Genomic DNA, 144,179 nt, shown 5'->3' with positions numbered 1-144,179 from the left:
AGATATAACAATTATAATTGTTCACGCACCCAACATAGGAGCACCTTAATACATAAGGCAAATGCTAACAACCATGAAAGAAGAAATTGACAGTAACACAATAAAAGTAGGGGACTTTAACACCCCACTTACACCAAAGGACAGATCATCCAAACAGATGATAAATAAGGAAACACAAGCTTTAAACAACACAATAAATCAGATACATTTAATTGATATTTATAGAACATTCCACCCAGAAGTGGCAGAATACACTTTCTTCTCAAGTGTACATGGAACATTCTCCAGAAGAGATCACATCTCGGGTCACAAATCAAGCCTCGGAAAATTTAAGAAAATTGAAATCGTATCAAGCATCTTTTCTGACCACAACGCTATGAGACTGGAAAGCAATTACAGGAAAAAAACTGTAAAAAACACAAATACATGAAGGCTAAACAGTGCACTACTAAATAACCAAGAGATCACTGAAGAAATCAAAAAATACATAGAAACAAATGACAACAAAAACAGGATGACCCAAAACCTATGGGATGCAGCAAAAACACTTCTAAGAGGGAAGTTTATAGCAAGTCAATCTCACCTCAAGAAACAAGAAAAATCTCAAATAAATAATCTAACCCTACACTTAAAACACCTAGAGAAAGAAGAACAAAGAATACCCAAAGTCAGTAGAAGGAAAGAAATCATAAAGATCAGAGCAGAAATAAATGAAATAGAAATGAAGAAAACAATAGCAAAGATCAATAAAACTAAACGCTGGTTCTTTGAGAAGATAAACAAAATTGATAAATGCTTAGCTAGGCTCATTAAAAAAAAAAAGGGAGAGGACACAAATCAATAAAATTAGAAATGAAAAAGGAGAAACCACAACTGACACCACAGAAATACAAAAGATTATAAGAGACTACTACAAACAACTATATGCCAATAAAATGGACAACCACGTAAAAATGGACAAATTCTTAGCCACGGCAATCAGAGAAGAAAAAGAAATAAAAGGAATACAAATTGGAAAAGAAGAAGTAAAGCTGTCACTGTTTGCAGATGACATGATACTATACATAGAAAGTCCTAAAGATGCCATCCGAAAACCACTAGAAGTAATCAATGAATTTGGTGAGGTTGCAGGATACAAAATTAATGCATAGAAATCTCTGACAATACTATACACCAACAGCAAAAAATCAGAAAGAGAAATTAAGGAAACAATCCCATTTACCATCGCAACAAAAAGAATAAAATACCTAGGAATAAACCTGCCTAAGGAAGCAAAAGACTTGTACTCAGAAAACTATAAAACACTGATGAAAGAAATCAAAGATGACATAAACAGATGGAGAAATATACCATGTTCTTGGATTGGAAGAATCAATATTGTGAAAATGACTATACTACCCAAAGCAATCTACAGATTCAATGCAATCCCTTTCAAACTATGGCATTCTTCACAGAACTAGAACAAAAATTTTACAGTTTGTATGGAAACACAAAAGACCCTGAAGAGCCAAAGCAATCTTGAGAAAGAAAAATGGAGTTGGAGGAATCAGGCTCCCCAACTTTAAACTGTCCCACAAACCTACAGTAATCAAGGCAGTATGGTAGTGGCACAAAAACAGAAATATAGATCAATGGTATGGGATAGAATGCCCAATGGTATGGGATAGAATGCCCAGAGATAAACCCAAGCACCTATGGTCCCCTAATTTACAACAAAGGAGGCAAGAACATACAATGGAGAAAAGACAGCCTCTTCAATAAGTGGTGCTGGGAAAACTGGACAGCTACATGTAAAAGAATAAAATTAGAACACTCCCTAACACCATACACAAAAATAAACTCAAAATGGATTAAAGACCTAAATGTAAGATCAGACACTATAAAACTCTTAGAGGAAAAGTTAGGCATAACACTCTTGGACATAAATCGCACAAAGATCTTTGTTGATCCATTTCTTAGGATAATGAAAATAAAAACAAAAATAAACAAATGGGACCTAATTAAACTTAAAACCTTTAGCACAGCAAAGGAAAACATAAACAAGACAAAAAGACAACCCTCAGAATGGGATAAAATATTTGCAAATGAAACAACAGACAAATGATTAACCTCCAAAATATACAAACAGCTAATGGAACTGAATATCAAAAAAACAAACAATCCAGTTAAAAAATGGATGGAAGACCTAAATAGACATTTCACCAAGGAAGATATACGGATAGCCAAGAGGCACATGAAAAGATGCTCAATATCACTAATTATTAGAGAAATGCAAATCAAAACTACAATGAGGTATCACCTCACACAGGTCAGAATGGCCACAACCCTCAGAATGGGAGAAAATATTTGCAAATGAAGCAACTGACAAAGGACTAATCTCCAAAATTTACAAGCAGCTCATGCAGCTCAATAACAAAAAAAAAAACAACCCAATCCAAAAATGGGCAGAAGACCTAAACAGACATTTCTCCAAAGAAGATACACAGACTGCCAACAAACACATGAAAGAATTCTCAACTTCATTAATCATTAGAGAAATGCAAATCAAAACTACAATGAGATATCATCTCACACCAGTCAGAATGGCCATCATCAAAAAATCTAGAAACAGTAAATGCTGGAAAGGGTGTGGTGAAAAGGGAACCCTCCTGCACTGTTCGTGGGAATGTAAACTGATACAACCACTATGGAAAACAGTATGGAGGCTCCTTAAAAAACTAAAAATAGAAATACCATATGACCCAGCAATTCCAGTACTGGGCATATACCCTGAGAAAACCATAATTCAAAAAGAGACATGCACCACAATGTTCATTGCAGCACTATTTACAATTGCCAGGACATGGAACCAACCTAAATGTCCATCAACAGATGAATGGATAAAGAAGGTGTGGCATACATATACAATGGAATATTAGTCAGCCATAAAAGGAAACAAAATTGACTTATTTGTATTGAGGTGGATGGACCTAGAGTCTGTCATACAGAGAGAAGTAAGTCAGAAAGAGAAAAACAAATACCATGTGCTAACACATATATATGGAATAAAAAAAAAATTGTACTGATGAACCTAGTTGCAGGGTAGTAATAAAGATGTAGACACAGAGAATGGACCTGAGGACACGGGGTGGGAGTGAGAAGCTGGGCCACTGTAAGAGTAGCACCAACATATATACTCCACCAGATGTAAAATATTTAGCTAGTGGGAAGCAGCAGCATAGCACAGGGAGATCAGCTTGGCGCTTTGCGACGACCTAGAGGGGTGGGAGAGGGAGGATGGGAGGGAGGCTCAAGAGGGAGGGGATATGGGGGCATATGTATGCACACGGCTGATTCACTTTGGTGTACAACAGAAACTAATGTGGTACTGTGAAGCAATCATACTCCAATAAAGATTAAAAAAAAACCCGGAGGGCTCTATTTCTTAAATCCCTAAGGCATGAAATATTATGTATACCTATTAGGAACTTATTAGACATTTGAAAAGCCTCCAATGAGCTGCCTGCCTAATTTTATGAATTTAAAAATTATTTTCTTATTTGGCTACAGCAATCATAGGTATTATCTTCATTATCATAACACAATATTCATCACAATGCTACCACTCTGAAATGTATTTGACTGGCCCCTTTACCTTTAAGTTGTAACTTAATTCTTCCTCCTAACTTGCGATAACCTATTTATGATCTTCTACTCAAAAAAATTAGGGGGAAAAACACCACAGCACCATTTACTCTAGAATTCAAGTGATTTTGTTTAACCAAATACCAAAAATTCTTATTTTTAGGTAGTGTTACTTACAAAAATAATAACAACACACTGACTAATTCCTGAAATGATCTTTGGTGCGACTATTTCCCATCCATATTATTGTATCATTATAATGTTATTGATATTAATATTTTCGGGAGTACGGCAGTAATATTTACAAGGCAAACATGTCCCCGTCTCATAAAATTTCTGGCAAGTGATCTATATAACACTAAAATGAACACTAAGGAATGGAGATGTGGATATATATTCACCTCAACCTCTACTCCAAGAGGGACTTGTGTATAAAATGTTAATTAACAGCAAACTATAATAAATTCACAAATTAAAAATATCTGTATCTCATAAATAGATACTTCACAAACCAAACATGCAAAACTCTATTGTGAGAAACTGTTTTTTTGTAGATTCATTTACTTATTTCCACGAATATTTTTCTACTCACCAAGACGTTCAAGGCCCCAGGGGATACAAGGGCAATTAAGGTAACAATTCTTCCTTCTCAAGGCCTAGAGTCGGGTAGAAGTATCCTATAAAACATGTATATAAATAACTAAAATACAAGAAAGGAGCTGCTTATGTTCACCAAACATATTTTGTTCAGTCCAGCAATAATGCAAGGTAATTATCTGGGCCTACAAAAGTGTGAAATAAATAAATTTTTAAATATGTACATGTATGTATATATTTGTGTATATAAATTTGGGGATATATATACCCCCATGTGTTTACATTTTTCTTTCATCTCTTAAATTCTTAGCAATTAATAAAGATTCCATGAAAAAAATGAGCATTGAGCTACATTTAGAAAATGAATAGAACTTGGAAATTACTGAAAAGCCATTTTGGAAAATCACCTGTTGAGGAGAAGAAAGTCCCACAAAAGATAGGGCAATAGAAAGAAGACCTATCTGAAATAAAGAATAATTAATGAAATAAGTCCCTAAAGTATCCTGCAGTGTATAGAAGTAAACATATTACCAGAGGATCTTGATTTTGGCTGCTGTCAGCTAATCCTCTAAATTATTAATGAAGGTCTATTGTTAATGATATTTATAAAAATCATTATAGCTAAAATTTATTGTTTATTTTGTACCATATGCAAACCTTACCTCATTTAATTCTCATAACCTATAGGTTGGATACTATCATTAACCCACTTTATAGAGAGGTAACTAATCTTAATCAGTTTCCTGATCCAAGTTTTTTTAATGATTCAAAGAAATATGATGCTTTTTTAAAAAGAGCCCAACCTAAAAGCCTATGTATAGGTAGCTGGAAGTAGAAAAATGATGAAGATATTGAAAGGTTTAGAAGGAATTTGAAAAAGCACAGTATTCTTGTATAGGAGAAGAGAGGTGAATAGAGATTTTAATGTAAATGAAGAAAATTAACAATAATTTACATTTTAGTGATTTCCCCATATAAAATCATGTAAATTGTATGCTACTTGAAGCTAGGTGATATAGAAAAGTTTAAATATTGTCTGCAAGAAATCAGGGATTATACATGTCAAATATGATGAGATTTTTTTAGAATGCCCAGGAAGTCAGAAAATCAGCTCATCAATTATTGAAATTAGAGAGAAGTGTTATACTTTCTTTTGGGAGTAGAAGGTCAAATTAATTCATAAAATGAAGTGGCTAAAGCAGGGAAGTACTATTTCAATGAAGAATTATTGGCAGAATAATTTCAAATACTGTTTGCTCTGTTGATCAAACAGAGGAACAGGTGATAATTACAAAGTGTTCCTTATAAATTACCCTTCCAACCAAGAAAAATGATAATGTAAGTACATTGAGAAAAGTGTGGGATTTTAGAAGAAACATATAATGATGACAAGAAGGTTTAGATGCAAACAGAAGCAACTGTCAGGAAGAAAATACATTCTTCATGGAAATTCAGAATATGTCAAAAACTAACAATAAATTTAGGGGAAAATCCATGTACAAAAGTAGAAAAGAGAGGACAGTACAAAGGCAAAGCAACTCAGATGAAGAAAAAAATGATTCCAAGAAATAGAAATAAGATGAATAATGTCATCATATGTTCAGATTAACTCTACTTTTTCAAGGTACCACAGAGCTGCCTTGAACTAAAAGTAGGTGAGCCTCAGAAGATATTAGGTAACAAACAGAAACACAGGAAGCACAATATAACATGTAACAATTCCTTTAACTAGATAGTCCTGGCTGTAAATTACATCTATAATATTAAAGCAAGGGTGGGAAAGAGAGAAAGAAAAGACACTGACATTGAGCACCAACTATGTGCTGAATACTGAATACTGTGAATACATTCACATGCATTATTAGTAGGATCTAGAAAAGTATAGGAGTAGCTATAAGTATTTCTATTTTACAGACAAGAAAACTGAGTCTCATAAAACCCACATAACTTGGCTGTGACCACAGAGCTAATAGCTGGTGAAGTAAAAAGTCAAATATAAGTTTTCTACACAACACTGTTTAAAGACACAGGTTGAACTAGAACATAAATTCAATAGACAAGACCTTATCTCTTATATCACTGTATCTCAAACTCATAGAAAGTGTCTAGCATATGACAGGCACTCAATAAACATGTTGGGCTTCCCTGGTGGCTCAGTGGTTAAGAATCTGCCTGCCAACACAGGGGACACGGGTTTGAGCCCTGGTCTGGGGAGATCCCACATGCTGCCGAGCAACTAAGCCCGTGCACCACAACTACTGAGCCCATGTTCTAGAGCCCGTGAGCCACAGCTACTGAGCCCACGTGCCACAACTACTGAACCCCGTGCTGCAACAAAAGCCACAGCAATAAGCCCGCGCACCACAACGAATAGTAGCCTCCACTCTAGAGAAAAGCCACAGCTAGAGAAAAGCCTGCGTGCAGCAACGAAGACCCAATGCAGCCAATAATAAATAAAAATAAATAAATAAATAAATTTTAAAATAAATAAATAAATACATGTTGAAAAATTGGTGAATGAATGCCTGAAAGAACATGTTTCTACAGAAAAAGAACTACACAATGAATGGGAAAAATACAAAACAAATTCCTGAAATACGAAAGGAAAATAAAAAATCAATTCAAGTATCTCAGAATTTAGTAAACATATTCTATACAAATACAAAGTTCTTGAAGAATTTGCAACAATAGAAGTGAGTGACTATTATATAAGACAATGGCTGTTACAGTCTTTTGCAAAGTCAAAATAGATAACAATATACTGTAATGTGAAATTGATAAAATAAACAAAATAAAATGGATAGGTGTAGGAATTCAGAGAGGGAAGAGTTAGAATTGGGTTATAGAGGGTTGAAAATGTTCTTGAATGATATGAGACAAAAACAGGACTTTATATTGGGAAAGCTTTGGGTAACCAAAGAACAAGTCGTCATGAAGTATACTCTCCTCTTGGGTGCACACATAAAATCTACAGAAAGTGGATATGTAACACATTTAAGAAAATTCTTAAATTACACAGGATCAGATAAAAACAAGTTTTCGTTCAATTATGCTCTAAAAATCTACATACTCCTACCAGCTATCAGAAAAAGGAAAACTGTCTAATTCTAATGTTTCATTTTATTGATTAACTGAAATTAAACATAAGACTCTTAACATATTACTGACATGTTTAATGAAATTGGAATAAAAGCATCTTTTATAGGTCCCTGAATTTTTTTTTTTTGATCTTCCCATCTATTTTGGGAAATAACTGTGCTCAACACTGTAGGCTGCCTAACTCTTTTCAAAGGGGGGGTTCTAATTCAACTTGATTCAGCTGTTCAGTTACATCAGAATTAGCATTCAAAAGATTAATTTGAGGACTTGGAATACAATAGCAAGTAATGGCTTCTTTCCTTTCTGTTAAGGACTACAGTATACAAAAAGCTCCAAGAAATATTATGGCTTTAAAAAAAAAAAATGAGCAAGGGCTTTGGAGACTCATAGGCCTAGAATCAACCCCTGGTTATGCCATTAACAAGCTGTATTAAGGCTTAGAAAGATATTCATCTTCAACTTCTATGAGTTTGTTTCTCCACTTACAAAGGAGAAAAACTGTAGGTTGTTTCAAGGTTTCGAGGAAGTAACCAATGTATAATGCCTAACTATAAAGGGCATTCAAAAGCTGTTCATTTCCTTTTCTCGTATTATCAGTAGCTTGAAATCATTAGGGATAAAATCATTTTGAGATGAGAGAGTTTCTTTTTTTTCTAGAATATTTATAGTTTTAAGAATTCACTATTTTCCAACTAGTAAATACTTATGACTATGTAATGTATTCTAAGTACTTACTCTCATTTAAAATAATTTCACATTTTTCATCAAATCCATGACATGTCTTCTTGACTTTTTTAATCATTATCAACTTAGTAACTAAAATGCAGCTTGTGCTTAATAATGTTTAATAGTGTAGTAAGCAATAAATTTATCAATTATTTTGATCTTTTCTTAGGGAGAGATGCAAGATAATAAAGTCACGGAGCTTGGAATAAAAGTGCCTAGATTGGAATTCCAGCTCAGCCACTACCTATTCCACTTGGGGCAAGTTACATTACTTTTTCAAGTTTGAAACTGGAAAAGCAATACCTCATTGCATATTGTTGTGAAAGTATGTCATATATAGTCGGTACTTAATATGTGTTAGTTGAATCTGAATCATGATGTTGATGGCTCCATCATGATTATAAACTTAAATCATTCTGCTGTGCATTTGGCAAATGTTCAGTATTAGAGCAAGCATTCATATTTTCTGAGCTTCTACTGAATATATTGTCTGTAGATAAAAATAGCAATATAGACAGAAAGTTCTTGCCCATACAGACTACTTCTGAACTGCACTGCCTTCAGCATAACATATAGATGCCTTAAGAAACCATAAGGGCGTCTCTAACCCTGAATAATTATTTGCTACCTTATCCAGAATATATAGCCTTTTTTTTTTTTTTTTTTTTTGCGGTACGTGGGCCTGTCACTGTTGTGCTCTCTCCCGTTGCGGAGCACAGGCTCCGGACGCGCAGGCTCAACGGCTATGGCTCACGGGCCCAGCCGCTCCACGGCATGTGGGATCTTCCGGGACCGGGGCACGAACCCATGTCCCCTGCATCAGCAGGCGGACTCTCAACCACTGCGCCACCAGGGAAGCCTTATATAGCCATTTTTTAAAATTTTAACCCTCTTATCGACAAGTCCAATGTTGTCACCAGTTATCACCTCTGCCATTCTAAACTCTGTCACAAATGTTAATCTAACTCCTCCACTGCCATCTCATTGTACTCTCTAATCCCTCTAATTTCTTCTCTTCTGTCTCTTTTCATTTTTTTCTTCTGTCTTTGATATTTCATGTGAACATCCAATTACAATGATCTCTTACTTCTGGTAAGTGAATCAAATTACCATCAGTTTGTTGAGAATAAAATTTGAGGTTTCACTGCTACTGAGTTCTCTGGGTCTGCACCCTATTAGATAAAACCTCTTTTTGGTGTGTTTCTACTTCCAGATTTGGAGTCCTCTCACTTGCTTGTTGGGCTCAACAACAACAACAAATACAAGTATGCCCATTAAATAGAATCTTTAAAATATAAAATGTCAAAATTTAGCTAAACTACTCTATGCTATTCCTGCCTGGGCATCCACTTTGTGTGACCAAGTGGGCACCAAGTGGGCCAAAGGGACCTTGAACTGACACTAGCCCCTCCGGCCAGTGCATGTCCTAGATAAGGTGAGAAGACTAACAAGCAAATGTAAGCTCCCAACATCACTTCCCCAGCAGCCCCTGTGAGCAACATTCTCCTCTGTCTACCACATGTGCCTTCCCCTTGTGCATCCCTTAGATCCCTACTCTTTTTGGTTTGAATGGACCAGTCTGGCCTTAGCCAGGGAACCCAAAAGCACCCCATCCAGGAACCCTAATAAAGTCATGTGCCCCAGGTCCTGCCACTCTCTCTGCAGGCAACCTGCCTTGACCTCTCCGTGCAACCCCTGGAGGTATGCCGTGTACTTCCTCCAAGCCCTGTGAGAAACAAACTTCTCTATTTCAATTTTCCCTGCAGTCTTCTGTTGAACCAAGGTTCAGCTCACCATTTGATATTACAAGGTTTTACTTAAGTGTTATTTTAACAACATCACAACAAAAATATATGTTCAATGAATATTATACAGTGGGTTCACAAATGATTGGTAAAATGATTTACATGGGGAGAAATATACCCATATCAGTAAGTAATGAAGTTCAGACTGAGACTAGCAGAAGAAAAGCAGATAAAATTATTAGCTAATATAAATGTAGTGCTTACTAAATGGCAGATAATACGTTAGCATTTTATATGCATTATCTCACATAATCCATGTCATTCTGCCAGGGAGGTAGGAAGTGAAGAAGGTAAGGCATTCATTCAAGGTCACATAGCCAGTAAGTAGAGCAGTAGGTATTCACACTCTCTTCACTCCCATCCTAGACACCTCAAAGCATGACAGGTTTCAGTGCCACTAAACAATTACAACAGAAGATAAACTCTGTGCATAAGCAAAAGTAACTCTTTATACCTATTATTTCATATAAGTGATGTGTGAGCAAGAAAAATGATCAGTGACATATGCTCAAGAAGACAGGGGAGCAGATACACAAAGACTTATATATAATTTCTTTTTGTGAACATATTCCCCCAAATTCGCCCCCGATCCAACTACAGGCCAAGGTAAAATGCTACTATCTATCTTTTAAAATAAACACAAATGGACTAGTAACATGGAAGGAAGACATATACTTGAGTGTAAAATACTTTTTCAGAACTTCAGTGTATACGATGTATATCACTTCCTCATGGGAAGGATGTAGGCTTAAGATTATTCCAATTATTTAATGAATTACATGAAATAAGATTTATTCCTTTTTATTATAATTATTCCATGTAGTACAATATGGGCTGAATTTTATGTATCCCAGTGATCCAAAGTTTTAGATTTTGATTAGAAGTCACTCATATATCGCAACATACTTTCTTCCCACCCTTTCTTCCTCTCTCCTTTCCTCCCTCTTTCCTTCAATTCCTTCATTCAACATTCAGATTTTTTTAACAGCTTTATTGTAATATAATTGCTTTACAATGGTGTGTTAGTTTCTGCTTTATAACAAAATGAATCAGCTATACATATACATATATCCCCTAGGGGCAGGACAGGAATAAAAACAGATTTTGAGCACTAACAATGTGCCAGCAATATGTTAAGTAGTAGAGATACCATTTTCTATTTAGCTGATCAAGTACCAAGACATTAATTTGAAAATAGGTTATTTACAAATCAGATATATCTAAGTATGATCTTCTATAAGAAATATTATATCTATAACATTAGGGAAACTTTATGATCCCTTCGATTTATTCATGTAATATTCTGATACAAGAGTATGTGATGTTATTGGAGAGAATATACAAACAATACTCTCTGCCTTCTGATTATAGCTCTTATGTTCATAATATCTCTTAAATCCTTTTAATATCTCTAAATTTACTTTAGTTGCATGAGAGTAAAGCGGTTTCCGAAGACAACAGAACACATTTTTTCCCATTGCCCTTTAAATCGTCCAAAATCTTTCAATACTTTATGGCAGTAGTTATAGTTTTAAATCAGCCCTATCTTATAGCTTCAGCATGGGCACAGGACCTGTGTCCAAACAACTTAGTGAAATTCAGTGAAGAGCAATTTACTTCTGTACCAAAAAGGGTTATAAACATCTTCCTTAAATTGAACAAATACCAGCTATCTGGAAAGTATAATGTATTGGCTTCTGTTCAAAAGAGCAACACTTAATGCTGGCAACACTGCCAAATTCCTCCTTTCCTATATTCCCCTTTTCCTAAAGAAAGTGATTAAAGTGATTAAAGTGATTAAAAGTGATTAAAAGACCAAGTTCCATGCCAGCTGGGTGCTTAAGAGCATCAAAGGTCCTCTGTCAGGATTCAGAACTTGATATGGCTTAGAAACTACAATGCTAATAGATAACCTCCTCAACATTATAAATCAAAGCCACATGACCACATTAAAATTCTATCAGCTGGTATCAATACTCTGTGGTTTATAAAGTAATGTTGACCTACCTCTGAGAGACAGAATGATACAAAAGTTATGCTCTGGCTTGGGGAGTGTAACTACTTTTCACAACTGAGAGTTATTCATTCAAAGCAAATAGCCAATCTCTCTACCTCTGTATCTTTATTGATTTTATTTAATTGAAGCCTTAGAAGAAAGGAAGAGGAGGCTCCATGAGTTGAGGTAGAAACAGAAAAAATGTCAGAAGGTTACAACAGATATTTTGCAATTTCGAACTGTTCCTGTTATCTGATGATTATAATTGCAAAGAGCAAAAACCTACCTATATAATTTAAAATCTTAGATCTTCTTAAAACTATAAGTACATCTCAATAATCTTACAACTGTATCATTGCATTCCAAACATTTTCTGCTGAAACCCACAGTAAAATATATATATATATATATAAAATCTTGACACAGTACACACACACAAACACACAAAATAAAAGTTTAATTAAATGATACTTATCTTTATTATGTAAAATGCTTTCTACCCTATTTTAGTATTTTTTTTAAAATAGTTTTAGTATCCAGTACATTTTCTTCAAGACCCACTAGTAGATTGTGTCCTGGATTTAAAGACACTGAATGATTCCAATGTGTGTGTCTCAACCCACTAGGACTTCTGCAGGAATTACTTAAGGTAGAGACCACTGATAAATGGATTCGATAAAAAATACTTAATCACTATAAACACACAGATCTATCATAGTATTAAAGATATTACAATATTATTAAATTTGAAACAATTAATAAACCAAGGAACAAATACATTTAATCCTTCGCTTATCCTTCCAAAAAATTCATTAATTTAAAATATAGTGGATGTTGGCCTGATATATGCAAGGTTCAACGTTAAAGCCCTAGAAATAGATGAATAACAGTCACAGAGCTTACAAACCCTTGCGTTTTGACAACCAAAATGAATACAGTAAAAAACAGAAAGTACTTTAACAAAATGTCAAAAAACTTCTTACCACTATTAAATTTCTCCAACATCTTGTAAATCGTCGTATTTTTAGATACAGTGGACTAATTAAAATCCAATTTGATAATGATTATGCCCGTGTAGAAAAATCCTAGATTTTACTCTCTAGTAGTTTGGGAAGTTTGTTTCCATCGGTGAACTTGAAACACATAAAATACCTGACAAAATAGCCTGTGGTCCAATTTAAAGTTTCCTCTACAAAAGCCAAAAGGCAGGTAATATGATGTTCCAAGGAAAAACGGAGCAATACATTTTATTTTTTCGTATACAGAGAAAATGTCCATGACAATCTATAATGGATCAGCAAAACTTTGAGAAGAATGAGTTAAGCATGACTTCCTTCCCAACTCAGGAATCCTCTCTTGAGCATTCTTTAGAGGTGGTCATTGCATTAATTATGGTTTTAAATTACCATCTTTCCTGCAAAAATGTGGGGAAAGTCACCAAAAGTAGGACTTTATGGTGACTGCTTGTTTATATTGGAGCCAGACACCTACAAAATATCTTTTAGAAAGAATTTTGAAGCATGTAAGGGGAAGGTCACCACATCATCTAATACTCAGTTAAGCGGGAGAGTAAAAACAAATACCGACTAATAAAGCTTCCCTTAGCTCTTCCATGTTAGTGATGTGATGTCTATAATGTCTTAGTGTATGACATTTTGAATAGGATATGGTAGAAAAGTGATCTGATTTCTAACAAAAAGTTTCAAATGGCTTGAGAGACTAATTTCTACAGTGGTTATGTGTACTGTTATGATCATATACTTCATAAGAAACTGGAAACTTTGATTTGCTCTTCAGGTATTAAGCTACATAAAAGAAAGGCCTTTAATTCCTATTGATTTCAATAGTCAACACTGTAGGAATTAGTTCAGCATTTTGACCACATATCCACAAACAGAGTTTAGCCCTGGTTCTCTTTTGCTCAGTGGGGGGAAAAAACAAACAAACAAAAAAACGGCATTATTGATTCTTGCCAATTTATATTCTTCAACTACTTTATTTTCCCATGCATAGCATCTTTATATTTTTTCTTCTGAAATTAATTATTCAATCATATATTTAACTAAATATTTATACAATTGGTTTATTGTGCTCACCATAATCTGGGTGTGGACAATACCCCAAATATCCATTTTTCTTCTTCGTAATACGCCTCAGTGTTGTTATAGTTCTATGCCTACCTCCTTAAACAACTATTATATCCAGTTCTAGGAAGCAACATTTATGTTACCATGAGCAAAACAGTAATTCAACCCAATATATTTAAAATCACTGAAACTATTACTTTTCACCATGTATCAATCAGGGTTCTACCAGCAAAATGTAAACCATTCTGAATATTTAAAACAGAGGGAATTTAATGCAGGGAATTGATTGCAAAGAGGATGGAAAAGTTGAGAAGAAGAACACATGATGATAAGACAGCTCAACAGTTAGAACAGCAGGAAGCCATTGCTACTTTTAGGATGGAAGAACAAACGGGTGAGGCAGTATACAGAAGCCCAAGAGCCGTTTATCCAGTGGGAGATGGAGACACTGCTGAACACTGCCCAAAGCAATGAAGGATGGGAGAAACACCTTGGCCTCTCACTCATCATATCCTCCCTTCTCCTAAAACTACCTTCCATTGGACAACCACAGCCTGAAGACAGATGACATGGACAACTGGGAAATGCAGCCTGGGGATTAGCTTCATCATCTATCTCCAATAGCACAGCATAGGAGAAGGATGAAGGTTGGATCTGGTTAATCAGGCCTAGAACTGTCATATACAGGATGTGAACATTTCTCCAAACATTCCAAAAGTCAGGTATTTCAGAATTAACTTATCTCATGGAGCTATTTAATTGTAAATCCAATCTATTTAAAATAAGTAGTTCATTAACATATGCTTGTGCTCAAAGGCATACAACCACATGGGCTTATCAGACCTTCTAAACTAAAAAAAATTGGACAAAAATAAATTTATCTAGAAAATTTAAAAATACTATGTTGTTCTTTAATATAATGAATGATTGTGTATTAATGTATCAAGTAATGTGTCATGCTAATAGAACAGCTCTGCAAATCACTACAGGTAACACTGTAGCATTTTATTCCATATTTTGGAGTGCATTTTTCCAAAATGACTCAGCATGACTATCTATTACCACTTCTCCTTTAAAGAAGGAAAAAAACCTCAGAATTTTAAAAATATTTGTTCAATGACACTATTTAATAAGGATGTAGGTTTTTAAATAGTGCCTTAATGTTCTAAACTGAAAATGCCTATATAGTTGAACAGTACATTTGGAATATGTGATGTATCAATGTGTAGGGATGACTTAACAGATGAGTTTGAAGAGTCTCACTGAAGAGACTCTTCAATGATATTCCAAAAGTACAGTATAATCAACTCTACTGTTATTGGTAATTCTGCATTCTCATACATAAATCATTTACTTTCTTGTATCCAATAGCATACATTTTAAACCAAAACTAATTAACGTAATCAAAAGGCAAATGTATTGGGCAAATAGGCTGAGAAGTAATAAATGCTTGTCATATCCATTTATAAATCTACTTGTAAAAGTTTTGTGACTTCCAATGGAAATATCTTCTGCATAAATGTGCTCTATACTGTATGCTTGAAGCAAAAGTCTTCTGCCTTATTACAATATCATTATTAGGATCTCATATAACTTCCATTCAAATCTATTGCATTAAAATGACAAAGTTGTGTTCAACTTTGCTAAAGAAGATATCACGTTTAAGAAAAGAACCTTCCTTCCTTCCTTCGATTAAAGCATGACAAACAGAGAATAGGATATTTTGAATTCATATCAGGATGGCAGCTTAAAATGTACAAAATTCATAGATGAGTTGAAGTAGAAACAGATGAAAGAACTAGCTTAAAAATGACATGTCTTTTTAAAAACTGGGATGATATAAATGAGGCTATTCCTTGCATTATCTCCAAAGAATATTAAACGTTTTTGGACATGTTAACATAACTGTATTTGTTAATAAGGTAAGAATAAAGTGACTGATTCACATTAAAGTAGCTTCAAAACTACAAAAAAAAAAAAAAGTCATCTGAAATTAATGTATTGAGCCAGAGCAGAATTATGTTCCCCTTGATTTTCTAGGTCTAGAAACACTGGGTCCTGAAGCATGACCAATGTGGTTCTAGCATCTCCTGTTCTTTGCTATGTCACCTCATGAAGCATTAACTCAGATCTTCCATGTACTTTAAAATGCAATTTGAAGACTAGAGAAGAAGTTAATTTCTCCATACACAAATTAACAAGCTCTGTTAAGCATAAAATAGCAATAAGTATTAAATGTGGTAGCAATCTAATATCTAGTATCTCATAAGTTAATGAAAATATTAATTTGTATTGGTAGCAAATTACAATGTATTCTAGACATCCATGCATTAATTTAAAGTTTAGGTAAGGGAAGTACCAAAGTTATTGTATTGAATAGATGCATCATTAAATACTTTATCGAGAATGTCCAAATACCTCATGTGAATCCTTCAGAGATTTATCAGTGAATATCATTATTAGAAATAATGGACATTTTGACATTTAATATATTGCTTCACTAACCTTAAGAGGCAAAGTTAAAATGATAAGAATGTTGAAATAACTAAATGGAACTTCATTATAAGTCCTCTATTTAAGCCAAATAGAGAAGGTGATTTACAAAATGATAGATACAGTTTGTGGATCACAGAATGAATTCCCTTTTGTACGATAACACCACTTAAGGGAAGTTTTGCTTTTCTTGATTCTTTTCTCTAAAACAGACATTCTGGCATTTAGGAGATAAAAACGTATGATTTGACCTTTAAACTTCTGTTTCATTAACGTAACCACAAGCAACAGAGTCACTGACTGACACGTTTGCACTTTCAGGCCTTTAGCACTTAGTTATTTGATAACTTTTATGCCACTATTTGCTTTTTATTAGAGATACTTTGAGGAATGTGTTACATTAAAAATAGAGTACACTGTGTAAAGCTTAATAAATGAATTCATGTAATTCAGTAAAGTGTTCTCTTGAGTACTAGATTTCTGTACTTTGACGTGAGGGTGTGTATGTATTAGGGAAGATTTTGTTTTGTTTGTTTTGTTTTCTAATGAATTAGATAATTAGACCAAACACAATTCCAAGTATCCAAAGTGAAAACATAAACTATAACTCTGTGTCATTACTTTTGATGAAAAGTATGTCACCTGACTTACACTCAATTAGTCCTTAAGCTCTTCTGTACTGGTCTATGAAGAGAGCAAGTACCAGTTGCAGATGAGTCAAGAAAAATAACTGACACGATTTAACATTTTTTTAAGAGAAAGGATTTCGTATAAATATACACGTTAAAAGTGTTTAAAACCTGTGGGCAATGTAAAAAAGATAAAAAATAGGATACTCCCTAGAGAATTCTAGAAGTACTGTAAGCAAATTACTCTGAGTAAAAAGTAATGCAGATTGGATTTGTTTCATATGACAAAAAAAAAAGATTCTGTTTATTTTAAAAAACATTGTAATTGGTTAGAAACATTATTCAGAAGAGACAGAGGTTGTATTCTCTTTTAAAAGTTTAAAAGTCAAAAGTTCCCTAAACTAAGATATGACAAAACTCAGGATTATGGCATATAAATGGATGAGGTACAGTGCACACAAGTAAATGAGGACTGCACCAAAACAACAAACCAGGAAGGATATTGGTGTCACTAGTTAGAGAAGCTTCACTATTGTAAGCAATGACTGAACTAAACATAGGTCTCCTAGAGGCAGAACATGGGTTCAGTTATTTTAATAGAAACAAAACACCTAAGATATACCATTAAAAGACAAGCAGTCTATCAAATCCTTTAGATTGAAAGTGTTAATGCTCATTACAAATAGGTAATATGCTGCTACAAACATATAGATCGCAGCTCCAATGATAAGTGTTTGCAACCTCTAAAGATAGCACTTCATCCTTACTGTTGTTTAAACTTCCAAAACAAACTTAATATAAAGAACATAAACAAGGATTTAATTTATATCCTGTGTGTGACCAAAAGTTCATCTCTTTTACCAACAATGAAAGGTATTTTACTAAGTTATAACAAATCATTTGTTACTTTTGTATACATCCAGTGGCATTTTGCATTTACAGTAGAGATAGCATATATTATAAAAGCACGTTATTAATGTATATTAGAAACTACAATAGTATTCCAGATGAATTTGGACTCATAAGCATGTTTTAGAAGGTGTAAATCATTTACCACACCCAGATCCCAGATCATTAAATTTAAAATATATTGCATGACTCAAATAAAACATAGCCCACTCTGTTTCACCTTAGACATGCCACATATATTGACTTTGTGCAATCTGCACTTACAAGCCAACTACCACCCAGTGGAGAGAAAGAAGATCTTTCAGGGAGATTTGAGATATATGTCAGGTGGAAGTGTCATGGGGTGAAGGGAGGGCAATGGGAAATGAAGGAATAAGGGCATTTAGCCTTGTTTAGATCTAAGCACCGCTGATTATCAATTTATATTTTCACAGGAGAAAAAATGTTTCTAGAAGCTAATCTGCAGTGTTGTTTAAAGATAAAATTAGTCTATGGATGTTCATTAATGACAAAACATTTTGATGCTCAAGCTTGGGTAAAAGAAGGGAAGAAGGGAGAGTGAGCAAAAGCAAAACTTAAAATGGGAAAAGGGAGGAAAAGGGAAAGATGAGGGGATAGAGAGAGGAAAGAGAGAGACTGTGTGTACACATGTGTGAGTGACAATGTGTGGAACAGTGAAGTAGCGTGTGCCTTTTAGACAGTAGAAGAGAATCTGAATGTGAAAGTGGTTGTTAGGGAGAGTATGGAAGTGCCAGCATGTGTGAGAATGTAAAACAGGGTATGTGAGGGAGTGTGGTTAAGAAAGAGAGATTTGTGAGGGTGAGAAAATGGTACTGGAAGGGGTTAGAGGGAACATACGTGTGTCTGACAGGGATGGGAACCGATATGAGGAAAGAGATGGGAAATGTGAGTCAAAAAGAGAAAGAGAGGGAGACAGAGGGAGACAGACAGAGAGAGAGAGAGAGAGAGAGAGAGAGAGAGAGAGAGATCACAGAACAGGGATATTAATGAAGAAGAAAAATGGGGAATGGAGAAAGGTAAAGAGTGGAGAAAAGTGGGTTAAATAAGAGGTGAGAAATTAGAGTGGTGGAGATAAAAAAAGAAAATATGAGGAGAAAAAAGGGAGGAAAAATAGAAAAGGAATGAAAAGAGGAAAAGGAAGAAGGGGGGAGATGGAAAAAAGAAAAGAAAACGAAGGGAGAAAAAGAAAAGGGAGAAAGCAGTAAGAGGAAAGAAAGAAAACTGAAAAGGGAGAAATTGAGCCTAAGTGTCCAAGTGAGAGGGAAAATACATAGGAGCAGGGAGCCAGCCATCAGTTTGAAAAAGTCGCTTAGGCTGCAGTAAAATAGAAACAACCTGATAAACTTGTCAGACTCTCCAAGAGTACCCCATGACAATAAAACAGAGACCTTGTGAATTTAGTTTCCAAGTGGCACCTGCCCCTCTTAAACCTCACACTTCACTCATCCCCGGGCTACCTGTCGTTCCGGCAAAGTGCTTTAGCATCACCAGTCCGGCTTGCTACCTGCCCCGGGGTTAAGGGACCATGGCTCCACGCAGAATCAGCAACTGAATTTCCTGAAATGTAGTCTTTTGATAGTGATCACCACCAGCATCATTACTTGGTTTAAAAAGAAGGCAAAAAAGGTGGAAAGAGAGACAGAAAGACAGACTGAGACAAGTACGAAAAAGCACGACGTTCTTCCTACCTAAGCACCGCCGTGTCCCCTTTTCTGACCATCATGTTGTCCACAGCAGCCCAGGGGAAGTCCACACTCTGTCCAGCCGGGAGGCAGGAGGGTAGCAGGCAGCACAGGCTGAGGAGCACCGCCGCCAGCCACTGGTTCGAGCAACAAGCACCCTGCACCAACAGCATCATGTCCATCCCTGCTAGGGCTGCTCACTCTCCAGCAGCTTTCAGCTCGCACTCCCCCACCCCCTGGTGCTGGCTAGTCTTCCCGGGAACCAGGCAGCGCGCCACAGGATTTTTTTTTCTATTTTTTTTTTTTTTTAATTTGGTGGATGGGTGGGTTTCTTTTCTTTCTTCCCCCCCACCCCCCTCTAGTTGTTGGGTGTTCTTTCTCTCTTTTTTGCCTCCCCTCCTCCTCGTCTTTGCTTTCCCTCCCTCCCTCCCCTCCCACCCCCTAGCACCACACTACACCTCCTCTCGGTAGCTTTTGGCCGAGTCCGGAGTATGGCTAATTCTCGGGCGGCTCGCGCACTATCTAGCGAGAAGGCGAGCGCGCCGGCGAGTGAGGGAGGAGGAGCGGCGGCGGCGAAGGCTGTAATCGCGGCTGCACCCTCAGCAGAAGCAGCGCGGGGCGCATCGGCGGCCGGCGGCCCCAGGCTCGCGCGCGTTGCCAAGCGGCCGTTTCCTTAGCAACCCCGCCCGGAGACTGGGGATGCAGCAGGGAGGGGGGAAACGAATTGGGGCGGGGGGGGGGGGGGCGGGAAGAAAAGAAAGAAAACGAAAAAAAAAAATCAGGAAGAGGTATATCACAATTATGCAAACTGAGAGGAAAAAAGAGATGCATCGGAGACAGAACGCTTCCCTTCCTGTCATACGCACTAGAGTGATGCTTTGCTAGAAAAGTCTCCTTGTCGGGGCTGAGGTGAACAGAGCAGAGGGGCGCTTTGCTTTCCCTCTTCAGTGCGTTTTACCTCTTGAGGCACCGTAACTTTTAAGTCCTCCAAGTTGTGGTCGGCGCCATCATGACGCCAGGGACTGTGAGGTGTTGTTTCTTTTCTTTCCAATCTCGCCGGGGCGGCCGCGCTACAGTTGACAAGCGGCCAACTAGTTCACTCTTTACCTCTTTTCGGATATAGGTAGGGACGGTGACGGGGGGGAGGGGCTGCTTTTTGAGGGGACAAGATGGGGGTGCTTGCAAGGCCTGGCGGTAGAGCAGCTGGCGCGTCTAATGGGTCAGTCGCTAAGGATTGGACGGCGGTCCCCCTACACCCCGCACCTCGTGCATGTTGACACTAAATTGTGTGTGTGTGTGTGAGAGAGGTATAGTCAAAGTGGAGAGCGCGTGGACGTGTGTGTGAGTGTGTAGTAAGCGCGCGCCCGTGTATGCGCGCGAGTCAAGCTCGCGGGGCCTTACGCGCGCGGCACGCAGACGCGCAGGGAGGGGCAGGGAGGGTCGTGAAGGGATGGAGTCGGGAAGAGACTGCAATCAAGCGTTTTAATTGTGTGCAGCCAGGCAGTCCTGTTATGTAAGAGGCAGTTTAACCCGTTTGAGCCTATCAGGCGGAATTATCAGCGCGTTCGAATCTAGGCAGGGCAAAGTTACCGGGTTTAACGAGTCACAGGTTTATATTTTTTAACAGCCTCCAAACCCGTTTGGATAGGCTTCCTACTCCGCGGCGCAGAGCGGCTACCCTCTCTTACGCCGCCGCATCCACGTAGCAGCTCGCCGCTACGCTGCGAGCCGCTGTCCTGGCCCAAGGCAGAGTGAGGTGCTGGGCATGGGGCCGCCGCCTACCCTTTTTTACTTCTTCCCTTCTTGAACTCCTTTCCAGATTCAGGATCCTTTAGCTATTCCAGTCCATTCGCAGATCAATGCGAGAACCGAGGCTAGAGTCGATAGCAGTTACGCCGATCAATCTTGCTCAGTGAGGAGTTTGGGAAGCAGAGCGGGGAGGTGAAGGAGAGAAACAAGTAATTAAAAAATATGCTCACCCCTCCCCTTCCTCCAACCCTATCCCCCTTAAGCAGTCTTGGAAGATTTTCTTCGGCTGACCCCAGTCCTTCATCCCTTGGAGGAAATAAATACAGCAAAACCTCGCACATCCCTAACTCGTCTTCCATAATGCTAGCAGGGTCCTTTGGCAAAGCGCAGAAGCAATAATCTCTGCAGGGGTCAGCCTCCGGCTGCCTCCCCAGACTGAGCTCTTTACGAGGCAGGCAGGGAGTCGTTTTGCTTGGCGGTAGCGGTGCTCAGAGTGATTTTTATCGCAGTGCATGAGGATATATGGGGAAAGGGAAAGGCTCCCATCACCTGTGACCACCCAGACTGACTGATCGAAGAGCCCCTAACCAGCATCACCTCTCTGCTGAAGTGACAAGTGACACTCCAAGGCCCGAGCCGTTTGCAGCAGGAGTTGCTGCTGTTACTAGTATTCAAACTTAACTCTCAAATCCGGCTCGGAAATTGAGAGTGCAACAGTATTCAACCGCGTTTTGAAACATCAATAAAATGTTAGTCATTTGCGGATGAATGGAAACATTTTCTTTACCGTCTGGTATGCTAGGGAAATAATTGTCAAATGACAGACTCTTGCTAATACTGAAGCCAGATACCTAGGTAACATTGTTGTCTTGTTAACTGCGTTTTTCTCTCTTGCGTGGTACACTAATGGATAAAGCTTAAAATTATCTAGGGCAAAGGGGGGATTAGAAGAATCGACATGTCGTATACATAGGCAAAACTTCGCAGTATTATTTAGTATTTTCACTAGAAATTATCTAGATTCTATTGAAGAGAAGCAGAAGGCACAGCTTCCAGCATTGTGACTCAGTTTAGTGCTATTTTATGCAGGGATAGGGTGGCAGCATTTTCTAGTACAAGCTGTGAAAAGCATCCTTTTGTAACCGCTGTTTCTCAGAGATCTGACATCTTCAGTGAGGAGGGGGGGAAGGAGCGGGGAATCTGTGACCAGGGATGGAGCTGCGCAGCAGTTTTAATATGTACAACAACCCTTCAGGCTTGTGAAAGGAAACTGGGACCACTTCTCTTTAAAGGCAAAGAGTTTATTTTCTTTATTTCTAGTTTTTATCTCAACTTCCATTCACTGATCACAAAACACTTAAATCTCACAAAACCCATCCAGAGGAAGCAATAATTGAACCTAGTTTATAGATGCATGGACAATTGGAAAGCTTATTTACATGTGCATCACTATTATTTAAAGTGAGTGCAAGAATGCTGAGTGGGGTAGCCTTATTACTGCATGCAGTTTCACTGTCCTTCTGACTGGGAAGGGAAATGATTTTCAAAGCTTTTATTACTTTCTTTTCTCCTCAACCTTTCTATGGGCATATATCTGAGAGGATTTTACAGGGTTTCTAGTATTTGCTTTTGAGGTCCTAGATTTCTTTCAAGCAGAGACTTAAATCCTATAAGTCTTGGCTCCTGAGAGAAAACCAGAACAAAAACAAAGAACAATGAAATGAAGGAAAGAACACCTCCCAGCTCAGATAGCACATTGTTCCTTAGTAGAATTTTTGTTTGTTTGTTTGGTTTTTAATAAGTATTGAGAATAGGTAGCAGCATTGTTGGAACATTTTAGATAATGAGGGTTGGAGTGGGTATAGTACGATAATCCCTTGGTCAGAGTTTTTAGGAATTGACATTGGAATGAATTACTACTACTACTACTTCCTCTTGAATCATGTGCTCTTACTTTTTTTCCAAAGCTCAACTTCAAATATTTGAAGAAATGTGGTGACTAATATTGAAGGAGAAAGGTGGAGCCTGACTTTAATAATTGATTATGCCTTTAACTAGACTGGTTTACATCCCCTGTTTTTCATGTCCTCTGACCTCAGGGGGCTTGGAAGGGTAATGTTGTAAGGAAGATTCTTATGCTTCTTTTGTTTAATAAACTTGATTTTTAATTGACAGTGTAAATGAGATTATTTTGGAAAAAAATTGAATATAAATTCAGGTTTATTTTCTGATAGCAAGTAAACCCAGATACATCTTTCATTCTATTACTGTGTAGGCATGAGAAATTTTAGGCAAGATAGGTCCCAGGACCTAATCAGAGCTAATGAGAGTACTTTGTAATCCCTGAAAGAGTCCGTCAGGAAGCCCTTTTAAACAGGACATATGAATAATAGCTCTTAAACTTGGGCCATAAATGAGTCTCCATTTGAATTAAACTAGTTTAAGCTTGGAGAACCTTGCCAACTTAAACTGGCCTATAGTGGTGATTTGCAGGTCGTTATGAGAACTACAAAGCTTGGGACATTTGTTGCGGGGGGAGAATATTTCTTTATAGAAAGGTTTCTCAACCTAGGCACTTTTTATGGAATTATAGTTGATTTACATTATTGTATTAAATATCAGGTATGCAACAAAGTGATTCAGATATATTATATATTATATATATATATATATTATATATATATATATATATATATATATATATATATATATATATATATTCAACCACCTAGAACACATTCCACAGGCAGAGTGTGGGCCATCTCAGAAGTCAGGAGGCCCCAGGGTATGGGGTGGTTGGTTTTTATGGGCTGGGTAATTTCTTTTTTTTTTTTTTACTTCCTAAATTTTATTTATTTATTTATTTATTTATTTATTTATTTATTTATTTATTATACAGCAGGTTCTTATTAGTTGTCTGTTTTATACATATTAGTGTATACATGTCAATCCCAATCTCCCAGTTCATCCCACCACCACCACCCCACACACACACTTTCCTCCCTTGGTGTCCATACATTTGTTCTCTACATCTGTGTCTCTATTTCTGCCTTGCAAACCGGTTCACATGTACCATTTTTCTAGATTCCACATATATGCATTAATATATGATATTTGTTTTTCTCTCTCTGACTTACTTCACTCTGTATGACAGTCCCTAGGTCCATCCACATCTCTACAAATGACCCAATTTCGTTCATTTTTATGGCTGAGTAGTATTCCATTGTATATATGTACCACATCTTCTTTACCCATTCATCTGTTGGTGGGTATTTAGGTTGCTTCTATGACCTGGCTATTGTAAATAGTGCTGCAGTGAACATTGGGGTGCGTGTGTCTTTTTGAATTATGGTTTTCTCAGGGTATATGCCCAGTAGTGGGATTGCTGGGTCATATGGTAGTTCTATTTTTAGTTGTTTTTGTTTGTTTGTTTGCGGTACGCGGGCCTCTCACTTTGTGGCCTCTCCCGTTACGGAGCACCGGCTCCGGACGCGCAGGCTCAGCGGCCATGGTTCACGGGCCCAGCCACTCCACGGCATGTGGGATCTTCCCAGACCAGGGCACGAACCCGTGTCCCCTGCATCGGCAGGCGGACTCTCAACCACTGCGCCACCAGGGAAGCCCCTACTTTTAGTTTTTTAAGGAACGTCCATACTGTTCTCCATAGTGGCTGTATCAATTTACATTCCCACTAACAGTGCAAGAGGGTTCCCTTTTCTCTATACCTTCTCCAGCATTTGTTGTTTGTAGATTTTCTGATGATGCCCATTCTAACCAGGGTGAGGTGATACCTCATTGTAGTTTTGATTTGCATTTTGTCTAATAATTAGTGATGTTGAGCAGCTTTTCATGTGCCTCTTGGTCATCTGTATGTCTTCTTTAACCTAGGCATTTTTAATAATTTGGGCCAGGTAATTCTTTGTTGTGGAGACTGCCCTGTGCATAGGAAAATGTTTAGCAGCATCCCAGGTCTCTAGTTACTAGATGCCAGTAGCACCAGTAGATGCCAGTAGCTGTGATAACCAAAATTTCTTCAGACATTGCTAAATGCTGTGTGGACCAGTGTAGAGGGGTGGCAAAAATTACCCTAGGTTGAAAAACTCTCCATTATAGGTTAATTTTTTTCAAATATATACCATCTTGTGCTTTTCAAACAAAATAATAAAGCAGATTGTGGTCAAAACAAAAGTATTTTATTTGAATTCTATAGCTGCAAAGTAGCTTCTCCTCCTCATCTATTCAGTATCTGCATTTACCTGCTATGTGATTGAGTAGCCCAGGTTAGTGGGGGTGTAATTAATTGAATGGCTGAACATGACTATCTTTTCATGATGTTCCCATTGGAGCTCTTTTATTTAAGTCAGAGCGGAATGGATATTTCTCATTTTTAAAAGAAATTGTCATTTTGTGGTAGTTTAAATAAGAGTATGAGTCAGTGGTGAGCTTCTTTTGGGCAAGAACTAACTTAAATCTTTGTATTCTTTACATAGTGACAGCTACAGGGTATGCACTCGGGAAGTGACTATTGAATAAAGGAGAGGAAGAACAAAGTAATTTCCCTTTTAGATAACTCTATGCAAAAATCATATATTCACTCATTTACCATTTTTATTATCTATTAAAATACCAGCCTTGATGATAAGTAAAGAGGTAAGAACTGTGGGCTGGAGGGATGTTTCAAGGATACTTTCAAAGCTCTTCAAACTATTCCCATAGTCTGGCCCTGAAAATTTCACCTAAGTGCTTAAACCAGAATGAGAAGTCTTAGGATAAGTGTGGATGGAAATTATTTTTGAAGTACTGAATTTTTTTTATTTTTTTCACTTGTAAGGTAGTGAGTGCATATCAACTACATACCCTTATATATTTGCATGGGTTCTGGAGAAACTAATAAATACCTCTATCCTTATTCATTTAAGATTTATTTAAGAGTTTTACTTCCAAAAGGACTTTAGGAACCTCAAGTACATGTACGTAAAAGTAAATGTCAAATTTAATATTTTCTATTTGACTATCAGAAATGTAAAATATTACACTCTGAAACTAGTATTCATTTTTTATTTTTTATGCTATTTTGTGTTATTTCCTAAAAGTTTCTGATTCTGACTGCAGAGATTTTTACCTGTATACATTTGACCCTTCAACAACACGGGTTTGAACTGTGTTGGTCCACTTGTATGCAGATTGTTTTCAATAACTGCTATAGTACCACACTATAGTGTAGTGGCTGAGTTCCTGGATGTGGAACCTCAGAAATGGAGGACTGACTATAAAGCTGTACACGGATTTTCCACAACGCAGGGGTCGGTGCCCTTTACCCACCACATTATTCAAGGGCAAACTGTATATATTTTTAAAGACTTTACTTTTTTTAGAGCAGTTGTAGGATTACAACAAAATTTAGAGGAGGGTATAAAGATTTCCCATATGTACCCTGCCCTCAAACATGTATAGCCTCCCCCAGTAACTACATCACTCACCAGCATGGCACTTTTTTTTTTTCAGCAAGGATAAACCTACATTGGCACATCATAATCACCCCAAGTCCATAGTTTTCCTTATGGCTCACTCTTGGTGTTATACATTTTATGAGTTTAGACAAATATATAATGACATGTAGCTATCATTTTAATATCATATGGTAAAAATCCTCTGTGCTCTGACTATTCAGTTCTCCCCTGGAAACCTCTAATTTTTTTTTTTTTTAATTGTCTCCGTAGTTTTGCCTTTCCCAGAATGTCATATGCTTGGAATAATACAGAATGTAGCCTTTTTTCAGATTGGCTTCTTTTACCTAGTAACATGCATTTAAGATTCCTTCATGTCTTGTCATGACTTGGTTGCTCATTTCTTTTCAGTGCTGAATAATATTCCATTGTCTGGATATACACAGTCTATTTATTCTCCCACTGGGGGACATATTGGTTGTTTCCAAGTTTTGGCATTATAAATAAAGCTGCTATAAACATCCATATGCAGGTTTTTGTGTGGACGTAAGTTTTCAGCTCTTTAGGTGAATACCAAGGAGCATGATTGCTGCACCATGTGGTAAGAGTATGTTTGGTTTTTAAGAAAACCCCCAAATTTCCTCCAAAGTGACTGTACCATTGGGTATACATTCCCACCAGTAAGTGAACAAGAGGTCTTGTTGCCACATAATCTCACAAGCATTTGGTATTATCAGAGTTCCAGATTTTGGCCACTCTTGTAGGTGTGTGGTGGTGTCTCATTGCTGCTTTAATTTGCATTTCCCTGGTGATATATGATGTGCTGTATTTTTTCATATACTTATTTGCCATCTGTATATCTTCTTTGATGAAGTGTCTGTTAAGGTCTTTGGCTCATTTTTAATCAGTTTTTCTTTTTATTGTTGAGTTTTGAGAGTTCTTTGTATGTTTTGGGTAATGGTGCTTTATCAGGTGTGTCTTTTTTTTTTTTTTTTTCATTACGTGGGCCTCTCACTGTTGTGGCCTCTCCCGTGTCGGAGCACAGGCTCCGGACGTGCAGGCTCAGCGGCCATGGCTCACGGGCCCAGCCGCTCCGCGGCATGTGGGATCTTCCCCGACCAGGGCACGAACCCATGACCCCTGCATCAGCAGGCGGACTCTCAACCACTGCGCCACCAGGGAATCCCTATCAGGTGTGTCTTTTGCAAATATTTTCTCCCAGTTTGTGGCTTGTCTTCTCATTGTCTTGACATTGTCTTTCGCAGAGTGGAAGTTTTTAATTTTAATGAAGTACAGCTTATCAATTATTTCTTTCATGGATTGTATCTTTTGTGTTGTGTCTAAAAAGACATCACAATACCCAAGTTCATCTAGGTTTTCTCCTATGTTATCTTTGAGGAGTTTTATAGTGTTACACTTGGGTCTATGACCTTTTTTTGAGTTAATGGTCGTAAATTGTATAGTTATTGATGTATTTTCAAACTCTATTAAGACTTGTGAATTTTACCCTTTTATCATATTTTCCTATACTTGATAATGTGTAAATATTATCTATCATATAATATAAAAATAGCAGGTGAGGTACCTCATTGTATTAATTTATGAAACCATCTTTACTGGAATTCATAATTTTTTATTTTGATGAATTTGTACTACTAATATACTTTTCATAACAAAAAGAATATATATATATATATGAATCACTTTGCTGTACAGCAGAAATTAACACAACATTGTAAATCAACTATACTTAAATTTAAAAAAAAAATCTAGTCCTAAGCAGAAAGAAATTAGCTATTACTGTTTCATTCCATGACCACTCCTAGCAACTACTGGGATTTTTATTGCTCTTGTAGTAAATTATAATATTCATAGTGAAGTAAATCATTGTTTTTTCCTAATATTAGAGAAAACCAGACAGGTTTAAAGTGGAATAACTTTAAAGGACTATACGAAATACCTTTCCAAATTTATAAAAGCCACATGTATTCAGGATATTTTTTGTTTTTGTTCTGACAAACAGCGCACTTTTCACAATAAACCTTCAGAAAGTGCATAAAATATGAAAGTGCAGCTTAGACAAGTATTAAAGTTAACATCTACTTGATTCCACCCAGATTAAGAAACAGAATATTGCCAGTATCCCAGAAACCTCCTGGAAGCCCTTTCTCAATGACAACCCCAATTTTCTCCCCTAAAAGTAACCACTATGAGGTCCTCCTTTCCTCATTTTCTTTATATTTTTACTACTTAGTTTTGCATTCTTCTGAAACAATGACTTGCTTTTCTACATACTCATACAAAGTCATATCAGTCATACAATATGTAATTATACAGTATATCCTTTTCTGCATCTGAACTCTTCTGCTGAATATCATATCTTAAGATTCTTCTGTGCTGTTGTGCAACTGTTTGCCCTTCATTTTTGTATCTGTGTAGCTTTGTATAGTATAAATATACAATTATATATTCATTCATTATATTGTTAACAGACATTATGTTTTACATTACTTGTCTATTATAGAGAATGATGGCATGAACATTTTTGGACATCAGTGCTGAAAACTTCCCCCAGATTGTATAAAACTGGCCTGCAAGATTGTTGGGAACCAGAGAGAGAGAGAGACAGAGACAGAGACATTTTAAGGAATTGACTTATCGTGAAACTGGCAAGTTCAAAATCTGCAGGCTAGGCAGGCAGGCTGGAGACCCAGGGAAGGTTTGATGTTGCAGCTTGCATCTGTAGACAGTCTAAAGACAGAATTCCCTCTGCTTCAAGGAACCTCAGCCTGTTTGGCTTAAGGCCTTCAATTGAATGAGTCCAACCCACATTATGGAGGGTTATCTGCTTTACTCAAAGTCCACTGATTTAAATGTTAATCTCATCGAAAGAATAACTTCACAATAACATCCAGAGTGGTATTTTAACAAATATCTGGGTTCTATAGCCTTTTCAATTTGACCATCACACACATAAAATCAACCATCACACTGGTTTACTTCCAGTTAACTGCTATGTTGGTGGGTTAACTGCTTCCTCATCTCAGTGTAAAGTAAGAGGTTTTATTAAGATACCAACCCTTAGCTGTCCCATACTCTTTTTTCTCACCCCAATCTTTTGAAACTGACAAATTTTCAAGTGAGTCTTAACTATAAATTCTCTTGGTGCTTAGAATCAAATATATGAGATTAAGAAAACTTCCTTTTCCTTAAACTGTATTAAATGAAGGATATCAGAAAAAAACTTATTTTGTTGTTGTTGTTGATAATGTTATCTGTATTTATTTTAATCACAGACCTTTAAAAACTTTGCTGTTTGACACTGTATCAAAATTGTAATAGCAGGCAAACCAACTTAGAAGGGAACAAATCAGAATGCTGAAGCATCACTACTTTGAACTAATAGACCCACTTCTGTTAGGGCCAATCAAATCCTATGAATTGAGTGTAATACTCATGCATTGTTCTGAAAGACTGTATTTCCAAACAGAGCATTCTCTTGCCCAGCAAGTTTACTAAGATCAGCTTTATCTTTCCGTCGGCCTTATTATCTTATCAACACTAGTCTCTCAGTCACCTCTAGAATTTGAACCACCACTAATTTGTCCTCCATTGCTATTATTTTGTCAATTTGAAGATGTTATATAAATGGAATCATATAGGTTGTGTCCTTTTGAAGATGACTTTTATTTATGCAGCTTAAGGCCCTTGAGATGGATCCAAATTATTTCTGTATCAGTAGTTTCCTCCATTTATTGTTGAGTAGTCATGGAATGTATGTATCACAATTTGTTTAACCATTCACCTATTTTAGGACATTTCAGTTATTGCCAACTTGGGACTATTACAAATAAAGCCACTATGAATAATCATGTCCAGGCTTTTGTGGGGACTTATTTTCATTTCTATGGAATAAATAATCAGAAATGTGATTGTGAGGTCATGTGGGAAATGTCTGTTTAGTTTTGTTTGTTTGTTGAAAAAACTTCCAAACTGTATTGCAGAGTGGCTCTACTGTTTTACATTCCAACAGCAGTGTGTGAGAGATCCACTTTCTACACATCCTCACAGCATTTTGTATTGTCACTGTTTTACCTCTTCTAACAGGCTTATAGTGATATTTAATTCACTGTGATTTTCATTTCATATTTCATTTCTTGTGATTTTCATTTCACGTTTCATTCATTGTGGTTTTCATTTGCATTTTCCTAATGACTAATAATGTTGGATATCTTTTCATGTACTTATTTACCATCCTTGTAATCTCTTCAGTGAAATGTATCTTCATGTCTTTTGCCCATTTTCTAATTGAATTGTTTGTTTTTCTTACTGTTAAGTTTGAATTTTTTTAAATACATTCTGGATATGAATTCTTTACCAGATATGTGGTTTGCAAATATTTTCTCCCAGAATCTACTTTCCTTTCTTTTTGTTCCTGTTTTTTAAAAAATTGGTTTATAACATTATATATTTTATGTATATAATATTATGACTTCTGTGTACACTACAGTGTGCCCAACATCAAAGGTTTAGTTTCCATCCATCACCATACAGTTGACCCCAGTGATGCATTTTGCTCTCCTGCCACATCCCTTCCCTTCTGGTAACCACTACTGTGTTCTCTGTATCAATGTGTTTGTTTTTATTTGGTTGGATTTGTTTATTTTATTTTATTTTTTGTTTATATTCTACATATGACTGAAACCATGTGGTGTTTGTCTTTGTCTGACCTATTTCACTTAGCATAGTACCCTCTAGGTCCATCCATGTTGTTGCAAACAGCAACATTTCATCTATGTTATGACTGTATGACTGAGTAGAATTTCATTTTATATGTGTATATATATATATATATATATATATATATATATATATATCTCACATCATTTTTATCCATTCATTTGTAGATGGGCACTTAATGTTTCCATATTTTGGCTATTGTAAATCATACTACAGTGGATATAGAGGTGCATGTATCTTTTTGAGTTAGTTTTTTTGTTGTTGTTTTGTTTCCTTTGGATAAATACCAAGAAGTGAAATAACTGGGTAATAAGTTTTTGAGGAATCTCCATACTGTTTTCCATAGTGACTACACTAATTCACATTCCCACCAATGGCATATGAGGGTTCCCTTTTCTCCACATCTTCTCCAACATCTGTTGTGTGAGGTGATATCTCGTGTTTTTGATTTGCATTTCTCTAATAATTAGTGGTGTTGAACATCTTTGCATGTGCCTCTTTGCCATTTGTATGTCTTCTTTGTAGAAATTTGTATTCAGTTCCTCCTCCCATTTTTTAATCAGGTTGTTTTTTTGTTGTTTAGTTGTGTGAGTTCTTTACATATTTTGGATATTAACCTCTATCAAACATATGATTTGCAAATATCTTCTCCCATTCAGTAGGTTGTCTTTTTGTTTTGTTGATTGTTTCCTTTGTTTTATAGAAGCTTTTTAGTTTGTTGTAGTCCCACTTGTTTATTTTTGCTTTTCTTTCCCTTGATTGAGGAGAAACATCCAGAAAGATACTTTTAAGACTGAGGTAAGAGAGTATACTGCCTATGTTTTCTTCTAGAAGTTTTCTGGTTTCAGGTTTTATAATCAAGTTTTTAACCAATTTTGAGTTGGTATTTATGTATGGTGTGAGATAGTGGTCTAGTTTCAATTTTTTTGCATGTGGTTATCCAGTTTTCCCAGCACCATTTATTGAAGGACTATTCTCTGTCCCTTGTATTTTCTTTGTTCCTTTATCATAAATTAATTGTCCATATATGTGTGGGTTTATTTCTGGGCTCTCAGCCCTGTTTCATTGATTTCTGTGTCTGTTTTTCTGCCAATAAAATGTTGTTTTAATTACTATAGATTTGTCATATATTTTGAAATCAGTGAGTGTGATACCTCCAGCTTTGTGCTTTATTCTCAGGAATGCTTTGGCTATTCAGGGTTTTTTGTGGTTCCATATAAATTATAGGATTTTTTTTGTTCTATTTCTATGAAAATTGTTATTGGGATTTTGATAGCGATTGTATTGAATCTGTATTTTACTTTAGGTAATATGGACATTTTAACAATGTTAATTCTTCCAATCCATAAGCACAGAATATCTTTCCATTTCTTTGTGTCTTCTTCAGTTTCTTTCAACAATGTTTTATAGTTTTCAGTGTATACATCTTTCACCTCCTTGATGAAATTTATTCCCAGATATTTTACTCTTTTTGTTATGATTGTAAATGAGATTGTTTTCTTAATTTCTTTTTCTGCTTGTTCATTGTTAGTGTATAGAAACACAGTGGATTTTTATGTGTTGATTTTGTACCCTGCAACTTTATTTGTTTACTATATTTCTAATAGTTTTTTGGTAGAGAGTGTAGAGTTTTCTATATATAAAGTCATGTCATCCACTAACAGTGAAAGTTTTACTTCCATCTTTCTAATCTGAGTACATTTTATTTCTTTTTCTTGAGTAATTCTTCTGGCTAGGACTTCCAATACAATGTTGAATAAGGTTGGTAAGACTGGGCATCCTTGTCTTAATGCTGATATTAAAGGAATATCTTTCACTTTTTCACCATTGAGTATGGTGTTAACTGTGGTTTTATCATATCTGGCCTTTATTATATTGAGTTATGTTCCTTCTATACCCATTTTATTCAGAGATTTTATTTTAAATGGGTGTTGAATCTTATCAAATGCATTTTCTGCATCTATTGAGATAATTATATGACTTCTATCCTTCATTTTGTTAGTGTGGTGTATCATGTTGATTGACTTGCAGGTGTTGAACCATCCTTGCATCCCTGGAATAAATCCCACCTGTTCATAGTGTATGATCTTTTTAATATATTGTTGTTTTTAGTTTGCTAATATTTTGCTGAGGATTTTTGCATCTGCATTCATCAGAAATATTGGCCTATAATTTTCTTTTTTTTTCAGTTGTCTTTGTCTGGTTTTGGTATCAGGGTAATGTTGGCCTCATAAAATGAGTTAGGAAGTGTTCCTTCCTCTTCAACTTTTGATTTCTCCTTTGACTTTTTCATTGATCCAATAGTTTTCAGTAGCATGCTATTTAGTATACACATATTTGTGATTTTCCAGCTTTCTTCTTGTAGTTGATATCTAGTTTCATACCACTGTGATCTGAAAAGATCTTTGAAATGATTTCAATCTTAAATTTATTGAGACTTGTTTGTGTCCCAGCATATGATCTATCCTTGAGAATGTTCCATGTGCACTTGCGTAGAATGTGTTTCTCCTTTATATCTAAATGATATCTTCACTCTATAAAGTATTTTTGTCTGACAGTTGTTATCTTTCAATATATTGAGTATGTCAATTCACTCTCTTCTGGTCTGTAGAGCTTCTGCTGAGAAATCTGCTGATAGCGTAATGGGGGTTCCTTTGTAGGTTACCATTCTTTGGCTGCCTTTAAAATTCTTTCTTTGTCATTAATGTTTGACATTTTTAACATAATGTATCTTGGAGCAATTATTTTTGCACTGAGATAATTAAGAGTTCTCTTAGCTTCATGAACTTGTGTATCCTGTTCCTTCTCCAGGTTTGGGAAGTTCTCAGCTATTATCTCTCTAAATAAACTCTCTGCTTCTTTCTCCCTCTCTTCTTCTTCTGGAAGCTCAATGCTCTAATGTTGCCCTTCCTAATAGAGTCAGTATTTTCTCATAGAATTTCATCCTTTTTAAATTTTTTAAAAGTTTTCAAAGATTATATTCTAGTTATAGTTATTATAAATTATTGGATATATTCCCTGTGTTGTACAATATAGCTTTGTAACTTATACATAATATTTTGTATGTCTTCCTTTTTTTATTTATTTAATTTTTTTTTTTTTTTGAAGTACACGGGCGTCTCACCGCTGTGGCCCCTCCCTCCGTGGAGCACAGGCTCCAGACACGCAGGCCCAGCGGCCACGGCTCACGGACCCAGCTGCTGCATGGCACGTGGGATCCTCCCGGACTGGGGCATGAACCCGCGTCCCCCGCATCAGCAGGCAGACTCTCAACCACTGCACCACCAGGGAAGCCCGTCATCCTTTTTTTAGATATTAATTCTCTCTCACCTAGCTGTACCATTTCTGGATTTCTGTATTCAAGCTCACTAATTCTCTCTTCCACATGGTCTGCCCTATTTTCAGTGCTTTCTAATTCATTCTTCATTTTGTTTATTGAGTTCTTCAGCTACAGAATTTCTTCTTTGTTCTTTTTAGAGTTTTTATCTCTCTGATGAAGTATTCCTTTTGTTTATTCAGTTTATTCCTAAGTTTATTGATCTTTCTGTTTTCTTGTAGCTCATTGAGTTTCTTCATGATAGCTATTTGAATTCTCTATCAGTAGATCACAGTATTCAGTGACTTGAAATTCAGTTTCTGGCGATTTACAGTTTTCTTTTGTGGTGCTGTGCTACTGTGCTTCTTCATGGTGCTTGATGAGATGTTCCTTTGCTGGTGCATTTGAAATAGTGAGCACCTTTCTTCTTGAAGCAAAGCTTTTCTTTTCTTTCTTTCTTTCTTTTTTCAAAAATTTTTTAAACTTGATTCTAAAGATTTAACAGGTTAGTAATTAGAAGACTTTCTTCTTTTTCCAGTAGGTGCCACTATAGCACAAGCTTTTAGTTTCTTCTACCTGAGCTTTCTCCGGTTATATTTGAAAGGAGGCACTTTCCACCCTCCATGCATCTGTCAGAGGTGTCACATGATGCCCTTGTTGTCACTGCTTGTGCCTTTGGAATTATTGGTACCTTGGTGTTGCTGGCACAACTGACAACATCTTCTGGGAACTTGGTTGGTGGGTGCCTCCACCGTGTTTGGGGTCTCCTGGATGGCAGGCTCCACTGCCACAGGGGAAAGGGCAGGGTGAAGCTGGGGTTGCAAGTATGTCTTCTGTGACCAGGGTTGTCTAATTTTTGTGTGCCACCACTGTGGGTGGTGGGGGAAGAGCCACAGGCACCTCCACAACTGGAGGGACAGGGTCATAGACCCCACTGCCACTGCTATCTGATTCTCCATGGTCAGGAGGCCAGTGACATGTGCACTGTCTCCCCCGATGCTCCTAGGTTCTCTGGGAGTGTGGGCTCAACCTCTGTGGCAGAGGGTCTCACAGACACCACCTCCACTGTTCCCATGTATTCCCCTCCATTATATGTTCCAATCCACCCACCTTTACATGTTCAGCTGTGTGCAATTCTCTAGTGTCCTGTTGTTTGGTGCAGAGGTACTTTTGTTGAGTTATGGATGTTTTACTGGTTGTAGATTGAAGGGGATAGACAAAGGGAGCATCTCAAGCCAACATGATGCTTCCATCGCTCTGTACTTTTCATCTTCTTAATAAAGATTTTCATAAAGCAAAAGTTTTTTTTTATTTTAATGAAGTTTAGTTTATTATTATTTTTGTAATTGTATGGATCCTACTTTTGGTATTATATCTAAGAATTCTTACCAAGCACTAGGTCCTAAAGATTTTCTACTATGTTTCCTTCTAAACGTTTTTTGGTTTTCTGTCTAAATCTATGATTTGAGTCCATTTTTATACAAGGTGTGAGGATTCAGTTGAGTAAAGTTCTTTTTTAAAAAAATCTGCTTATTGATAGTAAATTACTGCAACACCATTTGTTAAAAAGGCTATACTTCCCGCACTGAATTCTTTTTGTACCTTTAAAAAAAATCAGTTCTGTGGGTCTATTTCTGGGTTCTCTATTCTGTTCTATTGATCTATGTATCTACCCCTCCACCATTATTATAGCTGTTTAAGTCTTCAAATGAAGCACAGTGATTTCTCTCACTTTATTCCTTTTTATCAAAATTATTTTAACTGTTCTAGTTCCTTTGCCTTCTTATATACATTTTGGAAAAATCTTGCATATATGTACAAAAAATTTTTAGTATTTTGATAAGAATTTTGTTAAAACTATATATCAATTTGGGGGGAATTGATCTTTTTACTGTATAGAGACTTCCAGTCCATGAACGTGGCATATCTCTCCATTTTCTTAGACCTTCTTTGAGTTCTTGCAACAACATTGGCTAGTTTTCAGAACACAGCTTCTTTGTTTAATTAGATTTATATCCAAGTATTTTACTTTTATTTTAAACAATTTAATGTGACATTGCATATTTAATTTCAGTTTCCACATATCCATTGTTAGTATATGGAAATACAATTGATTTTTTAAAATTTTAACCTTGTATGCTATGACTGAACTCACTTATTCTAAGAAATTTATTTTTTACATTTCTTGGGATTTTCTATATAGACCATTATTTTATCTACAAATAGGGATGATTTTCAGCTTTATTTCTTTCTATCCAATCTGTATATCTTTCGTTTATTTATTTTGCCTTATTTTGATGGTGAGGACTTTCAGTACTATGATAAATTGCAGTAGTGAGTGTGAACATCCTTCCGTTGTTCCCAATCTTTGGGTGAAAGCATTCAGTCTTTCACCATTAAGTATGATATTAGCTGTAGGGTCTTTTTGGTAAATATTCTGTATCAAGTTGAGGAATTCTACTCTATTCTTAGTTTTGTGAAATATCACAAATTGCTGTTCAATTTTGTTGAATGCTTTTTCTGCATCAATTGCTGTATTGAGATTTTTTTTGTAGTCTATTTATATGGAGGATTACATTGACTGATTTTTGAATATTGACCAAGCCATTTTTCTATTGTTCTATAAAATGTTAGATGGATGTTATGGTTTCCAACTATAATTTTAGATCTGTCTATTTATCCTTTTAGTTCTATCAGTTTTTGGTTAATACATTTTAGAACTCTGTTGTTGGAATTGCTGCATTTTTTTAATGGATTGGCACTTTTCTCCTTAAGTAATGTTTCTCTCTGCCTCTCTGTCTTTGGTGATTTTCTTTGCTCTGATGTCTACTTTATTTGATATGAATAGAGCCCCTTCTGCTTTTGTCTGATTCATGTTTGTATGGCATATTTTTCTCTTTCTTTTACATTCAACCAACCTATTTTATTACATTCAAAGTGACTTTCTTACAGAAAATATATAGTTGGTTCATTTTTTTAATCCACACTATTGATCTACATTGTTTATTGATGCATTTAGACCATTTACATTTAATTTACTTATTTACAAGTCAGGATAAATTCTTCTACTTTATTTTTTTGTTTGTTTTCTGTTTGATTCCTCTGTTTTATTGTTTCTGTTTACTTTTGCCTGCCTTCCAGTGGGTTATCTTTCACTTTCTAGAATAGCATTTTGATTTAGTATAATATTTTTTAGTTTATTTCTTTGTATACCATTTTAGTGATTATTCGAATTATTATATTTATATACCAAATTTGTCACAGTCTACTAATTTCAACATCTTACCATTATAAGCTAAGTGTAGAAAACTTACCTCTCTTTAAATCCATTCACCTTCCCCATTTATAGTATAACTGCCTTAAGTATTTTTTCTACATACATTGAGATCAACATCAGATGATATTATGTTTTGCTTCAACCATCAAAATAATTTAGACAACACAAGATGAGAAAGAAAGTTTATTATTTTTACCCATGTATTTGTTCTTTGTGCTGTTCTTTGTTCCTTCCTGATGGCAATAAATTATCTTTTTTTTTTTTTTTTCTAGGAGAATGTCTTGATTTTAGCACTTGAAAAATGTGCCACTTCTTTCTGGACTCCATGGTTTCTGATGAGAGATCCACTTTCAGTCAAATTGTTTTTCTCCTACAGGCAAAGTGTTATTTTTCATGTGCTATTTAAAAAATAATTTATTTTGTTTTAGTTTTCAAAAGTTCTACTGTGGTTTGTCTTCTATGAATTTTGTGGGGCTTGACCCTTTTGGGGTTTGCTAAGTCTCTTGAACCTGTAGATTTATGTCTTATGCCAAATTTGGGACATTATCAGTCATTATTTCTTCAAATATTTTTTTTTAGTACCACTGTCTTTATCCTGTGTTTCTGAGACCCTCCATGATATAAATGTTAGATCTTTTGTTAAAATCCCACAAGTCCTTAAGGATATGTTTTATACTTCTGTTTTATTTTTCCAGTGTATTTTCTCTCTGTTGAACAGACTAGGTAATTTATATTCTATGTTTGAGTTTATTGAGTCTTTACTCCATCCTCTCCATTCTTCTGTTGAGCCCATTCTTTGAGTTTTCAATTTAGGTTATTGCATTTTTTTGTTCTAAAATTTCATTTTAGGGAATTCCCTGGCAGTCCAGTGGTTAGGACTCCTCATGTTCCCTGATGAGGATGTGGGTTCAATCCCAGGTCAAAGAACTAAGATCCCGCAAGCTGCACACATGGCATGGCCAAAAAAGAGAAAATTAAAAATTTTAATTAAAAATAAAATAAAATTTTTGTTCTTCTTTGTATTTTCTATTTCTTTGCTGAGACTCTGTTTCTTTCTTGAGACTTTTTTTTTTTTCATTTATTTCCAGCATGTTCTTCATTGTTCATTGGAGCATTTTTATGATAACTGCTGTAAAATCCTTTTCAGATAATTCTGACATCTGTGTCATCTTGGTGCTGATATCTATTGATTTCTTTTTCTCATTCAAGTTGAAGTTTTTCTGGTTCATGGTATGTATGATGAATGATTTTTTTAATTGAAAATTGATTTTTTCAGTATTATGAGACTCTGGAAATTATTTAAACCATGTTTTAGTGGCCTTCTTCTGTTACCTTTCCACTGGAGAAAGGGATACCACCTCTTTAGTGCCAGATGAGGGTAGAAGTCTTTGTTCCCACACAGAAAGGAGGTCTGGTATGAAATTTCAGGTCTCCACAAGGCCTCACTGATTACACTGGCTGGAAGGGGAGCCGTACCTTGTTACTACTCTCCACATGGCTTCCATGGACACAACAATGCAGGAAGTGGTAGTGAATTTTTTACCATCCATTAGGCCTCCTCTGACACCACCATAGCAGGGAGGGACAGGATATGTCATTACTGCCTGGTGGGGATGAGAATCCTGGCTCCTCAACTCAACTTTTTTTAATATCACCACTTTCCCCTCCCCACCCAGGCAAGGAAGGAGGTTTCAGAAGCTTTGTTGCAGCCTGGTGAGATTAGAAGTTTAGTCTCCTCATGGGCCTGGGTTGGCAAAAGTGGGATGGGGTGGTGATTATTGTATTTTGGTAGTATTTGGCCAGATTAGAACAATTATTGTCTGAAAGCTTTCTTCTTGCCAGGCTGCCCCTTTTCTGGTACTTTGGCTAGAGAGAGCAGACTTTTGTTTGGCCTTTGTATTTGTCATTGCTTATTGGCATTTCTGAGTTGCCAGCTTCTCTTGCACCCAGTCTGGCATGATACATGAAGCAAAAGGAAAACCCAGGGAACAACAGCCACGTGGCTCCTCAGGTCCTCAGCTTCATAACCATTCTGCCTTCTTTTCCCCACCTTGCAGAATTATCTTGTTTGTTTTATATATAATGTCAGTGCTTTTAGTGTGCTTAGTGGGAAGAATAGGGAAAAGTACATCTAATCCATCTTTCCTGATGCATAACCCTATTAACTTTTTTGCATTATAAATTTATTTTTTCTAGTAATCTCTGTTTCTATCAATCTATATTTTTGTGTTTTTGTCACTATTGCTGATTGTCCATGAAACTTTGTGGCAATATAAGTAAAATAGAAAATGGCTACATATAGTGGAAAAACCTCATGGTTAGAAATGAAGAAAAAATCAAATTTGTCCTGGATGTAGTTAATTTTACATCAGTATTTTTAAGTTAAATGATCATTATAACTTGAATGAAAACTGAAAGAGAGGATAGAAGACCTCAATTCTTATCAAGTTTTAGCCACTAAATGGTGAAGGACCAAAGACAGATCTCTTTCCTTGGACTCCATTCCAGCTCTTGCATGGTAGGGGGACTGGAATAATGTGTCACCTTTAAGGTTTCTTTCAGAATAACCTGATGGGGAATTCCCTGGTGGTCCAGTGGTTAGGACTCCGCATTTCCACTGAAGAGGGCACAGGTTTGATCCCAGTCAGGGAACTAAGATCACGCAAGCCACAGGGCACGGCCAAAAAAAATGCAGAATAATCGGATGAACTATGTATGCTTACTGATTGAATAGTATAGGTTAATGCTACTTGATCACAAGTCATCTCAGTTCTTCTTGTGCCCTCGGTGCTTACTCTCCATCTCTCAATCCCTCTGGATATGATGACTGGACATGAGTTGTCCAGGCAATTAGTTTCTGTTTTATTATTATTATTTAAATATTATAGTTAGAAAGAATACATCGTTCAATCTAAGTGACATGTAAGGTCATTTTTTTTTCTTGGAGTATAAGGGAGAAATTTATTTAGACTATGACATGGAGATTTGCACACATGGATAGATTATGAGTAATAGAGAGTCAAAGCTGGATTTACAGGATTTAAAGAATTAGAATTTCTACAGACATGTAATTTTGGTAGGAAAGCAAATGTTTTCCTTTTATCCTGGTACCTATTCTTTCCTGGCATGCACATGCAATAATGCATGGGTACCCACACACCCACATTATTAATAATGCAAGATATTTAAGAGACTGGCGTTGGTTTAAAGAGCAGTTTAATGGAATTCATGCAAATATTTTTATAACTGAGACAAGTTTGCAGTCTAAATGATATTTACCCACCCCCCACAATCTCTACATGAGGCATGTAAATGATCAGGTCTTAGAACAAATAAAATTATGCTCTATTTCCATAATTATAATCCAGGGGCTACTCTTACACTTACATCAGTCAGTTTTAACTGGATGTATCTGTTGTCACTTATGGATAATCAAATTTTCCATTACCCAGAAAGCAAATCCTGATGCTATCAGAAACTCTTAATGATATTTAGTCCTGACTCCTCTAAGAAAGGAAAGAAGGGTTGTGGACAGACAATAGCAAAATTTCTTATAGTATGATTAGCTCATCTTTTTCCAAATGCTTTTTCCGTTGGCCATATTACCATTCAGAATCCAATTTTGGCATTCTCAAATGACTCATTTATCTGGATTATTCATATATAATGAGTGTGTTATTTTTTGGTGCAGGATCATAAGGCTTTTGGAGACTGAAACAAGCTTTATTTCACTATGACTGATGTTCTAATGTTCCACACAATTTTTATTGCAGAATGGAGGTGGCAGCAAGGAGGTGGTGATGAATTAATATCTCTTATAATTATTTCTCAAATAATTGCTATTTTTTTGTCTTGATTCCACCTCACAAATGTATTTATTTCAAAAACATTTGTGTTCTAGATGATTAGTGATTTCTCCAAATTATCTTGTGACCTGGGACACTATTATCACACTCAACTTTAAGAAGAGATTAAAGGGACTACATACAGTGGCCAAGTCAAGAGGATTTAAGGCAAAACAGATACAATGTATGAAAAAACATAATTTAAAACCCACCAGGAACATTCACTGAGGATTTATGTGCCAAATGTGGTAAGTTTTTTTTATTAACTCATTTTATATATTATTATTGGATATATTTGTATATTACGTATATTTTAGTTTGGAAAACAAACTACATGTTAAAAACAGAAGTAACGTACATTTATTTTAAAATATTTGTTAATCATAGATATAATGTAAAGCATTAAGTTATAAAACAATTTAATCAACAAAATTTTCTTTGTTTCAACATCATTCTGAAACCTATTATTCTTTTTATTTTAGTTAAGTATAAAAAAATTGTCATTATTGGATTTTTCATCATTAAGACCTTTATAATATCTCAGAATTAATATTCTAAGTCTAAATATTTTTCAAAATTATTTTAGTCTATATCAAGCCCTAATTTAAAAAAAGAATAAATACTTAGAGTTTTATCTGCTATTTGCCATTTACCAACAAAAATTAATTGAAAAATCTTCATCTCCGTTTCACATAAAATGATGATTCTCTCTTGCCTTAATAATCTAACTGGTCTCTAACATTACTTTTTGCTTACCTACAATCTAATATTTCAGAGTATTTCTTATTGAACACAAAAATTATCATGTTACCTCTTTTCTTAAGCTTTTCTATGGCTTCACCTTTTATTGGGAGAAATACCAAATCCGTATCACAGTCTGCAGGCTACAGTGTATGATTCTTCTCTTCTTCACCAACTTCTCCATCATGGTCTATTAGTTGGTAGGACTGTCATAACAAAATAGCACAGACTGGGTGGCTTAAACAACAGAAGTTTATTTTCTCAGTTATGGAGGCTGGAAATCCAAGATCAAGGTACCAGTAAGGCTGATTTCTCCTGAGGCCTCTGTCTTTGGCATGCTCTCTCTTGGCTTTTAGATGGATGGATGCCTTCTTATGGTGTCCTCTCACGACCCTTTCCTCTGTGTGCATGCATCCCTGCTATCTCTTCTGTTTCTTATAATGACACCAGTCATATTGGATTAGGGCCCCACCCTTATGACCTCATTTTACCTTAATTACCTTAAAAGCCCTGTCTCCATTCCAAATACAATCATATTAGAGGCTAGGGCTTCAGCATATGAATGGAGGAAGGCACAATTCTGTCCTTAACAGTCCATGCTCCATTAGGTCTCTGTCTTACTTTTGTAACCCCAGAGTCTATCATAATATCTTACATGTAGAAGAGGCTCAAGAAATATCTGTTGAAAGAATTAGAGAATGAGTGCACTTAAATATTCAACATGTAATATGCCTAAGCACTCTACGTGTCTCTAGAAATAAGATGAAGACCTATTTTCACAGAGCTCAAACACACACCCCTACATAAAGTAACATGTAAACAAATTTTAGTTGTTAGTTGCTAGGCACAGATATTTCCACCTGTAAAATGGGCATATTTTCACTTCCAGAGGAAGAGCCCCAGACATACAAAGAAGAACTAGACATAAACAATCATTGCCCTTGAGAATGACTCTGGATGGACCAAGTTCCCACTCCAGTTCCTGTTCAGTGTGCCTTTGGTAGCTGTCACAGTTTTGACCTAGGTTGACCTATGGGAGTCCAGTAGTTCTCTTTATGGGAATTTACTGCATTGGCATACCCTTTCTTATGTGGATCAAAGTTCTCTCAGAACACACATATATATACCATTACCATTACCATTCAGAAATCAAAGGAAACTTTGGATGTACTGAGCCATCTTTCTTAGAAGTAAAGGGAAATTATAAATATTTTCATTTATCATTTATCATCATCATCATTATCATCATCTATCTATCCATATCATGTGCTTCTCTCTGAGCTTCTCCCTGAGCAAGCAATCCAAGAGACCAAGATGGGATGCCTTTATGAGCTAGCACCATAATTCTGTCATGCACAAATGGCTATACAGTCTATCTGTGATTCAGTGTGGGAGGGAACTCCTTGAATATCAGGAGGCAAGATCACTCTGAGAGCCATCCTGGAGGCTGGCAACTACATATGTTTATTTGAATTTATAAAATTAAGATCATTTTATAAATATTTTAATATATTAAAATATTTTAATTTATTCAACTTTTAAAGTCATTAATATACTTTTAAATGTTATGTTTAATTCTAGAATAATAGTTCATTGTGTAGCTGTGGGCAATTGTGTAGTTATAATTTTTTTTTCTTTTTTTTTTGTGGTACACGGGCCTCTCACTGTTGTGGCTTCTCCCGTTGCAGAGCACAGGCTCCGGACGCACAGGCTCAGCGGCCATGGCTCATGGGCCTAGCCACTCTGCGGCATGTGGGATCTTCCCAGACTGGGGCACGAACCCGTGTCCCCTGCATCGGCAGGCGGACTCTCAACCACTGCGCCACCAGGGAAGCCCGTTATAATTATTTAACATATCTCCTATTATTGTAACATTTAGGATGTTTAATTGTTTGCCATTTTAAAACAACCAATGAGAAAATAGTGCTAAATCTTTACACAGAAATAAATTAAAATGTATTCTCAAAATGCATTACTAGAATTAGAGTCTCTGGGTCCAGTGGCACAAACCTGAATAAGTTTTGGATAATTGGAAAATTATTCTCAAAAAATTTGTTTTTATTTATTTTCCTATAACCAGAGAATTGTGGGTTATCTGTATTTTTTCTGATTTAATAATCAATGAATAGTCTTAATTTTAAATTATTATTTCTTTGATTACTAATTCTGCTGAAATTTATTCATAAGCTCATTGGTGATTCATATTTTGGGAAATGCATATATACATTCATATGCAAATATGCATAGATATACACATATATAGATCATTCTAAAGTTTTCTGTTTCACTGTTTTTAATGAATTCTTAGAATCATTAAAAGTATAAATCTTGTTTTTTAGTAAACTTCTTGTTAGAACAATGTTAGATTTACAGAAAAATTGAGAAGATATAGTTTTTCTTATATTAACACCTTACATTAGTAGGATACATTTGTTACAATTAATGAGCCACTGTTGATGGATTATCATTAGTTAAAGTCCAGGTTTCCTTGGTTTTTACCTAACATCCTTTTTCTGCTACAGGATCCCATTTAGGATACCACATTACTTTTAGTTGTCACGTCTCCTAAGCTTCCTCTTTGCTGTGACAATTTCTCAGATTTTCGTTGTTTTTGATTACCTGGCCGGCTTTAATGAGTAGTGATTGTGTATCTTGTAGAACGCTCTTCCATTGGAATTTGTCTGATGTCTTTTTTTATGGTTAGACTAACAGTTATAGGTTTTTAATAAAAGGCAAAGTGCCATTTTCATCACACCATGTCAAGGATACATATTATCAAAACGATTTATCACTGTTGATGTTGACCTTGGTTATCTGGCATAAGTGATGTTTGTCAGATTTCTCCACTATAAAGATTCTCTTTTTATTTATTTATTTTTTACTTTGTATAGTTCACATGGAAAGAATGAGAAATTATGCTCCTTTCATTGAGGGTAGAATATCTACATAAAACATTTTTAATTCTTCTGCATGGGAGATTTGATTCATCTCCCTTATTTATTTACTTACTTATTCAATCATCAATATATATATTATTATGGGCACATAGATATGTGTTTTATACTTTAGATTATTACTTTATTTATTGCTCGAATTATTTGAGCTTTGGCCATTGGGAGCTCTTTTCGTGGATCCTTTGATTTACTTCTGTCAATCAAGGTGTTTTGTTTTTGTGTTTTCTGAATTTTTTTTTATATTTTGGCAGTATTAGAGGTTCCAGACCTCTAGGTTCATCTTGTATATTTCCTGCATCAATACAAGAGGCAGGAGTTCTCCATAGAAACTCTTTTTTGGTTTGTTTAGTTGGGTTTTTTTTTGTTTTTTCTTTTATAGTTGAAGAATGGTATGAGAAACCAAGATATGGGTACTAGGTATCCTCATTTCTACCAGGGTTTTGTTTCTAGGGCCAATCAGCTGATGGAGCAAATAAATGTATGTGTCTATGATAGTTTATTTACCATATGTATAAATATTTCTATTTTTAACAGTATATATATGTATATACATATATATATTTTAACTAAACATGAGTTCCTACTGATATCTCCAACTCTAATTCATTAACATATGGATCATTTTAACCTTTTCCTCTTAATTATCTAGTAATTCTCACTCCAAATAGTGAGAAACCTAACTCCTACTGTCTGCCATTCAGTTACTTAATTGTTCAATCTCTGTATATATGTATAAAAATATTAGAATTGTTAGTCCATTCATCCATGGGAACTGCTTTATTAACTAGAATGCAGGGCTTATGTGCACTTCTCTTGACTTTAGTTTTATAATTCCATTCATTTCCAAAGTTACTTAGGGCAACACCTTTTCCTCCTACCCTCTTCAGTGAGGTTGTTTCATACCTTTGAAATAGCAAATTCTTTTGTTTTTTGTCTTTTTCCATCCTGGGATCCCTGGACTTCTTAAATGAGGTTTTTTAAATTTGCATACATTAACTTTCACATTTTGTGCTATAAAGTTCTATAGGTTTTGGCCAATGTGTAATATCATATATCCACCATTGCATTATCATACAAAATAGTTTTACTGTCCTCAAAATTCCTTTGTAATTCAACTATTTAATCCACTTCCAAACCTCTGGCAATCACTGATCTGTTTACTGTCTCTATGTTTTCCAATTTCCAAAATGTTATGTAACTGGAATCATATAGTATGGAGCCTACTCACATTGCTTCTTTCATGTAGCAATGTACTTTGAGGGTTCATATGTGTCTTATTGTGGCTAAATAGCTCATTTCTTTATATGGATGCACCATAGTTTGTTTATCCATTCACCTATTAAAGGACATCTTAGTTGCTTCTAAGTGATTTTGAATAAAACTGTTATAAACATTTGTGTGCAGGTTTTTATTTGGACATAAATTTCAATTCATTGGGATGAATACCTAGGAGCATGATTGCTGGTTTTTAGTGTAAGACTATGTGCAGATTTATGAGAAACTGCTGAACTGTCTTCTGAAGTTGGTGTACCATTTTGCATTTCCACCAGCAACAAATTAGAGTTATTTTGGTTCTGCATCCTTGCCAGCATACAGTATTATTAAGGTTTTGGGGTTTTAGCCATCTAATAGGTATGAAGTGCTATCTCGTTGCTATTTAATTTTCCAATTCCCTAATTACAAATGGTGTTGAGCATATTTTCATGTCTTTATTTGTTATGTGTTTATCCTCTTTGGTGGGCTGTCTGTTCAGACCATTTTGCCCATTTTGATTTGGTTTGTTTGTTTTATTACTGTTGAGTGTTAAGTGATTTTTGTTTTATTTGGATACAACACCTTTATCATGCATGTGTTTCACAAATATCTTCTCCCATTTTGTGGCTTGTATTTTCATTCTCTTTACAGTGTATTTTTCAGAACAGAAAATGGATCATCTTTTGGTTTTGTATCTGAAAACTCATCACCAAACCCATGGCCACCTAGATTTTCTATGTTCTCTATTAGAATTTTTATATTTTTCCATTTTCCATTTAGGCCTATGATCCATTTTGAATTCATTTTTATGACAGATATAAGGTTTCTTTCTTTCTTTCTTTCTTTCTTCCTTCCTTCCTTCCTTCCTTCCTTCCTTCTTTCTATACATATGAGGTCTCATTGTTCAGCAGCATTTATGGAAAAGATTTTCTTTCTTCATTGAATTGTCTTTGCCCAGGTGTCAAAGATTGGTTGACTGTATTTCTATGGGTTTATTTCTGGGATCTCTATTCTGTTTCATTTATCTATGTGTCCTTTTTTCTCACCAGTACCACCTTGTCTTGTTAACTGCAGCTTTATAGTAAGTCATGAAGTCAGGTAGTGCGAGTCCTCCAGCTTTGTTCTATTTCTTCAGTATTGTGTTGACTTTTCTGTGTCTTTATTTCCCATATAAACTTGAAAATAAGTTTGGAAATATGTATAAAATAGCTTGCCGAGATTTGATTGCAATCTCATTGAATATATAGGTTAATTTTGATAGAGCTGTCATCTTAACAATAATGCCTCCTCCAGTCCATGAATACTGAGTATAAAAATAATGCCTTTGTCTGTCTTTGGTTCATGCAGTGATGTATTACTAGTAATTTATGTTATAGTTTATATTTATATGGTTTGATTTTGGAACTGTTAATATGTAAATTTATGAAGGGTTTTTTTGGTATATGAGTTAATGAAGCAATTAATCCTTTTGTTTTTGCTTCACACTCTGATCTGTAAATTCCTATTTATCAAGTGCTAATTTTTATACCCCAGAGGTGTCTGTGTCTTCCTTTTTAACATTGTTTTAATACTATGGTTTTTATAATGGTTTTTATAGTTATGCCTTTGTTAAACTTTCTGATGGTTAGTGGGGCTGATACTCCATTGTTACTCTTTCATATCTAAAACATACTTGCCTAATTTTATGAAGTCCTGTTAGAATGTTAGAATCCTACAGTGTTATTTTTTATGAGAGACCGAAAAATACTCTCTTTCTCCCCAATAGAATCCCTGCCTCCTCCAATCAATCACAAATTCTATAACCATTATAAGATAGTAATCTCTAGGCTCAAGGGGAGGGGCGGGTAGGAGGGAGGATGAGAGAAGACTGAGTAGAAACTTATGAATTACTAGCCATATATTCTTATAGTCTCCCAAGTTAGAGGTTTGATTTTGAAGTGATATTCACAGAAAGAATAATATTATAGAAATGCTTTACAGGAAATGTAATTTTATTGTACGTTGTGAGCTCAGAAAATAAGCATTGAGATGCTTTGGTACATCAAAGTGACATTAGGTGAATGTCAGGTAGAAACTGGAATTGGATTGGTAGTTGTCCTTAAATATCAACACTTGATCTGTAAATCTAAGGAGACTTGATAGCAGCAGTTCTAAACTTGAAAGCTTAATGAAAGAACATGAATTTAAACAAACAAACGAACAACAACAAAACTGCTACTGGATCCAAAAGAAAAAACGTTTAATATTTTATGTTTTCCTCAATAAAATGGGAGAAATTCATACTTATATAAAGTAGAATCCAAATTCTCTACGGAAAGAATCCAATGAGATGAAAATAGACAAAACAAAGCAGAACTAGATGAAAAGGGAGATGAAAGAGAATTACCCTAAAGGATTGCAGGGAAATAAAAAAGAAAGTAGGACTTCCCTGGTGGCGCAGTGGTTGAGAGTCCGCCTGCTGATACAGGGGACACGGGTTCGCGCCCCGGTCCGGGAAGATCCCACATGCGGTGGAGCGGCTAGGCCGTGAGCCATGGCAGCTGAGCCTGCATGTCCGGAGCCTGTGCTCCGCAACGGGAGAGGCCACAACAGTGAGAGGCCCGCATACCGCAAAAAAAAAAAAAAAAAAAAAGTAGTAAAATTTGAATTTAAAACATTATAGATTAAAACTGATAAAGCCTAAATGAATCAGTGACATGGAGAACAAATTGGAAATACTCTTCCAGAACACAGAATAAAATGATGTAGTTATAAGAATATTAACTGAATTGTGTTTTTTGTGAGTACAAACAACTAAGAATCTATTTTCATTAATTTATTTCAATACATATGTCACATATGCACATAAATACATAGATATTCATATAGTTATTGTATTCTCTCCAGCATATCAAAGATAGCAAAGGCTGCAGACAAATATATGATGTTCTGCAATGATAAAAATATTTTTTAAATCTATGTTGCTATAATGGCTGTCCATTAGCCACAAGTGATCACTGTACACTTAAAATGTGGCTAGAGCAACTGGAAAACTAAACTTTTACTTTCATATAATTTTAGCTAAATTTAAATAGCTACACATAGCTAGTAGCTACATTTTAGACAGCACAGAATAGAAATTAATTAGGGGCATTGTAAACTTATTGATTAAATCATTTGATTTTCAAAAGATCCTCTATCCAGGCTTTCTCTAATTACCTGCCTCCTATCAATTCTCTAATTTTTTGAGGAATATTTTACATATAACATATGCACAAATCTAAAGTGTACAGCTAAATAATTTTTTTACATATGTCAAAATCCATATAAACACTACCCAGATCAAGATTTAGAATACTTTCATCATTTCAGAAGGTTTCCTTGTTCCCCTTTTTAGTTAGTATCCCCTTTGAAGAGTAATCACTATCCTGACACTTAGCATTATATTTTGGCTTGTTTTGAAGTAATATAGATAAAGCAATAATTTGTAATTTTTTGTATCTAGCTTCTCTCTCTCACTGTGGTTGAGATGCATGCATTCTGTATATAGCAGTAGTATGGTGTTTTCTATTACTGTGTTGTGTTGAAGTTTATAAATATTCATATATATTTTTTACCATCTAGGGTGGGGACATTTGTTATGCTTACAGTATTAGACTATTATGAATAAAGCTGCGAGTACATTCTTCTACATGTTTTACATGTTCTGATAGATAGATCAATCTCCAAAACAAAAACTTTATTTGAATGTTAAAAGACCTATAAGAGAGTTTCCAAAGGGGTTTGTACAAATGTACATTCCTACTAAAAATGTAAAAAAGAACATATTTTAAATATCGAGTAACTGAGTTATAGAAAATTAAGTAATTTGACCAACATCATAGCCAGTAAATGCCAGAGCTGGGATTTAAACGAGGAAATGTAGAACTAGAGACTGTCCTCTTAACCACCAAATTACTCCACAAACTACTAAACAAACAAAAAATTACCAAACTGACACAAAAAGGAGCAGAAAATCTGACTTATCCTAATAGCAATAAAATAATTGAAGCAATATTTTTTTAAAAAAAACACACAAATGAAATTCTAATATTAGATTTCTTCTTTGGTTGGTGCTACAAATAATTAAGGGAATAGATATTTCTAATTTTATGCAAGTTTTTCTAGATAATTGGAAGAAAAAATACTCTTCAATCTGTATTGTTAACCCAGTATAATTTTGATACATAATCCAAAAGGATATTATTTCAAGGACAACGGAGCCCAATCACACTCATGAATATACAAATATATTATTCAATATATTAGACACTGAAACTCCCAAATAAGGAAAATAATATCTCATGACCACATTTTATTTATATCAGGAATGCAAAATTCTTTAGACATTGGATAATTAAGTAATTCACCATATTAACTATTAAAAATATAAAGCTATATACTCATAATCATCTCTATAGAGGTAGCAAAGGCATTTATAAAATCCAATATCCGTTAGTGATTTTAAAAAGGCTTAAAAAGCAAGCAAACAGAAGGTAGTTTACATAACCTAATAATAATTACAAAAATTCCGCAGTGAACATCTCACTTAATTGTCAAATATTGATATAATTCCTACTGAATTCAAGAATAAAGTAAGAATATTGTCTATTACAATTTCTATTTAACATTTTACTCAAGCTTCTAGCCAAAATAGTAAGACAAGAAAAAAATAAAGTTAAAAATGCTATAGCTGAATTACACTAATTTTTAATGATATATATAATCTAAAAGGATCTAAGGATAAAAATTTAAATTAATAAAAGAGTCACAAACTTGCTGGAAACAAAATAATATATGCATATATTTACGTATATAATATACATCTTATTTCTATCAACTAGATACAAACAAAAAATAAATTAAAAGCACTATTTATAATAGCATCAAAATATGATATACCTATGAATAATTTTTATAATTATGCAAGACTTCCATGCAGAAAATTATAGATGTTCCAACTCAATAGCAGCCCAGTAACTCTAGAAGGATAACAAAAAGCTGTATCAGCCATAACATATATATAGACTTAATAAAATATGATAATTAACATAATGTGATAATGCTTTGATGTAGAAAAATTTTATTGAAAGACATAATAGCGCTAAAAGTAAATGAGCTACTAAGCTATGAAAAGACGTGGAGGATCCTTAAATGCATATTACTAAGCAATAGAAGCCAATCTGAAGAGGCTACATAATATATAGAAGTGTACGATTCCAACTATATGACATTCTGGCAAAGCTATGGAGACAATAAAAAGATCAGTGTTTGCCAGAGATGGAGGAAGGGAAGATAAATAGGCAAAGCACAGAGGATATTTAGGGCAGTAAAAATAATCTGTATGTTATTATAATGACAACTGTATGTCGTTATACATTTGTGCAAACCCATAGAATATACAGCACTAAGAGTGAACCTTAAGATAAACTATGGACTTTGAGTGATTAGGATGTGTCAATGTAGGTTCATTCTTGGTAACAAATGTACCACTCTGGTAATTGATATTGATAATGGGGAAGGCTATGCCCGTGTGTAGGCAGAGAGTGTAAGGGAAATCTCTCTACCTTCCTCTCAATTTTGTTTTGAACCTAAAACTGTTCTAAAAAAATGAAATCTTTAAAAAATTAAATGTAAGAATTTTAAAATAAATGTTATCTTGTAATATACAACAAACAACTCCTTAAAAACAAAATTGTCCTAAAAATTAAAGAGTATTTTTTTAAGACAATAATAATAGTCAAGATAGTGTGGTAATGCTTTGGAGTAGATAAATAAAACAATAAGATAAAAGTGATCCAGAAAGATAAGCAAATATATATGGATGCTTGATATATGGCAAAGACATACATTTGCAAGTAATTAAAGAAAGGACTGACTTTTCAACAAATGTTGCTGACTATTGGATGACAATTCTCTCTAGGTCTCTCATGTTCTTCTGTATGTCTTTTGAGCAGAGGCACCAACTGCCTTTGGTTTAGACTCTTTTCAAGGATTTTTGTATAGCAAACAGACTTGAAAGTTAGCGATACTATCTCCACCACACCCTTACCCCCCAACAAAGAGCAAGTTTCTTTACTGTCCCGTATATTAAATGTAATGTCTTCTGGGGCTAAACCGAAGAATACTTGCTTCCCATTATAACAAAGATACGTTCTTTAAGCTCAGAGTCCTCTCCTGTAATGTACCCCACTGCGTGTGTGGGTGTTATCTGGCCCTCTTCAAATTTCCTTTTGGGAAAGAGGAATTGGAAAACTTGTACACATGCTAATTCTCTGGCTACTGCTAATGCTGTGGTTAGACAACTATACTTTGTCTCTGACACAGAAGCCATTTCTTTTGCTAACATCCATGAAACTGTGGTACGCTAACTTGTTGACTTGCAATTAAGAGAAAATTTCAGTTCATTTTCCATTTTTGTCACTGTCCTTATTGCATATCCATAAGGAAATAAAAATATTGGGAAAAATCAAGGAAGTGGCTAGCACAAAACTCAAGATTATAGTTATCTCTGGGAGAGAAAAGCAAGGAAGACTTGATTAGAGAGAGGTACTCATTGGAGTTTCTGGTATGTGGACAATATTCTGCTTCCTCACCTGGGTAGTAGTTAAATGGATGTTGAATTTATAATCTTTGTTTAAACCATGCATATGTGTTTTATGCACTTTTCTCTATGTTATAATAAAAATTGTTAAAATAATAAATTAGGTACTCAGTGAGGGTAATATATTTAGGCATTTAGAACTTTGCATACAGTAAATACTAGATAAATTTTAAAAAGAAAGCAGCATGTGCATATTTTATGTTTATCACAATACTTAATTGTATAAAATGTAAAATAATAACCCTAGAAGAAAATAAAACCAAATACTAATAATATTTATCTCTGAATGGTATGAATACAGGCTTTCTTTTGCCTCATATCTTTATATTTAATTTTGTAATTTTTACAATAATTAGTATGTAGGCGGGATATAAAAGTTTCTTTAAGTTAACAAAAACAAAACAAAGAATCTAAAAATTTTCTCTATCACATGTATTACTCTATGGATAACCTGTAAAAAATATGCTGATATATGGAAACAATTACCCATTTATGAGAGATTAAGATACTAGGAATCATACAAAATTCTTCACACTAAAAGCATAAGGCAAGATTCAAGAACTGCAAGAGATAATTCAGTCTAAACGTCTAAATCAGAAACTCAGAAAGGACTAGATCAGATAGAGGGGTTTACCAGGACCCTATGTGAAGCAAAGGACCCTATGTGAGCATGGAATGCTCACAGCAGTCATTAAAATGTTCTCTCACTTGCTTTAGTAAAAATAATGATATATTAATAAAATAATAATGATTTTAATATGCAACAAAATATCATTTTATTGAGCATTTACTTCGAGAGAAGCATTATGCCAGCAATTCACATGCATCATCTCGTTTAATTCTCTTGGCAACTCAGTGAAGACAACTCCTAGTCCCATTTTACTTATATGGAATAACTGAGATTAGAGGCTTTTAAAGTAACTAGTCTCAGGTCACACAGCTAGTATGTGAGGAATCATGGCAGAAACTCAGACTGTCTGAGTCTAGAACCAGAACTTATTCTAATACGAAATGAAATATGAAAACATTTTTCATTCATGAAAATATGAAGCCAAGAATACTGACATATTGTTTTAATCAAATGAAAGATAACCAGAATCTTTGGAATAATACACTTTTCTGCCTTACCCGTTCTCAACCTCTGGGGCATGACTTCACTTTTTCCTTTATTTGTTAGTTTAGGAAGACAATAAAAATTAAGACTCTCCTTGGGAAATATTGCATGAAAATATGTTGTAAAAATAATATCTCCCAACGTTTGACTATTGATATATCGTACTTTTTAAAGTCAGACAGGTACATACAGAATCCTGTTGCTGCCTTAAAATCTTTGGTCGTGTTATAATAGCTCACTGATACTCAACTTCCTCATCTGCAAAATTTTCATAATAAAATTCCGAAAGTGGTTATACTAAAATGGGAAAATTTAAATGAAAAAAAAAATGCCTAGTTTTATAAATAACTATTTTTTTCTGTTTGATAGGGAGAAGAGACAGGGTAAGAAAGTGAAGGGAAGAATCCTTCCCTTGTGGAGGCCTCCCTACCTCCACAGATTTTCTACCCACAACATTCTCTAATCAATTCACCTCACATTGAAAAACTATACCAAATTATTGATGGCGAGGCTAGATTGTTTAATGTGAAAATCATAATGTGCAACAGTTATTTGTTAGTTACTGTACTCCAACTTGTGTGTTTTTTTCCATATCACCAAGTAATCCCGATGACAGCTGGGTATCCTACAGTTCAACTCATTTATGACACTGCCTATGTAATACTCTATCATTTGTTCCCACATGTTAAGGGTCCAGTCCTACAAAACTTCCCCCCACACCCTTCAGATATCAATCTCAAGTCCATGTTATCACCTGTGCTTCTGACCACCCTGCTATAGATTGGAGGTTCCTATGACCCCCTCCTTGGGCTGGATTAATTTGCTAGAATGGCTTACAGAACTCAGAGAAACATTTTACTTACTAGAGTACCTGTTTATTATAAAAGGATGTAGCTCAGAGACAGCCAGATGAAAGAGAGGCATAGGGCAAGTTATGTGGGAAGGGTTAAGGAGCTTCCATGCTCTCTGGGTGAAGCACTCTCCCCAGAACTCCATGTGTTCAAAAACTCAGAGGCTGTCTGAACCCAGTTCTTTGGTTGTAGTTTTCTCTTTTTTTTTTTTTTTTTGAGCCTTCATTTCATAGGCATGATTGACTTAAACATTATCTTAGGAGATTCATTAAAGTTCCAGTACCCTCTCCTCATTCGGATGGGACTGAAATTCCAACCCTCTAATCAATTTGTTGGTTCCCTTAGCAGCCAACAGCTGCCATCATAAGGTACAATTCAAAAGTCACCTTATTAACAAATACTTAGGCGTGGTTGAAAGGAGCTTGTTGTGAATAGCAAGACACCCTTTATAGCAGTTACCACTTAGGAAATACCAAGAGTTTTATGAGCTCTGTGCCAGAAAAGCAACACAGACCAAATATATATTTCTTATTATAAATTACATCACATATACATACTCATATATGCATGTAGATTTTGTGTGTGTATGTGTGTGTGTATTTCTTCTTTTTTTTTAAAAGTATAGTTGATTTAAAATGTTGTGTTACTTTCTGCTGTACAGCAAAGTGAATCAGTTATACATATATCCACTCTTTTATTTTAGATTCTTTTCCCATATAGGTTATTACAGAGTACTGAGAAGAGTTCCCTGTGCTATTAGTTACCTATTTTTATATATTCTAGTGTGTATATGTCAATCCCAATCTCCAAGTTTATCCCTACCCCTTACCCCCTGGTAACCATAAGTTTGTTTTCTATATCTGTGACTCTATTTCTGTTTTGTAAATAAGTTCATTTGTACCACTGTTTTAGATTCCACATATAAGCGATATTATGTCATATTTGTCTTTCTCTGCCTGACTTACTTCACTCAGTATGACAATCTCTAGGTCCATCCATGTTGCTTCAGATGACATTATTTTGTTCATTTTTTATGGCTGAGTAGTATTCCATTGTATGTATGTACTGCATCTTCTTTATCTATTGTCTTTGTCTATTGATGAACATTTAGGTTGCTTCCATGTCCTGGCTATTGTAAATAGTGCTGCAGTGAACATTGAGGTGCATGTATCTTTTTGAATTATGTTTCTCTATGGATATATGCCCAGGAGTGGGATTACAGGATCATATGGTAGCTCTAATTTTAGTTTTTTAAGGAACCTCTATACTGTTCTCCAGAATGGTTGTACCAATTAATATTCCCACCAACAGTGTAGGAGGGTTCCCTTTCCTCCACATCCTCTCCAGCATTTATTGTTTGTAGATTTTTTGATGATGGCCATTCTGACTGTTGTGAGGTGATACCTCATTGTAATTTTGATATGCATTTCTCTAATAATTAGTGATGTTGAACATCTTTGTGTGTATTTCTTATCACTTATGTAAACTCTATGAGATTATTATGGAGAAAAATGTTAGCTCAAAATGTTAAGTTTAGGTGGCTGAAGACATGTTCCAAGAAAAAAAAAGTCTGCAATACTGAACAACAACAACAAAATCTGCCAAGGCAGTAGATCCAGAGGGTAAAGAGGAATGGTGGAGAGGTCCCCCAAAATATAATGAATGGACAACAGGATCCTCATCCTGGTTGTAGGTTTGTAAACCTGGGATGGAAAATATATACTCCTGGCATTAACATTATATATGAAAGTAAACCCAAATGAGAATTAAAGATTTTGATCAATGAACTCCCTCGTAGAGCAGCTTTGGGGACAATAGTCATCTCTGAATTTCCCAAAGAATTCACTAACTTGGTTTACTATCTACCTGTGAGGCCTATCAGATTGCTCAGGTTTATAAAACAATATGCAAGGTACTACACATTTTGTCCATGAAACAGAATTAAATATTTTATACTTTCTACTTCCTGAGCCATCTTCCATCATTTTTTTAGTTATTGCCATGAGGATTTTGGTGATGTTTGTGAAGTGTGTGTATGTGTGTGTGCATGTGTGTGCTGTTTCTGTTTGTGTAAGATATAGGGAGTGATGGTGTTAGTGGGGAAATAAAGAAATTTGAGACGTATTTAACTTTTGTTTTCAGATCGACCCTAAGTAATATTGGGACAAAGCTGTCTTTACAAATAAAGTGATTCAGATTCTTAATTTGTCTTTGAAATTCAAATTCAACAAAATACTAAATACAGTTACAATAATTATTATATTTTTATATTGTATTATTAACATAATATTAATAAATAATTCAAAAATTAACTAGTGATTCTAAAGCACTCCTTTTAATAACAGCTCAAAAACCTTAAACATGCTGAGTTATGTTTACTAAAGAGCTTAATAAACTGCTGCTGAAATCATAGGATATGGTAATCTCTATCATGGTTTAATGCACAGGAAACACCATAGGAGATAGGTTTATAAATGCTGATGTGAAGCATAAAATACTGATAAACAAATGACTAAATGAGTTATATTGAAACCATTTTGCAGAATGTTTTGAGATTTTTCATTAGAAATCAAGGACTGAGTAAAAACAAATGTAGAACACAAAAGTTTCATCATAAAACATCTTGGAATAAATATTGCTGACTTTGTTCATGCACCATTGCTCAGATGGTGAATAGAAAACTGCAGTCCTTGTCTATATTTTACTTTTCTGAAAATTTAAAACACCTGAAGGTAAGTATTTTGAATAAAGAATTGTGTGTTATGAGCATGAGAGATTGTAAAGTAGTAAATAAGGCAACAGAGATTATAGTGGAATGAGGAAAATCTGGCAAAGAAAGAAAAATGCCACTCAGAAGACTGCACACTACTGATAAATTGAAAATGCTTCAATTTACAGAATTAAAAAATTGACTGTAAGTATGGTAATTGACATGTAGCTTGTAGGAAATGGTGAAACAACAGAAACTAGCATTAGCAGTTTGTTTCCAGTTTTTTAATACCAGGTTCTCTATAGTAAGTGGTCAGAAGGTTGTAAAGATTCAAAAAATGAAGGGGAAAGGGCTTATGATTAATGGGGGAAAACTGTCCAGGTTACAATTATCTCAGAAACACTTTTCTTGCTCAAAGTTAGAAAGTTATACACAACCTAGGGGGAAAAAAAAACATAACAGTAATAACATTTTTGACTGTTAAGAACTGTGAAGCATCTGACCCTTAATTTTACTGGCTAGCTTACAAGGTATATCACCATTTTTTCATGAATGCTAGAAGACATAAGTCAGAGGCAAGAGAAAGTTTTCTGCTTACTGTATTAGTAGTAGCCAGAGTACCAATATTTTCTTGTGCCTATTCTCCAAGTCCCAATTCCCACAAGAAAACAAGGGTTATGTCTGCACACAGTGTGTTTGCATCACAGCTGAGGAATCCCAAGCTAAGGGGAACCCAAACTTTATAATGAGCTTTCAGCAAACCTGCTAACACTTTGCCCAGAGGGAGACATCTTTATTTTATGGACAGTAAATAAATCTTCCCTTTTATCAGGATGGAGACACTATATCAATATTCCAAGGCTGTTCACTCTCAAACATCCTCGAAAAGATAGTCTGGAAGAAAACAGTCAGTACCTCTGCTCACAGGACATGCAGAAACATGAGAGCTCCCTAGAGAATTATCTCCCAATACTAACATTTCACTATGTGTCTAGCACAGTTACAAACATCTTTTTTTCCATTAACTGATTTTATCCTCAGAACAGCTTTGTGACATGGGAGCTCTCATTATCCTCATTTTCATGAAGAGGAAAATGAAGCACAGAGAGGTAAGTAATTATCAGCTGGTATGTGGTTGTCTGGCTCAGAAGCCATACCTCAAACACTAAGCTATCTTGCAGTACAAATGTTTTTGGAACTTTGGGTAAATCCATTCCCATATGTGTGTATATGTGTGTGTGTGTGTGTGTGTGTGTATATTATATTACATGAAATATTAAGAGAATACACTTCATGGGATAGTCACTTCTTCCACATTTTTGGTGTGGCAGATGTACACAACAAGAAAAAGAAAACGAAAACATCAGGATATCCATGTGCCCTAAAGAAACTGACCAATTATAAAATGCAGTATAGAAAATAACAAGAAAATATTGGGAATTTGGATTGAAACACAGAGTCGTTTAAATGAATAATATTATAACCAGGAAGAAGAAAAGAAAATGGATGGAGACCAATTAAGTTCCCACTGTTTGCCAGTTCATACTAAGGAAATTATAGGAGTTATTATAGAAAGACAATGTAGTATGGCAGTGTTTTTGTTATGGTTTAGTCTACATTTATATTCAAATTAAACGTTTAATTAGTTGCACCTCAATATTTATAGAATGACTTCCATATTCTAAACCATTTATTTTGCTATATTTTAATTTAACAAAAATTCACTTAGTTGCTAGTGCTAGCCAGTGTTCTAGGTGCTGGGGGGAAAGTGGTGAATAAGATAAAGTCTTCGCAATTGTTGAGCTTACATTTTAGTGGGGAAGACAGGCAATAAACAGAAAATCAGATATGGAATATAAATAATTAAAACACTACGAAGAAAAATACAGCAGGGTAATGGAAACAACAATGAGTAACTGGTACTTTAAATAGGGTGTTCACGTAAAGCTCATACAAGAAAGTGTTTCTTGGAAACAATCTAGATAAAATGTCTTTCTAAAGTACATAACTAATGAATTAGTTTAGTAGAAGTATGCAGAAGTACCTATCTAGGTGGCCCATACAACCACTTCTACAACATGGTGTGTCATGTCTTTTAGAAACAATGACAAGAATAAAGAGTAATCAGTGTGAAAATTAGTAGTCAAGATGGGGAATTATGGTTTTAACTAGAAATCATAATTTTTTCCAGTTAGCTTGCCTTTTGTGATTGACTAATCTTCGGTTGCCTAGTTTTGTTTTGTTCCAAGCCACAGATCCCACTCATGCGTCTTATGATTTGCCTTGTCATTACACATAAAATCAACTCTTTATAGCTCTTCCTGTTGTGCATGGTCAGAAATGAATGTCTCTTTATCTATAATGTAGTCTGTGTGCTCTGGGAAATCTTGCTCCCCAACTGCCATACAATTTTCAGGAAAGTTCTTAGCTTTTATTAAATGATCCAAAATAATAAATGCGGTGTATGGTGCCCAGGCGTATATATATATATATATATATATATATATATATACACATACATATATATATATACATACACACACACACACACACACACACACATATATATATATATTTATATATTTATTTATTTATTTATCTCCCAGCAGCTGTCTTTGAGAGGGAATTTGAATTCACTTTCACTTAGGTTCTCAAAATAGTTGAGATGACAGAAAGACATCAGGAGTCCTCAAAGGGCATTGTGGTAATTTTGACAGAGTAGGCCAGATTGATTAAGAGGGCTAAATTTAAGGGAACCAAAACAGGTATGGATTATCCTTGGATACAGCCACTATATAGAAGTGGTATGATTTATTTTTCAAATAACACCAATCATTCCTTAACATGATTATAGACTTGTTTGTTTATGTCTATTTATCCCTTAGGTCAAGAACTTTATTTTGTTTCTTACTGTTGTTCCGGTATCTAGCAAAACATGGTACAAAGTAGACATTCAATAAATATTTGCTGAATAAGTGAGCTAATTCTGTAAACTTTTGATATTCAGATATTTGAATCAATTTTTAAACATAATATTCTAATTAGTTCTCTAACTTTTCAAATGACGAGACAGAAAGGAAAATTGCAAAGCTGTAAAAAAAATGCTAGCCCACTTGTAACTATTTTCTTTGCTCAAATGGGCTAGAATTACAGAAGAAAGAGAGGTGGGGGAGGAAGGGGAGAAGGGGGAGGGGGTGGAAGAAGGAAGATAGAAAACACAACATAAAACAAAAAGATTAGCTCAGCAACAGAGGCATAAGCTTTAAAAACTAAGAAAAATTAAACAAAATCAAAATGAAATGATTGCTGTTACAATTTTGAAACTGGAAAATATATCACAAAATGACATTATGAAGTAATAGTTGAGAAAAAAGAGAAGATAGATAAACCACATTTTTTTTTCCTAATGCTGTTTGGTAGAATTACCTACTTTTCTCTATTACTCTCCTGGGTTCTTGTCAAAATCTGAAAAGTCAGGCACCATTACTTTAATGGACTAGATACAAAGGAGGCTGGTTATAATATTGACTTTAGAACCAAACAAAGTTGGTTTTGAATCCTGACTCTCACACTTTCTGGCTGGTTACCTTGAACAAGAAACTTACCTAAGCCTCAGATTTCATAGTATTAAAATAAGTATAGCAATAGCTAACTCAGAGTGTTGCTATGAATACTACTTGTAATAAATCATATAATGGTTAGCTGATGACTATCTCGTTAGTGATCAATAGCTGGTGTTTATTATTGTTATAGGTAATGTTCTAAACAGATACATAAAGAAAATTGATTTTGGAATGAATAAGATGGTTCTTTTTCATTAGTGTTAATAACACTGAAAGACCTCTGGGGCCTATGGGAACAGTAGGTTAGGGAACATGAACACGTGAGTACGTCTGCCACCACTGTCCAGCCTTACTAACTTGACTGTATATTAGCATCAAATCCTGAGTTAAATCTAAGGGTTATCAAATGTGGGTGCAAGGGAAAGGAATTAACATGCTCGGTGCACTTACTATGTATCAAGTACCACTCAAGCCACATGACAAGTATATCTCATTTAATTTATTTCTCATACTGATACATTTGCTCTGTTTTTCATAGGGAAAAGAATATGACTCGGAGCAATAAATTAACTTGTCCAAGATCATGCGTATAGTTAATGGAGAATTTGGGGTTTGAAACTAGAGCCATCTAGCTCAAAACTGCATTCTCTTCATACTCTGACATGCTGACTTATCTATGCCTTGGATTCACTGGATTTTGCTCTAATTCTGAAACATCTGTCTCAGGGATGAGAAATCAACTGAATCAAACTGATTGTTTGGTACCCAGAAAGCAGCAAAATATGTACGGTGAAATGCAGATTTGGTCCAAATTCCCGAAGTATTTGTCTTTTTACCCAAGTAAATTTGTTTATTTTTAATGTTTTAAGAACATGTATTTATTTTCATAGTAAAGCATTATAATATTTCCTCTATAGAGGAACTACAAAGAGTCATTGTATTCTGCAAGCTAAGGTGGCTGTCTACCAGCATTGTCTAGTGGACCTGGAATACTATGGTACCCCAAAGCCAGATAATCATCCTTGCAGAGTTTTAAAAATGGTTATGGACTCAAAACAATGGCCTTTCACACCCACCCTTTCAAAATAATACACATTTTATTACTGTGCATAACTGCAACAATCTAGGCAGCTTAAGGATATGATGAATTTCTTAATTATATATTGGAGTATCTCACAGAACTCAAGCACAGGAATGAAACCAGCCCTCAACCAGAGGGACTCAATTAGAATATGGAAAGTACTCCAGAATCCACTCTCTTTTATCTCTGCTTCTGTGGTACTGTGGAATAAACAGTTTTCGCTGTTTCTCTGTTCACTTTGTGAGATATGGCCGTAAAACGTACATAAGTGTATATGTTGCATTTTGGAACTTATAAACCTCTAGCCGCTATCTCACTGTCTCTGAATCCTAATTCCAAATTATAGGAAAGGAGAATCTGAATAATCAACTTTAGCCATGGGCCTGAGATATGTACAAACAAAGCATGTAGACTCATTCTTGTGGGATGAGGAATGCTCTCGTGGAAGGGAGGTGACTTCTATAGAAAGCAGCTATCTAACTTCTCTATAACATGTGTTTATATCAAATATTTTACTTATAATTTCAGACACCTCACTACCCATTCATAGATTTGGGTTAAAAGATCATAAAAACCTTCTCCCAGTCATAGCTATTCCCGCCCCCAGTGGATGTGTGCGTATATATGTGTGTGCATATTAGTGGTGCAGAAATTGTTTTGCCTCATTTTACAAAAGTGGAGTATGTTGTTTTAAACAGCAGCTGGATCATTTTCTGTATGTAAACATAGAGTCATTTTACTGACGTAAAGAAAACTTGGGCTAGACAAGGGAAAGGAAAGGCAAAGAGTATGTCCAGGAAGATATATTGTGTGTAATCACTTGAGCTTTCCTGGCAGATGGAGGCTCAGTAAACAAAAATGCTGTAATAATATTTGCACCCTGTGCAATTCCACACTAGTTCCATCTTGCCTTTGCCTTTGCTGCAGTCAGCACATATCTGCCTTTGCAATGTGAAGTCAGAGGTGCCAGCTGTAGTGAAAGGGAGACGGTGTTATAGATGTCTCTCTATTAAGAACCAAGTAATGACATCTACACTTTTATGTATGCTTGCTGACAGGCATTTATGATAATGAATTGCAAGGTTTGCTGACCCTGGTTTGACTTGATCTGTTTATTTCTGATTTATCCATTCCCATTTGAATGCTTGTTTATGGATGCAAGTATTATTGTTAAAGAGAATGCTAAAATATATCTTTTAAAATAATGTCCTAGCAAATGCTAAATATTAAGTCGATAAGCTTTTATTTTCCTGTATATGATTCTGTGAGCCTTAAAATCTAGATACTAACTTAGCAAAAAGCAAACATTTTTCATGTGAATAACCAACACATCATACTTTTTAATAGTATGTCTATCATTATAGAATATTAAGTTTATGGGGGGGAATGCTCTTAATTTATTCAAGTGATAATTTTACTCATCCATAGATTCATATTTAAAGTTTATGTATATGTAGCTACATATATATAGTTTATAGCTTTATAAACAAAAATGAGATTTCTAATTTATTTTTCTTAGTTCTAAAGAAATATATGTATATATATTAAATATATTCAGCAAAAGATTTTAATGAGGATTTATATAATTTATGGTAGGAATTAAGAACAATGTAATGTTAGGGTTTAGACTTTCATTCTTAGCTATATTTCTTCCTATAAGATGCTTAAATTCTTTTGCATCCGTTTCCCAACTAAAATGGCAAATAGAGATTTGTGAAAACCTAAAGTGTTGGCATATAGCTGAACAAAAATTAATATATATTTTGTGTAATTACTAGCATTAATAATGATTATAAGGATAATGTAAAATTAAAGATAGCATTAACTAATAACTAGTGATTTAAACAAAAATATTGGAGTATAGTTGCTTTACAATGTTGTGTTAGTTTCTACCATACGGCAAAGTGAATCAGCTATACATATAAATATATCCCCTCTTTTTTTGGATTTCTTTCCCATTTAGGTCACCACAGAGCATTGAGTAGAATTCCCTGTGATATACAGTAGGTTCTCATTACGTATCTATTTTATACATAGTATCAATAATGTATATGTGTCAATCCCCATCTCCCAATATGTGTGTCTGACCCCTGTTCCCCCTTGGTATCCATACGTTTGTTCTCTACATCTGTGTCTCTATCCCTGCTTTACAGATAAGATCATCTATACCATTTTTCTAGATTCCACATGTATGGGTTAATATTTGATATTTGTTTTTCTCTCTCTGACTTACTTCACTCTGTATGACAATCTCTAGGTCCATCCATGTCTCTACAAATGACCCAATTTCGTTCCTTTTTATGGCTGAGTAATATTCCATTGTATATATGTAGCACATCTTCTTTATCCACTCCTCTGTTGATGGAAATTAGGTTGCTTCCATGTCCTGGCTATTGTAAATAGTGCTGCAATGAACATTGTGGTGCATGTGTCTCTTTGAATTATAGTTTTCTCAGGATATATGCCTAGTAGTGGGATTGCTGGGTCATATGTTAATTCTATTTTTAGTTTTTTAAGGAACCTCCATACTTTTCTCCATAGAGGTTGTATCAATTTATATTCCCACCAACAGTCCAAGAGGGTTCCCTTTTCTCCACACCTTCTCCAGCATTTATTGTTTGTAGATTTTTTTGATGATGGCCATTCTGACTGGTGTGAGGTGATACCTCATTGTAGTTTTGATTTGCATTTCCCTAATAATTAGTGATGTTGAACACCTTTTCATGTGCCTGTTGGCCATCTGTATGTCTCCTTTGGAGAAATGTCTATTTAGATCTTCTGCCCATTTTTTTTGATTGGGTTGTTTGTTTCTTTGATATTGAGCTGCATGGGCTGCTTGTATACTTTGGAGATTAATCCTTTGTCAGTTACTTCATTTGCAAATATTTTTTTCCCATTCAGAGGGTTGTCTTTTCATCTTGTTTATGGTTTCCTTTGCTGTGCAAAAGCTTTTAAGTTTAATTAGGTCCCATTTGTTTGTTTTTATTGTCATTACACTAAGGGATGGGTCAACAAAGATCTTTCTGTGATTTATGTCAAAGTGTGTTATGCCTAATTTTTCCTCTAAGAGTTTTAGAGTGTCTGACCTTACATTTAGGTCTTTAATCCATTTTGAGTTTATTTTTGTGTATGGTGTTAGGGAGTGTTCTAATTTCATTCTTTTACATATAGCTGTCCAGTTTTTGCAGCACCACTTATTGAAGAGGCTGTCTTTTCTCCATTGTATATTCTTGCCTCCTTTGTCATAGATTAAGTGACCATAGGTGCGTGAGTTTGTCTCTGGGCTTTCTATCCTGTTCCATTGATCTATATTTCTGTTTTTGTGCCAGTACCATACTGCTTTGATTATTGTAGCTTTGTAGTACAGTCTGAAGTCAGGGAGCCTGATTCCTCCAGCTCGTTTTTTCTTTCTCAAGATTGCTTTGGCTCTTCAGGGCCCTTTTTGTTTCCATACACATTGTAAAATTTTTGTTCTAGTTCTGTGAAAAATGCCGCTGGTAATTTGATAGGGATTGCGCTGAATTTGTAGATTGCTTTGGATAGTATATTTAATAACTAGTGATAAGTTAATAGTACTACAGTAATAAACTACACAAGAAAGAGATGATGAATTCTATAAAGAAGGTGCTACTATTTCAGTAAATATAGTCATTCTAAATACATCTCATTGCTCACCTCTCATCACCAAATTAAACTGATTATTTTACTGATGCAATGAATATGGCTAGAATATGAAATAAGAACATATATCTTTTGTTAATAGCAATTCTTGTAAGTTGAATAAACAAGCAAACAGAAGAAAAAATCGCCTTGAGAACACAGTATATTTATCCTAAAGACTTAATGAAATTAACTTAGAGGGACAATACCAAGAAATAAATTTTGTCTTATGTAAACTTAGAGATTTCTGAAAAAAATATTTTAATCTATACATAAGAAAATACTATTTTAAAATTTATTTTACACCTGGAAGAGATTTAAAAGTCACCTTAAAAAATCTGTTTTATAAAACATTTGGAAGAATAAAGTAAAGAGAAAAGAGAACATCATATTCTAAAGGAAAGATAAAAATGAACCTTCCCTGATTCTTCTTCTTCTTTTTCTTTTTTAATCAAAGAGATACAGGCAACAACATGAACTGGAAATTAGTAAGACCTTATGAAGATGGAGAAAGCGCACACAACAATGAAGACCCAACACAGCCAAAAATAAATTAATTAATTTTTTAAAAAAAGAAATGGAGATAAGTGATCTACCTGATAAAGAGTTCAAAACAATGGTTATAAAGATGCTCCCTGTGGTCAGGAGAACAATGCTTGAACAAAGTGAGAATTTTAACAAAGAGATAGAAAATATAAGTAACAAATAAATCATAGAGCTGAAGAATCCAGTAACTGAACTGAAAAATTCAATATATGTGTTCAACGAGACTAGATGAAGTGGAAGGAAGGATCAGTGAACTCAAAGACAGGGCGGTGGCATTCATCCATCAGAGGATCAGAAAGAAAAAAAAAAAATGAAAAAGAGTGAAAGTAGCCTAAGGGCAAATATTAACAGAGCTGAAAGGAGAAATAGATAACAATAAATAATAGTAAAGAAGTTCAATAATCCACTTTTTTTTTTTTTTTTTTTTGCAGTACATGGGCCTCTCACCGTTGCGGCCTCTCCCATTGTGGAACACAGGCTCCGGACGCGCAGGCCCAGCGGCCATGGCTCATGGGCCCAGCTGCTCCACAGCATGTGGGATCCTCCCAGACCGGGGCACGAACCCGTGTCCCCTGCATCGGCAGGCAGACTCTCAACCACTGCGCCACCAGGGAAGCCCCAATAATCCACTTTTAACAATGGATATATCATCCAAAAAGAAAATCAATAAGGAAATATTGGACTTAAATTGCATGTTAGATCAGATGGACATAACAGACATTTACAGAACATTTAATCCAACAGCAGCACAGTACACATTCTTATCAATCACACATGGAACATTCTCCACTATAGAACATATGTTATGTCACAAAACAGATCTTAATAAATTTAAGAATATTAGAATTATATTAAGCATCTTTTCTGTTCACAATGATATGGAACTAGAAATCAGTGATAAGACAAAAACTGGAAAATTCACAAATATATGTAGGCAAAAAAACACATACTGAACATAGTACTGAACAAATACTGGGTCAAAGAAGCAATCAAAAGAGAAATTTTTTAAAAAAAATCTCAAGACATGAAAATAGAAACACAACATACCAAAACTTATGAGATACAGAGAAAAGCAGTTCTCAAAAGGGAGTTCATAGGAATAAATGCCTTAATTAAGGAAAAAAAAAAAAGAAAAGGATCTCAAATAAACAACCTAACTTGACACCTAAAGGAATCGGAAAAAGAACAAAGCCCAAATTTAGTAAAAGGAAGGAAATTTCAAAGATCAGAGTGGAAATAATAATAGAGACTAAAAAGACAGTAGAAAAGATCAATGAAACTAAGAGCTGTTATTTTTGAAAAGGTAAACAAAATTGACAAACGTTTTGCTAAACTCATGAGGAAAAAAAAGGAGAAGACTCAGATAAGATCAGAAATGAAAGAGGTGATGTTACAACTGATACCACGGAAATAACAAAGGGTTAAGAGACTACTGTGAACAATTTTGGCCAACATATTGGACATCCTAGAGGAAATGCATAAATTCCTAGAAACATACAACCTATGAAGACTGAATCATGAAGATATAGAAAATCTGCAAAAATTACTAGAAACGAGATTGAATTCATAATAAAAAATCTCCCTATAAACAAAAGCCCAGGACCAGGTGGCTTCACTGGTGAATTCTACCAAACATTTAAAGAAGAAATAATACCAATCCTTCTCAAACTCTCCCAAAAATAGAAGAGAAACATTTTCAAACTCATTTTACGAGGCCAGTATTACCCTGGTAACAAAACCAGACAAAGAAAAGGCCAATATTTCTGATGAACATAGATGCAAAAATCCTCCACCAAATATTAGCAAACCGAATTCAACAATTAAAATACTAAAGGATCATGCACCATGGTCAAGTGGCATTTATTCCAGAGATGTAAGGATGTTTCAATGTCATCAGATCAATCAGTGTGATACACCACATTAACAAAGTGAAGGATAAAAATCATATGATCATCTAAGAGATGCAGAAAAAGCATTTCACAGAATTCAACTACATTTATGATAAAATTCTCAATAAGCTGGTCATAGAGGGAACCTCAACATAATAAAGGCCATATATGGCAGGCCCATAGTAAATATCATACTCAATGGTGAAAGGCTGACAGATTTTCCTCTAAGATCAGGAACAACACAATGTGCCTACTCTTGCCACTTTTATTCAACAGAGTACTGGAAGTCCTAGCAAGAGCAATTAGGCAAGAAAAAGAAATAAAACACATCCAAATCAGAAGGGAGGAAGTAGTAATAAAACGATCTCTATTTGCAGATGACATGGTATTACACATAGAAAACCCTAAAATCTCTACCAAAAGATCATTAGAATTACTAAGCAAGTTCAGTAAATTTGCAGGATATATAATCAATATACAAAAATCAGTTGCATTTCTCTACACTTACAATAAATTATCAAAAAGAGAAATTAAGAAAACAGTCCTATTTACAGTTGCATTAAAAAGAATAAAATACCTAGGGATAAATTTAACTGAACAGAGAAAGGTATTTTCACTGAAATCTATGAGACTTTGAAGAAAGTTGACACAGATAAATAGATATTCTGTGCTTATGGACTGAAAGAATTAATATTTTTAAATTTCCCATACTACCAAAAGTGATCTACAGATTCAAGGCAATCCCTATCAGAATTCCAATGGCATTTTTCACAGAAGTAGAACAAACAATCCTAAAATGTCTATGGAGCCACAAAAGACGTGCAATAGCCAAAGCAGTCTTGAGAAAGAAGAACAAATCTGGAGACATCACATTTTCTGATTTCAAACTATAAAAACTATAGTTATTGGGCTTCCCTGGTGGCACAGTGGTTGGGAGTCCGCCTGCCGATGCAGGGGACACGGGTTCGTGCCCCGGTCTGGGAGGATCCCACATGCTGCAGAGCGGGTGGACCCATGAGCCATGGCCACTGGGCCTGCGCGTCCGGAGCCTGTGCTCCGCAACGGGAGAGGCCACAATGGTGAGAGGCCCGCGTACTGCACAGAAAACCCCAAAAAACAAAAAACTATAGTTATTAAAACAGTATGATATTGACATGAAAACTGGCTCATAGATAAATGGAACAGGATAGAGAGCCCCCAAATAAACTCACATGTGTGGTCAATTAATTTATGACAAATGAGCCAAGAATATACAATAGGGAAAGAATAGTCTCTTTAATAAGTGATGTTGGGAAAACTGTAGAGCCACATGCCAAAGAATGAAACTGGACCCATCTCTTACACCATACACAAATATCAACTCAAAATTGATTGAAGACTTGAACTTAAGACTTGAAACCATAAAACTCTTAGAAGAACACAAAGGGAAATTGCGTGATTTTTTTAAAAAAAATTACACCATAAACAGAGACAACGAAAGCAAAAATACACAAATGAGACTACATCAAACTAAAATAGGTTTTAAGGACTCTCTTCTTCTACACTTGTAAAAACTGTAAACCTGGAACTCTGAAATGTGTGTTCATCCACAGCAGAAGATCTTTTGAAAAGGCTCTTAATGTTGAGAACACAGAGTAAAGTGATACACAGACAAGTCCTGAGAACATTGCTTGAATATTCCTTTAGCCAACTCTACCCTTCTTATGTGTAAGTTAAAGAGACAGTAAATTCTCTTTTTTAGCTTAAAGTGGATTGAATCGGACTTGTGTTACTTGCAACTAAGAATGCTAAGTGATATAACTGTTTGCCAGCTCTCTCCTCCTGAGGTTGAATTACAAAGAAACCCCTCTGTTTTATTTTCCCCAGGTTTTTCCATCTAGTTTTTCCTAGTAGTGTAGGACTCTAATGTTAATTATTACCCTGTGATTTTTTCTTTCCCTTTTGAAGAGGGATATGATAAGGGAAAAAATTGAGACACTACTCAGAGAAACAATCAGGAAGTGTTCGTTGTAAACCTTTATATCATCATGACAACAACTTTATTGACTGAGTGTGTACAGTGCACAGAACATACTTTTAGATATTTTACACTCACTATAACTTCATTTAAGCATCATGAAGCATCACTTTGCAAGGTTTGTATTAATAGAATACTTACTGGCATTTTACAGAGGAAAAATTTGAAACTTACAGAGATTAAATAATATTGACAACTTTGCTTTTCTAGTAGAAGATTAAGATTCAAACCAGGTCAGTCTGATTCCAAAGGCAATATTATTCCCATTAGGCTCTGCTACTGATGGGGAAGTCATAATATCCTAGAAATGGTGGCATTTTATGAAGAATATTTAACACTGTGCAGATATTAAAAGTTTAGTTCTTTAAAACACTGCATGTCTTTGCAGACAATATTGTGAGATTTAGCCAAGATGGAGAAAAGGGAAGTTTTCCTTTGCTGCTTACATTGAGTATAAAATAGCGACATGGCTATGAATATGTTGTAAAGCCTTTCTCATTAAAGTAGTATTTGTCATATCTACATCTACATAGCGATTCTAGGTGAACTATTTACCATATGGGGACTAACCTCACATTGTTGAACAGAATAATTTAATACTTGCTGAATAGAATTTTGCCCGTGCTATCATTTTTCCAGTGAGCATTCCTGAATTCAACAAAACTAAAACATCTCTAGTCTATATTTGTGTTATATTGAGTATGATAAATACAAATAAGAATAGAGATAGATGTTTATATTCTGGGAGTGACTCCTGCAAAGAAAGTATATCACTCACATAAAACTAAGCTGTCACTTCCTAATTTAGAAAGAACTATTCCACACTATACCAGCAAATGTAAATATCAAATAAACAAAATTTTGGAAAACAAAACAATACAAATGCCCTCTATTGCTATTGTAACTGAAATTAGGGTCAGTGTTCCCTTTACATTTACTTTCCAGGTGTAACAAGTAGATATTTTATTAGCTACAAGAGCTAACATGTTTCAAGCAAGCCATTTTACACTGAATCTGGGCTGGAATTGTGTACTTACCTGAAAAATGTTTATGACTTCCCCCTGGTTCAAGTATAAAATTGATCTTTGAAGCAAAATTTATAGTTAATCTTAGTCACGTCCTTGACCTGTCTTCTAGGACACAGGAGTGAACCAGACAAATGAAAGTCACATGTACATATATAAAATTTGATATGGTACTTGTTGGACTACTCAGATTTATGGGATAACTTTCATTGGCCTAACCATATTAAGTTTAGAGCTATGAGATAAAGCATTTACTCCTTAAAAGGTTAGTAAGTTGCTTATACACCACTATTTATGTCATCCCCATCAAAAACAACAACTACAGCAAGCAGCTATATTAAATCCTCCCAAGAATATCTGATATAAAGTTGGAGAATGTTGAAAATTTTTTTTCAAAGATTTATTTTTGTTTAATTATTTTTGGGTGACTTACTGATAAAGGAAGGCAGGCAAGGCAAAATTCATTTTTCTACACAAAGGGAATATTACAATCTTGCCTAGAATGTTGCAATATATAATCTCAAAAGGGACAATATAGGAGATATGAAGACATATAAAATATAAAATATTATAATGACTTCTCTACAAAATGAATATATATTCATGGGCACTCTAAAAATGTGACAGTGTAAAATGTTGAACTTTTGTATTGCATTTGGCTGGTTAGAAAAATAGAAGGATTAAAGGCAGGTAGAAGGCAATTTACAGAGGGCTGAAGGGTGGCCATTTATTGAGAGTAAAATAGTCAAACCCTGAATGATCTTGATGGAGAAGTGAAGTTTACTTAGGACTGAAAGGACTAAATGGAGAACTTTGTGAGAGGCATAAGAAATCATGATATCTTATTCCTTCTCACAACTGCTTTTCCCATTCAAAGAGAAGAAAATCGTCTGGAGATCCTATAATAAGGGTGATATGATGGAGATTAGGTCAAATTGAATTCTATACAGGACTTTTTAATATTGGAGAAACAGAGGATGGGTATGTCTGGGTGCTGCATACAATTTCATTCAGAATCAATGACACCAAGAAGAGATAATAAATTCTTAGCTTATTCTCTCTGTCGTAGAAGAATATACTGACACTGCATGAGAACATGAAAGGAGAAGTGCCATGAATCTAATACTTTCCAATTGGTTTCACCCTGTGAGTTTTAATTTTTTCTCTAAATTGTTAAGCCTTGGCCACCAAGACAAAGACCTCTCCAGTGTTTATGTTTCATTTCAACTAGATAATCACAAATAAGATGGGGAAAAAACTATGATCTTTCTCTTTCAATACATCTAGCATTGATTTATTGATGTGTTAGGGAGAAAAGTATCCCATAGTTACTGTGTGACACTTTCTAGGACAACATTTTTTATAGCAAAACTTCAAGTGGGAGGCATATAAAAAATAATGATGAGGGAAATCTGTGCACGGCATAAAGATGTAAGTGTCTTCATAAATCTGTCAGAAGTATACGTCTGTTTGAACAGTAGTCAAGGAAGCAATGTACTCTCAAAGTGAGCATAGAAATAAGGTCCTGTACTCATACTTCTAAATCTGAGCCTGATAATCTTTAGGATTAAGCTGTCTGAGCCTTGAAATTTTTTACGGTTATGCCTCCATGAATCCAAACACTCATTTTTTTGTTTTATCTAGAAGACAGTTGTTGATCACCAACTATACATAAGGAATTGTGAAAGATTAAAAAGAAATCTCTGGCATTCCGACACACTAATGATGAAAAATCTGAAAGTAAAATCAAGAAAACACTCCCATTTACCATTGCAACAAAAAGAATAAAATATCTAGGAATAAACCTACTTAAGGAGACAAAAGGCCTGTATGCAGAAAATTATAAGACACTGATGAAAGTGATTAAAGACCATACAAATAGATGGAGAGATATACCATGTTCTTGGATAGGAAGAATCAATATTGTGAAAATGACTCTACTACCCAAAGCAATCTACAGATTCAATGCAATCCCTATCAAACTACCACTGGCATTTTTCACAGAACTAGAACAAAAAAATTCACAATTGGTATGGAAACACAAAATACCTATAATAGCCAAAGCAATCTTGAGAACAAAAAACGGAGCTGGAGGAATTAGGCTCCCTGACTTCAGACTATACTACAAAGCTACAGTAATCAAGACAGTATGGTACTGGCACAAAAACAGAAATAAAGATAAATGGAACAGGATAGAAAGCCCAGAGATAAACCCACACACATATGGTCACCTTATCATTGATAAAGGAGGCAGGAATGTACAGTGGAGAAAGGACAGCCTCTTCACTAAGTGGTGCTGGGAAAAGTGGACAGGTACATGTAAAAGTATGAGATTAGATCACTCCCTAACACCATACACAAAAATAAGCTCAAAATGGATTAAAGACCTAAATGTAAAGCCAAAAACTATCAAACTCTTAGGGGAAAACATAGGTAGAACACTCTATGACATAAATCACAGCAAGATCCTTTTTGACCCACCTCTTAGAGAAATGGAAATAAAAACAAAAATAAACAAATGGGACCTAATGAAACTTCAAAGCTTTTGCACAGAAAATGAAACCATAAACATGACCAAAAGACAACCCTCAGAATGGGGGAAAATATTTGCAAATGAAGCAGCTGACAAGGGATTAATGTCCAAAATTTATAAGAAGCTCATGCAGCTCAATAACAAACAACCCAATCCAAAAATGGGCAGAAGACCTAAATAGACATTTCTCCAAAGAAGATATACAGACTGCCAACAAACACATGAAAGAATGCTCAACATCATTTATCATTAGAGAAATGCAAATCAAAACTACAATGAGATATCATCTCACACCAGTCAGAATGGCCATCATCAAAAATCTAGAAACAATAAATGCTGGAGAGGGTGTGGAGAAAAGGGAACACTCTTGCACTGCTGGTGGGAATGTGAATTGGTACAGCCACTATGGAGAACTGTATGGAGGTTCCTTAAAAAACAACAAATGGAACTACCATATAACCCAGCAATCCCACTACTGGGCATATACCCTGAGAAAATCATAATTCAGAAGGAGTCATGTACCAAAATGTTCATTGCAGCTCTATTTACAATAGCCCAGAGATGGAAACAACCAAAGTGTCCATCATTGGATGAATGGATAAAGAAGATGTGGCACATATATACAATGGAATATTACTCAGCCATAAAAAGAAACGAAATTGAGCTATTTGTAATGAGGTGGATATACCTAGAGTCTGTCATACAGAGTGAAGTAAGTCAGAAAGAGAAAGACAAATACCATATGCTAACACATATATATGGAATTTAAGAAAAAAAAATGTCATGAAGAACCTAGGGGTGAGACAGGAGTAAAGACACAGACCTACTAGAGAATGGACTTGAGGATATGGGGCGGGGGAAGGGTAAGCTGTGACAAAGCGAGAGAGAGCCATGGACATATATACGCTACTAAACATAAAATAGACAGCTAGTGGGAAGCAGCCGCATAGCACAGGGAGATCAGCTTGGTGCTTTGTGACCACCTACAGGGGTGGGATAGGGAGGGTCGGAGGGAGGGAGATGCAAGAGGGAAGAGATATGGGAACTTATGTGTATGTATAACTGATTCACTTTGTTATAAAGCAGAAACTAACACACCATTGTAAAGCAATTATACTCCAATAAAGATGTAAAAAAAAAGTTATCTTAAACCTTGCTATCAAATATTTTTAGTAGCACTCAGTGAGAAATAAGATATGTACTCAAAGTCAACAGAGAAAACGGCATTATCTGTGAAGTATCATAGGATGTTCAAGTGCTACATGTTTACTCTGTGATTCTTTTATTTATTTTACATCTTTATTGGACATCCTTGTCTGGTTTTCGTATCAAGGTGATGGTGGCCTCGTAGAATGAGTTTGGGAGTGTTCCTCCCTCTGCTATATTGTGGAAGAGTTTGAGAAGGATAGGTGTTAGCTCTTCTCTAAATGTTTGATAGAATTCACCTGTGAAGCCATCTGGTCCTGGGCTTTGGTTTGTTGGAAGATGTTTAATCACAGTTTCAATTTCAGTGCTTGTGATTGGTCTGTTCATATTTTCATTTTTCTTCCTGATTCAGTCTTGGCACATTGTGCTTTTCTAAGAATTTGTCCATTTCTTCCAGGTTGTCCATTTTATTGGCATAGAGTTGCTTGTAGTAATCTCTCATGATCTTTTGTATTTCTGCAGTGTCAGTTGCTACTTCTTTTTCATTTCTAGTTCTATTGATTTGAGTCTTCTCCCTTGTTTTCTTGATGAGTCTGGCTAATGGTTTATCAATCTTGTTTATCTTCTCAAAGAACCAGCTTTTAGTTTTATTGATCTTTGCTATTGTTTCCTTCATTTCTTTTTCATTTATTTCTGATCTGATTTTTATGATTTCTTTCCTTCTGCTAACTTTTTTTTCTTTGTCTAATTGCTTTAGCTGCAAGGTTAGGTTGTTTATTCGAGATGTTTCCTGTTTCTTAAGGTAGGATTGTATTGCTATAAACTTCCCTCTTATAACTGCTTTTGCTGCATCCCATAGGTTTTGGGTCGTCGTGTCTCCATTGTCATTTGTTTCTAGGTATTTTTTGATTTCCTCTTTGATTTCTTCAGTGATCACTTCACTATTTAGTAGTGTATTGTTTAGCTTCCATGTGTTTGTATTTTTTACAGATCTTTTCCTGTAATTGATTTTCCTGTCTCATAGCATTGTGGTCAGAAAAGATACTTGATACAATTTCAATTTTCTTTAATTTACCAAGGCTTGATTTGTGACCCAAGATATGATCTATCCTGGAGAATGTTCCATGAGCACTTGAGAAAAATATGTATTCTGTTGTTTTTGGATGGAATGCCCTCAAATATCAATTAAGTCCATCTTGTTTAATGTATCATTTAAAGCTTGTATTTCCTTATTTATTTTCATTTTGGATGATCTGTCTATTGGTGAAAGAGTGTTGTTAAAGTTCCCTAGTATGAATGTGTTACTATCGATTTCCCCTTTTATGGCTGTTAGTATTTGCCTTATGTATTGAGGTGCTCCTATGTTGGGTGCATAAATATTTACAATTGTTATATCTTCTTCTTGGATCGATCCCTTGATCATTATGTAGTGACCTCTTTGTCTCTTCTAATAGTCTTTATTTTAAAGTCTATTTTGTCTGATATGAGAATTGCTACTCCACCTTTCTTTTGGTTTCCATTTTTATGGAAAATCTTTTTCCATCCCCTTACTTTCAGTCTGTATGTGTCTCTAGGTCTGAAGTGGGTCTCTTGTAGACAGCATATATATAGGTCTTGTTTTTGTTTCCATTCAGCCCATCTGTGTCTTTTGGTTGGAGCATTTAATCCATTTACATTTAAGGTAATTATCGATATGTATGTTCCTATTCCCATTTTCTTAATTGTTTTTGGTTCGTTATTGCAGGTCTTTTCCTTCTCTTGTGTTTCTTGCCTAGATAAGTTCCTTTAGCTTTTGTTGTAAAGCTGGTTTGGTGGTGCTGAACTCTCTCAGCTTTTGCTTGTCTGTAAAGGTATTAATTTCTCCATCAAATCTGAATGAGATCCTTGCTGGGTAGAGTAATCTTGGTTGTAGGTTTTTCTCCTTCATCACTTTAAATATGTCCTGCCAGTCCCTTCTGGCTTGCAGAGTTTCTGCTGAAAGATCAGCTGTTAACCTTATGGGGATTCCCTTGTGTGTTATTTGTTGTTTTTCCCTTGCTGCTTTTAATATGTTTTCTTTGTATTTAATTTTTGACAGTTTGATTAATATGTGTCTTGGCATGTTTCTCCTTGGATTTCTCCTGTATGGGACCCTCTGTGCTTCCAGGAGTTGATTAATTATTTCCTTCCCCATATTAGGGAAGTTTTCAACTATAATATCTCCAAATATTTCCTCAGTCCCTTTCTTTTTCTCTTCTTCTTCTGGAATCCCTATAATTCGAATGTTGGTGCGTTTAGTGTTGTCCCAGAGGTCTCTGAGACTGTCCTCAGTTCTTTTCATTCTTTTTCATTATTCTGTTCTGCAGTAGTTATTTCCACAACTTCATCTTCCAGGTCACTTATCCGTTCTTCTGCCTCAGTTATTCTGATGTTGATCCCATCTAGAGTATTTTTAATTTCATTTATTGTGTTGTTCATTGTTGTTTTTTTCATCTTTAGTTCTTCTAGGTCCTTGTTAAATGTTTCCTGCATTTTGTCTATTCTATTTCCAAGATTTTGTATCATCTTTATTATCATTATTCTGAATTCTTTTTCAGGTAGACTGCCTATTTCTTCTTCATTTGTTAGGTCTGGTGGGTTTTTATCTTGCTCCTTCATCTGCTGTGTGTTTTTCTGTCTTTGCATTTTGCTTATCTTACTGTGTTTGGGGTCTCCTTTTTGCAGGCTGCAGGTTCGTATTTCCCGTTGTTTTTGGTGTCTGTCCCCAGTGGCTAAGGTTGGTTCAGTGGGTTGTGAAGACTTCCTGGTGGAGGGGACTAGTGCCTGTGTTCTGGTGGATAAGGCTGGATCTTGTCTTTCTGGTGGGAAGGTCCATGTCTGGTGGTGTGTTTTGGGGTGTCTGTGGACTTATTATGTTTTTAGGCAGCCTCTCTGCTAATGGATGGGGTTGTGTTCCTGTCTTGCTAATTGTTTGGCATAGGGTGTCCAACACTGTAGCTTGCTGATCGTTGAGTGAACCTGGGTGCTGGTGTTGAGATGGAGATCTCTGGGAGATTTTTGCCATTTGATATTATGTGGAGCTGGAAGGTGTCTTGTGGACCAGTGTCCTGTAGTTGGCTCTCCCACCTCAGAGGCACAGCACTGACTCCTGGCTGCAGCACCAAGAGCCTTTCATCCACACGGCTCAGAATAAAAGGGAGGAAAAGTAGAAAGAAAGAATTAGTAGAAGTAGAAAGAAAGAAAGAAAGAAAGAAGGAAAGAAAGAAAGGAGGGAGGGATCAAGGGAGGGATGAAGGAAGGAAGGAGGGAAGTAAAAAAGATAGATAAAGTAAAGTAAAATAAAGTAAGATAAAATATAAAGTTATTAAAATAAAAAAAAATTATTAAGAAAAAAATAAAAAAAAACAAAAACGGACCTATAGAATCCTAGGACAAATGGTGAAAGCAAAGTTATATAGACAAAATCTCACACAGAAGCATACACATACACACTCACAAAAAGAGGAAAAGGGGAAAAAATCATAAATCTTGCTCTCAATGTCCACCTCCTCAATTTGGGATGATTCGTTGTCTATTCATGTATTCCACAGATGCAGGGTACCTCAGGTTGATTGTGGAGATTTAATCCACTGCTTCTGAGGCTGCTGGCAGAGACTTCCCTTTCTCTTCTTTTTTCGCACAACTCCTGGGGTTCAGCTTTGGATTTGGCACCGCCTCTGCGTGTAGGTCACCGGAGGGTGTCTGTTCTTCACTCAGACAGGACGGGGTTAAAGGAGCAGCCGCTTCGGGGACTCTGGCTCACTCAGGCCCGGGGGGAGGGAGGGACACGGAGTGTGGGGCGGGCCTGCGGCAGCAGAGGCCAGCATAACATTGCACCAGCCTGAGGCGCGCCTTGCGTTCTCCCGGGGAAGTTGTCCCTGGATCCCGGTACCCTGGCCTTGGCGGGCTGCACAGGCTCCCGGGACGGGGGTGTGGTCAGTGACCTGTGCTCACACACAGGGTTCTTGGTGGTGACAGCAGCAGCCTTAGCGTCTCATGCACGTCTCTGGGGTCCGTGCTTTTAGCCACGGCTTGCGCCCGTCTCTGGAGATCCTTTAAGCAGCGCTGTTAATCCCCTCTCCTTGCGCACCAGGAAACAAAGAGGGAAGAAAAAGTCTCTTGCCTCTTCAGCATGTCCAGACTTTTCCCTGGACTCCCTCCCGGCTAGCCGTGGTGCACTAAACCCCTGCAGGCTGTGTTCTCACCGCCAGCCCCAGTCCTCTCCCTGCGCTCTGACCGAAGCCCAAGCCTCAGCTCCCAGACCCGCCCGCCCTGGCGGGTGAGCAGATAAGCCTCTCGGGCTGGTGAGTGCCGGTCAGCACTGATCCTCTGTGCGGGAATCTCTCCGTTTTGCCCTCCGCACCCTGTGGCTGCACTCTCCTGCGTGGCTCCGAAGCTTTCCCCCTCCACCACCCACAGTCTCTGCCCTCGAAGGGGTTTCCTAGTGTGTGGAAACCTTTCCTCCTTCACAGCTCCCTCCCACTGGTGCAGGTCCCGTGCCTATTTTTTGTCTCTCTTTTTCCTTTTTTCTTTTGCCCTACCCAGGTACGAGGGGAGTTTCTTGCCTTTTGGGAGGTCTGAGGTCTTCTGCCAGCGTTCAGTAGGTGTTCTATAGGAGTTGTTCCACGTGTAGATGTATTTCTGGTGTATCTGTGAGGAGGAAGGTGATGTCCGCGTCTTACTCTTCCACCATCTTCCGGTAAGTCCTATTTTGTGATTCTTAAAGAGCAAAGTGTATTGGAATTCAGGAGGTCATGTGTAAAGCCCAGCCATGGTATTTTTAAAAACCTTTCCTTCTCTGCTTGGCCTTAAAATATAGACATTCTTCTGAATTCTTAACTGGGTCTCCTTTTCTACTCACTGTACAGTAGTATTATATTATACATTCAAAAGTCTTGAGTTGTGAGGCAGGATATATAAATATGTAAAGAGGCAGAATGAAAATAATATGGAGTACTGAGGTTTACGGCAAACTAGATATGTCATTCAAACTCAATTTCAAATGATCACGTTCAGGTTTACAAAAGGCATTCTTTGTTCAAACAAAATAAGCCTGTTGGCCCCATTTGTCCCAGAGTTCAACAGTTGTTACTTTATATTCTCTTTAAGCATCTAATTCGCTCCCCATTGTTCGATTGACATCTATATTTTCTAAATCTTATATAATGCTAATTAATCAACACCCACAGCTATTTGTACCTAATATATATGTATTAGGTTCCATATAAGACCGTGAACATAAGAAAGGTCAAAGGGCTTCCCTGGTGGCGAAGTGGTTGAGAGTCCGCCTGCCGATGCAGAGGACGTGGGTTTGTGCCCCGGTCCGGGAAGATCCCACATGCCGCGGAGCGGCTGGGGCCGTGAGCCATGGCCGCTGGGCCAGCGCCTCCGAAGCCTCTGCTCCGCCAACGGGAGAGGCCACAATGGTGAGAGGCCTGTGTACCGCAAAAAAAAAAAAAAAAAAGAAAGGTCAAGACTGATATGGGCCTTGCATTTCTAGAGCTTGAGACCTACCTCTGACAGACAATAAATAAATCAGTAAATAAATAAATGATTACAAATTAAAATATGTGTTCTGAAGGGAATGAAGATAATGAAATAATAGAGTATAATTAGACAGCACCTAATTAGAGAATATGGTAAGGAAAAGCTCTTAGACTGAGGTAAAATTTCTGTGAGTGCTTCTTTTGTGTCCCCTTCATATTACCAGGGAATGGAGCATTCCCCACCCCTTCTCATGCAGAAGGGAAGAGAAAAGTCAGGACTTTTTCTACATTACTATGAATTCCTGTTAACCTCTAGCTTTCTCTTAAATAGGCTGAAGTGATGGGATAAATGGGGATATTGGAAAAATCTTACCTCTTAATATCTGGTAGGGACATTTCTAGATGATAACTATAAATTTTTGGATACTTGCCAACTATTGTTCTTAAATTTGGAGATTTTATTTTGAGTTAAGAGTAAATTTATTATTTAAAACCCTATTACAGGTATTTTTACTGAGTGAGTAATGTGATCTGATTTATGATTTCTAAAGTTCAATTTACTCAGAGAAAAATAGTTTGCAGGAAGGATAGATTGAACCTGCAACACAAGTTAGGTGACTTTGTTGGTAATCTAGGCCTTGCTATTTAATGCGTGATCCATGGAATATCAGGGGCAGTTCACCTGGGAACTTGTAAGAAATGATGAATCTCAGACCCTACATCAACTTACTAAAGCAGAAATATATATTTTAACAAGATCCCCAGGTAATTTGTATGCTCGTTAGAATTTGTGAAGGACATGTCTAGATGAGACATGATGGTTGCTTTGGCTAGAGTGATGAGTGTGGAAATGAGAAGAGAACAGATACAATATATATTTTTGAGAGAAAATTTTCCTATGACTTGAATATGATGAGTGAGGAAATCCAGAATGATAACTTGTTTCTAGCTTGAGAAACGTAATGGTGGCTTATGATATTTGAGAGAGGAATATACTTGGTGGAAATTAAGGACAAGAGTTCCCATTTGGTCACATCAAGTTAAAATCATTGAGAAAATATCTTAATTGCTATACCTTGACTCATGCCTACCTTCTACTGCTATTAACCCCATTATCTTTCTGTTTCACCCCAACTCCCTGGTGAAAAAGTATGATTAGTCTGGTCAATAACAATCCTAAGTAGACCATTTCTATGGTTTCATTTTTTTTACAATTTTTATTGGAGTATAGTTGATTTACAATGTTATGTTAGTTTCAGATGTACAGCAAAGTGAATCATATATATATATATATATATATATATATATACACATATATCCACTCCTTTTTATTTTAGATTCTTTTCCCATGTAGGACATTACAGAGCATTGAGTAGAGTTCCCTGTGCTATACAATAGGTTCTTATTAGTTATCTCTTTTATGGTTTCACAGTTTTAAAAAATATGAAATTTTCCCAAAAGTGTCATTTAATTTATTTTTTTCCATTACTTGACAATTCTATCCTGGTAATCATAATTTAGTTAATGGTAACTCTTTCCTTTGTTGCTGATTCCATCTTCTGTGAGCTAAAATTATTGTCCAGACAAGACAAAACTGTTTCAGATCCCCATTCTAGAGTGTTAGAATTTTGAAAGAAAATATTTTTATTATTATTCAGAAAAAGGAAATAAAAACAAAGCAAATACAAAAGAAGTCACTTCTGTGTCTAATATAATCCTCATTTTCTTTTGTACAGCTTTCATAATCAATGGCAACTATACAAAATCAGTACTACTTCTGAAAGTGTTAGTAGGTAATTTGTGAATACCCATTGGTAGATGTGGGTAATCATCTCTGATTAGTATATATTAGATTGTACATCTTTTTTTTTTTTTTTTTTTGATACGCGGGCCTCTCACTGTTATGGCCTCTCCCGTTGCAGAGCACAGGCTCCGGACGCGCAGGCTCAGCGGCCATGGCTCACGAGCCCAGCCACTCCACGGCATGATGGGATCTTCGCGGACCGGGACACGAACCCGTATCCCCTGCATCGGCAGGCGGACTCTCAACCACTGCGCCACCAGAGAAGCCCAGATTGTACATCTTTTTAATTGCTATGTGTTTTCTGGCTTCCTGGTCAACAAAGAGATACTTATCTACCACCTAAAGAACAATACATCACCATTGGCAGGGCAACATCATTGGGAATAAATCCCGAGGCAGAGCATCATAAGGATTTTGTGATTTGCATGGTAGCTAAGGGAAAATTAAAAAGTGATTCTCTAAGGTGGGCTACAAGAAGGCTACAAAACGCTATCAAATAACCCTTTCAATGTGCACTATTTTATTAATAATACTGTGCATTTAATGAGTTTCCTTCTACAGGGGTTTCTTTCCTGTTATATCTTGAGCTGCATTAAGAATAGGGATGGTGGGCTTCCCTGGTGGTGCAGTGGTTGAGAGTCCGCCTGCTGATGCAGGGAACACGGGTTCGTGCCCCAGTCCGGGAAGATCCCACGTGCTGCGGAGTGGCTGGGCCCGTGAGCCATGGCCGCTGAGCCTGCGCGTCCAGAGCCTGTGCTCCACAACGGGAGAGGCCACAACAGTGAGATGTCCGCGTACCGCAAAAAAAAAAAAAAGAATAGGGTTGGTAAAACTGGTTCAAACAACAAGGTCAGAGCCACTTTTTTTAAAATTTATAAACAATTAAAAAGTAAAAAATACGTTTTAGGCCTAGTGCTAAATATTGCAATATCTAACATTTACAGGGATACTATTCATATTCTGATTTAGAGTTGAGGAAGCAAAGGTACTGAGGGACTAAATAACTTGCTCCAGCTCATTCTACTAATAAGTACCAGAGCTGGAATTAAAACCCAGGCAGTCTGGCTTCTGAACTGTATTCTTAACCTCATGCTAAAACTGCCTCAGCTGGATTATGCAACACACACACACACGCAAACACACACACACACATACACACACAATTCTGTACACAGAGCAGGTATAGGATCATTTCAGTGATGTCACAAAATTTTGTTCTCTATTTTTGAACTGTTCAGAATGATTTGCATGTCACATTAGATAAATTCCCCTGATTATATGTCTCTATCAGTCTTTCTCCTTAGTAAGAAACATGTAAACACATATAGTATAGATGTCACAAAATTTTGTTCTCTATTTTTGAACTGTTCAGAATGATTTGCATGTCACATTAGATAAATTCCCCTGATTATATGTCTCTATCAGTCTTTCTCCTTAGTAAGAAACATGTAAACACATATAGTTTACATGCTTTGAAATTATATAAATGAGCATCTTTAATCATGATTTAATGATTGTATATAATACTTATATAGCCATTTCCTTGAAATTTTATCTCTTGATTAGATGCAATAAAAACCTTTGCGAATATTTGCTGAATAATTTCTACTGTGGTAATTTGGTGAGGCTGGGATAGAAGTCAGAAGATATAGTAATCTCCAGTAGAGTTTACCACCATTTTTTAAAAATTTACATTATGTTTACTATGACTCCCAAGGCACAAAGTACAGGCTGGTTTAGCGTCATGTATTTTACAGATACTAAGCAAATCCATTTCCCAAAATATCTACTAAACTTGAGGTAATGGTTTCCTCCTCCAGACCCCTTCTAAGTATACAGTGGGGTTTCTGTTAGCATATTCGGTGGGAAAATGCTTCATTCTGTATAGCTCTCATACATATTGTAGGACATTTAGCATATATGTCCCCTGGTCGCTGTAAGCCAGTGATAACTAAAACTGCCCTCACATTTCCGAATCACCTTGATGGAGGACAACCAAAGGAATTAGGGGAAAATGAAAAATAAACATTTCTACCACTTGCCTATCCGCTTTCCTCTCCTTCTCCATATATAACAGACCAATTTGAGCACTGAATAGGAGGCACTTAACAAAAGGGGAAAGAGGCCTATTATGTATAATTAAGAAAAAATGAAAAGAAGCAAATGATAATACCTCCTCTCAAGAAAGGCACTCACGATCCAGACATTCTCCATCATGATGGATGCAGCTGGTTAGAAACAGCATATTAATGACCACTTTTGCACCATGACTTGATGGCTATAGCACTGTCTTTTCTAGTAGTTTGTTTTTAAAAGTGAATGCCATAGAAAGGGTGTATTGTCATGGAGCATCATCCAAAAAGTTGTGCACAACAATATCCTCACTTTTGGCCAAGGCTTCAGTCCTACCATAGTCCTCTTTGCATGCCTTTCTGCAAAAGGACATTGCTTTTGTCCATCACAGCTGGGTCTGGTGGTCCCAGGGTGCTCTCCCCTAGGATTTGGAAGCTTAATTCTTACTAACTGATTTGCTTCATTTTAATTACACAGAGCATAGTAGCACTTTGAGATGTAAATATTTTCAAATGTATTCTGAGAAGTATAAAATTATCTCTAATTCAATGTCTGTTTAAAACCAAAACCTTAAAACATAGTCTATATCTTAATTTAATGTAAATTTAAGCATATTCAGTGTAATTCTCAATTTAACTTTCCTAACATGAAATCATCATGTACAGAGCACTTAATGCAATTATCATCTACATAGGTTACTTTAATCATGGGCTAACATGTCAAATTTTCTTTTGTTATCTTGAATTATTATTGGAAGTTACTTAACTTTTCATTGATTGTAATCTCTAAGTAATCAGGAGCTGTGCTTTATTCTTCTTTGTGTTACCCACAGTTCCTGACACAAGACCAAGAGAGGGAATGCTCAATATATATTTTTTATTTGAAATATTTATATTTTTGTTTAGCTTTCAACATGATATGCAAGATTATCTTCTGTAAAATCTCTTCACTCTCTTGCACTCATCTAAAGCCAATTGTTAAGACATCCATGTTCTATGTCAGTAAGATGTACAGCATTATGATTTACCAGTCAACTTCATTACTAGCTTTGGCACTGTCAGTTTTTTTAACAAACTACTAACAGATAAAGTAATAAGAGTAATAGAAAATACATTGCTGTAGGAGCTGTTGTTATTGAGGGCAAAAGGGAAGGGAGTTTATACATTTCCCAGAAATATTAATAATTAAAAATTCCCTCAAACTTGACTCACCTTGTAGCTGAAGCCACATCTCTGAAAAAAAAAAAGTTTTTGCCATGGCTTCTGCTTGAAGCTTTATTATGCAACTTAATCATAGGTGCCATGCCAACTCAAGGTGTTTAAAATGCATTTATTATGATGAGTTGATGCATGGTCATTTTTCAATTATGTTAATTAGTTAAATTACTAATAATGATAATGTGAATAAAACTTCATTTGTTTTTCCTACATAAATCGCAACCAAATCTGGAACTACTTTAGAAACTGCTTACTCAGACCAGTATCATTAATTTGCATGACAGAGTATTTTTTGGTAACATTGCCCTATTATTTTAATTTTTAAAGAATGAAAGTGATGTCCTGAATATTGAATAAATAAAGAGCAATTTATGTTACTGGCTGTTAGGGCTTGCCTTAAGCAAAATTGTGAACATTCTAGAAAGGCCAAAAAGGCACCAGTTGTCGTTATGAGAACATATGCATTGGTTTTCAGGTATATCCACCAATAATTCAGGAACATCTTTGCTTGGGCTTGTCTCTGGTTCATGTGTCACATTCTCATCTAATTTGCCATATTACTATCAACGTTACTCTGTCTGTGTCATATCTGCTTAGAGTCTTTCTCTCTTAAGAAACTAACTAATATAATAAACACTAGCTAATTGTTTCACACATAAACCCATTACCCCATTCTAGGAACCATATTTATTCTTTGAGAGAAGTTTAGTGGACACCTAATCATTTGCTCTCCCTTTCCTGGTAGATTTCCAGAGTAGTGGCTAAGTGCCTGGCACACTCAATCTCCCTTCTGAAGAACGTGACCAGAAACAGGATACTTTCCACAGTGGTCAGGTTTTTTATCACCTGGCTGGGCCACCGTGATACAACATATTAGACCAGGAATCTGCACCCTAGCAAAGACAAGTGTTTCTAAGCTGTCTTCGAACTAGAAAGACAAGCTGACTAGGTCACTGGCCACTAAGGCTGATATTGGTGCTCCAGAACTGCTACTGCATCTTGTATGGCAAAGGGTACTGACTGAAGTTTCAGGGTGAGACTCTTTCTTGGGTTCTCTTTTTTCCATGTAGCTTTATAATAATCCCCCTTTATACGAGGTAACCTCTTTATCACTATTCTACTATGCAATTGACCCCTGAACAATCAGGGGGGTTAGGGGCAGCCAGCCCTTCCTTGCACAGTTGAAAATCTATGTATAACTTTATAGTCAGCCCTCCATTCAATGGTTCTGCCACCTCAATTCAACCAGCTGCAGATAGTATAGTACTGCAGTATTTATTGAAAAAAATCTGCCTGTAAGTGTACCTGCAAAGTTGAAACCCGTATTGTTCAGTGGTCACCTGTAATCTGTAAAACCTCAGCTAATAACCTTTCTCTATTGGTCCTTTCACAACTGTACAGTTTTTGTAGTATTATATCTGCAAAGGCATGTAATTTCATACCAGCGCTCATGAGAGAGCCTAGCTGGATAACTCTGGTTGCCACTACTGATTTCATCTACAGCACAGGTACCCTCTAATTTATAATTCCAAAGTCCTGGTGCTTTGGATTAAGACTAGAGTTTGTTTAACTTGATATTAACTATCATCATGCACAATTACAGAAACATTGCCTCTGTTGCTTTTATCATTATTTTTTTTTCTGAATCTTTATTTGTATCAGTAACATTTAGTAAGCTCTTAAGGAATACAGAATATGGTTTTTATTGCCTTTGGAAGCAGGCACTGTCCATACCTCACCCATATTCCCTTGACATTCACCGTAACTGTGTACTGGACTGTGTGAGGGCCTCCTCTGACAGCAGGTGTGCACTCTGCCCCTCACATGGAAGATGTGGAAGTACAGGTGACAGACAGAACACACCCTGGAGTTGCTTTCCTCCAATGATGAATGAGAGTTGGCAAATATATACACCAACTTCCTGGCCCCTCTGTTTGGGATCATTTCTAACTAATGTGGGGTATGTTATATATAGTCTGCCAGATGTTCCCAGTGGGACTGAGCCCTAGCTGCTGAAAGTTGTATCTCACTCATTAATATCCTACCTATATTGGCTTTCTTATCTTTCTTCTTTCCCCACTACTCTACTGATACTTTCTGGAATTGCCTCAAATATTTGTCTCAGAGTCTGTTTCTGGGGAACCCAACTGAAAATACTCTGTTCCCTTTCAATGCCGTTTTATAGTTGGAACTTAGGCAAAGCTCTCATGTATAAAATGTATGACATTTCCTTATTAAGAGTAATATGTAAATCTCCATATAGTCTGAAATGAAGAGGTGTAGCTGGCAAATCATAGAATATCACATGTAAGCAAATATCTTTCATCACTAGTTTTATTAAAGTATAAAAACATGCAAACAAACATCTTAACACTTGCTCTTCTATTCTTTCCTAAAGTTAAACTAGAACATGAAATTTCTAATTTAGGTTATCATCTAGAGAAGGGACATGCTTACAGGATAACTGACTTTGTTATGCCACTCCTACTGTCTCAGTTACCTTATAGTATATAGTTCCAAAGTCCTAGAACTTTTTATAGAGAATATGTAAACTTCAAAGTGACAAGTTTCTTTGTCTTATATAAATATATATATATAAAGAACTTATGAATCTGGAATAGTTTATAATGATCTCAAAACTGTGCTGAAGTCCATGGTTATGTATGTAGTTGAAATAATTTGTAGTAATAAATTTTAACAACTTGATTGAGGAATGTGTCATATATAATAAGTTACACCTCTTTAAATTGTACAATTTGGTAAGTCTTGACATTGGTCTATAACCATGAAACTAGGACTACAAGTAAGAAAATGAACATATTTATCACTACCAAATTTCTTTCTGCCCCTGTATCATCTCTCTCTCCCGCTCTCCCATATGCAGGCAAACACTGATCTGCTTCCTGACACTGGAGGTTATTAAGAATCTTCCAGAATTTTACATAAATAAAATTGCACGCTTTATTTCTGTCTTCTTTTACTTGAAATTATTATATATTAAGATTCTTCCACTTTGTAGCTTGTAGTTCATTACTTTTTTTATTGCTGAGTAGTATAACATCATATGGATATACCACAGTTTTTTTATTCATTCACTTGTTGGCTTTTAGGTTGTTATCAGTCTTTTGGATGTTATAAGTAAGCTTTATGTGAACAGTCATGCACAAGTCTTCTCTATGAACATATGCTCTTATTTATATTGGGTAAAAGCTAGGAGAGGAATGGTTAGATTACGTTAGTTGTATGCTTTTCAGGTGTATTTATTTAAGAAACTGTTTTCCGAAGTAATTGTGCCATTTTGTATCCTTAACATGAATGTAGAACAATTCTAGTTTTTCTGTATCCTCATTAACATGTTGCCAGGCCAGTCCTTATATATGCGTGTATGTATGTACATATGCATATATTTATTATTTTAGCATAAGAGGTACATAGTGGAGTCTCACTGTAGTTATAATTTTCATTTAACAAATAACTAATTGTGTTGGTTATCTTTTCCTGAGATCATTTGATGTCTATATGTCATCTAACTATCTGTCTATCTAATCTAGCTGTATTTTTGTTGTTGCTGTTGAAGTGTCTGTTCAAATCTTTTACCCATTTAAAAAAATTAGGTTGTGTCTTTCCTGATTATTGAGTTTTGAGGATTTTTTATATAGTCTACGTAAGAGTCTTTTATTAGCATATATTTCTCCCAGTGGCTCCTCTTTTCATTATTCTGATATTTTCTTTGGAAGAGCAGACATTTTTAATTTGATGAAGCCAAAGTTAAAATATTTTTTCTATTACAGATTATACTTTGTTATCATATTTTAAAACTCATAGCTAACTCAACATCCCAAATGTTCTCCCATATTTACTCTAAAATTTTTATAGTTCTCAATTTTATATTAAGGTCTGTGAACCTTTTAATATATTTGTGTATGGTACAATGTATGTAACTCTTTTGTTTTGCGTATCCAGTTGTTTCTATACCATTGAAAAGACTGTCATTTCTCCATTGAATTGCCTTTGCACCCTTGTCAAAAATAAGTTGTTTATATATGCCAAACCTATTCCTGAACTCTTTATACAATTCTCTTAACATAATTGTGTATCTTAATGACAACACTACACAGTCTTGATTACAATATGTTTATAAAACCTTAAAATAGGTTTATTTTGATTTTCCAAAATTGTTTTTCATATTTCTATATGATTTTCTGGAACAGTTTTCAATTTCTACAAAAGAAATCCTGCTCAATTTTAGACTGGAACTTCATTAAATTTATAGATCTGTTTGGAGAGAATTTGCATCTTAATGATATTGGGTCTTCTAACTTATGACTAAGGTATATCTCCCCTTAGGTACATTTTTCAGCAATATTTTCTAGTAGTTATTGTATAAATATTTTACATTTTTCTTTTATTCCTAGATATTTCATATTTCTGGTGCTATTTTAAATAGTATTTTTAAATTTTATTTTCTGATTACTTTTTCTGATGTTGCTAGTAAGTGCAAATATAACTAACTTTTTGTATCAATCTTCTCTCTTGGGGCCTCGTTAAACTTACTTAGCTGTCATAGTTTACTTTTTTTTTTTTAAATTCCATCAGATTTTCTACAGAGATGATCATGTTGTCTGCAAATAAAGAGTTTTACTTCTGTTTCAGTCTTGATATCTTTCTTTCTCTTTCTCTATTTTTCTTTCTATTACCTTATTGCATTGGCTAGGAGCTCTAATACAATGTTAAATAGAAGTACTGCAAATAGATAATTTTGTTACTGACGTTAGGTAGAACACATTTGGTCTTTCACTATTAAGATGTTACATGTAGGGTTTTCATATATACTCTTTACTGAGTTGAAGACGTTTCTCTTCGCTGTAGTTTTTGTGTAATGTCTGACTGCTTTTGGTATCAGGATAACTCTAGCTTAGTAAAAATAGTTAGGAAGTCTTATCTCCTTTTCTGTTTTTTGTAAGAGTTCATGCCAAATTGATATTATTTCCTCCTTAAATTGGTAAAATTACCAGTGAACCCCTTTGGGCTTGCCTTTTGTTTTTATTGTTGGAAGGTTTTTTATTACAAATGCAATTTCTGTAACAGATAAAAAGATACTTAGAGGCTGTTTCTGAATGAGCTTTTGTTTTTGAGGAAGAATTTGTCGTTTCATCTAAGCTGTCAAACTTATTAGCATATGGTTTTTCATGATGGGTTCTTATTATCACTTTAATATCTGTAGAATCTCTAGTGAAGTCTCTCTTTTTCATGATCAGTTTGACTAGGAGTTTATTAATTTAATGATCTACCGAAAGACATAACTTTGCATTTCACTGGTTTTCTATATTTGTTTTATTTTCATCTATTTCATTTATTTCTGCTCTGACCTTTATACGTTTCTATATTCTGTTTACTTTGGGTATTTACAAAATAGCTTCTATGGTTTTCCCTAAGTTTTTAAACAGATAGAATACAATTATTATAATTCTTATAATGTTTGCTTACTCTAGCACGTGTATTAGTTCTAGGGTGGCTTTTTCTTACTCTTTGCATGCTTGGTGCATGTTCTTTGTTGGCTGTTGGATATTTTTGAATTTCTATAAATACTTTTGAGCTTTCTTCTGGGACTCAGAATAACTTGAAATAACTTGAAAATAGTTTTGCCCTTTCAAATTTGGCTTCTAAGAATTTTTAAGAATGCCCAGAGCTGTGCTCAGTTTAAGGCTAATTACTCCTCATCACTGAGTTTACCCTTTGTATACTCTACCAAATGCCTCATGTATTGTGAAGTTTTCTCTGCAGTAATTTGGAATAAAATGGAGCTCACAACATTTGTTTACTATCTCTCGGGGATCACTAAACTTCATTTTCTGATATCTGGAGTCTTACAAAAAAGTTTTTTTGTTTTTTGTTTTTTTTTCGGTACGTGGGCCTCTCACTGTTGTGGCCTCTCCCGTTGCGGAGCACAGGCTCCGGACACGCAGGCTCAGCGGCCATGGCTCACGGGCCCAGCCGCTCCGCGGCATGTGGGATCCTCCTGGACCGGGTCACGAACCCATGTCCCCTGCATCGGCAGGCGGACTCTCAACCACTGCGCCACAAGGGAAGCCCCAAAAAAGTGTTTTATGTATTCTATCTGATATCGGTTTATTTTAGTATGTAGAGAAAATCTAGTCATTTTTATTCCATCTTGGCCAGAAATGGAAATCTGTTGGCATAATATTTTAAATGTTCAGTTACTCAGAAAATGTGATAACTAAATATTACATTTAACATCCAAGGCTCTTTAAACTTATATATATATATATATATATATATGTATATATCTATATATGTAGGCAAATCTCATTCACGCTTCACAATATTGTTTATAAAAAGTCTCTATTTCAAATAACATTTAATATCATTAGTGCTTAAAAGTTTTAAATATGAAGAGTCCCAGAATGCATATAGAAATAAGGTTACATATACTGGCTGAAGGTGTTTGTTCAATAAGCACACACAAAAAATCACTAAATTGTCTTATGGTGATTTAAGTAATCAGTTATTTAATTAAATGAATATATGTATAAGTGGTATACATATGTGCCACAGAGGGACAGGCCACTGGTTGGGAATCATTGCTCTAAAGGTTTTCTGTAAAGCACAGATGGAGTTAATATAAGCTAACATATAAGCTAATATAAGCTAATAAGTTAATATAATACAGCACTTTTTACTTATTTCCAAACAAAGATAATTTGTTAAACAAAAAGTTTTAAATGAAGTTATATTCTGCATGTAACTAAGGTATTGTTATTCCTTTCTGTCACTGTAAAAAAATTATCTTTAATAGCTCCTATTTTTCTTTTCCTTTTTACTTTGTTTTTTTGGGTTGGAGTTTCAGAGGCATAGCCAACAATTAAGGAAATATAGAAAATAAAAGTGTCTGGAATTGTGAATCATTTTCTATTAATACCAGTATAATCCTATAACAGAAATAGTATTAATATGTGTTATATATGTATTAAGACATTCATTCACTGACCAAAAAGAGATAGAAATTTGCATTTTATAGTTTTGACAATTCATTTGTATTTAGCCCAAATCTTTGTTAAACTTTCTTTTATAAAAGCAAGGACTTTTTTTTTTTCTGATTATTAGTTTTTTAATACATGCAGAGGAGTTTTACTAGTAAGGGCTTTCTTTTCAACTTCTTCTACTGGAGGTATAGTATGAATACTTTATTAGTTGTCAACAGATTGGCTTGTAGACATGCGCCTACGTTTCCTGTTTAAAACATTATGTCTCCCAGAAATGTATTTGCTAGCTAGAGGCAGTTTGACATGTGCATATCTCTTGATGCTGTAGACAGGTAAAATGTGACATCACAAGAGCAGAATATGAGAATGAGCATTCTAAGGCAAATATCACATATCTCTCATTTCTAGTAATAAATAATGTCAACAAGAAGCTCAATTATTTTGCTCAAATTGAAAAATACAAAGTGAATAAATAATTTAAAAAAGAGCCTTATTTATGGAAATAATATTGCCTGTAACTGAAAACCTGAAGGTACGTGTCAGATTTTGACAGCATATTTTCCAATACACCTCTTCAAACGTAAAATCTAATCATATTCACCCTTTCCCATGCCATTTAATCCCCCTCCTTGATATATCCTGCTTCCCCAAATGCTATAATGAAAACCAGAGTTCATGGCAAAACTCAAGCCTCTCTGAGCTCCCTTATCTCTCATTAGTTGAACCCAGCTTTGTAAAATTTTATTCTTTCAGCACTCTCCTGTGGCCTAAGTGAAATTCAGACATCTATTGATATAAAAAAATAAAGGGAATAGCAGGGTAATTTCCTCCCAAAAGAAATATAGTGCAGTTTAATAATATATAGGGAACATGTGGCCAGGTCAGCCAGTTATTTATCCTTTTGGCTAGGTTATTTTATTTAGAAGTCAGTAGAAATAAAACAAGAGCATTCCATATAGAATGATTCAGTTATCATTTACCAGTTTCCGTGTTAAAATTAAACTGAAGGGCTTCCCTTGTGGTGCAGTGGTTGAGGGTCAGCCTGCCGATGGGGGGGACGCGGGTTCGTGCCCCAGTCCGGGAGGATCCCATGTGCCGCGGAGCAGCTGGGCCCGTGTGCCATGGCCTCTGGGCCTGCGCTTCCGGAGCCTGTGCTCCGCAGCGGGAGAGGCCACAGCAGTGGGACGCCCGCGTACCGAAAAAAAAAAAAAAAAAAAAAATTGAAGAAAATTATTTTCCATTTTTCTGATTTGATTTGCATCTGCTTGAAATTCACCTGATAGAGATTAGGAATAAAATGGAAAATATTTAGAAAAGTACCGAAGTCAGTTTCCACATGGAATAATGTAACATAATTTTTAATACTTAAACTTCTCCAGAAATAGAATAGGCTGCCTAGTAAGTCAGTGAATAAACTGCCAAAAGGAATTTTTAAAGCATTGTCCTGAATACTGTAGAAAGAAAGACTTTTGTCTTTGGAAATCTCTGCCATCTCATAAAACTTTTTCTTTTGGAATCTAACATCACATTCTTTTCTGAATATTATATGGGTATATTTCTTAATTTCTTTACTGAGATATAACTAGAGAGTTGTTCACATAATTTACTCATTCTTTGCATCACAGAGCCTTATTCATACCAGACTCTCAATAAATATATTTAATTTAGTAATAATAATATTAGTGTATACAATTTATCAGAAAATATCTTGTATACTTAGCATTGATTATTTTGTTGAATATTTATGAAAATCTTAGAAGGCAAGTACTATTATTTTCATCAAAGAAAATAACCATTAGGGATTTTAAGTGAAACCAAGTATGAATAAATATATAAATTAGTTAGTAAATAAACATATGGATAAAGGAATATATGAATGTGAAGTTGGACTACATTATATAGGAAATATATTCTCTGTATGTACATAAGAGCTTTATGTTCTATGCCTATTAATATGAGCTATATATTAAGGTTTAATGAAATAATTATATATAATCATCCCCACTCCTGTAATTTCTCATTTTAGCATCTTTTGCATTGCTTATCACAGATGTATACATTAATAATTTCATCTTTGTTGCTATAAATATGAAGGAGAGGGGAGAGTGCGGAGATAATTTATGTAGAAATTAATACAACATCTACATATTCACGTTTACCAACAGACTTTTGGCTTTGCTCCCAATTAAATTCCTTTCAGTAAACCTTTAATGGGCCTCTGCAAGGTACTGAATAATACAATGAAACATTCTTATTACTTAGAGATGTAGGCTGTAGACTCATTGAAACAGTCTCTCTTGGAGTTATATGTGACATCAAATAGCCCTGCTGATTTGTTTTTTATTGGATTACTAGTAGCTGAGTATTATTAAACAGCAAGAAAATGAATCTTTACTGAAGACCAGTGTGATACCCTTTGACATAATGGAAAATAATGTAACCTTATAGTAATGTTGATCTACCCTACGTAAGGAGGACTTTAGATATTTTTATTTTTCCTGTGTTATTAAGCATGTTATATTATAATTTTATAGTTGGAGGATAAATTATGTATGATTTTTGAAGGTTGTATTTTTCATCTTCAAGTGTCTTTATTGCTTTTTCCTATCTCAGAAGGAACTAGAAGATTACTTGAAAGAAAATAAAATATTTAGAGACATCAGTTACAATTCAATGGAAGCATGAGCAGGAAGGAGACTGAGACTTGTCAGAAAATGGATTTTTTATTAAACAAATAACAATGTATTATCACTAAGATCAAAGAGTATTGGTTCTGATTATCAGTCAGAGCTGTCACAATCTAAAATGAAGCCATAAATTGAGACCTCTGCCACTTTATAATAAACATTTGTTTTCACTCCCATTGGTATTTTAGAACTATTATACCTTTATACTCTGAATTCACAATTCTGTCCCTTATTTGCTCTGTGAACCTTGTTTTATTTCTTAAACTCACTGAGTCTGTTTTATTAATTTCTAAATTGGCAGGCCTAAGAATCAGATAATAAATGTGAAATGATTAGCACAGTGCTAGATATGTAGCTGATGTTCATAAATAAGTTTTTATTTTTCCATCACTCAAAATTTCACCATTTTCTAATCCTATCTTCCATGAATCTGTTTGTTTAGTAGACCAATCCACAATGATGCTACTGTGTTCTACTCACTTTTAAAGTTTGTGCTATATGTATTTAATTATTATTCTGAGTCCTCTCCATGTATTATTTATAGCTCTTTCATGTATACTGAACTTTGTCTCAGAAACTGTAACTGACAAGATGCAAGCCTATCTAACCTCTAAGAACATGAAAGAGATGTAGGCATTTGTAGGGATTTGGGGATTTTAGAGGACTTTTATTCCCCACCTGGCACAGTGCTTCCATCTTTTATACTGTATGGTAAAGAAAAATCACATGTCAGATTGGGGATCAGTGCAGCAAGCCACCTCTGAGAAGGCAAAAATACTAGTGAAGCAGATTAAAGCTCTGGGCATCTTCCAAGCAGGGCTACCATTTGAGTTAGATGTATCTGTGACTCCAGAAGGTATGCATTGGACACTAAAGCAAAGACAACAGAGGAGAGAGTACCACTAGGATTTTGGTCCCAGCTCTAGAAGGAGATAGAAACCCAATATAATCCCCATAGAGCAACAGCTTCTAGCAGTGTACACAGTGCTTCACCAAGTGGAGCCTCTCAGGAAGGAACAGCATTTCATGGTAAGAACTTCCCTTTCTTAGCAAGGGCTGGGTTGAGAAGATCTTCCATTGACATATCTCTGCCATGGCTCGGACTCCCACTTTAACTAAGTGATGTGCTTATTTGCAGCAGAGGAACACCCTGTCCTCCAGCACACTGTCTCTAGAAATGTGGGTGCTACTAGGCCCTGTAAAGTATGTGGATACTCCAAATGCTCTTAGCCCTATTCCTATGGCAGCTCCTTGGCCTATAGAGAGGGAATGAGGTAAATTCCCACCAGTGCCTGGTATACAGATGGGTCTAATATGGGTAACTTGCCCACAGGGACTGCAGTCACTATTCAGGCCAATATTGATACAATCTGGATGGAAACAGGAACAAAGTACAATAGCCAGTGGGTAACCACTCATGAGCCCTGACCATTAACACTTTGCACTGACAATTGGGCTGTTCTAAAGGAATTAACCCTATGTCTTAGATAGTGGGAAGCCAAGGAATAGATGATCATGAATAAACCCTTGTGGGATCATGATATGTGGAAAGACATTTGGGTTCACCTGCAAGAGCCTGAGAGAGTCCTCACTGTCTTTCACAGCTCATGAGGAGCTGACAACGCTGGCAATCAGGAAGCTTAATATTCCTTAGCTCAGGTATGAGCCCTAATAACTGACCCTTTAGGAGATATGGCAGATTGAGTACATACAAAAAGCGAACGCCATAGCGCCCTAGTAGGATGGCGTATTGCCAAAGATGCCAGATTGCTCTTGAAATACAACTTTGTTAATGCATCAGCAGCATATCCTATATGTTCTAAACAATGTCCAAGACAACTGTCAAAGAAGTCTGGGACCATTCACCAGAGTTCCCAACCAGTGAGGGATTGACAAAATGATTATATTGGCCCCCTCCACCAAGTAAGCCTTCTAGATATGCTTTCGTTTGTGTGGACACTGTGGCTGGCATAACCCAAGCTTTCCCCTGTCACCACACAAACCAGGCTGCCACACTGAGGGATTTAGAAAGGCTGAGAACCAACTATGGATACCCTCTTCATCACATAGGCAGTGACTGTGGGTCATATTTCAAAGGTCATGATGTGCAAGAATGGACAAAAGAACATGACATTGAATGGAGGTTCCATCTACCCTATAACCCACAAGCAACAGGGTTGGTAGAAAGGAAAAATGAAATATTAAGGCAGCAAATTAAATTACTAATAGGTAAAATCACCTTGGCTGGGTGGACTCAAGTACTGTTCCAGGCTTTAATACATTTGAATGATTGACCATTAGGGCCTGTTGCCCCATATGCCAAGACTGAGGGCCCCTGCTAAGACATCCAATACTGTAAAGGTATGGAGGTGGCAGGAAACAGCCATTGCCCCAGTTCTCACCATAGATCAAAGTGCTATGCTGTTGAGAACACCAAGCCCCATCACGCCTGGGAAAGGCGTTATCCCCTGGAATTTGCAATGGAATGTCCCACCCAAATGCGTGAGTTACTTCACATCGCTAGGCAAGGGAGAACTACTCAGTCTCCACTGGTATCCCATTGTCCTGCTGCAAGTCAGGCCTACTGAAATGTATTATACCTAGAATGGAGCATGCACCATTGAAAGAGGAGAGAGAATGGGGGCTCCTGTTCTGGTATATCCTGCCCCTAGTTCATTTCCTCACACCAGTGCTGCCTTCCCAAGACAACATGTATGGTATACACAACCATGCCAAGTTCCAAAAATTGCTAGCTCCCTCTCAAGGCCAGAGGGCACATTCTATTTTCCACTGTACAATCATTTGGCCACCATCTTTGTTCCCTCCATTGGCCTGGAGGACATATTAGCTCACAGAGAAGTCCTTACTGAATGCACCCATCAAGCCTTAAATGATAGCTGACAAAGCCTGTCTTTCCTGAACACTGAAATGTCTCTAATGAGAAAAGTCCTACAAAATAGGATGACCTTGGACCATATTACTACTCATAAGGAGGCACCTGTGCCTTTATCCAAACGGAATGTTATATGTTCTTACCTAATGAGTCTGCATCTTTATTAAATCACATGAGAATACAAATAACACCTTTGTGATCCAACCTCCAACCTAGTGGATTTAATAAATCAGTGGTTTGGATCACAGGGTTCTTGGTGGGAAAAAAAAACGGTTACTTAGTTTGGGAATCATTATCTTAATCTGTGTTTTTTTCTTGCGTGTGCCTATATTGTCTCTATGGTATCTGCCTTCAGTGCAGCTATATAGCTGACAAATGAACCACCTCCATGCTATGAAACCCTTGCTGACCATTCAGGATACATTGCTGAAGAGGGGGGCATATACAGTTGTAAGAGCCAGTCATGAGGGAGAATGTTGGAGGGATCATTGTGAGGACATGACAGCTGGTTGACCCAGGGGCTGGACACAGGCAATTGGAGGCTGCTCATCCTTTCCCCTGTCCTTGGAATATACATTCTGCCCACTGTTCCCACAGTGGGAGATATTTTCAAGGATGAAACATTGAGAGAGCAAGGTGTTGTTGAGATCATCTGGACTGAATATGTGACTGAACCCAGTTAAGTCCTCTGTATAAACTTTTAAGATTCTGGCAGGTGAGTGCAGAGATCTACTCATATTGCAGCTGCCCAAGACAAGTCTCATATGTAAATTAACTTGCTTGTTAACTGCCACCTACCAATCTAGAGTGATCTGCCTCTTTCTTCAGTCTCTCCTTGCCCTCTGCATATGGGAACCAATTTGCAAACCAACAAACTGTAACAAATTGGCCAGAAATCTGTTGTAGTTCTAAAAGCCATTCTAATGTTAGAATAAGTAGGAATAAAACCAAGATGGAACAGTACTAAAAAGTGCAAAATGGTTTTTTGCACCTAGTTATTTTAATGTGATTCCAAAAGTTTCAAAGATTTTGTTGTTATTTTTGTTGTTCCAAAGACTAGTTTTATTTATTTATTTTTTCACTTGTCCACATTTCTGTATGTGATAGTCCTTTCCTTTTCTAACTTTCACTTTAAGTGCCTGTTCAACCCATTTTGTATTTTTGGATCCCTTCAACCCCTTTTAGCTTGGAATCCCTCTCCTGGGTTTGTTCTTAGCATATAGTAACTGGAAAACCATTCTAGGCTGGAGTCCCTAGAAGATTCAGTTTGGTAACAGCCTGTGTGCAAATGCCTTATGTGAAAGCACACCCCCAGAAGTGAAAAATAAGGAAAAAGAAGAAAAAGACTGTGAAAAGGGGAGAATGAATAAATGTGAGTGTGTTTCCAAGCTGTCCACAGCTCTGTAACAAGCATAACTGATCATTTGTTTTTGAGGGGAGTCTTCTGAGGATCTGTGTAAATTGTTGTTTTTTTGAACAGACCATCTTGGGAGAGCAAGGAATTGTTACTGTGGCTTTGTTAGCCAAATTTCAGAATCAAGGCAAGTGCTAGAACCTGAGGTGATATGAAATAGTGAGTATACTGCCCATTCTGGTCTGACCAATGTGGCTTCTGGTTTCTTCACTGCTATGTTGCCTACTTTGATCTCTTAACCACTCCTAAAGTATAAAATATAATGGTATACTTAATATTGTGATTAGATTTTCTCCTTAGTATATAACAAAGTGTTTATGTGCACAAATTGTAGGTTCTGATAGCAGAAATTATTTCTCATGTTTTATGAGGTGGCATGAAAGTGGCTTTCAACATGTAGGATGTTAGAAAAATTTGAGAATATTTCATAAAACCACAAAAAATATAAAACCATACAGCAAATAAAAGATCCATTTATCTTAGTGTTTTTAAAGAACTATATTCACAGACATGACAGCAACACTTTCCTAGGAGATGATAATTATATTGTATTCTTTTGCTGCTGATGGCAGAATTGACTTGATGGAATGTGAAAATTTATTTAGTTAGATAATATGGTTTTTAGTTAGATTATTGTATTAGATTTTTTAAATGATAATTGTAATGTCTCTCACTAGTGATAACTATTGGTTACAAGCAGAGTGAAAATGGCTCTAAAGGAACTTTAGCTATATTTTATGTAGCTGTTTAATTTAGTGTCTAAAAGCCTTCTTAGCGCAGTGGGCAGCATGTCAGTTTCATAATTTAGTGCCTAAGCAGTGTTTGGCATGGAGCACACAGCACAAATGTTAGAAAATCAAAAGTTTTATTTTATTCTCTGTTTGGCAGTGGTGTAGATAGTGGTTATTTATTGATTGATTGTTTATTAAAATTATTTGGGAACAATCTCTTTCTTTCCATTAAATCAGTGTATACTTCTGAGCTGCTGTCTAAGCCCTTAATTATATATGGGGGTATGTAACTTTCCCTACCTAAAATTTAGCAGACACTAATGGAATCAGGGAGATGAATTACTTCTCTACCCCTTATAGAATTATTTTAAGAAACAAAGTTGTGGTGATAGTAATTACAACATAAAATAAACACACGATAAAGCGGGAAAAAAAGAATTGGTCCACAGTCAAACTGACAATACTTATTCTCTGCTTCTATTTCTGAACATTCTGAATATTCTTATGTGCTGGTCACTGACAAATGTAATCCAGACTCTAATATCTAGGATATTAGTTTTATTCTATCCATTTTCTCATGACATTTTAAGAATATATAATGTGATCCAAAAAAAAAACCCTTTCTTATAAATGCACATTTTGATGGAAAAAATAATAAAGGCCCTGAAGAAAACAAAAATCACAAAAGAACTACAAATGGTCTCTAAGCAGATAAAAATATATTCAATTTTGCTAGTAACTGACTGACAAATGGAAAAAAAAAAGAAAATCCAGTCACAAATGGACAAAAACAAAAAAACAGAAAACCTCCTATTTTCCATGTTGGAAGAGTTTTTGATGGCTCGGTGTTGGGAAATGAAAACTCCCAAAAAGTGCTAATGGCAGAGTGAATTACTTTAGTCTTTTCAGAGGGAAATTCACAGTGCATATAAAAAATATTAAAGTTGTCTCGCTTTTGTTTCTAATAGAAATTAATCATAAGCAGTAGAGCTTTAACTACTAAGATGTTAGTTTCCTTTTAAAAAAAATAGTAAATTTTTTCAGTGGCTATAGGAAATTAGTAATTAGGGCTATTCCATATAATAAAATACTTTAATATCATTTAAATGATTGTGTAGTAGAATATTTAATAAAATAAAATATATTTATAGCATAATTTTAGCAAAAGAAGATTAAAATTCTAAATACTGTCATCCTTGATTTCAAAGTTACATACAAAAATGCCAGTGTTAATTAATTTATTTGCCAATTCATTAATTGAGCAAATAAATTTAAAAAATATTTTTTTAACCACCTATTATGTGTGAGTTATACACAAGTGATGAAGTTGTGGGTTCTTATATTTTCTTTTTCCTTATCAACATTTAAAAAATTCTCTGTAGTAAACATGTTCTATATTATTTTCATATTAGAGAAACAGTATTTATGAATCAAAAGAATAAAATTAAAATGTTTTTAGTTTATTATTTTAACTATAGTATGTTTTTAGTTATACTAAGTTAAGAGTGTTAGCTAGTCTCCAAAAATGGCCTCCCAATGAGACACATGTCCCTATATCCAGGTCCGTGTTCATGTATATTTCCTTACGCTTGAATCTGGATTTGCCCCGTAAATTGCTTTTGACCAATAGGATGCTGTGGAAGTGGTGATGTTTAACATCAAAGTCATGAGAAGCTTACGGCTTCTACCTGAGTCTTTTAAAACTCTTGTTCTTGGGACTTTCCCTCTTGAGATGATCTTTTCAGAACTCAGTTGCCATGCTGTGAGAATCCCAAATCCCAAAGAATGGCCAAGTATAGACATTCTGGTTTATGCCCCCAGTTCAACATTGAGCTAAAAGCCAGCATCAATTGTCAAACATGTAAGTTAAATGTCCAACCCAGCTGAGTCTTCAGAGAACTGCAGCTCCAGCTGACATCTGTCTAAAAGGGCACGAAAGACCCCAAACAAAACCTACTCAGCTGAGATCAGTCAACCCACAAAGCCATAAGAGGTGTTAATATATTTTTGCTCTAAATCACTAAGATTTAGGGTGGTTTGTTACCCAATAAGCAGAACAGAAAATTTTGACCTAAAATACTTAATAAGACTTTTGTGGGAATTCCCTGGCAGTCCAGTGATTAGGACTCAGCACTCCCACTGCATTGGGCACTGATTAAGAAAAAAAAACATTTTGTGGCTTAATGTGATCTATCTTCTAATGCTTCTTAAAATAGATCTACAATTGCTTTTCCTCTTCAGATCCACATTGTTAAGTGCTTTCCACATGTATGGAATGCTTGTTTCATGCCTTCTTCCTCCCTTACCCTCATACAGGGTATCCATAGCTATTATGGAATATTCTGGAGGACTTGGAAATTTTCTGGACTATTTAAGGACAGCTCATGTAGTAGGGGACAGCAAGATTTTTGAACTCTTCCTGTTTTGAGAATCCCTTTGGCTTTATTTTTGAGTACTCTGTGAGAAAAGCCCTTCCTCTCCCTTCTACTTGCCAGACTCCATCTTATCTAGTCTCACAGACTTTTAAAGTTAGAATGCTTCAAGGATCAGTTCTCACAACTCCTCTCCTCTCTTCCTCATCCTCATGGCTTCAAATAACTTTTACATATGGCAAGGAGGAGTCTGAAACGTATATAATGAACTTGAACCTTTCCTCTGAATTTTAGTTTCACATTAAACCATCTTTCACACCTCCATTTAAATGTGTATTAAACGAATTGAATTCCTAAATTCCTGATTTTTCCCACCCACCAACCACCATCACAACCAAAGTTGTTCTTCCCACATAATTAGCAATTTTAATAAATAGCAATTCTGTTCTTCTAGTTGTCAGGCCAAAACCTTAGGAGCCATTCTTGACTGCATTTTCATTTTGCCTCACATACAAGCATGCCTCGTTTTATTATACTTCACATTATTCAGTCCCAAAGATATTGTGTTCTTTACAAACTGAAGGTTTTGGCAGCCCTGCATCGAGAGTCTGTGGTGCCATTTTCCAATAGCATTTGCTCACCTCAAGTCTCTGTGTCACATTTTGGTAATTCTCGCAATATTTCAAACTTTTTCATTATTATCGTATTTGTTATGGTGATCAGTAGTCGGTGATCTTTGATATTACCGTTGCAAAAAAAATTACAACTTGCTGAAGGCTCAGATGATGGCTAACATTTTTTAGCAATAAAGTATTTTTAAATTAAGATTTGTACATTGTTTTTTAGACATAATGCTATATTCCACATTTAGTAGACTACAGTAGAGTGTAAACATAACTTTTATATGCACTGGAAAACCTAAAAAATTCTGTGACTTGTTTATTGCAATACTCACTTTATTGTGGTGATGCAATATCTCTGTACAGGCATCCTAATTGATTTCCGTCATCCCATATCTGCCTCTGCCCTCCCAACTCTCTCCACAAAATACAAGAGCTATCCTAACAAAAATAAGATAATCTCACTCCTCTGCTTAAAACTGTTTGAGATTTCCATTTTCACTTACCAAATACCGAATTCTTTATAGTAGTTCTAAGGATCTAGTCAATTGAGATTGCCACTACCTCTTTAATACTCTTCTCTGTGCTACCCCTCATCCACCTCAGTCCAGTACTACTAGTCTATTTCTTGTTCCTTGGCCTCACCTAGCAGGCTCCTGCCTCAATATCTTTGTACACCATTTCCCTCTGTTTGTAAAGCTTTTCCCACTGATGTTTGCATAGTTTCCTTCCCCATTTACTTTCAGTCTTTTTTCACATTCTACCTTTTCAATGATATCTTCACTTACCATCCTAAATAACAGTAATAATGAAGATGATTATGAGATTATGATGACAACAGTAGCAACATTTTTGGTGTAATAACACTATGCATTGGGCCCTTTCTAAATATTTCATGAGTTTTAATCTTAAGTAACATTACTTTGGTTACATCTAGGCATTCCGACTTGAGTCAGCATTCTTAATCATTTTATTACACCACTTCCCAATAAAATAGCAACATTCCTCCCTCCTGTGGCATTCTTTATCCATTTCACCACATTTAACTTTTCTTTAAAGCTCTTAGTACCTAACAGATCATTCACTTAATTTTTATTGCCTCTGGCCCCTTCCTTCAAAAGCAATGTAAGTTCTAAGAGTGCTTGGACGTTTGTTTTGTTCACCACTATATCCATATCACCTAGAACAGTATAGTAGGCACTCAATAAATCTTAGTCTAAGCACAAACAAAGTTTCCTAATCCCTTAGTGTGCTTTCTCTTCCCCAGCGACATTACCCTTTGTTCAGTTGTTTGAACATGCTACTCAGTGCTATTTTAAGACCCATTCAAACAAGTGCTGCTTCCTCTTGCCTGAAATAATCTTTTTTCACATTATGATATGTATCCCCTGTTTATTTTCAGACCAAGTTCACTCCTATGTACACTCTATGCCCTGCCTTTCATCATGTTTATCATGCTTATAATTATTTGATAGCCGAAGTCCCCACCAGAACATAAGAGTGCTATGTTGTGACTCTTCACATTCTGACATCAAGCACAATGCCTTTCTAGAGTAGGCACTCATTAGATTTTAAGCAAGTGGTTAAGTGACTCTACCAGTGAATGAGTGAAATAAGAACAAGTATTAGAGAAAGTAATCTTACTGATCTGGATCATTAAAATCAACTAACAACTTGTTACAGTTTTTTTTCAGAGAAATTTTTTTATGAATCTTGAATTTTTTCTCAAAGGTCCTATTGAATACAGTGCTTATCACTTGAAGACTTTTAAATATTTGTTGAATGAAAAACATAAATGCATTAAAAGGTGCATATACATTCATGTTTTGTTAGTATAATTGTTATACGTGCATTTTGTTTGCAAGTATATGTTTGGTGAATTTCCAGACTTGGTGAATGATGTATGTTTTTTGGATGGATATTCTTCCCACTAGTGATTTAGTAATGTAATAGAATATGAGTGTATTTTGGAAATATTATGATTTAGTATAAACTCTATTTTAAAAAGTTATATTTGAGGTATTTGATGAAGATATGTTTTTAATTAATTGAGGTAAACTTTTCTTATAGCATTATATGTTTCATGCAAACATTATATTTTTGTATACTCTACAGTGTGTTCAACACCAAAAGTTTAGTTTCTATCTGTCACCATACAGTTGACCCACTTTATTCGTTTTGCCCTCCCCCTGCCCCCTTCCCATCTAGTAACCACTAATCTGTTCCTCTATATCTATGCCTTAGTTTAATTTATTTTTTTTAATATTCCACATATGAGTGAAATCATACAGCATTTGTCTTTCTCCATATGTCTTATTTGACTTAGCATAATACCCTCAAGGTCCATCCATGTTGTCACAAATGGCAATGTTCCATCTTTTTATGGCTGAGTAGTATTCCATTTTGTGTGTGTGTGTGTGTGTGTGTGTGTGTGTGTGTATCACATCTTCTTATCCATTCATCTGTCAATGGACACATCTATACTTCAGGACAAACTCTAGATATAAGTGTTGTGATATTGTTGGCCAACATAAATATCATGCAGAAATTGATGGTTGACTGGGAGCAAGATTTGAGTATATTTTTCTCTCATCTAAATATTAGAGCAAATGTTCTTATTATTGTTTTCCTTTCTGTGTATTGATCTATAGGTGTATTACCGATCTGTATATATACAGTGATAGAGGAATCAATAGCAACCCTATAAAAACTGTATCTATATTTTTCTAATTCCAGAGATAGAGGTTTTGTGAAAAGAGGAAAGCTGTGTAACATCCATCTTATTGAAATATCAATGCACTGAGTATTCAGAAAGCTTGGGTTACATGGAAAGAGATTTAATGGAAGAAAGGTCATTGAATGAAAGATTAATTATAAAAGTTTACAAAGGGGTTTTAATTTAAAATATACTTGGGCCTATAACTGACTAGCTTTAATGCTTGCAGTTGATAAAAATTTAGAAAATTGTAATTCAAAACTGCAGCTTAATATTTGATTCATAAGGAACTTTAGCTAATGTTTGTTCACCAGCTACTTACTGTTCAGTGAACAGCTGTACAGAACTTATTAAAATTCAGAATCCAAGACTACTCCCACTATGCATGATATCATGGACAGAAACAATATGGAGGATTCCAAATGAGCCAGTTAATGTGAAGCAACGAAAACTCACTTAGAAGAAGTGTTTCAATTAAATGCCACATAATTATTATAATCAGATTCTAAATAATTTAATAGTATAAATCACTGTGAACCCAGGTATTTTTGGTCAATACATGAAACAATAAAATAAGTTTAAAGATTGCTTAGAAAATTCCACCTGATCATAATTTCAAAATCATCATTTCCTAATGTTTCATATTTCTTTGTTTGAATTTAAAGCTGTTTACATACATGCAGAAGCATGACACCAAGTAATATATTTGAATACAGTGCAATATATAAAATATTTTGTTTGTATTTGTTACTTGTCATTCCAAGATGACAGCAGTAGTCTTATTTTGCAAAGCTTTCTTTCCTTATAAACTTTATTTTTTATGTAAGTCCAAAAGATGCTTTTGTGATTGAGGTATCTTTTAAAAAAAAAAAAACGACCTTAGAAATACCTTGCAAATAAAGTCACAAAACTATTGTAGTGTATTAGACATATCTAAATATCAGTGGCTTAGAGTTCAGAAAACTTTCCTCTATGGGGACATTCAAATTTTTTTAAATGTATATCAAATTTTAAAAGGTACATCAAATTCAGCACCCTGATTTTTTTCAAGTAACTCATATTTTTGATAATCAAGCAATGGATTGTTTACCACACACACAAAAAATGCATCTTAAATGGTATAAAGTCAGGGAAAGAGTGAGTATAGCTCCAAAAATGGACCTAGAAAAGGAAAAGAATAAAATTTAGAATGTAGGATGCAATCTGAGATTGGGAAAATTATGAGAAATAGAAAGGATCTACCATATAAATATTTTCCCTTTTAAACTTAAACTATATTGCTGTAAAAAACACTGGGATTGTTGGGGTCTGGATCAATATGGCAGAGTAGGAAGATCCTGAACTCACTACCTCCCACAGCCCACCAAAATTACAGCTACTTACAGAGCAACTATCTCTGAGAATGACCTGAATTCTAGCCGAGGAGATTTTCCAAACTAAAGATATGAAGAAGGAGCCACAACAAAAACTGTAGGAGGGGTAGAGATAGAGTCTAGTCAGGACCCACAGCCCCAGCACAGAGACCCACAAGCAGGAAGAAAATCACAAACACAGAGATCTTCCCCTAGAAGCAAGGAGTCTGATCCCCACATCTGTCTCCCCAGCATGGGAGCCTTGCACTGGGCAGATGAACCTCCAAAACATCTGGCTTTGAAAACCATCAGAATTTAGATTAGGAAGAACCAGAGAGCATAGAAAACCTAGATTTCTGTCTTAAAGGGGGCATGCAAAAACTCTCACTCCAGGTCCCAGTACAGAGGCAGCAGATTGAGAGACTTTGAGAGAGATCCACTTATTGGTCTTGGAGAGACTCCAGAAGAGGCAGGAGTCTGCCTGGCAGAGTCAACTCACAGGGACTAAGACACAGCCACTTTTGTGATCTCATTCTACCATGCAGATACCAGCACTGGTGGGTGCCATTTTGCAACCTTCCCTCTAGCCTATTAATGACAGGACCTGCCCCACCCAAAAGATATTTGTATCAATTGCATGCCACTGTGTCTCTCGGTAAGTTGCACCAAGGGCCTGCCCCATCGACCAGCATGCCCACAGCAACCACACAGTGATTGTTACCATGCAGATACCAGCACTGGTGGGCACCATTTTGCAGCCTTCCCTCTAGCCTATTAATGACAGGACCTGCCCCACCCAAAAGGTATTTGTATCAATTGCATGTCACTGGGCCTCTCAGTAAGTTGCACCAAGGGCCTGCCCCATTGACCAGCATGCCCACAGCAATCACACAGTGCAGGGCCATGCAATCAGCTGTGCCAGGGACCTATTCTGCCCTCCATCATGCCTGTAGGAGTTGTGCAGCCAGCCACACCAGAATGCCCACAGCAACCATCATGCCCACAGCAACCACACAAGGCAGGGCCTTGTAGCCAGTCAGGCCAGGGGCTGGGCCTGCATACCAGTGCCCCTGCAACAGCTGGCTCCATCACAACCAAAAGATGCAAGCAACCCACATAGGGAACACATGAAGCATTTGGTTCTGGTAGCCAGAGAGGAGTATACTGCTAGGCTGCATAGGAAATCTCCTACATAAGTCTATTTCTCCAAGATTGGGAAATGAAATGAGCCGGCTTAGTACAAAGAAATAAACAGAGAATTAAGCAAAATGAGAAAACGTTTTTCATTATGTTGAAAAATGAAAGAACAAGATAAAACTCCAGAAAAAGGACTAAATGAAATGGAAATAAGCATTCTACCAGATAAAGAGTTCAAGGTAAAATCATAAAGATGCTCATGAAACGTGGGAGAAGAATGGATAAGCACCATGAGAAATTCAACAAAGAGTTAGAATATATAAAAAAAGAATCAACCAGAGTACTACAGTAACTAGTTAAGGGATACACAAATAAAAAGACAAAGTAGACGTTGAAACAAAGACTAGCAAGAGACAAAGAAAGGCATTATGTAATGATAAAGGGATCAATCCAACAAGAGGATAAACTCTTGTAGGTATCTATGCACCCAAAATAAGAGCAACTAAATACATAAAGCACATATTAACAGACATAAAGGGAGAAATAGACAGTAACATAGTAGTAGATCATCCAGATAGAAGAAAATCAATAAGGAAACACTGGCTTTAAACACTTTATACCAGATAACCTTAATAGATATGTATAGAACATTTCTTCCAAAAGCAGTAGAATACACATTTTTTCAAGTGCATATGGAACATTCTCCAAGATAGATCATATGCTAGGTCACAAAACATATTGCACATGCTAGGTCTGACCACAACTGTTTAAAACTGGAAATAACTACAAGAAGAAAACTGGAAAAAAACACAAACACATGGAGGCTAAACAATCAATATGTCAAGAAAGAAATAAAGGAGAAAAATTTTTTAAATACATTATACAAATGAAAACAGAAATACAACCTACCAAAATCTATGGGATGCAGGAAAAGCAGTTCTAAGAGAGGAGTTCATAGTGATACGGGCCTGCCTCAAGAAAAATCTCAAATAAACAGTCTGACCTTACAAGTAAAATGACAAACAAAGACAAAATTTAGAGGGAGGAAAAAATAAAGATCAGAATGGTAATAAATGAAATAGAAACTAAAAGAAAAAAAATAGAGAAGATAAATGAAACTAAGAGCTGGTTCTTTGAAAAGATATATGAAATTGATAAATCTTTAGCTAGACTCAGCATGAAGAATAGAGAGAAGGCCCAAATATATAAAATTAGAAAGGAAAGAGGAGAAGTTAACTGACACCACAGAAATACAAAGAATCATAAGAGATTACTACAAAAGATTGTACACCAACAAATTGGACAACCTAGAAGAAATGGATAAATCCCTAGAAACATACAATTTTCTAAGACTGAATTGTGAAGAAATAAAAAATCTGAACAGACCTAATATTAGTAATGGAATTGAATCAATAATTTCAAAAAAATATTCCAACTAACAAAAGTCTAAGACCAATTGGCTCACCAGTGAATTCTACAAAACATCTAAAGAAGATTTAATACCTGTCCTCCTCATATTATTTTTAAAACTTGAAGAGGAAAGATCACTCCCAAATCTGTTCTATGAGGCCAGCATTAACCCAAAACCAAAACAAAAGACACTACAATAAAAGAAAATTACAGACCATTATCCCTGATGAACATAGATACAAAAATCCTCAACAAAATATTATGAACTAAATTTAAAATACATTAAAAGGAACACACATTCAAGTGGGATTTTCCCCAGGGATGCAAGGATGGTTCAGTATCTGCAAATCAGTCAATGTTATATACCACATTTATGACAAAAGATAAAAATGATGTGATCATCTAAATATGAGAAGAAAAAATATTTGATAAAATTGAACACACATTTATGACAAAACTCCAAACAAAGTGGGTCTGAAGGGAACTTACCTTAACCTAATAAAGCTATATATGGCAAACCCATAGCTAACATCATAATCAATGGAGAAAAAAATATCTGGAACAAGACAAGGATAACCACTCTCACCACTTTTATTCAACATAATATTGGAAGTCCTAGCTAGAGCAATCAGACAAGAAAAAGTGATAAAAAGCATCCAGATTGGAAATGAAGAAGTGAAACTGTCACTATTTGCAGATAACATAACTATATATAGAAAACCATAAAGACTCCTCCAAAAAATGTATTAGAATGAATAAATGAATTCAGTAAAGTTGCAGAACACAAAATTAATATAAAGAAATCTGTTGCATTTTATACACAAATAAAGACTGTTCAGAAAGAGAAAGCAAGAAAAAATTCCATTGACAATTGCACGAAAATACCTAGGAATAAATTTAACCAAGGACGTGAAAGACTTGTATACTGAAAACTATAAGACATTAATGAAATAAATTGAAGATGACACAAATAAATGGAAAGATATACCATGCTAATGGACTGGAAAAATTAATATAGCTTAAAAGTTCATACTACACAATCTAAAGGTTCGATGCAATCCCTATCAAAATACCAATTGTATATTTCACAGTACTAGAAAAAATAATCCTAAAACTTGAAAGGAACTACAAAAGATCCTGAAAGGCCAACGTTATCTTAAGAAGAACAAAGCTGGAGGTATCACACTCCCTGATTTCAAACTATACTACAATTACAGTCATCAAAACAGTATGGTACTGGCAAAAAAGACATATACATAGGTCAATGCAACAGAATAGAGAGCCCCAAAATAAACCAATTCTTATAAGGTCAATTAATTTATGACAAAGTAGGCAAAAATATAAAGTGAGGAAAAAACCTTTTTTTCAATATATGTTGAGAACACAGGACAGATAAATACAAAAGAATGAAACTGGGCCAATTTTTTACACCGTATTAAAAAAAATAAATTAAAAATGGTTTAAAGACTTACATGTAAAAAAGACCTGAAACAATAAAACTACTAGAAGAAAACATAGGCAGTAAACACTTTGACATTAGTCTTAGCAATATCATTTTTGATATCTTCTCTCTTCAGGCAAGACCAACAAGAGCAATAATAAGTGAGACAACATCAAAGTAAAAATCTTTTGCACAGCAAAAGAAATCATCAACCAAATGAAAAGGCAGCCTACTGAGTGGGAAAATATATATGCAAATGAAATATCCAATATGGGGTTAATATCCAAAATATACAAAGAACTCATACAACTCAATAACAAAAAAGCAAGAAATCTGATTTTATTTATTTATTTATTTATAACATCTTTATTGGAGTAAAATTGCTTTACATTGTTGTGTTAGTTTCTGCTGTAAAACAAAGTGAATCAGGTATACGTACACATATATCCCCATATCCCCTCCCTCTTGCATCTCCTTCCTACCCTCCCTATCCCACCACTCTAGGTGGTCACAAAGCACCAAGCCGATCTCCCTGTGCTATGCGGCTGCTTCCCGGTTGCTATCTGTTTTACATTTGGTATTGTATATATGTCAATGCCACTCTCTCACTTCTTCCCAGCTAACCCTTCCCACTCCCCATGTCCTCAAGTCCATTCCCTACATCTGTGTCTTTATTCCTGTACTGCCCCTAGTTTCTTCAGAACCATTTTTTTTTCTTTTAGATTTCATATATATGTGGTAGCATAGGGTATGTATTTTTCTCTTTCTGACTTACTTCACTCTGTATGACAGACTCTAGGTCCATCCACCTCACTACAAATAACTCAACTTTATTTCTTTTTATGGGTGAGTAATATTCCATTGTATACATGTATCACATCTTTTTTATCCATTCATCTGTCAATGGACACTTAGGTTGCTTCCATCTCCTGGCTACTGTAAATAGTGCTGCAATGAACACTGTGGTACATGACTCTTTTTGAATTAAGATCTTCTCAAGGTATATGCCCAGTAGTGAGATTGCTGGGTCATATGGTAGTTCTCTTTGTAGTTTTTTAAGGAACCTCCATACTGTTCTCTATAGTGGCTGTATCAATTTACATCCCCACCAATAGTGCAAGAGGGTTCCCTTTTCTCCACACCCTTTCCAGCATTTATTGTTTGTAGATTTTTTGATGATGGCCATTCTGACTGGTGTGAGGTGATACCTCATTGTAGTTTTGATTTGCATTTCTCTAATGATTAGTGATGTTGAGCATCCTTTCATGTGTTTTTTTGCAATCTGTATATATTCTTTGGAGAAATGTCTATTTAGGTCTTCTGCCCATTTTTGGATTGGGTTGTTTGTTTCTTTGATATTGAGCTGCATGTGCTGCTTGTATACTTTGGAGATTAATCCTTTGTCAGTTGCTTCATTTGCAACTATTTTCTCCCATTCTGAGGGTTGCCTTTTGGTCTTGTTTATGGTTTCCTTTGCTGTGCAAAAGCTTTGAAGTTTCATTAGGTCCCATTTGTTTATTTTTGTTTTTATTTCTATTTCTCTAGGAGATGGGTCAAAAAGGATCTTGCTGTGATTTATGTCATAGTGTTCTGCCTATGTTTTCCTCTAATAGCTTTATAGTGTCTGGCCTTACATTTAGGTCTTTAATCTATTTTAAGTTTATTTTTCTATATGGTGTTAAGGAGTGTTCTAATTCCATTCTTTTACATGTAGCTGTCCAGTTTTCCCAGCACCACTTATTGAAAAGGCTGCCTTTTCTCCATTGCATATTCTTACCTCCTTAATCAAAGATAATGTGACCAAATGTGTGTGGGTTAATCTCTGGGCTTTCTACCCTGTTCCATTGATCTATATTTCTGTTTTTGTACCATTACCATAGTGTCTTGATTACTGTAGCTTTGTAGTATAATCTGAAGTCAGGGAGCCTGATTCCTCTGCCTCTGTTTTTCTTTCTGAAGAAGGAGATCTAATTTAAAAAATGGGCAGAGGACATGATTAAACATTTTTCTAAAGATATACAGATGGCCAACTGACACATGAAAAGATACTTAATGTAACTAATTATAGGGAACTGCAAATCAAAACCCAATGCAATATCACCTCACACCTATTACAATGGCAATTGTCAAAAAAACAACAAATAATTTGTTGGCAAGTTCTTGGAGAATTAGGAACACTCATATACTCTTGGTGGGAATATAAATTGGTGTAGCCACTATGAAAAATGGTATGGAGCTTCCTCAAAAAATTAAAAATAGAGCTGTCAAAATGATCTAGCAATTCCATTCCTGGGTATCTATCTCAAGAAAATGAAAACACTAATTTGAAGACATACGTGCACTCCTGTGTTCATCACAGCATTTTTTACAATAGCCAAGATATGGAAGCAACCTAAGTATCCATCAATAGATGAAAGGATAAAGAAGAAATGGCACACACACACACACACACACACACGCACACACGCGCACACAATGGAATATTAATCAAACGTAAGACAGAATGAAATCTTGCCATTTGTGACAATGTGGATGGATCTAGAGTGTACTGTGCTAAGCAAAATAAATCAGGCAGAGAAAGACAAATACCATATCACTTCACTTGTATGTGGAATCTAAAAATACAAAACAAATGAACAACGACAAGAAAAAACAGAAACACTCATAGATACAGAGAAAAAACTGGTCGTTGCCAGAGGAGACTGGCTGGGGGATGCACATAATATGGAAGAAGATTAAGAGTTACAAACTTCAAGAAATATAATAAAGAAGGTGTGGTGATATAATGTACAGCATAGGGAACATAGTCAACAGTATTGTAATAACTTTGTATGGTGACACATGGTTAGTAGACTTACACATCATCTCATAATATGTATAAATGTTGAACCACTAGTTTCAGGTTGTATACCTGAAACTAATACTGTATGTCAACTATACTTCAGTAAAAATAAAGTAACACTATAACAAAAATCTTATTGAAAACAAATTTCTAAACCTCAGCCACTTGCCTAATTCAAGTAAAGAAGGGAACTCATGCATTATGTAAGACTTTAAAATTCACATTTTCTTCCCTTTTCCATTTACATTTAGGATCTAGTTCAAGTACACCTTTTGCATTCCTGTCGCTGTGGCCATTATTCATCCAAATGGATCTAAATATATAAATATATATATATTTCTAAATATATAATTATATTATATAATTATATATTATATATATAATTATATAAATATATAATTACAGTGGCCATACCTTAGGGACTGTGCTTGAACTGAAAATGAATTTCTAATAAATCAGAGGTGGAAGGTGAAGGGATTCTAAAGCTTTTATAATGCGTGGTAACTCCTCCCTTCCTTTCTACCTCCTTTTCCTTCCTCCCTCCCTCTCTCCCTTTCTTTCTTCCTTCTTCCCTTCTTTCCATCCTTCTATAATTTATTCTTCCTCTCCATCATCAGTCTGTTTCTCATATACCCATTCTGCCTTCCTTTTCCACTTTTAAGGATCCCTGTTGAATTGGCCCACTCAAATAACCAAGGATAATTTCTCTGTTTTAAGGTCAGCTTAATTCCACTTTGCCATATAATAGTGCATTCACAGGTTCTAGACAACTTTGGCAGGGGTGGGGGCATTCTGCCTACCACAATGAACAGCACATTATATTTATTTTTCATATGCTACTTCTCCACTAATCCTTATGTGATATAGAGTTGAAAGAAGGCATTTTGTAAAACTAAGAAGGTGGAAGTTTTATTCTTTATTTCATATTTTTTATACAATTTTAAAGGTTACTTTCCATTTACAGTTATTACAAAATATTGGCTATATTCCCCATTTTGTACAGTACATCCTTGAGCCTATCTTACACCCAATAGTTTGTACCTCCCACTCCCCCACTCCTATATTGCCCCTACCCTCTCCCCACTTGTAACCACTAGTTTGTTCTCTGTAAGCCTACTTCTTTTTTGTTATATTCAGTAGTTTGTTGTACTTTTTAGATTCCATGTATAAGTGATATCATACAGTATTTGTCTTTCTCTGACTAATTTCACTTAGCATAATGCCCTCCAAGCCCATCCATGTTGCTGCAAATGGCAAAATTTCATATATATATATATACACACATATATATATATATATATATATATATATATATATATATACACACCACATCTTCTTAATCCATTCATCTGTTGATGTGCACTTAAGTTGCTTTCATATCTTGGCAATTGTAGAGAATGCTGCTATGAACATTGGGATTCATGTATCTTTTTGAGTTAATGTTTTTGTTTTTTTGAATAAAAAGCTTTTAAGTTTAATTTGGTCCCATTTGTTTATTTTTGCTTTTATGTCCTTTAGGAGATAGATAAAAAAATATTGCTGTGATTTATCATTTATTTTAAAACACTTATATACAAATTAATTAAAACGTATTGACACAGTATTTTCTTGGCTTATAAAATAAATTATTTGTGAGATATAAATCTTCCCTTGATGTGGCATTTACCTAGAAAAGTCAAATCACCACTAAAAATGACAAGACACCACGTCTGATAGAAGTCAACTATTGAATCTGAAGTCACACTTTCCTGAATTGGCTGGTTTTCTTTTGATGACAGGTGCATTATGCACATTGTTTGGCCAAGGCATGTATCCAGTATATGTTTACTTAATAAATAACTTCTTTTTTTCTTTTTTCGGTACGCGGGCCTCTCACTGTTGTGGCTTCTCCCATTGCAGAACACAGGCTCCAGAAGCACAGGCTCAGCGGCCATGGCTCACAGGCTCAGCCGCTCCACGGCATGTGGGATCTTCCCAGACCGGGGCACAAACCCGTGTCCCCAGCATCGGCAGGTGGACTCTCAACCACTGTGCCACCAGGGAAGCCCAAATAACTTCTTTTTATTGGAGTTTTATATTAGAAATGTATTTCTACAAAAAATTATTATGATTCCTTATTATAATAATGAATAGTATATTATTGTTCTCCTTGGATTTCTATTAAGATGTTTGAGGAAAAGGTACTGTATTTCCTTCCCTTAGGCCCTTAATATATTTAGGTTGACTAGATTAATATCCAAATGATAGTCAGATTTTTATCTCATTATTTTACTGTCTTCTCCAAGGGAGTTTTTTTTGTTGTTGTTGTCACATTTACCAAGGATAGGTCAAAATAGTTTAAAGTAAAGATTAATTGAGAGATATGAAACGTTTTAAGAATATTTTTTCAAATAGTACACAGAGACTGTTCTGAATCAGGGCTATCTTAGCATCAGGAAGGTAAAAATTATGGCTCTTACAGAGACTTCAGAAACGCAGTTGCCGTATATGGGAGATAAGTAAATTCTAATTATCCCTGTCTATCAGCCAACTGTTTCTGTATACTTAAACTTATCAGATTATCTTGACAACTTCATTGTGTTTAAATGTATTCTTAAAATCATAAATTGGTTTAAAGTTAATGGGTTAATACAAATTCTATTTTTGCAAAATATGCCTACATATTAATATGAAATATTTTTTAATGCTAGAACTTATGGAAATAAGGGGAGAAATATGAGAGAAGTGGAGAAAGTTCTGAGTGAACCGAAAGTTAAATTACTTTCTAAGCTCTGCTTGGTAGGCCAAGCTTAATTATTAGGAAGCTACTAATTGTTATTCTGCGAACAACCCAGTATCTGCCTTCCTTTTGCATTTGTTACAAGCAGATAATGAGCTAAACTTGCTATGAAGCAAAAAGTTATGACTAATGTCTCATCTAATGATTTTGAATCTAAATTTAGCCCTTTCTTTGATTATGTTTCCTAAGACTGGATTATATAAAAAGGTGATGAGTATATAACCTTAAAATATTTGCAACATTTCTCTGTTCATTTGTTAAAAATGCCCAGAATTCATGATTTTTTTCCTGTTTCTCAAAGTGAAGAGTGTTTTTTTGCGGTATGTGGGCCCCTTACTGTTGTGGCCTCTCCCGTTGCGGAGCACAGGCTCCGGACGCGCAGGCTCAGCAGCCATGGCTCACGTGCCCAGCCGCTCTGCGGCATATGGGATCTTCCCGGACCAGGGCACGAACCCGTGCCCCCTGCATCGGCAGGCAGACTCTCAACCACTGCACCACCAGGGAAGCCCTGAAGAGTGTTTTTTTTTCCCCCGTTATAAAAGTAATATTAAAACTGAAAAGTAATTCAAATTCTAAAGGAATTAAAAGGAAGATGTTTAAAAATCACTAAAAATTATATCATCTAAATACTTTCAGATATTTTCTTTTATGTACATAGAAATTATTAAATGACCATATTTTACATGAGGCTTGTAACCTATTAATTTATGAAACAAATTGTAGGTGCATTTCAATGGCAATAACTATATATCTACATTATGATCTATTGTTCTATGTCAGGTCTTCCATTCTGTGCCTATGATATTGCCGTTTTAACCAGCCCCCAAATGATGGACATTTAAATAGTTGCCAATATTTTTAATGATCTAGGATCCTGAGAGATGCACACAACTACATCATCCAACTATACAGTTAGCATCAGTACCTAAAAATATAATTAACTGATCAAAATATATGCCATTCTAAAATTTGGGTATGCATTTGGACTTCTAATGGTTTATCTATTTCATTACTCCTAGACCACCTAGGTTTGAATGTTGGTTTTACAACTTGCTAACTCTGTGATGCTGGATAGGTTCTTTAATCTTTCTGTGTCTGAATTTCCTCATCTGTAAAATGGGAATAATAACAGTATTTACCTCTTAGACTTGTGGTAAGAGTTAATTATACTGGTCAGTTCTTAGAACAATACCTGACACATAGTAAATAAATGGATTATGTTAGCTATTATTGTTATTAGTCTTTAATTTGAATAAAGAAAACATGAAAACCCTATGTTTTGAGCACTGCTCTAAATCTCATCAGTTTTACTTCAAACTATACTTTTTCTTATAATTTTCTAGTTAATTTATAATTTTATTTTGTTTTCCTCATTTATACAAGGATTATTTAGGAGAGTATTTTTTAGAAGTTGAAATTTGGGGGTCATACTTTAATAATTCATTTTAATTTTATATATTATGTTCAAAGAATATAGCCTATGAATTCTCTACTTAAAACAAAATTAATAAGTTTTTTTGTGGTCAAGTGGGTGATTTAATGTTTGTAATTGTTTCATAGATCTAAGGATTTATTCCATTAATATAATTATTTAATTTGTGAAAATATTTGTTTATTGATAGTGACTGGAACATTCAAATCCATTATAGCTGCTCTATTTTAATAAATAAGATATGCCAAAATTGAGAAAGAGATGTGTTGAATTCTCCCAATTATAATTATTTTTCAGAAATAAACTTTTTACAAATTTGTTTTATCCATTTATCTGTCAATGGATATTTAGGTTATTTCCAATATCTTTGATATTGTGAATAATACTACAATGAATGTGATATAAGCCTACAATGGAATATTATTCAGGCTTAAAAAAAAGAGGAAATCTTATCATCTTATCATATATGGAAAAATCTGAAGGACGTTACACTAAGAGAAATAGTCACAGAAGGATAGTCACTCATGATTCCACTTATATGTGGTATCCAAAATAATCAAATTTGTAGAAACAGAAAATAGAATGGTGATTGTCAGGGTCTAGTAAAATGGGGAAATGGAGAGCTGCTGTTCAATGGAGATAAATCTTCAGTTATGCAAAATGAATAAGTTCTAGAGATCTTCTGTATAACATTGTGTCTATAGTTAACAATGCTGTATTGTGTGTTTGAAAATTTAAGAAAGTAGATCTCATGTTAAGTGTTCTTACCACAATAAAAAAATAATCTATTCAATGTTCATGTCTAAAAAACAGAGTATTTTTAAGTAAATATTAATATTATTAAAAAAGAAAGTTTATGTACATATTTGCTATCTTGTTCAATATTTGAAGTTTTAAGTCTGTTCTTTGAAAATTTAAACTTTTTATCTTATATATAATGATTTTTTGCCTTGTTGAATGCTTTTGTACATAGATTCCAGTGTGCTGGAAATATTGTCAGGTCTTTTGTTCTATTGTTTATTATTGTCTAGGAATTTTTTTGCCCATCTCTTATTTCTAACTTCTTTTTATCACTTTATTTTATTTTATTTTTTTGTGTGTAAACAACATATGTGTAGATTTTGTTTTTACCCATTTTAACAAGAAATTCAGCATGTTTACATTTAGTGTTATAAATGATATAACTGTTTTTATTACTTGCATTTTATTTTATGTTGGCTATTTATTTTACTTTGTGGTTTTTCTCTTTTTCCTTTTTATTACTTTTCTGACTTTATTATACTTGTATTATTTCCCTTTCTGCCTTGCAAATTATATGCTACTATGCTTTTCAATATGGTTATGCTTATCTTCCCATTCCTAACAATCATAATTTAATATGTCTTTTTTCTTTATCATATTAAACAACAATCCAAGATAAAAGCTTTAGAAAACATTAACTTTCCCACTTCTGGTTTTTGCTTCTTGTACTATTCAGGGTAAGCTAAGTTAGGCTATATAGGGGATCTCAGAATTTCAGTTACTTCACACATTCTAGTTTATTGTCAGTTATGCAGTCTGTAGGAGCTTTAAAAGCTCTTAAGGGAAGCTCCCTCTGAATGGAGATTCAGTGATTTAAGGTGTTTTCATTTTTGCCTCGACCATCTCACCTTGTGGCCCCCTCAATGGCTGTGGCAGAGAAAGAGAAAGCTGAAGCTTCAAAGAATGTGTTTACATACTTCACTTCCACTCATATTTCATCATCCTGAATTAGTCACATGGACCCACTATAACTGCAAGACATTCTGGAAAATATTGTTTTCACTTGTGCTTAAAGGAAATGATGTCAATACATAGTACTGTCTCTGCCTACCTTCCCACCCTTATGAATTGTTTCTTGAAATAATTTAAAACTTTTAGTTTAGGCTAGTATTGTTTTTCACATATCTCATATGTACATAACATTTTTGTGAGCAATTAGAAATCAGAAGGAAAAGTTATTTTTCTTAAGGAGGAAAATTTAGGTTTATTTTTTGGAAATAAGGAAACATTAAGAAAAACAGACCATTACTGGGGAAGATACCACATTGGTTTATAATCTTTCACCCATAAAAGTAGGTAGGTCAGGAACATAGAGCTCAACCAAATAGAATGGGAAGTCCAAGTGCAAATCCCATTACCAGTGGCCTGGGTTGCATGTTCTTCCTCATGTCAATAATGGTTTGTTAAGAGAAGCAAAAAACCACAAGGGAATGTTGGTGTGGTAAATTGGTTGTCTGACTAGCTCCATGTTAGTTAGGATAATTCCTATGAGAAATCTGAGAGGGCTTCGGACAAATGATGAAATTATAAGGAAATGCTTTGAGTTTTAAATAAGAGGAATTTGTTTTTAAGCCTGAGAACTTGAGAGCTTCTTGGCTATCGAAGAACTATTGCATCTCACATAGTATGGTTCAAGTCACTGTGAATGAACAACTGGACTTGTTGCATAAGGGGGGACCCTGGGACTGGGAATAGTAAATTTTGTGATATGACTTGCTTTATTAGCCACGTATCTGCTTGCTACTTTGAAATCTTCTGCTCCTTACTGTCAACAAGGTGATTGAACTCATCCCAAGGTGATAGGATAATTAAAAGATAGAGTAAAAAAAAAATTTTTTTTAAATACTAGTGCCATTCATTCATACCTGTCAGTGCACACACACACACACACACACACACTCATGCAGTCTCATACAGATATATACACAGGTATAGATGATTTTGTTTATTTTTATCTTTTGCATTTTGAGGATCTATGTTCTTATGCAATTTTTACTTAGTTAAAAGAATGCATCAAGTATGCTGACAGTCTCTCTACAATTTGCATAGTACTATCTTTCTTTCTTTTTGATAGGGGAATGGTATCTTGTCTTGGCTATAGAATTCTTGAAAGGCAAATCATTTTCTCTCAGTAGACTGCAGACGTTATTTGATCATCATCTTGTTTTCTGTACCTGATATGAAAAATCTGATCATCATTCCCTGATAAGAATCTTGTTCCTTCTGTAGGGAAGTTTGTAAGATTCTCTCCTTATATTTGTTATTCTTGAATTTCAAAAACATGTGTCTAGGTCTCATTTTTAAAATTAATCTTACTTGAATCTCAATGAGCCCTTTCAATCTGAAGAAGCCAATCTTTTTTCTTACAAAGATAAATAATATCTTATTATTTGCTTATTTGTTACTATTTCTGTATCTTACTCATTCTGGAATGTCCACATTCGGATGTTATATCTTCTGAAGCTATTCTTTAGGTTTCTCATCTTTACCTTTATTAGTTCTATTTTTTTCTTTAGTTTGACACATGTTTTGGCATTATACATGACATTCTAATCCATTAATTCTCAATATTGATCATCCTATATTTTTAGTTTGTTGATTGAATTTTAAATTATAAAGTTATTAAAAATATATTAAAGACACTATTTTTTTTAAATGTTGAGATTTTTTTTTTACTGTTTTTTAGTTGAAAATCTCACCTTCATCCTTAATCAGCTTTATTTACTTTTTCTAGGGATTTATCTTCCCCTTTCTTCCTCTAGTTCTTTAATGTCTGAAGTTGTTATTTCTCTTTACTTGCTTATGGTTTTGTGTGTCCTCACCTGGCAAACTAGGCCATTATTGTTTGGTGGCCATCACAGCAATTTCTATTCTTGTGGACCGGTGTGACCCATGTAGATTGAACTCAGATCACCAGTGATCCTCCTCCAGGTGTTCACAAGTGATCAAGGACTTCCCTTTCCAGAATCATTTGCAAGCATGACAGGGAAACAAGCCAGGGTAGGCCTCCTTAATACTATTGACAGTGTTCTGTTGTCTCCAGGAGCTCTTTCAATGAATTCATTCCCAGGGACATTATCTGTGGTTATGCAGGAGTCACACTGCACAAAAATGACTACTGAGGAGATGAGTAGGGCCAGAAAACCAGCTCATGCCCCTCTTGGCTAAGCCATATACCCAAGAAGGAAGGAGTGTAGCCAGCTTTTTTTCTAATTTTCAGGAAGATCACACATGGAATAATATTGGTTCTGCTTAAAGCTTTGTCCATGGTCTGAAAGCTAGATAAGCTCTCTTTTAGGCTTCAGGACCCTCAGATCCCACCAGGATAAAAGAAGAATGACATATCATTGTCTTTGTCTCCCTGAGGTTGTATGGACCTGTTTAGTTACTCTCCCAGGTTTCTGCTAGTGTGTTTATCCAAGTGATAGTCTTACTCCAGAAAGGAGAATAGGCAGCTAGGAGGATGAAGAATTCAGAAACATCTACATATGTTACCATCTTGGTAGGAGCTACATATTTTATTGCTTTTAAATAGCACTTTATTAGACATATAATTATTTATCTGCTTTACATTTTGCAAGTATATATATCACAATTATTTTCTTACATTTATTCTAGAGGGTTTGGTGTGTCTATGAGTGTATTTGAATGTGTGTGTGTATTGCCATATGTAATTTTTTAATTTAAAATGTACCAATAGTTTCCTTTATGATTTCTGAGTTTGATAACAAATGAGATTTTATTATACCAACTGATTCTTAAGAATCTTCCTGATTCTTATGTGTGTTCATACACACATAGAGACATCCCTGATTGGTTTTAATGATTGGATAGTATTTCAATATATTATAAATATGATTTAACTGATCCCCTATTGTTTTATATTTTGCTTGCTTCCAACATTTTATTTTTTCAATACTGTTTTAATGAGGCTTTTGTAAATATACCTTTTCACAAACAGTATGAAAAAGTGTTTATTGAATATCTACCAGGGAATGTGTACTTACTGTTCAGGGGTACAAGGATCAAGAGTGAAATGTTTCTTTATTTAAATTCCTAAAAAGATATTTTTGGATCAAACTCCAGATTACTTAAAAATTTCCAAAATATTACCAAATCCTTCATAAGTTAGTATCTACTTATATAGTTATTATAATATAAAATGTTGCTTGTTTCTCCATACCTTTTCTCATAGTGGATAGTATCCCTCTTTTTCATGTTGTCAATTTCAAAGGTGAAAAATGATAACACCTTATCTCTTTAATTTGATTATTTTTAAATTTGAGTATGATCACAAATCTTCTCATATGCTTAATCCTTATAAATACATGTTCTCAAGTGAATTGCTTCTTTTTAACTGGGGTATTTATCTCTTACTTATGGATTTACGGAAGTCCTTTATACATTAAAAAGAGTAACTATCTGTCATGTAAATTAAATATCATTTTTTCCAGTATATAACTAAGAACTCAGTGGCAGAAAAGTGTCAACACTAATGTGATAAATGAGAAAGGGATTTCTGTGGCTTACAAAGACCTTACCTTTGTTAGGGCTTAGGAACATCACTGAAGCATGAGCTGTATGAATGGCCCCCAGAGGCATACTACCAAGCTGGACTGCCATGGGTGCTGCTGCTTGTGGATAACCTGATTTGCTGAATTGGAAAGCAGCCACTCCATACCTCAGTCCAGAACCATGCTCTCTCTGGTACCCCAGGCCCTCTCACCCTGCATTTAACTGAGAGCTGAATTCAGTCTTATCTAAGTTCAATTGCATAATACAAACCAAACACACCCAGAGGCCTAGTTTCAAGGAAACAACCAGGCAGATAACAGGCCCTGTGTACAGCAAGACACATGAGAAATTGGTTGTAATGAACACCATGAGTGTAATTTGCTTAATTTCATTTTTAATGTCATTAGCCACACAGGAATTTTAAATATTTAAATCACCAATGTTTTCTTAGAGGAAAAAAATTGTGTACCTTTCTCAGAAAGCGATCACGCATTTTAAGACATATATTTTCTTTCAATATTATTTTTTAAATATTCTGAAGTATTTGAATTTTTAAATTAATTTTTATTGGAGTATAGTTGCTTTACACTGCTTTGTCAGTTTCTGCTGTACAGCAAAGTGAATCAGCTATACGTATACATATATCCCCTCTTTTTGGGATTTCCTTCCCATTTAGGTCACCACAGAGCACTGAGTAGAGCTGCCTGTGCTATACATAGGTTCTCATTCGTTATCTATTTTATACATGGTAGTGTATATAGGTCAAGAAAATTTTTTGAATTTTGCTAGCATTGCAAAAATGTTGTAAAGAATATAATGAATTCTTATGTACTATCTGATTGCTCCATCAATTTACTAATATTCCCTATGAACTATATTAAAAAATGAATCAACTTTATTGAGGTATAAGTCACATAATATAAAATTCACTTGTTTTCAGTACACAATGTAATATTCTTAGTAAATTCCAGACTTGTTCAACCATCACCACAATCCAATTTTAGAATATTTGCAGTCTTTCCTTATGTCCAATTTGTCATATTTTCTTGTAGCTCATATTTCATAGTCATATCTAAGAACTGTTGCCTAAGAAACTATATAAGAAACACAGGATCACAAATATTTACTTCTATGTTTTCTGCTAAGAGATTTTTTTATTGTGCTCTTATGTTTAAATCTATGATCTATCTTTTTTTTTTCTTATTGAGGTATAATTGACATATAATATTATTTCAGGTGTACAACATAATGATTGTTTTTACATAGTTTTACATCTTTACTGGAGTATAATTGCTTTACAATGGTTTGTTACTATCTGCTTCATAACAAAGTGAATCAGTTATACATATACATGTGTTCCCATATCTCTTCCCTCTTGCATCTGCCACACTCCTACCCTCCCTATCCCACCCCTCTAGGTGATCACAAAGCACCAAGTTGATCTCCCTGTGCTATGCGGCTGCTTCCCACTAGCTATCTATTTTACGTTTGGTAGTGTATATATGTCCATGCCACTCTCTCGCTTTGTCACAGCTTACCCTTCCTCCGCACCATATCCGCAAGTCCATTCTCTAGTAGGTCTGTGTCTTTATTCCTGTCTTAACCCTATGTCCTTCATGACATTATGTTTTCTAGATACCATGTATATGTGTTAGCATATGGTATTTGTCTTTCTCTTTCTGACTTACTTCACTCTGTATGACAGATTCTAGGTCCATCCACCTCACTACAAATAACTCAATTTTGTTTCTTTTTATGGCTGAGTAATATTCCATTGTATATGTGCCACATCTTCTTTATCCATTCATCTGATGATGGACACTTAGGTTGTTTCCATCTGCTGGCTATTGTAAATAGAGCTGCAATGAACATTTTGGTACATGACTCTTTTTGAATTATGGTTTTCTCAGGGTATATGCCCAGTAGTGGGATTGCTGGGTCATATGGTAGTTCTATTTGAAGTTTTTTAAGGAACCTCCAAACTGTTCCTCATAGTGGCTGTATCAATTTACATTCCCACCAGCAGTGCAAGAGGGTTCCCTTTTCTCCACAACCTCTCCAGCATTTACTGTTTGCAGATTTTTTGATGATGGCCATTTTGACCGGTGAGAGATGATATCTCATTGTAGTTTTGATTTGCATTTCTCTAATGATTAATGATGTTGAGCATTCTTTCAAGTGTTTGTTAGCAGTCTGTATATCTTCTTCAGAGAAATGTCTATTTAGGTCTTCTGCCCATTTTTGGAGAGGGTTGTTTGTTTTTCTGATATTGAGCTGCATGAGCTGCTTCTAATTTTGGAGATTAATCCTTTGTCAGTTGCTTTATTTGCAAATATTTTCTCCCATTCTGAGGGTTGTCTTTTGGTCTTGTTTATGGTTTCCTTTGCTGTGCAAAAGCTTTGAAGTTTCATTAGGTCTCATTTGTTTATTTTTGTTTTTATATCCCTTTCTCTAGGAGGTGGGTCAAAAAGGATCTTGCTGTGATTTATGTCATAGAGTGTTCTGCCTATGTTTTCCTCTAAGAGTTTGATAGTTTCTGGCCTTACATTTAGGTCTTTAATCCATTTTGAGCTTACTTTTGTGTATGGTGTTAGGGGGTGATCTAATCTCATACTTTTACATGTAGCTGTCCAGTTTTCCCAGCACCACTTATTGAAGAGGCTGTCCTTTCTCCACTGTGCATTCCTGCCTCCTTTATCAAAGATAAGGTGACCATATGTGCGTGGGTTTATCTCTGGGCTTTCTATGCTGTTCCACTGATCTATCTTTCTGTTTTTGTGCCAGTACCATACTGTCTTGATTACTGTAGCTTTGTAGTATAGTCTGAAGTCAGGGAACCTGATTCCTCCAGCTCCGTTTTTCATTCTCAAGATTGCTTTGGCTATTATGGGTATTTTGTGTTTCCATACAAATTGTGAATTTTTTTGTTCTAGTTCTGTGAAAGATGCCAGTGGTAGTTTCATAGGGATTGCATTGAATCTGTAGATTGCTTTGGGTAGTAGAGTCATTTTTTCAATGTTGATTCTTCCAATCCAAGAACATGGTATATCTCTCCATCTATTTGTATCATCTTTAATTTCTTTCATCAGTGTCTTATAATTTTCTGCATACAGGTCTTTTGTCTCCTTAGGTAGGTTTATCCTAGATATTTTATTCTTTTTGTTGCAATGGTAAATGGGGGTGTTTTCTTGATTTTACTTTTAGATTTTTCATCATTAGTTTATAGGAATGCCAGAGATTTCTGTGCATTAGTTTTGTACCCTGCTACTTTACCAAATTCATAGGTTAGCTCTAGTAGTTTTCGGGTAGCATCTTTAGGATTCTCTATGTATAGTATCATGTCATCTGCAAACAGCGACAGGTTTACTACTTCTGTTCTGATTTGGATTCCTTTTATTTCCTTTTCTTCTCTGATTGCTGTGGCTAAAACTTCCAAAACTATGTTGAATAAGAGTGGTGAGAGTGGGCATCCTTGTCTTGCTTCTGATCTTAGTTGAAATGGTTTCAGCTTTTCACCATTGAGGATGATGTTGGCTGTGGGTTTGTCATATATGGCCTATATTATGTTGAGGAAATTTCCCTCTATGCCTACTTTCTGGAGGTTTTTTTTTATCATAAATGGGTGTTGAATTTTGTCGAAAGCTTTCTCTGTATCTATTGAGATGACTATATGTTTTTTTTTTTCAGTTTGTTAATATGGTGTATCACATTGATTGATTTGCATATATTGAAGAATCCTTGCATTCCTGAAATAAACTCCACTTGATCATGGTGTATGATCCTTTTCATACACCATGCTGTTGGATTCTGTTTGCTAGTATTTTGTTGAGGATTTTTGCATCTATGTTCATCAATGATAGTGGCCTGTAGTTTTCTTTCTTTGTGACATCCTTGTCAGGCTTTGGTATCAGCGTGATGGTGACCTCATAGAATGAGTTTGGGAGTGTTCCTCCCTCTGCTATATTTTGGAAGAGTTTGAGAAGGATAGGTGTTAGCTCTTCACTAAATGTTTGATACAATTCTCCTGTGAAGCCATCTGGTCCTGGGCTTTTGTTTGTTGGAAGATGTTTAATCACAGTTTCAATTTCACTGCTTGTGATTGATCTGTTCATATTTTCTATTTCTTCCTGATTCAGTCTTGGCACGTTGTGCATTTCTAAGAATTTGTCCATTTCTTCCAGGTTGTCCATTTTATTGCCATATTGTTATCTCTCATGATCATTTGTATTTCTGCAGTGTCAGTTGTTACTTCTCCTTTTTCATTTCTAATTCTATTGGTTTGAGTCTTCTCCCTTTTTTTCTTGATGAGTCTGGCTAATGGGTTATCTATTTTGTTTATCTTCTCAAAGAACCAGCTTTTAGTTTTATTGATCTTGATATCATTTCCTTCATTTCTTTTTCATTTATTTCTGATCTGATCTTTATGATTTCTTTCCTTCTGCTAACTTTGGGGTTTTTTGTTCTTCTTTCTCTAATTTCTTTAGGTGTAAGGTTAGGTTGTTTATTCGAGATGTTTCCTGTTTCTTAAGGTAGGGTTGTATTGCTATAAACTTCCCTCTTAGAAATGCCTTAGCTGCATCCCATAGGTTTTGGTTCGTTGGGTCTCCATTGTCATTTGTTTCTAGGTATTTTTTGTTTTCCTCTTTGATTCCTTCAGTGATCATTTCGTTATTAAGTAGTGTATTGTTTAGCCTCCATGTGTTTGTATTTTTTACAGATCTTTTCCTGTAATTTATATCTAGTCTCAAAGCGTTGTCATTGGAAAAGATACTTGATACAATTGCAATTTTCTTAAGTTTACCAAGGCTTGATTTGTGACCCAAGATATGATCTATTCCAGAGAATGTTCCATGAGCACTTGAGAAAAATGTGTATTCTGTTGTTTTTGGATGGAGTGTCCTATAAATATTCATTAAGTCCATCTTGTTTAATGTATCATTTAAAGCTTGTGTTTCCTTATTTATTTTCATTTTGGATGATCTGTCTATTGATGAAAGTGGGGTCTTAAAGTCCCCTACTATGAATGTGTTACTGTCAACTTCCCATTTTATGGCTGTTAGCATTTGCCTTATATATTGAGGTGCTTCTATGTTGGGTGCATAAATATTTACAATTGTTATATCTTCTTCTTGGATTGATCCCTTGATCATTATGTAGTGTCCTTCTTTTTCTCTTCTAATAGTCTTTATTTTAAAGTCTATTTTGTCTGATATGAGAATTGCTACTCCACCTTTCTTTTGGTTTCCATTTGCGTGGAATATCTTTTTCCATCCCCTCACTTTCAGTCTGTATGTGTCTCTAGGTCTGAAGTGGGTCTCTTGTAGACAGCATATATATGGGTCTTGTTTTTTTATCCATTCAGCAAGTCTGTGTCTTTTGGTGGGAGCATTTAATCCATATACATTTAAGGTAATTATTGATATGTATGTTCCTATTCCCATTTTCTTAATTGTTTTGTGTTTGTTATTGTAGGTCTTTTCCTTCTCTTCTGTTTCCTGCCTAGAGAAGATCCTTTAGCATTTGTTGTATAGCTGGTTTGGTGGTGCTGAACTCTCTCAGCTTTTGCTTGTCTGTAAAAGTTTTAATTTCTCCACCAAATCTGAATGAGATCCTTGTTGGGTAGAGTAATCTTGGTTGCAGGTTTTTCTCCTTCATCACTTTAAATGTCCTGCCAGTCCCTTCTGGCTTGCAGAGTTTCTGCTGAAAGATCAGCTGTTAACCTTATGGGGATTCCCTTGTGTGTTATTTGTTGTTTTTCCCTTGCTGCTTTTAATATGTTTTCTTTGTATTTAATTTTTGACAGTTTGATTAACATGTGTCTTGGCGTGTTTCTCCTTGGATTTCTCCTGTATGGGACCCTCTGTGCTTCCAGGAGTTGATTAATTATTTCCTTCCCCATATTAGGGAAGTTTTCAACTATAATCTCTCCAAATATTTCCTCAGTCCCTTTCTTTTTCTCTTCTTCTTCTGGAACCCCTATAATTCGAATGTTGGTGTGTTTAATATTGTCCCAGAGTTCTTTGAGACTGTCCTCCATTATTTTCATTCTTTTTTCTTTATTCTGCTCTACAGTAGTTATTTCTACTGTTTTATCTTCCAGGTCAGTTATCCGTTCTTCTGCCTCAGTTATTCTGCTATTGAGCCCTTCTAGAGTATTTTTAATTTCATTTTTTGCATTGCTCATCATTGCTTGTTTCATCTTTAGTTCTTCTTGGTCCTTGTTAAATGTTTCTTGCATTTTGTCTATTCTATTTCCAACATTTTGGATCATATTTACTATCATTATTCTGAAATCCTTTTCAGGTAGACTTCCTATTTCCTCTTCATTTGTTAGGTCTGGTGGGTTTTTATCTTGCTCCTTCATTTGCTGTTCATTTTTCTGTCTTTTCATTTTTCTTATCTCATTGTGTTTGGGGATCTCCTTTTTGCAGGCTGCAGGTTTGTAGTTCCCATTGTTTTTGGTGTCTGTCTCCAGTGGCTAAATTTGGTTCAGTGGGTTGTGTAGGCTTCCTGGTGGAGGGGACTAGTGCCTGTGTTCTGGTGGATGAGGCTGGATCTTGTTTTTCTGGTGGGCAGTTCTACATCTGGTGGTGTGTTTTGGGGTGTCTGTGGACTTAATATGATTTTAGGCAGCCTCTCTGCTAATGGGTGGGGTTGTGTTCCTGTCTTGCTAGTTGTTTGGCATAGGGTGTCCAGCACTGAAGCTTGCTGGTCGTTGAGTGAAGCTGGGTGTTGTTGTTGAGACAGAGATCTCTGGGAGATTTTCGCCATTTGATATTACATGGAGCTGGGAGGTCTCTTGTGGACCAGTGTCCTGAAATTGAGTTTCCCACCTCAGAGGCAGAGCACTGACTCCTGGCTGCAGCACCAACAGCCTTTCATCCACACAGCTCAGACAAAAAAGGAGAAAAAATAGAAAGAAAGAAAGGAAGGGAGAAAGAAAGAAGGAGGATAAAAGAAAATAAAATAAGATAAAATAAAGTTATTACAATAAAAAATAATTATTAAGAAAAAAAAATTTTTTAAAGGTAAAAAAAAGGCTTCCCTGGTGGCGCAGTGGTTGAGAGTCCGTCTGCCCATGCAGGGAACACAGGTTCGTGCCCCGGTATGGGAAGATTCCACATGTCACAGAGTGGCTTGTCCTGTGAGCCATGGCCACTGAGCCTGTGCATCCGGAGGCTGTGCTCCACAACGGGAGAGGCCACAAAAATGAGAGGCCCGCGTACCACAAAAAAAAAAAAAAAGGACAGATAGAACCGTAGGACAAATGGTAAAAGCAAATCTATATGGACAAAATCTCACACAGAAGCATACACGTACACACTCACAAAAAGAGGAAAAGGGGAAGAAATCATAAATCTTGCTCTCAAAGTCCACCTCCTCAATTTGGGATGAATCATTGTCTATTCAGGTATTCCAAAGATGCATGGTACATCAAGTTGAATGTGGAGATTTAATCTGCTGCTTCTGAGGCTCCTGGGAGAGATTTCCCTTTCTCTTTTTTCACACAGCTCCCTGGGCTCAGCTTTGGATTTCGCCCCACCCCTGCGTGTAGGTCGCTGGAAGGCGTCTTTTCTTCACTCAGACAGGATGGGGTTAAAGGAGTTGCTGATTCCAGGGCTCTAGCTCATTGAGGCCGGGGAGAGGGAGGGGCAATGCGGGGCGAGCCTGCGGCGGTAGAGGCCGGCGTGACGTTGCACCAGCCTGAGGCATGTCGTGCATTCTCCCAGGGAAGTTGTCCCTGGATCCCGGGACCCTGGCAGTGGCGTGTTGCACAGGCTCCCTGGAAGGGAGGTGTGGAGAGTGACCTGTGCTCGCACACAGGCTTCTTGGTGGCGGCAGCAGCAGCCTTTGCGTCTCACGCCCATCTCTGGGGTCCGCGCTGTTAGCCACAGCTCGCGCCCGTCTCTGAAGCTCCTTTATGTGGTGCTCTTATTCCCCTCTCCTCTCGCACCAGGAAACAAAGAGGGAAGAAAATGTCTCTTGCCTCTTCGGCAGGTCCAGACTTTTCCCCAGACTCCCTCCCGGCTAGCCGTGGTGCTCTAACCCCTTCAGGCTGTGTTCATGCATCCAGTCCTCTCCCTGCGCAAAGCCTGAGCCTCAGCTCCCAGCCCTGCCCGCCCTGGCGGGTGAGCAGACAAGCTTCTCAGGCTGGTGAGTGCTGGTTGGCACTGATACTCTATGCGGGAATCTCTCCACTTTTCCCTCTGCACCCCTGTTGCTGCACTCTCCTCCGCGGCTCCAAAGCTTCCCCCTTCTGCCACCCGCAGTGTCTGCCGTGAAGGGGCTTCTAGTGTGTGGAAACCTTTCCTCCTTCACAGCTCCCTCCCACTGGTGCAGGTCCCGTCCCTATTCTTTTGTCTCTGTTTATTCATTTTTCTTTTGCCCTACCCAGGTACGTGGGGAGTTTCTTGCCTTTTGGGATGTCTGAGGTCTTCTGCCAGCATTCAGTAGGTGTTCTGTAGGAGCTGTTCTACGTGTAGATGTATTTCTGATGTATCTGTGGGGAGGAAGGTGATCTCTGTGTCTTACTCTTCTGCCATCTTACCCCGGCCTCCAGTATAATCTATGATCCATCTTGAATTTTTTTGTATGGTGTGAGGTAAAGGTCTAATTTCATCTTTTTACATATGAATTTCTGATTTCTCAGTTATATTTTATTGAATTCTATGATTATTCTTTGTCAGTACTTCTCTTTCTTCATTATTACTACTGTGTAGTAGGTTTTGAAATTTGTAAGTGTATGTTCTCTGACTTTATTCTTCTACTTAAGAACATATTGGTATTTTTGGCTACTTTTCATTTCCATACAAATTTTAGGGTCAACTTTTCAATTTCTTCAAAGAATTTCTATGAAAAAAGCCAGCTGGGATTTTGATAGAGTTTGTGTTGAATCTGTGGGTCAATTTGGGAAGTATTACCATTTTAACAATATTAAGTATCTCTAGTTATGAACATGGGATATCTTTCTATTAATTAAGGTCTTTAATTTTTTAAGGTAATGTTCTGTAGTTTTAATAGTGTAAATTTTGACTTCTTTGTTAAATTTCTTCCAAAATATTTTATTGGTAATATGTAGAAATCAAACTAATGTATGTTGATCTTATATTCTGTGACATTTTTATACATTGTAGTATATTTCTTTGTGTACTTCTTTGACTAGATTCATACAGGATCATGTTATGTATAAATAGGACGGTTTTACTTCTTCCTTTCTAGTCTGGATGCCTTTTATTTCTGTTTCTTCCCTGATTGCACTGAAATTTCAGTGCAGTGCTGAATAGAAGTTGTGAGACAGATATACTTGTATTCTTCTCAGTTATGGGGAAAGCATTTAGCTGTAAATATTATGTAGAATGCTAATTGTGAGTTTTTATAGATACCCTTTATCAGTTTGAGGAAGTTCCATTTCATTTCTAGGTTCTTGTGCTTTTTTTAACAAATCATAATAGATAGTGGATATTATAATTTTTTTTCTGTATCTGTTGAAATGATCATATAGTTCTTACCTCTTAATCTATTAATATGATGTGTTACATTAATTTTCAGCTATTACTCTTACCTTGTATTCCCATGACAACCCCACTTGGTCATGGTATATAATCCTTTTTATGTTTGCGGGATTTGGTTTGTTTATATTTTTGCATCTATAGTTATGAAGCATATTGTTTTATAGTTTTCTTGTGATGTCTGCCTTGTTTGGTATCAGGGTAATACTGATCTCTTAAAATAAGTTGAGACATGTTCACTTCTCCTCAGTTTTCTGAAAAATTTTGGGAGAAGTTGGTATTATTTCTTCTTTACTATTTTAGTAGAATTCACCCATAAAGCAATCTAAGCCTGTGTTCTTTTCTATAAGAAGATTTTTTAATTACTGATTTTTGATTATTAATTTCATTTATTTATGTGTTGGTCTATTCAGATTTTTCTTTTTCTTCTTTAATCCGATCAACTGGTGTGTTATATATTATATAAATTATCCACCTATGGTAATGGTTGCATGATATTTAGAAGTGTCATATCACCCAGTTAAACTGACCTTTCTTTCGGTGTTAAATGCTCCCTTTTAGCTTTCAAAATATTTTGTCTTACCATGTATTTTGCCACATAGCTTTTTTCTTTGTGCTTTTATGGTACATATCTCCACTTTCTTGTGCATTTAACTTTTTGTCTTATAATTAAAATTTGTCTCCTTTAAGCCACATATAGTTTTGTTTTGGGTGCTGTTATACATTCTGACTATCTCAATATTTTACCTAGAGTATGTAGTCTAGTAAATTCCATGTGAGTACTGATTTAATTTTATTTCTTTTCTCTTTTGGATTAACCAAGTATTTTCGATACTTTATTATTTATTTATTTGTTGTACAGTATTTTACCAGTTATCCTAACCTACAGAGTATAATGTGCATCTTTGGTTTATTACAATCTATTGTAAATTAGTACTGTTACTGCTTTTCCAACAATGTAAGGCTATATAAAGTTTAAATTCATTTACTTCCTATGTGTTTGCTATTTTAAATATATTTTACTTATGTATTTATGTTATACATTCCCAAAGAAATAGCTACCATGTACGCTTTAAACATTCAATATTCGTTTTATATTTATCTTTTCAATGTTCTTCACTCCTTTGGCAGTTTCTTGCTTCCATCCTGGATTTGTTCCCTGCAGTCTGAAGAATTTCCTCTAGATTACCTTGTAATACAGTTCATTGGAGAGAAATTCTCTTTGCTTTTTTTTTTGGTCTAAATTTATATTTATTTCATCTTTATTTAAGGGTACTTTTCTGGTTACAGAATTCTACTTGGAAGTTGTTGTTTTTTCAGTCATCACTTTAAAAATATTGTTTCATTATTTTCTGGCTTTTCTAGTCTGTGTGGAAAAGTTACCCACACTCATTGATATTTGAGGGTAATGATGTCATATTTCCTCTGACTGCCATTAGGACTTTTTCCTCTTTTTCTTTGAGATTTTTGCATTTTGACTATAAAGTGCCTTGATGTGATTTTCTTTGCATAGAGTTTGTTGATGTTCTCTAGAAAATTCTCAGCGTTTATATAATCTGATACAGCTTTTTTTGTATTCTCTCTTTCTTCTGCCATTTCTATTACATATATTTAGCCCTTGCCTATGTTCCTCATATCTATTCTGCTATTACCTTATTTTCCTATGTTTTCCCTTGGTGCTTCAGGTTAAGTATTTTCCTTCACTCTGACTTTAGATTCACTAATTTTTCCACTGAAATGTTCAGTCTGCTCTTAAATCTGTCTAGTGAATTTTTTCTTCCAGTTTTATGTAGATATAATTGCCACACAGCACTGTATAAGTTTAAGCTGTACAGCATAATGATTTGACTTACATATGTCATGAAATGATTACCACAATAAGGTTAGGGGACATCCATCATCTCATATAGATACAAAATAAAAGAAAAAGCAAAAATAGTTTTTCCTTTTGATGAAAAGTCTCAGGACGTGCTCTCTTAACATTCATATATAATACAGCAGTGTTAATTATATTAATCATGTTTTACATTACATCCTTAGTACTTATTTATCTTATAACTGTAAATTTGTGAATCCAAGGGTAGTTATCAGTTAGCCATAAATAAATTATAAACTGTAGGGCTTCCCTGGTGGCACAGTGGTTAAGAATCTGTCTGCCAATGTAGGGGACACAGGTCCGACCACTGGTCCAGGAAGATCCCACATGCCACGGAGCAACTAAGCCCATGCGCCACAAATACTGAGCCTGCACTCTAGAGCCCACAAGCCACAACTACTAAAGCCCGCATGCCACAAGTACTGAAGCCCACGCCTAGAGCCTGTGCTCTGCAACAAGAGTAGCCACCGCAGTGAGAAGCCCACGTACTGCAACGAAGAGTAGCCCCCACTCGCTGCAACTAGAGAAAGCCCACATGCAGCAATGAAGACCCAACTCAGCCAAAAATAAATGAATAAATAAATAAATAAAAGGAAAAAATTATAAACTGTAACCTGCCTTCACAGACCAAGCTCCTTTTAATTGTTTTTGTAAAAACTTTTATGTCCTCCAAGCATCATGTAGCCTAAACAATAAAATGTTTGCCTGAGTTGTTTTTCAGAAACTGGGGATCAGTAGTGCTCAGTCCAAGCTTGATCCAGTTAAGACTGGTTGGGATCACTTACCCTGCAACTGGGCATGTGTGTGTGTGTCCACTCAGTGGCTCTTTGACCAAAAGGTCAGAGGACCAAAAACTCCACCCTCAGAATATGCTACCGCAGCCATATTCTGAAAATGCATCCCATGAAGAAGACTGTAGCTTACTTGTGCCTGCACAGAATCACACTTATATCACTGTTTTCTTATCTCCAGTTACCTTTCCCCATGTTCCTGTGCCTCAGCTTTATCTCATAAGTATCCTGAGCCCCTTGCCTTTGGAGAGACAGATTTGAGATTTGTTCTCCTGACTTCTCATTTGGCTGCCTTGTGAATAAATCTTTTCTCTGCTGCAAACCTTGGTGTCTCAGTGTTTGGCTTGCTGCTCATTGGGCAAACAAACTTGGTTCGGTAACATTTATACCTTTTGACCACCTTCATCCAGTTCTCTCTCCCCTCCACCCCCCCACCTCTGGTAACCAAAAGTCAGATCTATTTTTCTATGAGTTTTTTTTGTTTTTAGAAGTATAATTGACCTCCAACACAACGTTAGTTCCTGGTGCACAACATAGTGATTTGATATTTCTATACACTACAAAACGATCACCACAAAAAGTCTAGTTACCATCTATCAGCATACAAAGATATGTTATTATTGACTATCTTCCCCATGCTGTAGTTTCATCTTTGTGACTCATTTATTTTGTAACTGGAAGTTTGTACCTCTTAATTTCCCTTTCCTATTTCACTATTAATTCTTAATTTTAGATATATTACTTTAGACCTGGAATATATATATTTGATTATTTTATTAAAATTTTCAATTTTCTATTGAAATTTTTCACCTCTTCATCTATTTTGTTATTTCTTTTAAGTTCTCATAGTCATCATAATTATTAAGCCCATATTTGATACAGTAAATAAGTTAATTGCTGTGAGTTGTATTCCTTTTTCTTTGTTTTTTTATTTAATAGATACAATTTTTAGCATGCTTAAATTTTTGTGTAGGTGTTGAATATTCTGGATACTGTTATATTTCCTCCAAATGAGATTAACTTTTCTGTTAGCAGCAGATAGAATACTAGTGTATTATCTGCTGAGGCCTGGTCTTAGAAATTTTTAGAGTTGGTCTTGAGTTTTGCTGTCTTGGTAGGCATACTTAGTGCTTTTAGGGCATGGCCCTTACTTCTTGGATGTATGCTCTTGACTAAAATCCAGGATGTTTTCTTCTACCTTGGTGTGACTTGAATCCAACTCCCCCTTTCGTGGGTCAAGAGGCTTCTCTCATCTCCACTCAGCTCCCACCTACAAAGATTTGGATTTCTTAGAACCTGTTCATGTGAATGTCCAGCTTAAGAGTTGAACAATGACATAATTGGAACCTATATTCATATTATTGTGCTTCTTTGTGTTTTTCTTGTCTTTCCAAGACCTTTAGGACCTTACAAGTTTGGTTACCCCAGACTTGAATTTCTAGAATCTCCAATTCTGTAGGACTGCTTCTCTCTACTTGGTGCAAATATGCTGCACTGCAAAATATAGAGAAAGGCTTTGTTGGGGCTTCCCTGGTGGCGCAGTGGTTGAGAGTCTGCCTGCCGATGCAGGGGACATGGGTTCGTGCCCCGGTCTGGGAAGATCCCACATGCCGCAGAGCGGCTGGGCTCGTGAGCCATGGCCGCTGAGCCTGCGCATACAGAGCCAGTGCTCCAAAGGCTTGTTGAACATGCTGAGATGACTGTGGAACTAACTATATGTGCTTCCCTTTTTTTATAGATTCTGACCTTTCAGATTCTTATCTGTGTTGGATGCTCCCAATAACTTTCATAGAGATGTATTTTTAAATATGTATTTTACCTTACCTATTTTCTATAGTTTAAATGGGAACCTTAGTGCTATCTACTCTGTTATGGCTGGAATTGGAATTCTACTATCTAAAAGTATTTTTATATTTTTATTTCATAAATATCTGTGGTCGTATCTCATCTCCCATTCCTAATGGTAGACATTAAGGATATTACATATTTTATTTTTTCCCCCTAAAAACCTTCATTGTAATTTTGTCTGTATTACTTATTATTGTCACAGAGTCCACACTGAGTGCCATTTATATATGCTATTCTTGTTTTACTTTTTATTTAATCAGTTTATGGGTTTATATTTATTAGTGTCCTAAGTTAAATTTTACATGGTTATGATTTGTTGTCCTTTTTCTTGTTTATTTTTCTGAATATCCATATTTTATTTTGAAAAAAAGTACATATAATGTTTATTTTTATAAAGTTTTATTTGCATTTCATAGGTTTAATGTTAAACATAGTCATTTTGACATTTAAAATTTTTTCCATAATTTCATTTTTGTATCCTTCTCCAAATAATAACTTAACTTTTAATGGTTATTTATGATCATATCATTTTTATCTATTTTAGGTTATTAATTTCTGTATATTTTCCACTATGGTCAAAGAATAGGGCATAAACCGTTAGTACAGTTTTTTACAATTATTCAGATTTTTAGCCCTTGATCAATCCTAGACAGTGTACAATGGGTAATGAATTGTGGTCCAAATCTTCTATAATGTCATTCATTTTAATTTGTCTCAATCTGCCAAATTCTACGGGAGGTGCATTAAATTGATTATTATAACAATTTGCATAATTAGTAATTTTTCATAATCAACATTTCTTTGTCTATGAACTCATATATTTGTAGTGAATTTTAGCATTTTTGAATTAAGAACATTCAATCTGAGACTACAGTTTTCCCCAAATCATGTGCATGAGATCTCCTTAAGTGTTCTTCCTAGCTACCACAAGAATTTTTCTTGGATTACTTGGTCCAAATTGTATTCTATTTAGTAGATGTGGGACTGTTTTCTAATTACAGTAAAGATAAATTTTTTATTTAGTTTTGGCTCTTTTTATTTTGCAATTTGAAGACTTTCAGAGAGAGGAAATGTAAAACTATAGATATTTTGGAACAATCACTTCTGAAGTTTTGGTTGTGTTCTTTTGACATCCTCCATTGTTCCTTTACATGATAAGGGGTCAATATATATTTACATTGACTAACTTGACTAACATTGTTATCTTGTGATATTGTTTTCCAAAATGTCTTCAAATGTTTTAGAGATTATGAATTATTTTACTGGAGTGGTTTTGAAAAGTTATAAGAAAAGGACAAGAAATCAAATAACAATAATTACTACTTTTTGCTATATACCTAATATGTACTAGGCGCTGTACTAAACATTTGACTGAATAGTTCTCATTTAAATCTTATAATGTCCTATGAAGTTGTTGCTGTTATATTCATTTCTTTTTATCAACACAAAAACTTAAAATCAGAGAGGCTGAATATCTTATCTAATTACCACAACATACAAGTCTTGAATTTGAATTCAGGTTTGTCTGTTTCCAGAGCCTACCCTCTTAGTCATTGTGTTGTACAGATGGTTAGAGAGAATTAGTGTTTTAAACCATGCAGGAATATCATGTATATTTTTTTTTGTTTCTAATATATCTTTTTTTTTTTTAAGTTAGCTTTTTTTGGCTGCACCATGCAGCATGTGGTATCTTAGTTCCCCAACTAGGAATCGAACCTGCACCACACCCCCGCAGTGGAAGTGTGGAGTCTTAATCACTGGGATGCCAGGGAAGTCTCCATTATGTATATTTTGAAAATAAATTTACAAAATAGTTATGAACTAAAGAATAATGTATTATGAGATTTCATGGTTTAGAGAATCAATAGTGGCTGAAAATATGCCTACTTGACATGATTCATTCATTTATTCATTCAACAAATAAACATATCTGTGTCTCTTGTTCTGAAAAGCAATACTCTAAATGCTGAAAAGAATGGCAAAAAAGAATTATCCTCAGAATTTGCTTTCAGAGGCTTATAGTTTAAGAGAACTACTGTATAGCCTAGTACATCTATACAACTATAATATAGTTTACAGAAGAGGTGGACACTATTTCTTTGATATCACCCAATACCTTTTCTAATAAGTAGTTTAAGTTTTATTCAAATTTTGTTAGAAAGCAGTTTTCAAGATTGGCTGATAATCCCTGACTACAAATTTAGCAGTATCCCATTATGATTTGCATTTTTACTACCATATTGTATCTTCTCATTTCTCATATACATGCCAGCATTAAAATCTTGGAAAAAATTTATCTTCCAAAAATATTTATAATATGCACTTTTGATAAATAAATTCTGCTTTTTAATTAATGTGTTATTATTGGATCTTATCATTTCCTATATTCAAAGCAGACAAATATATATATATTTTCAGTTCGCTGATCTTGATTTATTTGCAAAACCTGGAGGATTCATATTGCTGAGGTATGCCATCTGTGTAATGAGAAAATGGTCTTGTGGACAAATCATAACAACCATTAATGATGAAGATTCTATTCTATTTCTTTTTCTGGCTTGTGATGGCACCTTCTCTCTTTATGTCTCTATATTCTTCTTTAAGTAACAATTTTAACCGTGCTGTCTTCACTTACTTCAAAGAAATTTTAGAAAGTTTCCTGTGTTCTAACTCTTGAGGTAACAAAAACACTGATGAAGTCAAGCTGCAAAACATAAATGTTAAATACAAATTAATACGCCTCCAAGTTTATCACCCCCTAAATATGAAGATTGGATGCTAAGAATCTTATATTTTTCATAGCCAAATTCAGCACCAGGAGAAAGGCATATGATAAAACAACATATGAGAGATGAATGCCAATTACCACTCAAAGGACGAAACACAAAATTTCAGAAAGAATATAATATACAATCAGGAAACTAGAACAAAATTGTGTTTTCATTGTAGAGAAACAATTTAAATCTTGCCACATTTACACATGTTGATGGCAAAACATGTAGCTGAATGACTGTCAGTACAGATGGATATGTCTATAAATGGATAAATTTTGGAAGGATTTTAATGATCCACTCCACATTCCTTTTAATGAGCTACATCAACTTGTTTACCTCAACATTATAATGAATTCAGAGAATCTTGAACTTGAATCCTTGTTTTGGTCTATTGTGCTTATGTGTAAAATTACATAATTTATATATTTATGGAAAAAGAATATATTTTACTACCAGTTTTGTATGAGTATATGGAAATAAGTAAAAACATGGTAAATATCATACAAATAAGTTGCTAACTTTAAATCCATAGTGCTTCTCATGACACTTTAGGTTATTAAAATATCAAGACCACTACAGTTTAAAGGGTCAGCTTACATGTACGAAACTTGCCTTGGGCATTCTTAATGCATATCAAGTATTTATACATTTTGAGATTTAAAATTCATAATTTTATGTGAGTAATCATTAAAATATTGATAATGTTACTGATTAACTATATAAACTATAAAAAGATTTGGGGCATAAAAATCTAGAATGCCGTGGTCAATTCATGTAAATATTCCGAGTGTTTTACATTTTAACAGTTTGGATGTCTGATCCACAATGATGCCTGAATTACTAGATCGTTTTATTTTCTAATTTATTGCTTTTGTCAATGTACTCAGGCACAACTGTACCTGGCAGTATAAACATAGTCTATTAGTGAAAACAGCAAAATTGGATGAAAAGAAGTTTTAGGATTACAAAACTCATATATTTTCTGTGTCTCAGGTGCATGGCTTTGGGTGGTTTTTAATGTCTAATAAGGTTATGCAGCTTTATTGGGTATTTTATTTTTGCAGCAGTATGTGAATGGGTGAGGGGTTCAGCAATGCCAAGTCATTTACTGTAGATAACAATTATTACTAGTGGTAGTGGTTGAAAATTCAAAATTGAAGTCTGAGTAATGAGTTTAAAGGAATTTCCTGTCAGAGAGTAGGTAAAAAGTAAGCTTACTTCCAGAACCTGCCGGCATGGAAGCATCCCTCTTTGACCCACATCTGTATCAAAGATATTATTAAATATGTCTTCAGGAAGTATGAAACAAATGACTTTTATCCTTATCCAAGATAGAAGAAAGGAGTAGGTTATTTTCAACCTTTTCTTAGCTTCAGACTCTTTTACAGTGGCCTAAAAACTGTAAATATATCTCCAATTACATTTTCATCATAGAGAGATAAGAAAGCAAAAGGACTAGTCAAAGGATTCAAAGTTCTTAGTTGAGGTCTCTGGAAAGAAGATGATGACAGTAGTGGAAAAGTATTCTCTGCCACCCTAATCCAACAGTCACCAATAATAGTAAAAAATGTGACATTCCAAATCCAAAAGCCTTTAGAACAGACCCCAAACCTCAAGTTATAGCCAGCACCTGATCAACCTTAAATATACAGCTCTGACTTATTTATATTTTCCTTTGGTGATGAGGCAGACAATATTTTTTTCTTCTCTTCTCATTCATCATGTGTGCCTTCATTGCCCAAACCATCAGTTTTAACAGTGGTCTCATATGACATGCTTTCTGCAAGTCAACAATCCATGAACTGAGCAGATCTATCAGTTAAGAAATTATGCAGGGACTCAAATTGATGATCCAGTTTAATTTGGCAAGCAGCCTCATTGATCTCATCTGACTATGAATCAATTTGTTGCCAAATATGTATGTGTGTGTTTCAGTTACACTACTCTTCAGTTAAAAATATGTATGTGTGTGTTTCAGTTTTACACTAGTAAAAAATTGATTTTTTTCAGAGATCTGGTGTTCAACAAGACATTCTAGATGACTCTTCCTAAGAAACTGGTAAGTATATATGGATTTTGGAAATTTGCATATTTGAAATAAAGGCAAGGTTTTTAGCTGTCATTTGTGTTGAGAATTTGGAGAGGTAGTGTTGCAAGAAGAGTGTTTTTACCATGCTTAATTATAATATGTAGTAGAAGTAATGCAGACAGGCAATGGCAATCCAACTACTTTACACCTGTCTGTACAAAAGGGACATATTCAATTATTAGCATTATTTTCTTTGTGAAAATATTGAAATTATAGTCAGTAACTAGTCTTTAGCCTTATAAGTGGAGGATTTTAGTAAATTTTAAAACGGATTTTATAATGATAAAACTAAGTTCTATGTCAATTTCCAGTACAGCAGGGATTCAGTTTTCATTATTGCATTTTGATCTCCCTTCACAGTTTCTTGTTAATTTTGCATGGGATTGATCTGTCCTTTTGTTGACCACTAAAAGCATATTTTGTTTCTTCCTTGCAATCTGAAATGAAAAAAGCTATTCAGTTTATCTCACTATCACTTTCTGCCTTATATTTCTTTGTTAGAATTACACATGTGCACATCTTATCCCTTCACACCATCTGTTTCTGATAAACATGAATCATACCATTGGAGAACGTATTAGTTTCTGTTTAATGTTGTAACAAATTACCACAAACTTGGTAGCTTAAAAATACAAATTCATTCACTTAAAGTTCTGGATGTCAAAAATTCTCACTGGTTAAAATCAAATTGTCAGCAGAGCTGCCTTCCTTCTGGAGACTCTAGAGGATGATATATTTCTTTGCCTTTTCTGGTTTCTAGAGGCTGCCCACATTCTTTTAATCATCCAAACTCTGCCTCC

This window comes from Delphinapterus leucas, chromosome 1, assembly GCF_059928025.1.
Source record: "Delphinapterus leucas isolate spDelLeu-1000000601 "Yukka" chromosome 1, BTC_Dleu_Yukka2, whole genome shotgun sequence".
NCBI classification, from domain to species: Eukaryota; Metazoa; Chordata; class Mammalia; order Artiodactyla; family Monodontidae; genus Delphinapterus; species Delphinapterus leucas.
Note: the sequence above shows the minus strand (reverse complement) of the source record.